This window comes from Gigantopelta aegis, chromosome 4 (assembly GCF_016097555.1).
Source record: "Gigantopelta aegis isolate Gae_Host chromosome 4, Gae_host_genome, whole genome shotgun sequence".
NCBI lineage: Eukaryota > Metazoa > Mollusca > Gastropoda > Neomphalida > Peltospiridae > Gigantopelta > Gigantopelta aegis.
The window spans coordinates 22,193,794-22,337,972 of record NC_054702.1 but is presented as its reverse complement, the minus strand read 5'-3'; the positions used below and the strand labels follow the sequence as shown (position 1 = coordinate 22,337,972).

At 36.6% G+C, this 144,179-nt stretch overlaps 1 protein-coding gene across 15 annotated transcripts; it reads left to right on the top strand.

The window, feature by feature from the left end:
• The first annotated feature begins 48,581 nt into the window (after positions 1-48,581).
• Positions 48,582-129,482, top strand: LOC121369789 (CUGBP Elav-like family member 2). 15 transcript variants are annotated; one of them, XM_041494853.1, is made up of 20 exons: positions 48,582-48,635; positions 54,016-54,188; positions 62,013-62,095; positions 76,407-76,455; positions 78,809-78,937; positions 79,558-79,637; positions 80,242-80,379; positions 80,903-80,954; positions 82,533-82,619; positions 86,473-86,571; positions 93,580-93,654; positions 98,046-98,126; positions 99,508-99,537; positions 102,143-102,340; positions 105,313-105,321; positions 110,039-110,128; positions 112,468-112,569; positions 114,076-114,219; positions 115,684-115,822; positions 121,884-129,482. In XM_041494853.1, the coding sequence occupies exons 2-19, from the start codon at positions 54,020-54,022 to the stop codon at positions 115,809-115,811; spliced, it is 1,743 nt and encodes a 580-aa protein (XP_041350787.1). In that variant the 5' UTR covers positions 48,582-48,635; positions 54,016-54,019; the 3' UTR covers positions 115,812-115,822; positions 121,884-129,482. The 15 variants fall into 15 exon arrangements, with proteins under 15 accessions (XP_041350787.1, XP_041350784.1, XP_041350785.1 ...); XM_041494850.1 differs by having other exon boundaries at positions 76,407-76,464; XM_041494851.1 differs by having other exon boundaries at positions 76,407-76,464; positions 78,806-78,937; positions 93,583-93,654.
• The last annotated feature ends 14,697 nt before the right edge of the window (positions 129,483-144,179 follow it).

Below are 144,179 nucleotides of genomic sequence, written 5' to 3'. Positions count from 1 at the left end.
ACCATTGAACTTTAGAATAAGACTAATGTGTACTGGGTTCGCATCCCAGTACCGGCTCCCACTCAGACGTATTTGATACGTGTCAAGCCACTGCACCAACATCGATCTCATTAACCAGAGTGCTCGCTTGAGGTGCTTGCGTCGCAGGATCGAGCCACCTCGGTGGATCCATTCAGCTGATTGGGTTTTTTCTCGTTCTAACCAGTGCACCACAACTGGACAAAGGCCGTGGTATGTGCTTTCCTGTCTGTCGGAAAGTGCATATAAAAGATCCCTTGCTACATTAGGAAAAATGTAGGTGATTTCCTCAGATTTACCAAATGTTTGACATCCAATAGCCGATGATTAATTAATCAGTATGCTCTAGTGGTGTCATTAAACAAAACAAACTTCTTACTAACCACTAACCCACTGCCCTGGACAGCCGAGGCGTGTGTCCATGATAATAAGTACGAACATAACTACAAAAGAATTAAGAAACACATGAATGTAAGGCTGGTAGGTCCTGGGTTCGGATCCCGATACCCGCTGCCACCATGAATGAATTTTAAGAGATCAATATCGAGGTACAATGATGTTTCTCATACTCAACACTGACAACTAAACATTAACCATGTGTCTAGAACAGCCAGCCCAGATATCTGAGATGTGTGTCTAGGTCAGTGTCTTCGAACCGTAATTCGATATAAGCATGAAAATGAAATAAAATGAAAGCTGCTGTCTGTCTGTTTCTGTCTGTCTGTCTCTCTGTGTCTCTCTCTCTCTCTCTCTCTCTCTCTCTCTCTCTCTCTCTCTCTCTCTCTCTCTCTCTCTCTCTCTCTCTCTCTCTCTCTCTCTCTTAGCCAAGTGTTGAAAGCCATATAATATCATCAGACACCAAATAACCATGAAGTTTCAAATGTGCTGAGGTGTCATTAATAAAACAATTATTTTGTTTCCTTCCCGGTCATCGAGTCAAGCGTGTGACCAATTGTTATCGGTATTGGTCCCGCCGTATCGACGCGGCAAATTGGCCTTTCTGGACGAGTCGTAACCATAAAAAGACATGGGTAAACACGTAAAACCAGGCATTAAATCAGAATAAGAAGTTTTATTGATTATTCTAAACGTAGGGATAAATCTCAACAGCAGTGTAGTTCTCGGTCTATGGCGAATTAATCCCCCGTTTATGAGTTGCTCCGTTGTTGCACCAGAAATATAGCTGGGATGGATCGTACAGAAGTCAAGTGTTCCCTGTATGTCACGGGCTGCCTGTCTCTGGCGTGTGCTGCCCTGATTTATTGTCTTCTAAAGTAACTATTTATCATGGAAGTATTTTCAATTGTTGCTGGTACAAGATATCATTTCCCCTCGTATGAGATGGTCTCTACTGAGAAGGATAACAGCCATTAGCGTATCGCATGTCATCTTCTCGTTGGATAGGATATAAAAAGAAAGGAATATAGCGACATTTTAAAATATGGCTATTTCGTGTCTAGTGAAATATGATTATCTTGACCTTAGTTGCTGAGGCTACTCCTTTGGTAGCATTGTGTGTCCCTTCTGAATATGTCCGCTCTGCGCTCTCTCTCGCTCTCTCTCTCGCTCTCTCTCTCTCTCTCTCTCTCTCTCTCTCTCTCTCTCTCTCTCCACCACATAACCGTAGTTTAAAATGTGCTGGGGTGTCGTAAATAATGCTTTCCTTTCTTTAATACCCGACATCACGTGACTTCCTGTTTATCAGGGGCCATATTTATCTAGGTGGATGACTACAGTTATTTGTGAATCTTCAACTGAGATTTATATATACCAGCTTATGGCATCATAAATGTCCACCTATGTTTTGGAGAAAAAAACCCATACAGGTGCTTTTTAAATTGCAAGCAAATTACAAATAGGGCTATAATTTTAAATAGGATTCATTTTAAATATGTTGAGATAATCCTTTGTGTTAATTCCATGATAATATGTCCAAAATTCCAAAATGATTTCTTTTTAAAAATAATAACTTCTTGGCTTTTTTTCTTTCTTTGGGGTACACAAGGGAGCTAACTGTATACTGTCATCCTAGTCGAACTAACAGCGCTGCATTATGTATAATACCCGTCATATGTTTACCGTGATAACAAGGGAATAACAAGGGAACACATAGCATTTAAAAAAAAGAAAAAAGTTTGTTTTGTTTAACGACACCACTAGAGCACAATCATCAGCTATTGGATGTCAAACATTTGGTAATTTTCACATCTAGTCATAGAGAAGAAACCCGCAAGGGATGTTCTATGTGCACCATTCCACAGACAGGACAGCATATACCATGGCTTTTAATATACCAGTCGTGGTGCACTGGTTGGAACGAAAAATAGCCCATTAGGCCCACCGACGGAGATCGATCCCAAACCGACAGCGCATCAAGCAAGCGCTATATCACTGGGCTACGTCCTGCCCCACATAACATTCAAGTGACTGCTAGAGTAGATATAGCAGTATAAAATACACAGACCTAATGTGGCACTGACTCCGGAACTATTGTTAAATAACATTCAAGTGACTGCTAGAGTAAATATAGCAGTATAAAATACACAGACCTAATGTGACACTGACTCCGGAACTATTGTTAAATAACATTCAAGTGACTGCTAGAGTAGATATAGCAGTATAAAATACACAGACCTAATGTGGCACTGACTCCGGAACTATTGTTAAATAGCATTCAAGTGACTGCTAGAGTAGATATAGCAGTATAAAATACACAGACCTAATGTGGCACTGACTCCGGAACTATTGTTAAATAGCATTCAAGTCACTGCTAGAGTAGATATATCAGTATAAAATACACAGACCTAATGTGGCACTGACTCCGGAACTATTGGTAAATAACATTCAAGTGACTGCTAGAGTAGATATACCAGTATAAAATACACAGACCTAATGTGGCACTGATTCCGGAACTATTGGTAAATAACATTCAAGTGACTGCTAGAGTAGATATACCAGTATAAAATACACAGACCTAATGTGGCACTGACTCCGGAACTATTGGTAAATAACATTCAAGTGACTGCTAGAGTAGATATACCAGTATAAAATACACAGACCTAATGTGGCACTGACTCCGGAACTATTGGTAAATAACATTCAAGTGACTGCTAGAGTAGATATACCAATATAAAATACACAGACCTAATGTGGCACTGACTCCGGAACTATTGGTAAATAACATTCAAGTGACTGCTAGAGTAGATATACCAGTATAAAATACACAGACCTAATGTGGCACTGACTCTGGAACTATTGGTAAATAACATTCAAGTGACTGCTAGAGTAGATATACCAGTATAAAATACACAGACCTAATGTGGCACTGACTCCGGAACTATTGGTAAATAACATTCAAGTGACTGCTAGAGTAGATATACCAGTATAAAATACACAGACCTAATGTGGCACTGACTCCGGAACTATTGTTAAATAACATTCAAGTGACTGTTAGAGTAGATATACCAGTATAAAATACACAGACCTAATGTGGCACTGACTCCGGAACTAATGTTAAATTCATCATACTGTGGGCTTGGTTGCAATAAATTACAAAAAAAATTGTTTTGTTTAACGACACGACTGGAGTACACTGATTAATTAATCATCTGCTATTGAATGTCACACATTAGGTATTTCTGACTCGTAGTCAACAGAAGAAATCTGCTACATTTTTACTAATGCAGCAAGTGATCTTTTATATACACTTTCCGACAGACAGGAAAGCACATACCACGGCCTTTGTTCAGTTGCGGTGCACTGGTTCAAACGATAGGAAGCCCATTCAGTTGAACGGATCTACCGAGGTGGTTCGATCCTGCGATGCAAACACCTCGAGCGAACACTCAACCGACTGAGCTAATTTCCGCCCCGTAACACTGTTCAATTCCTGATACTGTGGTGTTGGTTGCAGTCAATATCTGCTATTACTGTTTATGTGTTCCGGGTGAGACGTGGTCCAGTCGTAAAGCGCCCGCTTGATGAGCAGGTCGGTCAGGGATCGATCCCCGTCGGTGGGCCCATTGGACTCTTTCTCGTTCCAGCCAATGCACCACGACTGGTATGTGCTATCCTGTCTGCGGGATGGTGCATATAAAAGATCCCTTGCTACTAATAGAACAAATGCAACGGGTCTCCGAGACTATACCGAATGTTTGACATTCAGTAGCCGATGGTTAATAAATCAATGTGCTCTAGTGGTGTTGTTAAACGAAACAAACTTGGAACTTGTCTATGTATTGCCTTATTTCTTTCCGTCAGTATATATGGTGCAAGGATACTATTGATGTAATGCCTCCATTGATTGGACATCTTGACATCACTGCGAGTTTTCCGCCAACCACTGTATTCAATATTGCTCGTGCCGACATAAAGATATCTTAATTCGACTTTATGACTTGTTTATTTGCTTTAAACACAATTGTCTACCTTTGAATATGTGACAGCCTGTCCATCTCCCGGGACCAATGGGTTAGATATTGTCATGCATATCGTGGGTCACTGCGACCAAGACAGTAAAAGTGTGCTGGGTTTAACGTGCTTTTAATGTTTTTATCAGTCGGCGCCCCATGATATGTCGTCTGCGTGAAATACAAGATTAATGTCCGTCATCCAGCTGTGTGTTATTTACCGACTTCTTTTTCATACAGGGGCGAGACGTAGCCCAGTGGTAAAGCGCTCGCTTGATGCGCGGTCGGTTTAGGATGGATCCCCGTCGGTGGGCCCATTGGACTATTTCTCGTTTCATCCAGTGCAGTCCTTGGCTTTTGAAAAACAAAGGCAAGTGATAAATCGCACACCTCAAAACGCTTAGGCGAGTGAAATCTCGCACACCTCAAAATGCTAAGGCGAGTGAAAACCAAGCATTATTAATTTATGAAGTCATTGGTACTTTCAGGAATGGATTTATAATTTATTAAAACGTTTCAGGAGTAGTACTATAAAAATATAATTATGACATGTATACACTGATGCAGACAATTTGATTTTTTTAATTACAATATGCACTGTTCAGATAATTTGATGCACACAATTATATATATACGTTTTCAGTCTTAGATGGTTTCATGAACGTGCAGCTAAACATATATAAGAATCAACTTGTCTCAGTCTAATTAAACTTAGCTCCACTATTACATGTGGATCTAACAGCAGCCAGTTGGAGCTCATGTCCACCAATCAAAACCTTACTTGCAGAATCATGCCAGTGATTTGAAAATAATTTGAAAACATTCCGAATTCTAAAGTCTAAATTTCAACAATTTTTTTTAAAGAAAGTAAAAAATTACACGATTGCCCTTTTCGGGACCTCACGTAAGCTTTGTAGGCTGACAGTTATGCACTAATCGAGACAATTTTACCGACTTCGCTGATTTCCCTAACGAATTCATCTGTGTAGGCTAGAGAAGCCACTATTTAAATCAATCCCTTTTCTCTTTTTGTCATAACTATATGAACAGTATAAATGAGTTATCCTTATCAGACGTTGTGATCTATTACCTTACAAAAGTGGACTGTTTCTAATTAATAATAAATTAAATAGGCTTAGAAGTTTTGATCGGATTGGTACGTCTTCGAAGATGTCTATTAAACGTGTGTTTTTCGATTTGTATAGCAAATCTAAGTACCAGTCATATATTAAAATCTTGCATGGATGCTACCGTTCTCGTAACATTTTTTTCTGGTATTATTAAACGGATCTTTCTATCAGCTACATAAGGTAAATAGTGGCAATCAATATACAAATTTATTTTAAGTGTAACGTGCGTTATGTTTCACACTCGCCAGATTGAAATTATGTGCGCTGTATGAGCACTATCGCACCCGCGCACCTTAAAAGGCAAGATCTGCAGTGCACCACGACTGGTATATCAAAGGCTGTGGTATATGCAATCCTGTTTGTGGGATTGTGCATATAAAAGATCTCTTGCTAATAATGGAAAAAATATACTGGGTTTCCTCTTTGAGACTAAGTGTCGTTAAACAAAACAAACTTTTAACTTTTTTTGTTGTTATTGTGTATAATAAAGAGTTTGTTTATTAAAGAGTTTGTTTTGTTTAACGACACCACTAGAGCACATTGATTTATTAATCATCGGCTATTGGATGTCAAACATATGGTCATTTTGACACAGTCATAGAAAGGAAACCCGTTACATTTTTCCATTAGTAGCAAGGGATCTTTTATATGCACCATCCCACAGACAGGATTGCACATACCACGGCCTTTGATATACCAGTCGTGGTGCACTGGCTGTGACGAGAAATAGCCCAATGAGCCCACCGACAGGGATCGATCCCAGACCGACCGCGCATCAAGCGAGCGCTTTACCACTGGGTTACGTCCCGCCCCCTTGTGTAAAATGCACCTCAGACTTTACAGCTAGGAATGTCCGGGGGACGGCCTCCTCCCCGCTCGGGGCCCTCCCCTGTTCCGGCCGCATTGAAGTTCCCGATACGATGGGTGCCCCTTATAAAACTCTGTCCCCCAACTAATTAAACTTCCTGCGGCCTTGGCCCAACCTCCTGGGAAATTAACCTCCATCAAAATTTTAGGGCTAACCTAGAGAACTCTGTATGGCTTAACTTTTAATTTAGAAACGCCCGATCACAAAATGGCGATCAAAATTTTATTAAAAATTTATTTTATTTTATTTATTAACTTTTATTAGAAATGGCGCATCAAAAATATAGTTGTAAAGTCCCTATACCCCCATTATCTTAACTTCAAAATTGACCTAAGTAATTTCTACCCCGGATTGGGTCCCTGGCCTCCAGAGGTCGAACCCGAGGTGGACATGCTCGAAACCTTAGTGGTATATGAGCATATTAAAAACATTACGATACGATCAGACTTTACCCTCATGACTCGATATATTCCAACGAAGATTCCGCCGCTGTTGTGCATATCGTTTTGAACAGGCCGTTATCTGTGGATCCAGAATACAACCCAATTACTGGTGGCGGAAATTACGTTATCTGTTGCCATTAACGAAACGTAGCTGAACCAGGCGGATACATTAGTTTTATCTTAGAGCAGTTTTAACACACGGTACGGTACTGTCCTTGTTAATCCACGGACGTCTCGATCCTCGGCCGTGGCTCGGAAGCAGTAGGCCAAACCAGCGGCGGTTACAAAACAAGATAATGTCATGTCTCATTGCATTATTGTCTTTGAATACATTTCCCTTGGCTTCCGGACTACTTGAGAGATACGAGTCTTTGAAGGATCTGACAGCGGTATCGTCGAGAGGAAGGGGCAGCGTGGACTTGAAGGGCGGGGTGGGCGCAGGGGTGGAGTATAGGTTTGGATGTGGAGGTTTGAACGATCCATACAATCTATCGAGACTAGAGCGGGACGTAGCCCAGTGGAAAAGCGTTCGCTTGATGCGTTGTCGGTCTAGGATCGATCCCTGTTGGTGGACCCATTGGGTTATTTCTCGATTTCAGCCAGTGCTTCACAACTGGTGTAACAAAGGCCGTGGTATGTACTATCCTGTCTGTGGGATTGTGCATATAAAGATCCCTTGCTGCTAATCGAAACAGAGTAGCCCATGAAGTGGCGACAGCGGGTTTCCTCTCTCAATATCTGTGTGGTCCTTAACCATATACATGTCTGACGCCATATAACCATAAATAAAATGTGTTGAGTGCGTCGTTAAATAAAACATTTCCTACTACGGTATGTTCAATGTGCTTGTATAATGCATTAAATTGCATACAACCGAACCCCCTAGTAACTTTGCTTTACGCCCTTGATCTTAGTCAGACCCTTCAATATCTACTTGCTTCCGCCGTGCCTGGTATATGCTGTCCTGTTAGTGGGAAAATGCATATCAAAGATCCCTTGCTTCTAGTAAAAACCTATGTTGCGGGTTTCCTCTTACGAAGGGCGGGACGTAGCCCATTGGTACAGCGCTCGCTCGATGCGCGGTTGTTGTGGGATCGACTCCCGTCGGTGGGTCCATTGGGCTATTTCTCGTTTCATCCACTGCACCACGATTGGTATATCAAAGGCCGTGGTATGTACTATCCTGTCTGTGGGATGGTGCATATAAAAGATCCCTTGCTGCTTATCGAAAAGAGTAGCCCATAAAGTGGCGACAGCGGGTTTCCTCTCTCAGTATCCGTGTGGTCCTTGACAATATGTCTGACGCCATATAACCGTAAATAAAAATGTGTTGAGTGCGTCGTTAAATAAAATATTTCTTTCTTTGTTAGTGGGAACATGCATATCAAAGATCCCTTGCTTCTAGTGAAAACAAATGTTGCGGCTTTCCTCTTATGATGATCTGTCAAAAACATTAAATAGCCGATGATTGATTAACCAATAACTCTAGGAGTGTTATTAAACAAAGAGAAAATTATAATATGTTTCTTTCCAAGACGCACCATTCTTCGATATCTTGAGTGCATCGCTAAACTAGGTCGCCATAAAACTGTATCATCAAAGCGACATTAACACATCAAAACGCAGGACGTGTAATCCACTGGCGACAGACGATTTTGTCATATTGTGGCTGTTAACCGTAAACATCGTATCTCTTTAGTTTTTTAGTTTTTTCAAGTTCAAGTTCTTTATTTCGTTAAGTTTTCCAACTTATCAGCATTATAACCTACAATATTATGTACAATAGTGCGGAACAATGGTGGAGAATGACTTACAGAAATACATACACATATACCGATAAAACAATCCATCTATACCTATATATAAACAATCGGCAATATGGGTTACACAAATATAGATATATCAAGTTGTTTGTAGTAATAGCATATCCCTCATTTTGTTCGCCTGTATTAAGTATTTGCCAAGGTTATTTATCTCCTTATTGTTTGTAGTTTACAATAGCTGTATTAGTTTAAAAACACTGGGGTTCTTGGAGTAGTATTTCTTAATAAATCTATTTCTTAAAGTTTCGTATCGTGGACACTGAAGAATAAAATGAAACTCATCCCCAATCTCATTAATATTACATAATGTACATACTCTTTGTGTTCTCTCGATATTTTTGTACCTACCAGCTTCAATATTTAGCCTGTGTGCACAAATTCTCATTTTCGTTATTTCTTTTATATTACGTGAATCAATTGGCTTCGTCAGATATGTTTGTAATTGATATTCCTTTATTAAGTGTTTATATAGTGATCCTTTTGGCGACGCTGTTATTAAACTGTAGGATTTTTGTTTAAATAGATCAAATATTCTTTCTTTAATTATGTAATAAAAACTGATATGGGTATGGGTCGATTTCCATATATAACTTGCCCAAGCGTATCTAATTCCTGCTTAATATTCGTTAGCCAAATATCTCCATACTCATACATTTCCTCGTACACAGCTTTTAGAATGCAATTACTGGTACTACCAAGGTTTATCCAATATTTAAAAATTCTCAGCTTTCTTATAATAGCTAGTGGAAATCGTCCCAATTCTCTATAAACAAAGTAATTACAAGTTCTATTATGTACACCCAATGAACGTTTACAAAATTCCGATCCATAATTAAGAACACTATTTACATAGGTATCAAATACCGCTAACTTCGTTTCAATATTAAAATAGTTCTTATTACAAATATGCATGATCCAGTATTGTGCTTTACGTCCTTGTTCTGCCAGTCTTTTCTGTGCCCGATTAAATTTACCATTATAACTTAGTAACAGTCCAAGATAGTTAAATTCGTCTACTACCTCCAACTGGTGACCCTCATAATCCCATTACTCGTTATCTTTAAGTTTACCCCCATTTCTAAAGACTACTATGTTCGTTTTATTTGTATTAACGGTTAGATCCCATTTTGTGGTGTAATATTCAAGGGTATTTAACATAGACTGTAACCCTTCTGACGTCTCGGAAAGAAGTACCATGTCATCAGCATACATTAGTAGAAATATGTTTAACATTTGTATTTCAATATATGGACAATTGTCTGATATGAATTGCATTTCACAATCATTTACATACATAGAAAATAATATTGGTGATAACACCTTACCTTGCAATAAGCCGTTTACACACACGAAATACTCAGAAATTATGTTATTATATTTCACACAGCATTTAACGTTGTCATATAAAGATCTTATAACTGCCAACATTTTGCCTTCTATGCCCTGTTTAATTAGCTTGTACCACAAATTTTGTCTATTTATAAAATCAAAAGCTTTTTTATAGTCTACAAAGCAGCAATATAATCGTTTCTTATTTTTTAGTGCTCGATTTATCAAAAACTGTAATATAAAAATAGTATCAACTGTGGACATATGTTTTCTGAAACCAAACTGCGCATCAGAAATAACGTTATTTTCTTCATCCAATTTTAGAAGCCTGTCATTTAAAATAGAAGTGAACAATTTTCCCAAACAGCAGACCAGGGTTATACCTCTATAGTTGTCGGGGTCGTTCTTATCACCTTTCTTAAAAACTGGGACGATACAACCTACTGCCCAGCTTTTGGGGAAATATCCCGCTTTAAAAATGCCATTGAACAATAAAAGTAAACATGGCATTAAAACACCTACAGAATTAATAGAATATTCATTTAAAACATTGTCATGACCACAAGCTTTATTCTTCTGCAACTTATATATTGCATTAGCTATTTCGTCATCCGTGATTTCACTATCCAGTAAATTGTCATTAGTGTCACTAGTACTGTTATCAAAAGTGGATAAAAAATCGTCAACCTCATTATTAATATTTGGTTCATTCGAAGCAAGGTTACTAAAATGTACGAACAACTCGTCATTTGTCAAGTCAGATTTTATTCCTTGCTTACGTTTTTGAAAGTGTTTGTAGAATTTCCTAGGGTTATGTCTCCTTAAGTAATTAAGCATATTACCCTGTTGAGATATGTATTTTCGTTTAAGTTTATATTGTAGTGTCTTGTATATTTGTTTAGCACGGACAAGCTCAATTCTATTCATATTATTTTTATTTGCATTAAACTTTTGTATGGCTTTTCTGTATTCTGTATTAGTGAAGGTTTTATCTTTAGTTACAGACATCTCTAATTATTTGAAGACAAAATCCAGTTTGGGCTTCTTACAAATATTAAGACGACCGGAAACACATTGAATATACAGACACTGATATTCAAAACAAGAAAATATATTTAATATGTAAGTTTAATCGTAAAAAAAATAGTCGGAAACATCTTACAATGCAGCAAACTCAGGAATGTCCCTTTAAAAAAACTATTGTTTAGAATATGAATATTTGCATTTCTGCTCATCCTAGGGGGCCAATACGTAACTCAGTGGTAAAGCGCTTGCCTAATACGTTGTCGGTCTAGGATCGATTCCCGTCAGTGGGCCCATTAGGCTATTTAACGTTCCAGCCAGTGCACCACGACTGATATATCAAATATTGTAGTATGTGCTATCCTGTGTATGGGATAGTGCATATAAACGATCGTTTGCTACAAATGGAAAAGTGTAGCGGGTTTCCTCTTTAAGACTATAAACTCGGCAATTTAGTTTGTATTTCACATACGAAACAATGTTATAATATTGTTTGATATTTCTAACTATAAGGGATTTATACTGGGGGAAAATCTGAATGAAATCGTATTTCTGCACAAAGCAGAGTCAAAGGGTTGATGTGACAAAATCGTGACTGAAATCACGAATCACTGCCATGTGTTTTGACTATAGGTGGACCACCACACCCGAGGATGAATCATCCTTCCTGATCAATATGTAGAAGGACTGCCACTCAGAACTGCGGCGACAAATTTAAACATGTACGAGTAAATCAATCCATATGCCATTATTGTTAATGTATTGTTAAATATTGATTAGTATACACAAAGAGATTTTGATGACAATTATTTCTGCTCAAGAACTTAATTTTCAAAATTGCCCTAGGGATGTTCTGTCATTACATGGAATATACTATTCAGTTATTCAAATTGTTTTAATTCATTTAATTAAAGTTATTAGTTTTGTTTTCTTTGATGTATTTAAAGTTATTCAGCGATTCATTTTGTTTTCTTTAATTTATTTAAAATTATTCAGTTATTCATTTTTTTTTTTTTTTTTTTAAATTATTAAGTTATTCATTTCTTTTTTAAAATGTATTTAAAGTTATTCAGTTATTCATTTTGTTTTCTTTAATTTATTTAAAGTTATTCAGTTATTCATTTTGTTTTCTTTAATTTATTTAAAATTATTCAGTTATTCATTTTGTTTTCTTTAATTTATTTAAATTTTCAGTTTGAATTCCATTAGTTTTGTGTCTATTTACCTAATTTATTTTACCATTAAAAAGAAAAAACTTGTTTCTTTAGATAGGCTATTCAGTATTTTGTTACCCATTTTGTAAACCAATACACAACAAAATGACGTCACGCTGCGATGGGAAGATTGCGATTGAATACCAGCATATAGAATTACCCTTCTAATGAAGAACGTCTTTGAACGAAAACTTCACAAAAACGGTTCACCAGTTTCTAATTAAATTAAATCCTGACTAGTTAAACAGGTGAAAGACCACTGACCTATATCTCTGTTTCCACTTTATTAACTAGGGTAAGCCTGAAACAACACGATGTCATATCTATTTTTATCGTCGGCGTTGCAGCTACGATTGTTGTTCCAGGTGGCAGGGAAGTAAATCATAATACACTGTCCACCATACTAACATAAATGTTAAAAAGCTGACAACAATAATTTTCCTAGGTGAATAACACAATATATATATATAGTGATAATAAAATATTCATGTTTCGTGCTTCAAAGGTTTATGAACTAGTTATTATTGTGTTTATATCCAATTAAGGTTCAAGCACGCTGCCCTGTTTGTCCAGGACAGTATGTTAGTGGTTAGTTGTTATTGGGTAGTGATAGATAAATCAGTGTTCAGCTACTACACATTAGAGTTGTTGAACTCGCTCTGGGTGGAAACCATTACCGGGGGGCGAACCCAGTACCTCCTAGCTTAATTACTACATCACTGAGACCGGTATCTGAACTAGATGTTATGAACGTAAGTTTCCAGTTTTGGTGACACCTCCAAATTTGCCGTTTCACTGTTGCTAGGGGGTCGCTACTCCTCATAGGTAAGAAAAAGTAATATCCCGTTTCAAAATTGTGAAAAATATACCAGGTGCAATCCTGCTAAATGCATTACTGATTAATAATTATTCTTCTCTTCTCCCCCCCCCCCCCCCCCCCCTCCCCCACTATGCCCAGTTATGTTAGGCCAGACTATTTAAAGGTATACATACTAGTATTCAATGAATGGCAGTGCTATCTAAAACGCGCGCATGTAGAGAAGCTATGTTCCACGCATTGTAATATTATCTACGAACAATGCAAAAGTTGCGATATCTGTCTCAGTAAATTGGCGCCGACGTATTCTCCACTGGCGTGTTATCTTTCCGCACTTAGGAATTATCAAAGAGGTCATGTTTTAGTTTCTGGTTAAACGGGAGGAACAAGCGTACTGGATTGATAGGCATTCGCCGTCACAGATGTTCTGTAAGCACTATCAGGGCCGTAACTAGCGGGGTGGGGAGGGGGACGGCAGGGGCAGGCAGTTGCTGGAAAAAAACTCCTGATATACCTTTGACCTGCTTTTGGTTTACTACCCTTCTGCGTCGATGTCCGATATTTTAGACAAGATTCGGTTCTGCTATGACAGGTGGGGGGGGGGGGGGGGCTGCAGGGGCAATTGCCTTCCCCAAAATCTAAAATACGAAAAGGTTCCTTATTCGTTTAAAAGGGCCCCTCTTGGAGATGGAAAAGACTCTATATAGCTTTGTCTTGATCGTGGTTCACTACCCTCCGTGGTCACGTACGATATTTTAGGCTAGATTCGGCCCTGTTATAACAGATGTTCTGTAATCGCTATCATTCGCCGTGTAGGGCCGTAACTAGCGGCGATGGGGTGGGGGGGGGGGGGGGGGCAGGGGCAGTTGTCTTCCCCAAAATGCGAAAAAGTGCCTTTTTAGTTTTAAAGTGGCCCTTTTGTAGCTTGAAAAGACTATATAGCTTTGGCCTGATCTTGCATCCCTACCCTCCGCCTCCATGTCCGATATTTTAGGCAAGATTCGGCCCTGCTATGACAGATGTTCTGTAAGCGCTATCATTCTCCGTGTAGGGCCGTAACTAACAGGGTAGGGATGGGGGTGACAGGGGAAGTTTTAAAGTTTTTGATGGCCCTTTTGGAATTGGTAAAGGCTCTATATGGATTTGACCTGATCTTGCTTCACTATCCTCAGCCTCTGTGTCCGATATTTTAGGCAAGATTCGGCCCTGCTATGACAGATGTTCTGTAATCACTGGTATATGTTATCATTCGGTTATCGTGTTTGCTTTCAAACCTGTCGGTGCAGTGATTAAAAGCAATATATAACCTTAGCAGACTTCCTTTGATGTCGTATACTAGTATGTTGGGTTCCCCCACCCCCCACCCCCCACCCCCCGATAGGTGCTTCTTGACTGGTATATAAAACAGGGGTGGATTATCCTTTAGGTAAGGGGGGTTTCGGAAACAATATGTAAATGTTTATAATTGGAAATTATAAATTTTATATGGACATCAATTTAGATCTACGTGGTGGGGTTGTTTTTTTTAGCCCGGGAAGGGGGGGGGGGTCCATGTAACTGGGAACCCCCCAATAATCCGCCCCTGTAAAATACAGTGATATCATTATGTCTGTCTATACATGTCTAAGACGGCTTGCTGCCAATAGCCCCACACTACCCACACACACACACACACACCACACCCCTCTCATTTCAGGTGTCTCTGCAAACTAGTCTGTCAAACAATGTTAAATTTCTGCAAGATTAATTTCCGTATTTTGGACAATCTAATGACACAAGCCTCTTATTATATCATCTCATACCCCCGTTAAAAGATGGCCACAGATAACAGTATAATATCTTCCCATTTGGCTGACATGGAAGAGCACGTAGTTTGCAAACATGATTAACTTGTTAACATTGAAAACCTTTTTGTGATAATTTCAACCCATACAAATATAGTACTTTGTGTGTAAAAAAAAGAAAAAGAAAAAAAAAATGGATGTACTCCGACCAGGGTTAATTGGTGTGTTTGTTTAAACCAATATCCTGGTGAAAAGAGCTGTACAACACGATGTGTTGCCCCAGGCAGGTAAAAGTGCATTAAGGGAATTCCACCGGCCTACTGATCTTAATACAAGTGCAACAGCCACTAACGCTATTGAAACATATACACGTAGTTAAAGTTTGTTTGTTTTGTTTAACGACACCACTAGAGCACATTGATTAATTAATCATCGGCTATTGGATGTCAAACATATGGTTATTCTGGTATATAGTCTTAGAGAGCAAAGCAACCAGCTACATTTTTCCATTAGTAGCAAGTGATCTTTTATATGCACTTTCACACAGACAGGGAAACACATACCATGGCCTTTGTCCAGTTGGTGCATTGGTTGGAACGAGAAAAACCTCAATCAGTTGAATGGGTCCCCGGGCGGTATGTACCCCAATAGTGAAACGCTTGCTTGATGCGTGGTCGGTGTAGGATTGAGATATTTCTCGTTCCAACCAGTGCATCATGATTGGTATATCAAAGGCCGTGGTGTGTGCTATCTTGTCTGTGGGATGGTGCATATAAAAGACACCTTGCTATTAATTGAAAAAAATGTAGCGGGTTTCCTCTCAAACACTATATATCAGAATTACCTAATGTTGACATCCAATACCCGATGATTAATAAATCAATGTGCTTTAGTGGTGTCGTTAAACAACACAAAGTTGTTGGGGTTTGTTTTTCCATTTTATCTCTATTAAGTGTGCCGCAACCCAGTGATCTCCCCTGACTTAATCGCCGTCTGCTAATTTTCTTAGTGGTAATTTATTACTTTTGGTATGACCTCTCTATCTTTCCGTTGAGTTATTTCTCTTCGTTAAATTACTCAACAGTTACTTCCTTTTAGGTAATATATTATCCGTCTTCTGATTTCCCTTTGGTATATTAACGCTTTGATGACATCATCCTAATGTTGCACTCTCTAGTGATCTCCCCTTAATAGACTCAGTCTTAGTGTCTTGAGAGTTCTTACTAGCTAGACAAGCACTTGATCCCAGATGGAAAGCAGGCGCGGGTCCATGAGGTGGTCTAGGAGGTCTGCCCCCCCCCCCCCCCCCCCCCCCCCCGCTCACAACGAGAAAGGGTTTTTGTCCCCCACTTAGTTTAAGGTACATTGATTGCAAATATACCACTTCCATTTACGTAGTTGCACGTACACACACATACACACACACTGAGAGAGAGAGAGAGAGAGAGAGAGAGAGAGAGAGAGAGAGAGAGAGAGAGACAGAGACAGAGACAGACAGAGAGACAGACAGACAGACAGACAGACAGACAGAGAGAGAGAGACAGAGAGAGAGAGAGAGAGAGAAGATTGAGAGACAGACTGAGAGACAGACAGACAGAGAGAGACAGGCAGACAGAGAGAGAGAGAGAGAGAGAGAGAGAGAGAGAGAGAGAGAGAGAGAGAGAGACAGAGAGAGAGACAGACAGACAGACAGAATGACAGAGAGACAGACAAACACACACATACACATACACACCTTGCATAAATTCCTGGATCTGTGTCTTGAAAGCAATAGTACAAAGGTCTATTGGAAAAACTTTAACTAGATAGGCCTATTAATATTAATAATATATATTGACATTTTTTAAATGTGTTTTTTATTTGTTACATTGGAGGTATATGATGCTTTTCTGAGTGTGTATCTTTGTAACACATAAACCCTGTATATTGTGGGTTAGCCCTTTGTTCACAAGGGAAGATCTCGAGATATTCAAGATGATTATTTAGTTGTAAATGCACTGCTCAAAACACGTTAAAACTGTATGTATGTCTATCATTTTACAACAGACAAAGCTGTTGGGATAATTGTGCTTTAGCCTTAAATTATCATCTCTGCTTCTTGGAAAATCATTAACAATCTTAATTAGTTATTTAGTTTTTGTATGTGTGCACTTGTTCAGAGTCTTCATGTTTGCATTTACCACAGTTTGACACTCAATAGCCGATGTATTTTTCGTGCTGGGGTGTCGTTAAACATTCATTCATTCATTCATTCATTTTGTTCAGAGTCTGCCCCTAGGATCTGTCCCTTTAAAACTAGATTTGTGTGTATGTAAGACAGTTCTTGGTGTGTTCTGCTGGCATTTGAGATGACAATCAATTTTAACGTCATTGTGTTACTGTTGATTTATTGCTTCCTGCGTCCGACGTTTATGGCTCCTTGCAGGTTCCATCTGATCCGCGTTTCAGGAGGTACCGTTCCATTACGCTTGAAATTACGGGTCCCTGTGGTCTTCTGTGTCCGTCATAGACTGATAGGCAGATCTCGAGATTAAGATTAACACTCGCATTCTGTGTTCACTGATACCTGCTTGTGGAAATTATTGGATTTAATATGAGCCAGCATTGAAATAAAAAATAAATAAAATAAAATAAAACTTGTGTAAAGGGAGATCTGTAATACGTATTATCTCGGTGTATAACATGATAGACAGCAGATTCATCTGAAGATACTGCGGGATGAATGTTAGTGTAGCTCAGTGGTAGAGCATTCCGCTGACGTATGATGAGTCATAGGATCGATCGTCGTCAGTGGACTCGGGGGGTGGGTGGGGGGGTGAGGGGGGGGGAGGGGTCGCATCCCAGCCCCTGTCCAAATATACTTGCATTTGCTAATCAAAAGCCGTGGTATATACTGTTCTGTGAACATTCATATGAAAAATGCCTTGGTGCTTTAGTAGGAGTTGCTTTTGTGGGTGCGCACTCTCTCTCTCTCTCTCTCTCTCTCTCTCTCTCTCTCTCTCTCTCTCTCTCTCTCTCTCTCTCTCTCTCTCTCTCTCTCTCTTTGTAGGAGTAGGAGTAGTAGTAGCTGTCGTTGTTGTTTCTTTCTCCAACTGGCCTCGCCTTGTCTAGCTTCTTTTTTCACCTCGCCTTAACTCGCCTTCCCTGTCTGCCCTTGTCTTGGTTTTCACCGCCTGTTCTCGAGTCGCCTTTCCCCCACCTGGCCTTGCCTTGTCTGGCCTCTCCCCCACCTGCCTTCGCTTTATCTGGCCTTTTCCCCCACCTGGCCTTGCCATGTTTGGCCTCTCCCCTACCTGGCTTCGCTTTGTCTGCCCCCCCCCCCCCCCCCGGCCTCGCCTCACCAAGAATTCCCTACCCAAGGTCATTATTATTATGCTCGAGGTTAACCGCTTTCTCATAAATAAGACGAATTAGTTCTGGGTTTAGCAAATGTCCATTCGACTTGAATAATAGGAAAATCTTCTGGCGGATTTTATGAGTGCAATTTGGGTTTACAGTCGGATAAGTGTAATTGCCATGTTAAGCTAATCGGATATGAGGCACCAGATCGGAATCCGGTCATACAATAATTACATGGAACCGGCGAGTGTTTGCAAGATAAAACGTTCTTCGTTTACGTTCTCGGTAATGATGTTTATCAACTATAGTTAATTCGTCGCCGTGCGTGTAATTGTTCAAAGAAGCAAATGTTCGCAGTATCAGCATGCAATAGGTAGAGAACGGAACAGATTTTCCGTATTGTGGTTGGCGAGACAAATAGATAACACTATATGAATGGTCGTTAGATACCATTTATCTTGCACCGAGTCGTTTCAAAACGTATCTTTCAAACGAAAGGGGGATGAATACGTTTTAAGTAACGAGTTGTAAGATAAATGGTATCCATCGTACACCACTATGGTATTCACCTTCTTATATATCCTCAAAAACCGTGTTTAAAAGTAATTTGAAAGTCTTTTCCAACTACAACATATTTACGACGCATTCGAGCATGTGTGCCTTTCGATTTTAGTTATCACCGAGGCTCACAGTGATATGTTAAAAAAACATCACACGGTGTTCTCTCAAACGAGGGTGCACCCCTGCCCCCCCCCCCCCCCCCCCGGATTTCTTTACCATAGAGCAAGATCTAGGTCAGTAGGTAGAGCGCTCGCTTGAGATACTTGAGTCGAAGGACTGAACCGCCGCACCCCCTCAGTAGATTTATTCTCAGACGGGGGGGGGGGGCGTCCCAATCAGTACTCCACGTCAAGTATATGAAAGGTCGTGGTATGTGCTGTCCTGGCTGTAGGATATCCTAGTTGGCCATTAGGTCACAGCAGATTTTGTTTTTGTTTATCGACACCACTAGAACACATTAGTTTATTTATCATCGGCAGTTGGATCTCAAACATTTAGTAATTTTTTACACACAGTCATAGAGAAAACCCGCTACATTTTCTCATTAGAAGCAAGGGATCCTTTATATCGACTTCCTCGCAGAGAGGACATCAATAACAACGGTCTTTAAAATACCAGTCGTGGGACACTGGTTGAGACGGGGGGGGGGGGGGGGGGGGGGGGGGGGGGCTGTTAACATAGAATCCTTTGTTGTTTTTGGATAAGAGCGACAGCGGGTTTCTCTCTTTCTCTATACCAACTGTTGAAATAACCATACGTCAGACACCAACTAGCCTTAGTTGAAGAATGTTCTAAGGTGTCGTTAATTTTTTTTATTCATTTCACTTCCTGTTAACATTGAATTCGGAGTAATTATTGCGGTGTGTGTCGCATCATCACAATATTTTTGGAATTATGTTTCCTGGAAAGCCTGACACAAAGTCTTTGAGTGCATCACCTGTAAGAAATTTTACAGGGACGGGAAAGACTTGTCTGCAATTTTACATCGCACACTTCATGCTCTGTATCACGTGCACAGTCTTGCGATTTATGAATACCGTATGATTCCCAGTAGTATGGTATTTTACTGTTGTAATTAAGATATATAGGCCTACTGTGACTGAGACTTTGTGCTGTGTGATCAAGGCCTCTTGAACCCCTGATTCTGTCTGAAGGTTTAGGCGACGCTTGTTATAAAGGAGGTCAACAAGTGGTCTAGACATTCCGAAGAATAACCCCTAAGGACACATTTGGTGTATGTAAATCAGACTTTCGTCTCTAACATTCTAGACCAGTTGTCTCCGTTACTATACATTAGACATATAAAGTCATAGTTTAGAATATGCTTAAATGTACTTTTCTTACCCTTCACCCTCTCTGTGGCTCTCTCTCTCTCTCTCTCTCTCTCTCTCTCTCTCTCTCTCTCTCTCTCTCTCTCTCTCTCTCTCTCTCTCTCTCTCTCTCTCTCTCTCTCTCTCTCTCTCATTCACCTCCATCCCACTTTAATCTCAAACATGAACTTGGCAGTCAGACAAGAACTTAGCATAAACTATGCTCCAACGAATAATCCACAGTTACATGAGGTAACACATGACATAATAACTACATTATATCATTGATTATGTTTCTCTGTGATAATATTGCCATTTTGTCGATATTGTCGGTGAATACTAGCAATTTGAGTGTTTTATACACATCACGTATAGAAACTAATTTAACATATTGCGTCATCTCACTGATTAGTTTGCCTTGACTTCGATCAGTTCGTGTGGAAAATAACCGAAGTCGTTTATAACGAAGAAAATCCAGGAATCAAAATCAAATCAAACGAAACGATACAAACGTCAACCTGTGACTTCATTTTACACGTACATGTACAATATAATTCTAACACACCCGTTGGTGAGAACATCATTGGTTATTTTGGATAACACATACTAATAAAACATTTATACGACATACGACAGCTCCTGAGTGATGTCTAGGGAACCATATAATTTGTTTGTTTGTTTTGTTTAACGACACCACTAGAGCACATTGATTTATTAATCATAGGCTATTGAATGTTAAACATTTTGTAATTCTGACATATAGTCTTAGAGAGGAAACCCTCTACATTTTTCCATTAGTAGCAAGGAATCTTTTATATGCAGCATCCTACAGGCAGGATAGCACATACCGCGGCGTTTGATATACCAGTCACAGTGCATTGGCTGGAACGAGAAATAACCCAATGGGTCCAACGATGGCGATCGATCCTAGACCGACCGCGCATCAAGCGAGCGCTTTACCACTGGGCTACGTCTCGACCCAGAGTTCATATCACTACAAACAGTACAACTAATATAGTTTGAAATAGACATATTTCATTTTTATTGGTTCCTACACTAATCCATCTTCTGTAATGTTCTGCATGAAATAGATGCCAAGCTCGTGTAAATATACAACAGGTATAACTGCTAATTACAAATGTAAACTTAGATGTTTTGTGAAATTGACCATGCCATCCGACGAGAAAAAACCCAATTACTCTGTGACGTATTTATAACTTAACCTGTAACTGATTTTTTTTTCTGCGCATGCGTTAACTACAAGCGCTACGGCCGTAAATAGGTTTCATTTGGAAAAGACATTTAAATTTATTTTAAACCTGGGTTTTTTGGTTGTTGTTGTTTGGTTTGGGTTTTTTGTGTGCTTTTTTTTTTTAAGGTATGTACATAAGAAATAGAATACTACATTCGTGTCCGTTAGATGCCATTTATCTTACAACGTATTTGAAAACGTACCAAAATCGGTTTCGCTCGTTAGAGACGTTTTAACATAATTTGTTGTAAGATAAATGGCATCTAACGATCACTCATGTAGTATTCTCTATGTCTAACGTAATGATCATTTCGACATTTGGTCGAGAGAGCGATAGGAAACCGACTGTCACCACTTGCATTGCAAAAACTAGCTTTCCATAGATAAAGGTAATTAATTTTCCCCGGAATATATAGTATCTATGAGCAATTGGACCATGTTTAGCACCCCCATCACACCCCTACCCCCACCCCACCCCTGCTAACTATAGCGGTGTACTTACGCTGTCAACCGTTTATCCATGTCTGTATCTAGAGAAAGATCAAATTGAAGTTTACTCAATCTAATTAAAATTAGCTCCACTATTACATGTGCTAGACCTGTAAAACTAATTTTAATCAGTTTGAAGTTTACTCAACACCTCGAAATAAACGTGGGCTATTTTTTTTCTGAAGGAAGGAAATGTTTTATTTAACGCCGCACTCGACACATTTTATTTACGGTTATATGGCGTCAATAGGAGACCCTATATTACGGTTATATGGCGTCAATAGGAGACCCTATATTACGGTTATATGGCGTCAATAGGAGACCCTATATTACGGTTCCACAGTTTTTGTATTACATCAACCCTATAAGGGGCGGGACGTAGCCCAGTGGTAAAGCGTTCGCTTGATGAGCGGTCGGTCCAGGATCGATCCCCGTAGGTGGACCCATTTGGGCTATTTCTCGTTCCAGCCAGTGCTCCACAACTGGTGTAACAAAGGCCGTGGCATGTACTATCCTGTATGTGGGATGATGCATATAAAAGAACTCTTGCTGCTAATCGAAAAGAGTAGCCCATGAAGTGGCGACAGCGGGTTTCCTCTCAGTATCTGTGTGGTCCTTAACCATATGTCTGACGCCATATAACCGTAAATAAAATGTGTTGAGTGCGTCATTATTGAACATTTCCTTCCTTCCAACCCTATAATCCATCATTAACACTATAAGCGTACGAGATAGGGGGACAACTGCCCCCCCCCCCCCCTCCCTCCTTCCCCCAGGGCTGGAGCAAATCCTCAAATTCGGGCAAAATGAGCTTGCCTGAAACCTTTTTAACACGTATTTCTATAATTTTATCCATAATATTAGTTGTAATCCACGTAAAAATGCAATCCCAGTTTAATTCGGGCAAAAATCGCAACCCCTCCCCCCCCCCCCCCCGCCCCCCTTACAAAAATGGGAGCCCGTACGCCTATGATGAACACAATAATGCAAGAATTTACTTTTTCTTAAACCAGTATTGTTTCGATTCGTTACGGCTCCGATATAAACCCCTAATCTCGCCTATCTGCCATTTAACTTCTTATTTCTTTCTTTTTAAATTCACAAACACGATTATAGAAAAACAAAACTCGACATAGTCAACTATGTCAATGCAACATACATGCGTCGTCATTTTTAATACAATGGCCTTCGGAACGTATTTGACGACAATGTATTAACTAACACAGAGAGACAAAAATAAATCTTTAGAATTTGGAATAAGCAGACAGATCTCGATCCACAAAGCTGCAAAAGTATAATTAAACTGTTTTGATATTACATGACCTAGAAAAAGGCCTGTGGCCTAATTTATTAAATTCTCTCAGTTTTGCGATTTCGTAGTGAAATGCAAAAAATACACGAAGAGGTTGTGCGATGTCATTTGAGAGAGCTTAAGCGAGCTTTGTGAATTAATACCGGCCTCGGTGGAGTCGTGGTTAAGCCATCGCATAAAAGGCTGGTAGGTACTGGGTTCGCAGCCCGGTACCGGTTCCCACCCAAAGCGAGTTTTAACGACTCGACTTTTTAAGACCACTACACCCTCTTCTCTCTCGTTAACTACTAAAAACTAACAACTAACCCACTGTCCTGGACAGACAGCCCAGATAGCTGAGGTGTGTGTACCGGACAGCGTGCTTGAACCTTAATTGGATATAAGCATGAAAATAAGTTGAAATGAAAATAAAAAATGAATTAATTAGGCCGCTGGACTTTACCAAAATGCGATATTAGTATTAAAGGGACAGACCCTAGTTTTTAAACACTTCACCTAGACCTTAGTTTCAACCCGTAAAAATTGACACTAAGTTTGGTTAATTTACAAACCTGAAACAATTTTGGATACAACTTTGTAAAACAAGAGTCTGTGACGTTGAAATAGACTAAAACGCGACTCGATAACCGATATTAGACGCACGTACGTTTTTAAAAATTCGAAAAAACACTAGGATGCCCGGAAACATTTCGGTTGTGCAGACATGGATAATCTAAACAATATAATATAAGTAATGTTTGATTTCAGTGCTCAAAAACGGCTCTAATTGTAACAATATGCCTTAGTGTTTATAAACTAGGGTATGTCCCTTTAAGAGATTACACAAAATGCGAGGGGCGGGATCTAGCTCAGTCCATAGAGCGCCCGCCTGAGGCGCTTGCGTCGTAGGATCGAACCACCTCAGTGAACCCATTCTGTGATTGGACTTTTTCCCCGTCCCAACCAGTGCCCCGCGACTTTTATATCAAAGGCCGTGGTATGTAACGTCCTGTCAATGAAAACGTGTCTAAGTGTAAAAGATCCTTTGCTGCTAATGAATCGGGTTTCCTCTAAGATTTCGTGTCAAAAATTACCAAATGTTTGTCATCCAAGAGTCAATGATTAATATATCAATGTGCTCTTGTGGTGTCGTTACACACAAAAATAACTTTAACTTTGAACCAGATGCGAGAGAAGGCACGAAATATCCAAGAATATTTCATTTTGTCACAACGTTAGTGTGATCAAACATCTGCAATTCGTGCCCAGCACGCCATGCTTAGTCTCCATGGACAGTTTTTAATAACCTTTCTCTGGAAATACAATTATATTATTTGCCTCCCGAAAGTATTCAGGACAGACAAAATGTCAACTTTATTTTTTGCGTATTAGATTAGGCGTGTAAAAATGGGAGAAAAGCATTGCATCTGTCTGTTCAAATTATGACCAACTCCAAACACCAAAGGCTGTTATACCTCTCATATTATGTTATTCTAAATCCATATACCGAGACAATGTGTTCAGTAAATCCAATATAAACCCCATTTATAGAATATTAGCCACTGCTGTAGCTGCCATGAAAGGGTTTTTTTAAATTAATTATTCTCAGAACATGTGAGGTAAAACTGATTATAACTATTCTTAGAAAAACGTTTTTACAGATAAATGTAATCGTCAGCACATAATTTGTTTTGGAGTACTAATATATGTACATTCAGTCATCTGTGTACAAAACATGCGCCACGTGTTATCCTGATGGCCCATTGGGCCATTCACCAACGGGAATCGATCCTAGACCGATTGCGCATCAGACGAGCGCTGTACCACTGAGATGCGTCCCGCCCTAGCTGATATGGGGCGACAGGCAAATATAAAAGATAAAAGTTTGTTTGTTTGTTTGTTTGTGTCGTAAGGAAAAAGGTTCTTGTAGACTAAACATTAAAACAAAACACCTGTCCTATTCACTTATTGGCGTTCTACATGATGACCTACCAGTTTAGCGTTCGAGTAACATTTGCTTTGCGCATATCCTTAACCCCGTGATACTGGTGTACGTGGTTTTGCACAATTTGCAACGCATTTCCAATTTGCATTCTTTGCAAGCTGAGAAAACATTTTTATTGACTACTAAACGTCTTCCACTTGGAACCGTTTTAGAAAACGAAGGTCTACGTGCTCTCCACGAGAGATCGGAATAAACTACATTCTGAGATGAGTTCATACAGACATTGCAAGAAAAATGCTCGTTAGACTGTTTTTTGGGGGGTTTTTTGTTTTGCATTTCACTGTATACCGAATGATCACGGTCTCCTTTGCTTCAAACATCATTGTTTGAAAATACATGCAAACATGACATTGTGGTATTCTGAGTAAGCGACATTCATGTCAGGCGTCTCTACTAACATCATGTGATTTTAGACTGAGGAAAGTTAAAAACAAAACTGATGTATGTCAAAAAAATAACAGACAAAAATATTCAACTCAACCAGTAAATTTGAACGAAAATTATATAACAGAAAATACAAAGGTTCGCTTTTTGTTCTTTGTTTTATTATTAAGATGGCTTAAAAAAAAGTAATTAATATTATATTTTGTTTTCAAGCCATACATATTCCCAGTTCAGACAGAAATGTCCGAACACCGAAAAAAAAAAGATTCTGAAAGTAGAAAACTTGAAGTTTTAAGTATGCTGGTGAAAACAATCAAACAAATCTGTAGGTTTAGACCCAATATATATTGAGTACCTTGTCTTGGTGTCTGAACCAGTTATATGATCAACCATTAAAAAAAAAAAACATTTCCCAGATCAGAACAAAATGTCCGACGTTAGAATTTGGACGCGCTGGCTGTATCAACGTTATATATACAACACAGCATAGAAGTCAACAAAGAAACACAATTGGTTTTCAAATATATTAATAAAAATATAGTGAAGGTCAGATCTAGTCCATAGAAATATAAATTATATCTAATTGATCGATTTTCAATAATTTAATATCAAGTCGGTAGCTATTAGCTGTCTTTACTGACTGAGGAGCGGGACGTAGCCCAGTAGTAAAGCGTTCGCTTGATGTGCGGTCGGTCTAGGATCGATCCCCGTCGGTGGAACCCATTGGGCTATTTCTCGTTCCAGCCAGTTCTCCACAACTGGTGTGACAAAGGCCGTGGTATGTACTATCCTGTCTGTAAGGTGGTGCATATAAAAGATCCCTTGCTGCTAATCGAAAAGAGTAGCCTATTAAGTGGCGACAGCGGGTTTCCTCCCTCAATATCTCTATGGTCCTTAACCATATGTCGGACGCCATATAACCGTAAATAAAATGTGTTGAGTGCGTCGTTAAATAAAACATTTCCTTCTACTGACTGATTCACATACATCGTAACAGTGCGCTTTTTTTTTTCTTAATGGACGAATGAACTACCTAGTGCATTTCAAAAACGCATGAAGTACATATCATTTATATTTTTAAAACAAAAATAAACGAGAAAAGCTGTTGCGTAATAGTTTCAACCCGTGACAATATGACACTAAGTTTACCTGTGACACATTTGATTTAAGTTACAATAGAGTGAAGCAAAGGTTTGTAACGTTGAAACTGAGGACTACCCCTAAAAACAAACTAGAACTCGTCTCCAAAACCGTTATTTTTCGTAGACACGGGCGTTTTTAAACAGCTAAAATGCATTTTATGGTGTTAGAAACACCAGGATGATCAGAAACACTTCGGATGTACAGAAATGGATAATCAAAACAATACAATATAAAAAAATACCTTTGTTCATGTATCAAAAATAGCTCCTATAATAAAATAATAGAAAATACACCACAGTGTTTAAAAACTAGGGTATGTTGCTTTAATGTGTGACTTTTAGCTTATAAGATATTATATTTGCGATACTTGTTTTTTACTGAATGAGAGAAAAACTCGCTATCATCACATACGCCACCAGTATTCATGAGCAGTGGAATAACATTTATATACAATTTCCAGGAGAAGGTACGTCACAAAGCTCAAAACAAAACCGATGCGCCATCGACGTTTTCAGTCAATTTAATTTTTTTGACTGATTACAAACTTGCAAGTACGTACATCATTTCATTTCCCAAGGTAGCAATCACATGTCCTTGACGTTCAGCCTGACATAACCTAATGTCAGTAATTCAGAACTATAACAAACAGGTATAATTTGTCTGTACCTCATTGTGCATAATATATAACTTGGCACTGTTGATTTCGATAATTATCTCGGGAGTAACGATTATCTGTGGGTCTGTAAGCTTATTACTGCTCGTGGAAGCTGTCCACTGCTGTCAATAATGCCAATTCCCAGATTTAATTAGTGATCTCGGTATGTGACGTCATAGGGTGGCGTTTGACTGGTACTGCCCTGTTGGTGCGGCGGCTTTGACGGCGCGCAGTCTAATCAAAACCAGACCCATGATTATACAACTTTAAAATATAAGACTCGAGACTTTGACACATTCTCGCACATACAAATAGAATGTATTTAAATTCTACAGACTTGCTTAAAGTATTGAGTCTGCGTTTTAAAGTTTAATGAGCATTGGCCCCGACCTTATCGCCACACCTCGTTGGACGTTTTCTCATTGGATCTGACTGACCAATGCCATTATATTCGACCAATCAAAACACCCCTAACATAAATCTGTCAGTAGCAAATGTACTAACCCTATTATAAACTATTTTGGGCTGCTACAGGATTTTTTAAATCGGTAAATTATACATTACTCACACTTAAGGCTAGTGGGTACTGAGTTTGCACCCAGGTACCGGCTCACACCCAGAGCGAACTTTAACAGCATATGCTACAATGGGTAGGTGTATGACAAGTTTAATGTGGGCTTTTTTTTTGTCAACCTAGTGTTTGTAGCAGTGTCAAATACATTTCATATGAAACAGAAAAGGTGCGTACCTGGGATGCTAGGGCCAGTGGCTTTAGAACATTCGGAATGATCGTCCACAATTAAAGGTCACGTGGACATACAAAGACATTGACTGGATCGTGTTCATGAATGCGAGTGATCGCGAACACTGTGACTGGTACCATCGTCTTCTATCATATGACAGTTATCTAACTTTAGGCTCCAAAACCAGTCTAGTGAGTGACCTCGATTGTTCGCCCTCCTGAACATAACTCTAATGAAGGTATTGGGTTCAAATCGCAGTACCAACTACACATAGAGTGAGAATTCAGCTAGGTGGTGTGATGTGTATGGGTCAAGGTTATTACATTATCTCTCTATTACTCAGTTCAAAAAGGATTTTAAATAGCACTTGCCACCGGTGAAATACCAAATATACTTGACCCACATACTTTTCCTCTTGCCTCACTTTATAGTGTTAATCTTAAAAATAAACAGTTCATTTTTTATTTGCTTTTGTTCTCTAAAACTCCAAATAAACAGTGCTGTTCATATCACGTTCCAAAACAAACCTAGGTAGACGTCTGTGACATCAAGATTTGTCAAAATAATCGCATTTGCTCCCGGGCATATTTATGTTAACTAAGTTACTAGTCCAATATAAAAATTATATTTGCCATATGATAGGCATTGAATACTGGAACCTTTGAAGTTCTGTCCAAATGTCCGTGTAGCTTTCTTACCGTCAGAGTACTCGGGCAAATGAAAGTAGTACTGGAGAAATAGATTCGCTTATGGGACATACATGTCGATGTGCGGCCACGACAAGCGTGCTTAACAATAGCTTATTCTGATTAACACGATGAGAGGAAACATGTTGCTTGGCGTTTTTAAAAATAGTTATTTCCTTTTTCTTACTTATTTCTTCTTTGTAATTTTCCCCTTGTTTTTCAAACACACATAGCCCGAGAACTCTGCCTTTTGAGAGCTAGATGGATATTTGGTGAGCTATAATCGCACTCTTTTAACTGTCCAAATGTCCGTTTAGCTCTCGAAAGGCCGAATGAATGAATGAATGAATGAATGTTTAACAACAACTCAGCAAAAAGAAAAGAAAAAAAAGCTATTAAGTGTCGAACAAAGGTAAGCACATCATTATGATTATTTCCGAAATGTGCGAATATAATTATCTCGACAGTCCAAGTCGTTCAACACCGAATGTCATGCCGTTTTATTTACATATTATATTCACAGAAAAGAAATTGCATCTGAGTTTACATTAGAAGACTCACAATGTTATTACAACACACTGACTCTATTAATAAAATATAAAGTTTACAAAAGCAATAACCCGTGTACCATCTTCTGGGCAACGGATTACAAATATTGGATCCGTCAACTTTAATTTGGTTCAGTCCTGGGATTCATTTCGGTCTGATTTCGATCTTCCGTTTGTCAGTTTCCTGTTTCGTCAATGAAATCGATTCATGGGTCTCTGGAGATTTAGCCGACCAAGCGATAATCTGTCTGAAAGTTCGAGGACAGAAATATCTCGACAATTCTTGAGAAACAGCAGAAATACATCCATATTATGTACAGAGAGAGAGAGAGAGAGAGAGAGAGAGAGAGAGAGAGAGAGAGAGAGAGAGAGAGAGAGAGAGAGAGAGAGAGAGAGAGAGAGAGAGAGAGAGGGGGGAGGAGGGGGGGGGAGAGACAGAGACAGAGAGAGAGAGAGACAGAGGAGGGAGGGATAGACAGCGAAACACAGAGAGAGAGACAGAGACAGACAGAGAGAGAGAGAGAGAATCTTTCATTTTCTAAATTTGAATCTAAGTTATATGTCTTTAAAAAAACTGAGAAAAAAACTAAACTATTGTCTTTATAAACCATTGAGAGAGACATACATGTACATGGACTATTAGTATGTGATAATACGTACGCATGTAAAAACGGTTTTAATATATTTTACATGCGAGTTTTAAGTCATGACTAATTTCAGTAATCGAAATGTTGTGTATTGCGTAGACAATTGCATTTCAATTATTGAAATTAAGTTTTATAACTAAAATAAAAATATATATTAAACTGCCTTTTATATACTTCGTTAGTTCAAGAGTTAGGTATAATATATTTATTGGAAGTGAACGGGTATTTGATGGGTGATTCAAAACATTTACAAAAGCAATAACCTTCTACCATCTTGTGGGCAGTGGATTACAAATATTGGATCCGTGAACTTTAATTTGGTCCAGTGTTGTGATTAATTTCGGTTTGATTTCGATCTTGCGTTTGACAGTTTCCTGTCCCCCCAATGATTCAGAAAGTAACTTATTAAGTTTGTCCAGTGATCCGCAATGTCACCCACAGAGAACAAAGGTCAAATAAGTGCAAAAATCATCCTGTTTTAACAATGCCTTTTATTAGCCATACTTTTCAAACTAAAAATGTTTGGGACCGTCCTTGGCCCTATAGTGTATAATTTGACAAATTATATATCATTTCAGTATAAATTGTGAAGAATCTGATGGGTGGGGAGGGGGTGTTGCGAATAATCACAATATTACATGAAATATGAAAATGTTTTAGTTTATTAGCCTACATTGTAATATTAAAAATATTTATTTATTTATTTATTTGTTATTTTTAGTTTGAGCTGTGATGTATTTTATGTTATCTAGTATACTATACCGGGTCCATTTTTGTAATCTAGTTGAGTAATGGGCCAACTAGGCCTATTTTGAGCGTGGGTTGGGTTGTTTTTTGTAGATTGTTTTGTTGTTGTTTGTTTTGGGGTTGTTTTTTTGTTTTTGTTTTTGTTTTGTTTTTTATTGGGGGTCTCCCGTTTTAGAGGCGTGTGTACAGTTCTGGACTGGCGAGTTTTTAGAGATGATCAGGTCATGCTTACCCGGAAAATACACTGAAAAAAACCCCACTTGATTGGAGCTGTACTGGATGTTCTCTTTGTACATAAAGTGGCATAAGTGTTTCATTATCGTTCTGTATCATCATCGTCATCATCATTATAATTATTGGCATCAACACCATCATCACCATCATCATCAGCAGCAGCAGTAGTAGTAGTAGCATCAGCAGCAGCAGTAATAGCAGTATTTTTGATTGTGGAAGTGGGAGGTTGGTTTCATATAGCTTACAGTATAAAGATTAGTACGTGGTGATTTTTGTTTTTAAATAAACACATTGTAAAGTATCCGTTCTATACCATTACTCATCGCTGTTCTTCCTTCGTACAAGCTCTTAACATGTCGTCTCGGCTATTCCACAAAATGTTAATAGAATGTTAATGGCAGCCACTGACAGGCCGATTTGTACATGTATATAGTCGATAGCTCGTCGCAGCCGTACGCCGAGCCTGCAAGAGTTGTATCCCTTTCTGTCGTAAAGCAACGAGTCACAAACTTGACAGAAGGGAGATAATTTCCGTATCGACACAATAAATGTGCAAGACGAATTACTTACTCTAATGAAAAATCGTATCTCTGTAGAAGGGATAGTCAAAAGGAATTGTTGACAAGGTCGTAACTGCTACATGAATCTCTGTCAAGTGTATTGTCTATAGGAGGAACGCCACTCGCCAATGATACATGTCCTAATTAGGGGTGACTATTGCGGTACGTTTTACTATTGCAATAGTATTGCGATAGTTAAGATATTATTGTGATAGTATTGCTGTAGTGATAGTACTATTGCAATGGTATTGCGAGTTCTTAAATCGCTTAATAATAATAATATGAATAGATATTTCGAAAAACTATTTACCTCAGTCTTCAAATATGTGTGCGTGTGTATGTTTGTGTGTTTGTCGGTGTGCGTGTGTATGTACGTATGTCGGTATTTGTACTTCATTGTTTGTAATAATGTCACTAGGTAGTGAAATCATCCGTTGGTCGTAGACTATAGTATTTGACTATGCATACTTTCGAAACTATCGATAGTTGAGCAAACAATTGCGATAGTTATCGATAGTTGAATTAACTATCTTTGCATTGCTATCGAGGCACTGGCTATCGCAACCTATCGATAGTTCGATGTATTGTTACACCACTAGTCCTAATCCGCTACAAGAAGACTGCCATTCCCAAGACCTTTTTCCACATAGATGCCGAGTCACTGGCGAAGTCCGATATTAAGCCCGGGATGGGCATGTTCCAAAGCTTCGTGGTATATGGATACGTTCAATCCAATAAATACTTAAACAATAGACCTTTACATCTGTTAAAGAGACTGTACCGAGTTTGCTATTATTGTTAAGATTTTACCGACTGTCAGAGCTTTCTCAGCGACTAAAAATACATATGAAATTTGAGTTAGAACATCAGTATTCTATGTTTTTTTCTGGTCGTGTTGATATTTCTAAATAGCCTAATTAAATTTCTTTGTACGTATGACATTATTTGGAGCTAAAATCCATTGTCGGCTGCTGCTAATATTAAGACGTTCAGAAACACATTGGATATACAGAAACTGATGTTCTAAACAAGAAACACTATTAATATTTAATTTTTATCGCGGCTCTTAAAGCGGCTCTAGTTGTCGGAAACATCTTACAGTGGTAGCAAACTCCGGACGTTCTCGTGAATAGGTCCACGTATCACCCGCAAATGGCGGAAAATATGAAAACACATTTTGTATGTATTTCGTGAAAGAAATAGGTTTGTTTGGTTTAACTAGAGCACAATGATTTATTAATTATCGGATATTGGATGTCAAACATTTGGTACATCGGCTATTAGAAATAGCAAATGTTTTATTTAACGACGCACTCAACGCATTTTATTTACGGTTATATGGCGTCGGACATATGGTTAAGGACCACACAGATACTGAGAGAGAAAACATGCTGTCGCCACTTCATGGGCTACTCTTTTCGATTAGCAGCAAGGTATCTCTTATATGCACCATCCCACAAAAAGGATAGCCTTTGATATACCAGTCGTGGTGCACTGGCTGGAACGAGAAATATCAGCTATTGCATGTCGAATATTTGGTAATTCTAACATATAATCTTAGAGAGGACATCCGCTATATATTTCCATTAGTTGGAAGGGCTTTTTCGTATGCATTTTCTTACAGACAGGACAGCACATACCACGGCCTTTGATATATCATTAGTGAAAGAAGTCCTAATTGAAAATTTAGAGGGTAATAATGTACCGATATTTAGCATGCTGTTTCAACAATTAGATTCCTGGAAGCGTAATATAGATTGGTTGTTGCAGATACAATTTTATTTTTTGGGCACATTTAAGCCGCTGGCCGTAGGTTTTAGACAGTGTAAAATATGTTCAGTTATTCATGTTGTTGTTGTTGTTGTTGTTTTTTGTTTGTTGTTTTTTTTTTTTTGGGGGGGGGGGGGGTTGTGTGTTTTTTTGTTGTTGTTTTGTTCGGTTTTTTGGTGTGGGTTTTTTTTCCTATCATTAACTTGTATGCATATGATACACAAACATAAACACTACTTACAACTTTTTTTTTTAATTATTAATTTTGGCAAATCTAATGTGTTTTACGTCGTCCTAATTTTTGAAGTGACTCAAAATGCACTGAATGCGAAATAAGAAAAGTACCTGTCTCTGAAACTAGGGTGTGTGCCTTTAATGGTTCTGTTGTTCAGATTCAGGCGTATAGCAGAAATCCATTTCATTTGCCTCATATTTATGTTTATAGACAGACAGACAGATAGACAGACAGACAGACAAATAGACATACAGACAGATAGATAGATAATGTATTGAATTATAGATTGATAGCTATATCGATAGACAGAAAGACAGGCAGACAAGATAGATAGCTAGATAAGAAAGTAAATAATGATGTGCAACCTTAATAAGCACTTCAATAGAGACATTAACGCAGAAGTAATGGCCTACGCAAGACATACAATAACAAAACACGCAAAAATGCTGCTGAAGTAAGCTCGAATAATTAGTTATTTTTGTTATTCCAACAGATGATTGACAGAACAGGTGAAAGTGTTAAGTACACTGGGTCGTGACGTAGTCAGGTGTGCTAGAGACTGCCAGAGCTTGAAAATGGCAGTCGAGTAACTGCAAACCGTTAAATGAATGACTGGGTAATCATTAGCCATTTTCAAACGCGGGAAATGGCACGCGGGGTAGTTCGAATTACACAACCAATAACGCGGCGCGGAAAGATGCACGTGAACTACGTCGGAGTCACTGACAGACGTCGGTGAAAACTAAATAAACAATTACGTCATCACGTGGATGTGCAGACACCTGTCAGACATGGAATAACATAAAACACGAAAACACACGATGAAGTATAATGTAACAAATGTAATAACAGAAACAAAAACTCTTCGGTTGTTTTTCCCGTTGACAAAAGTGTGCGGTTAATATTTATAACCGCACATTGTTCAAACCCCACCTCTCACCGATCCAAACTTCCTTATCGCGTCATGCAACGTCACTTAGGGGCGTGGTACAGGTCCGTCACCGCATAAACTTACGTGCATGGTTATTTACTTTTGATGTTTTGGTTGACAGCAGATAACAGCTATAACTTTAGTTTAGTGAAAAATCAGTCAGTGCCTGGTAACATAGGATTTGTATAGCTAAACAAAAATGGATGCTTAAAAAAAAATTGGCACCATTTCGTTTGTTGATGTTTTAAGGGGTAACTAGCCACCAAGTCTTCACCCCGCTAGATACTTTCATGGCAATAAACAAATGGGAAAACTCATACACGTATTTTTATAAGTATGAAAAAACAGGGTAGGCCCTACACGTTCCTATTCAGCTGACGTTAGCTAACTGCAGCTACCATAAGCCGTTTTGCTATATATTAAAAAAAAAAAAAAATGGAAAACGTTAGCTGACATCAGCTGACTAGAAACGTACCCCAGATCGCTTTGCCACTTTGCCTCTGTTGCACCGCAGACAGCCATTACGACTAAGCTAAGGATAATACGTAACTGCCAATGTACGTCATCACAGGGCGCAATACTGCGAGTGAAACACTCGCCTATGCGAGTGAAATTCTGTTATGGCGATTTAAATTTGCAAAACACTAGCCTTTTGGCGAGTAGATTATTTTTTCAGAATGAAGCTGTCACTGGAACATTTATTTCACTAATCAGTCAGACGACACATATACTAATGATCGAAACTGTAAACATACACTTCCGCATTTTGCCCTCGTGACACATCGGGGTTTTCCGATTGTAAATGAGTTTTCACAAAGCATTGGACCAATTGCTTCGCAGCCAATTTGTTTGCACCTAAAGTTAAGCTAAATGTTACAAGGCGGGAATATGCTAAATAAATTTTTAAAAAACGTTCGAGAAAGTTGTTGGTAACGATAGCATATCGTGAACAAAAATAAATAAATAAATAAAATACGTCCTAGTTTCGGTAACTGTAGCCGTCAGTATACTTGTCGGAATCGCGTAACCCAATTAAAAAACGGTTTACAAAGGAAAGTAAAACAAAATAGGATGAGGTTGGTGTTTAAAGTTCTTTAATTATATTCTTTATTATATTATTTAAACTTATTCTGTTATTATAATTATCCATACTAATACATGTACTTCTTATGTTGCCTGGCGAGTAACAATCTCTAGTTGGCTAGTATTTTTTTTCATTCACTAGCCAGTTGGCGAGTAAATATAAAGTGCTGCTTTGCGCCCTGCATCAGTGTTTTTGATTGGTAGAATGAAAGGGTCACTTGGAAATACCATAACATTGGCTTTCGTTAGATCTAGTGACGGACACCTAAGCGACCAGTAAGATCCGATTTCAATATCATTGAGAGTTTGAGCAAGCAGGTAAGACCGGCAAAACGTCCCAGTACTTATAGGAATTAGCTGTTTAGCGATTCAACAAAGAGTCTAGGTCGACCGAGACTACAATGTATGCTACCACCCCTCTCGTGTTCTTTGTACCAGTCTGCCTCAATGGTGCAGTGGCTAAGTCAATGGGTTGGTTATCAGTGGCTGGTATGCATTGGGTTCGTATCCCGGTACCGACTCCAGCCCAGAACGAGTTTTAACGACCACAACACCAACTTCTCCTCTCTCACTAAGCACTAACAACTAACCCACTATGTTGAATAAACATCCCAAATAACTGAGGTGGGTGCCGATAACACTGTTATGATAACCACGTTATTAAACTTTAATTGAATATACAGGTATATTAAAGCACGAAAAACAAGTTAAAAATAAAAACTGGATCACATTCGACTGTCTCATTATATCATGTGTATACATCATATCATGGCACAGCTTGGCGTACTTATGTGATTGTTAATACTTAAGTGTTTGTAAAGGATCAAATTAAATCAACTGTTAACTGAAAGGTCAAGGACGTGCTATGAGGAAGCTAATTCTGTATTTTGTTCTGATTTTTACACTTGAACGACAATCCCGGATTTATAATACAAGTTTACTGAATGACCTGGGTCACATCATTGTGCCAGTGGCGTCTCAAAATAAAACCTAGCGAACCGACGGTGACGAGGTTTTTTTTTAGTTTCAGAGGCGGGTCTATGAAATGTGTTTTGCGGGGTTTAAAATGTGATGAATAGGTGGATTCATCCTTGCCACTGGTGTTCAGTAACGTTATGCAGCCATAGACACAGTTTTTATGACGCAGCGTAAAATGTACTTGTAAGAATTATGGAATGCCAAATTTTAAAGAAAAGTATAACATTTGGGTAGCAAATTGTATCCACATTAATAGTCAAAGACCCTGTAGTTTAAATGATCGTCTAGGCAATTACAGTGACGTTACTTTGAAAGACACCCCCCCCCCCCTCCCACACACACACACATGCACGAACGAACGTACGCACACGGAGAGAAGAGGAGATAGGCAGAGACACGGAGACTGAAAGACAAAAAATAAATAGAGCCGATCGAGAGAGAGACAGAGAGGAGATGAATGAAGGAAAAGAGAGAGAGAGAGAGAGAGAGAGAGAGAGAGAGAGAGAGAGAGAGAGAGAGAGAGAGAGAGAGAGAGAGAGAGAGAGAGAGTAAAGTAAAGTAAAGTTTGTTTTATTTAACGACGCCGCTAGAGCACATTGATTTTTTATCTTATCATCGGCTATTGGACGTCAAACATATGGTCATTCTGACACTGTTTTTAGAGGAAACCCGCTGTCGCCACATATGCTACTCTTTTTACGACAGGCAGCAAGGGATCTTTTATTTGCGCTTCCCACAGGCAGGATAGCACAAACCATGGCCTTTGTTGAACCAGTTATGGATCACTGGTCGGTGCAAGTGGTTTACACCTACCCATTGAGCCTTGCGGAGCACTCACTCAGGGTTTGGAGTCGGTATCTCGATTAAAAATCCCATGCCTCGACTGGGATCCGAACCCAGTACCTACCAGCCTGTAGACCGATGGCCTGCCACGACGCCACCGAGGCCGGTTAGAGAGAGAGAGAGAGAGAGAGAGAGAGAGAGAGAGAGAGAGAGAGAGAGAGCAGGAAGACACGTTCCATAGTCAACCATCGCCGTACATTTTATTTCGATTCAACTTATGCCCAATTAAGGTTCAAGCACGCTGTTCTGGGCACTCACCTCAGCTATCTGGGCTGTCTGTCCAGGACAGTGGGTTAATTATCAGTGGTTAGTGAGAAAGAAGAGGGTGTAGTGGTCTTACACCTTCCCATTAAGTCGTTAAAACTCGCTCTTGCTGGGAGCCGGTACCGGGCTGCGAACCCAGTACCTACTAGCCTTATATCCGATGGCTTAATCACGACACCACCGAGGCCGCACAACAGAGAATTATTTTAAATCTGTTACAAACGTGCGCTTTCTAATGGTGTCGAGTATACAGTCATATAAATGTATTTAGAATTACCGATGTCCACAAAACACGGAGGGGGTCTCGGATTACCATAAATCTAAATTGTTTATTTTGCATAACTTTTCATAAGTAAAGATTTTCCTCGTCGGATTTATTCTGAACTTGTCACCCTGTGATACCTTTGTTATATGTCACATAATATGTGTGTTTGTTGTGAGTAACAGAAATGACACGAAACCGTTGTATGTGGGGCTGGACGTATCCCAGTGGTACAGCGCTCGCTCGATGCGCGGTCGGTGTAGGATCGATCCCCGTCAGTGGGCCCATTGGGCTATTTCTCGTTCCAGCCAGTGCACCACGACTGGTATATCAAAGGCCGTGGTATGTACTACCCGTCTGTGCGATGGTGCATATAAAAGATCCCTTGCTGCTAATCGAAAAGAGTAGCCCATGAAATGGCGACAGCGGGTTTCCTCTCTCAATATCTGTGTGGTCCTTAACGATATGTCTGACGCTATATAACCATAAATAAAATGTGCTGAGTGCGTCATTAAATAAAACTTTTCTTTTTTTCTTTCCGTTGTACGTAATACATGTAGTACGGAGACAGGGTGTAGCCCAGTGGTAGAGTGTTAGCGTGATGGGTCGCAAGATTGATCGCCCTTGATGGACTCGGGTTCTATAACGATCCAACCAATACCCCACAACTGGTACATCAAAGGCAGTGGTATGTACTGTCCTATCTAAGGAAAAGTGCATATAAAAGGTCCTTTGCTGCTTTATCGGTAAAGCTAGATTCATACTGCACCGCCGACTCTTGTTGTCGCGTACTTGACTCGCCCAGTCCTGCTGCTGTTCAAACTAGGGGCGGGACGTAGCCCAGTGGTAAAACGCTCGCTTGATGCGCGGTCGGTTTAGGATCGATCCCCGTCGGTGGCCCCATTGGGCTATTTCTCGTTCCAGCCAATCCTCTAAAACTGGTATGTACTATCCTGTCTGTGAGATAGTGCATATAAAAGATTCCTTGCTGCTAATCGAAAAGAGTAGCCCATTAAGTGGCGACAGCGGATTTCCTCTCTATATTTGTGTGGTCCTTAACCATATGTTTGACGCCATATAACTGTAAATAAAATGTGTTGAGTGCGTCGTTAAATAAAACATTTCCTTCCTTCATTCCTGTTCAAAACTAATCCTTATATTTTAGTGCAGTCCGTGTGATTTTAACACAGTTCATACTATATTTTGGTGCGCGTTCGTTCAACGCATTTTCATTAAAATGCGTCGACCTTTCGCATGAGGTCGGCAATCGAAATATGAATTGACCTTAAAAGTAGCTTATATGGCCGCAACGGGTTTACTCTCTTTACTCTATAGACTATGTATCGAAATAACAATATGTTAAGACACCAAATAGCCGTAGTTTAAAATGTGCCGAGTCGTCGTTAAACATAGATTCCTTCCATACTTTAAGTGATACAATTTAAAAAATGACTGTATGTACATTTGATAGATATTCGTGTGCGCGCGTGTGTATGCATGAGCGCGTCTCTCTATATATCTGTGTGTGCGTGTATGTATGCATGAACGTCTCTCTCTCTCTCTCCCTCTGTCTGTGTGTGTGTGTGTGTGTGTGCGTACGTGCGTGTGTACAACCGTGCGTGTGTGTATGTATGTGTGGTATCTGGTTTACTTCCTTCACTGAACTGTTCAAGTAGCACCTGTCGTGAATACAACCCCTGACTTTGCCAAAACATTCTATCCAAGACAAGGAAGCTATATATGGATAAGCTTTGACATTTTACAACCTTGTGGTCCAACCACCCCCTACAGACCCACCCATCTCACAAAAGTACCCACCTATATTGCCCTGTCTATGTCACTACTACTCATGATGAGGTGCAATGATAAAATTTCGTTCTATTGTGATGATAAGTCGGCTACTTACACCGTGTTAGAATGCACAGTCTCTGTCTCTCTCTCTCTCTCTCTCTCTCTCTCCTATTTCTCGTTCCAGCCAGTGCACCACGACTGGTATATCAAAGGTCGTGGTATGTACTACCCTGTCTGTGGGATGGTGCATATAAAAGACCCCTTGCTGCTAATAGAAAGGAGTTGCTCATGAAGTGGCGACAGCAGGTTTCCTCTCAATATCTGTGTGGTCTTTAACCATGTATTGAGTGCGTCGTTAAATAAAACATTTCTTTCTCCCTCTCTTTCTCTCTCTCTCTCGTGTGTGCGTGTGTGTGTGTGTGTGTGTGTGTGTGTGTATATATATATATACACAACCGGACCACCGCATATCAGCTGTCGGATATACTCGTGAACGTCTTGCTAAAAGTATTATTGGTCTCGCTACATTAAATACAGATGTTCATCTCCCTTTATCGGAATGCACGCCGATACCGTGTTATCTTGTTTGCTAACTTGTCTGCGTTGTTGGTGTACGATTACTCGCCGGCAAGGTAAAATGAGGTGTGGTTACTCCTGCGTATGAGGGTTTTTACTTGTTTATTTCTGAAAAGACATTCAACTACTGTTTTTGATCACACTCCTGCACTATGTATGTCCATGCTGGCTCATCCAGGTAAGCGCAAAAGGCAACATCCTCGCAATAGGTAGCTTCGTTTCCGGTATCTTTGATGATGACGCGTGAGGCTTCGATTTGTCAGAGAAACAGTGGTCTATTTTCCGCCTTTAAAAAAGTAATACAGTCAATGCTACTTACAATATATAATATTATTTATTTAGGTAGGTAGGTTATCCTAGATGGTTCCTATATTTTCGTGGTGCCTAGGGACAGGTTAACATTGTTAATATCCATAGCCATACCTCGTCTAAAATAACCGCGGAGTGAGGGGAAATAAAACATGTTTTAAAATTGGGGTACATCAATAGATTATCTATTTATTTAAGAGAGACAAACGGGCATTTTTACCATATTTACCCCCCCCCCCCTCCAAGAAGACCTAACACTGTTGTCAGTAAAATTCATGTTCGCTATATGCTGTTGATTTTTTTTTTTTTTTCCTTCAGTTTCATTTTGGGGTTGTTTTTTCAAATCTTTATCCTAACCTACCATGCTTTATACAGATAGTCCCAGATGCATTGCTTGCACATTTTCTCTCGTCCCGTGTTGAATGATTGCTAGTTAAATAAACACGCCAGAGGAGTGATATTTGAACGTTACGTCGCCCATCCACCATTTTTATCTCCATCTTCCATCTGGTTGGGCAGAAGCCACCATGGTAGGTGGGTTTGGCGTGCATGCGCATGACGCGTAGACTGGTTCTTATTAGCGGACCGCGTGGCAGATAAGCAGAAGCGCCAGTGTGTATGGAAATGGGTACTGTAGTGTTAAACAAGGTCCTAGTCAAAGCGATTAGTTGGTGCAGATGTAACATCTTTGTTGGGGGGTCTTTTGGTGTGTGTGGGGTTTTTTTTAAACCATGATTAGTAGTGGAGTTAAGGAATTGAATAACCTAACATGCAGCATCGTTCCTAATTAATGTCAGCCACAGTTTAATTATTTGGGGTTTTTTAAAACCATGATTAGTAGTGAAGTTAAGGAATTGAATAACCTAACATGCAGCACCGTTCCTAATTAATGTCAGCCACAGTCTAATTATTGGGGGGGGGGGGGGGGGGGAGTATTTTTGGAGCGCTTAAACAAATATTATTCCCTGACTTTGCAGACTCCGGCTGATGCAATTTACATATAAACTACATATTAATATTTGTATTTCCTACGTGTTTTCGATCATCCCAATGTCAAAAAATGTATGATCAATGGTGTAAATCCAATTTGAGCTATTCGAAACATTAGGAAGACATGCAATCAAATAATAAAGAGATGTTGATTAGCTTTGTTTGAAATCCAATAGTTGATATTTGTTTATGTATTTGGGTGTCATTAAACATACATTCATTAATTCAGAAAGGTACCGAGAGCACAAAATACACTCAAAATAAACACACACACATACAAAAAACAGAGAGAGAGAGAGAGAGAGAGAGAGAGAGAGAGAGAGAGAGAGAGAGAGAGAGAGAGAGAGAGAGAGAGAGAGAGAGAGAGAGAGAGAGAGAGAGAGAGAGAGAACGAACGGGGGAGAAAGACCGAAAGAAATACAGAGACTAGCACACACCTGCATTAATACATACATACACCGGCCTCGGTGGCGTCGTGGTTAGGCCATCGGTCTACAGGCTGGTAGGTACTGGGTTCGGATCCCAGTCGAGGCATGGCATTTTTAATCAAGATACCGACTGCAAGGCTCAATGGGTAGATGTAAACCACTTGCACCGACCAGTGATCCATAACTGGTTCAACAAAGGCCATGGTTTGTGCTATCCTGCCTGTGGGAAACGCAAATAAAAGATCCCTTGCTGCTAATCGGAAAGAGTAGCCCATGTAGTGGCGACAGCAGGTTTCCTCTCAAAATCTGTGTGGTTCTTAACCATATGCCTGACGCAATAAAATTATAACCGTAAATAAAATGTGTTGAGTGCGTCATTTCTTTCTTTTCTTTCTAATACACACATACATGCCGACATACAGCCGCAGATATATATATATATATATATATATATATATATATATATATATATATATATATATACCTTTATAACATTAAGGGTTATGTTAAAACCATGTTCCCTTTACCATATTATGCTCTTTTCTGAGTTCTACATTTCTTTCTCTTTTTTTTGGTATCTCTTTTTTTACACAATTACTGTACTTTAAGCATTGTGTTGGCAAACCCAACTCGGAAGATATTATCACTGCGTACGTAATGTCATATCACACGGTTCTCACAAAAACCCAAACAAGGCTTTGTTGACTTGCATTATCAGAAGGCAGTCATGTGGTGCATGTGATAGCCGTATCGATTTCCGAAAACCAAACCAACACGGTTTTTTTTTCGACTCGGTGCGCACCGGGTGCGGGATGAATGTACTTCCAACCTCTTGAAAACCCGCACTTCCCGCACGCCATCTTGCATGTCAAGCCACGATAGTCTTTCTGGTTTTTTCAGAATCTCGGTAGAGGATACCACGTGTCTGTAGGGTTTAAGGGCCTACAGGAGTTAATATCGAGGTCGTTAAGTCCGGGCATGCCGCTGGTTTAATCCTATTTCGTCTCAACAGACATAACCCATCTCTGTAGGGTACCCACTAGACATGTTGCACCTCTTTTATTTGAACTGTGATAATCAATATCGTCACGCTCAGCTGGATTTCGCGGCTGGTGTGATGGACACTGGTAGAGCCGACGCGCTTGATTAACTTTGAAACTTGGTCTGATGATAATCGGCAACTTCTGGCTTGAATTAGATAATGGCGGTTTATACAGTCTAGCCCTCTCTCTCTCTCTCTCTCTCTCGGAGTTTTCCAAGTAAAGAGTTTGTGCCACGACACGCGTTCCTGAACCTTAAGTGGATACAGGCTTGCCAATATAGCTGATTGGCTGGTTGCATGAATCAGAGAGGTACCGTGGAACATGGGAAACATCTGGTACTCCAGAGCGGTGACAGCGGTTAAAAGAGTACAGTGATGCCATAATCATTAAACATCTGATGATATCTGGGAAGGTGCAGAGTAGACCTACATACCTCATGCCTTGCTCATATTCAACGAATGTTCAAGCTCGTCGTCCCGGACATTGAGCATCAGCGTACGAGATGGGGGGGGGGGGGGGGGGGGGGGGGGGTGGGGTCAGGGGTCAACCCCCCCCCCCCCCATCGCAGTACGGAAAATATGATGGAGAATTTCGGGCATAGTGAGCTGGCCTCAGACATTTCCACCATATATTTCTATCATTCTACTCACATTATTAGTTGTAATCCATGTAAAAATGCATCATGCTTCGTAATGGAATCGTATATAGCTGTTTTGTAGTAACGCAAATATGAATAAATGTTGTTATCCAGACTCAGGCATTTTCCTTTTGCCTCTCCCCACCCACCTCCTAAAATGGAAGTCCGTAAGCCTATGGCATTGAGCTTAGTAGAATTTGTTTACCCACTGTGTATGGGATACTGGTTAGAGTTAATGAAAAATGTGCATTGGCCATTGGTTCTCAGGCTGGTAAGAGATGGATATTTGGTTTGGAATCGTTCCCCTGTACCGGCATCCACCCAGAGCAGTGTGTAACCAAGTGGTAAAGCGTTCGCTTGATGCGCGGTCGGTCTGGGATCGATCCTTGTCGGTGGGCCCATTGGGCTATTTCTCGCTCCAGCCAGTGCACCGCGACTGGTGTATCAATGTCTGTGGTATGTGTTATCCTGCCTGTGGGATGTTGCATATAAAAGATCCCTTGCTGCTAATCGAAAAGAGTAGCCCATGAAGTGGCGACAGCGGGTTTCATGTATACCTGTATGTCCCTTAACCATATGTCCGACGCCATATAACCGTAAATAAAATGTGTTGAGTGCGTTGTTAAATAAAACATTACCTTCCTTCCACCCAGAACAAGTTTTTCTTGGGGGTGGGGGTAGGTTTGGTCATATTCTACATAAATAAAGATAAGTTCCTCATCACTGGAGCTTGTGGTTCCCACTGCCAGTCAGATATCATTCCTACGGGCTTGATATAAGTTGTCCTGCTGCAGAAATAACCTGTGCGACGACAGCGAGATGGTTGGGTTTTTTTTCGTTTTTTTCTAGATTAATATACAGCTGCCCCCACTCGCCGAACCCCAGCTGCTAGCATCTTCCAAAGCCTATATGGTATCTTTAAACAAACATTCCTTGCATATGCTATTATGATGCAGAAGAACTAATACATTATCAACTGTTGATAATGCAATCGGCGATAAACCGTTTCCTGTGCAGCAATGTATGTGTTTTGCTTCAAGTGATATGATAATAATAATATGTGGGTTATCATCATGCTGAAGTGGTCTTCGCACTTCAGGACGCGAGACTTGGCTCAGTGGTAGAGCATCTGTCTCGAGTGTGAGATTGCGTAGTAGGCTACTCATCGATCGAACTCGGTTGATCCGCTTTATCCGTCCCTGTCAATTTTTTACTGGTACACCCCTTCCCCAAATGGAGTAGGGCGTAGCCCAGTGGTAAAGCGCTCGCCTTTTAAGCAGCCGGTTTAGGATCGGTCCCCGTCGGTAAGCCAGTTCGACTTGGGCTATTTCTCTTTCAAGCCAATGTTTCACAAGTGTTGTAACAAAGGCTGTGGTATGTACACCGGCCTCGGTGGCGTCGTGGTTAAGCCATCGAACATAAGGCTGGTAGGTACACGGGTCGCAGCTCCCACCCAGAGCGAGTTTTAATGACTCAATGGGTAAGTGTAAGGTCACTACACCCTCTTCTCTCTCCCTAACCACTAACAATTAACAGCTTTCCCTACGCCCTGGACAGACGACAGCCCAGATAGCTGAGGTGTGTGCCCAAGACAGCGAGTTTGAACCTTAATTGGATATAAGCACGAAAATAAGATGAAATGAATGCGGTATGTACGTGCTGTTCGTCGAAAAGATTAGCCCGTGACGTGGCGACCACGAGTTTTCTCTCTCATAGTATGTGTGGTACCTAACCATTGTGTCCAACGTCACATAATCGTCATTGAAATGTGTCGAGAGCGTTGTTAAACTAAAACATTTCTTCCTTCCGTGGTAGAACACTCGTCTGAGATGCAATGTGTTGTGGAATCGATCGTCCTCAATACCTCCTCCTGGTTTTTGACTAGGTATAACCTATATGCCAGCAGCGGGTTTCTTCTTTTGTCTAAATATAGCAATTATATGCACAAACGTTTCGTAGACCAGGTACTGGGGTGTCGTTAAAAAATTTATTTTCTTTGAATCACCACATCGATAAACAACTGGCTGCAATTTTAATAACACGTATTGAATATTTTTTATGTACTTTAATATTTTTTGCCACGGATTTAAAAAAAAGAAGAAGCCAAAAGCAAAGATTTATAAGTTGGATCGATTAATATGTAGTTATTTAAAACCAATCGCACATACGTGTAAAACTAGCGAGATGTCACAAATGTGTTGCAGCTTTAATTTTAAATATATATATATATATATATATATATATATATATATATATATATATATATATATACTAGTATATATATATATATATATACTAGTATATATATTATTCTTGTCAGCTGTTGTGCACTGAAATGAGGTGATGTGGTTCGAGAGTGTCAGCATCATAGACGCGCGTACCTGGTGATTGATATATGTTGTGTAACACCCCCACAGTTGACGCCGTTGTAATAATTCATGAGCGGAACCGCTAAACCACAGATGAGGTAGGCCTAACGCACTGCTGGTGGTAGTGCCGTAAAATAATGCTTGGTTTTCACTCAACAACCAGGATTTAAGCTTTCGTTTGCCAAATCACCAACATCGGCGGATCCAGAAAGGTGGGGGTCACTCTCCTACCTCCTGTCCGTTTGAAGTGCCATTTTGAAGGGGATTTTTTTTTTTTTTTTTTAAATTTATCATCCACAATATACAAAACTAAACTGCCCTGGAAACGCGTCTCTGAGCATGTTTACCGGCCTCGGTGGCGTCGTGGCAGGCCATCGGTCTACAGGCTGGTAGGTACTGGGTTCGGATCCCAGTCGAGGCATGGGATTTTTAATCCAGATACCGACTCCAAACCCTGAGTGAGTGCTCCGCAAGGCTCAATGGGTAGGTGTAAACCACTTGCACCGACCAGTGATCCATAACTGGTTCAACAAAGGCCATGGTTTGTGCTATCCTGCCTGTGGGAAGCGCAAATAAAAGATCCCTTGCTGCCTGTCGTAAAAGAGTAGCCTATGTGGCGACAGCGGGTTTCCTCTCCAAATCTGTGTGGTCCTTAACCATATGTCTGACGCCATATAACCGTAAATAAAAATGTGTTGAGTGCGTCGTTAAATATAACATTTCTTTCTGAGCATGTTTATTTCAAGGGCGGGACGTAGCCCAGTGATAAAGCGCTCGCTTGATGCGGGTCGGTCTAGGATCGATCCCCGTCGGTGAGCCCATTGTGTTATTTTTCGTTCCAGCCAGTGCACCATGACTGGTATATGAAATGCTATCCTGTCTGTGAGATGGTGCATATAAAACAACCCTTCCTACTGATTACAAAATGTAGCGGTTTTCTTCTCTAAGACTGTAGGCTATCTCAAAATTACCAAATGTTTGACATCCAGTAGCCGATGATTAATAATTCAGTGTGCTCTAGTGGTGTCGTTAAACAAAATAAACTTTATCTTTTAACTTTATACCAAACATTTCAAATGAGCATCCCCCTGAATTCCCACCCCAACAAATCTCGCTCCCTTTCGGAGCGTGGCTCATTCGTCTTCGGCAAACTGAATTTTTTCCTTTTTAGAATTTTGGGATCACCCTCTTTACAAAATTCTGGATCCGCCCTTGCACCATCTTTAAAATGTTCTTGTCGCCCATAACACAACTAATAGACAGTGGGTGCCTCCAACCCCGATGTGCGAGTGCGAGTGCGAATACTTTTTACATGCTCATATACCGCTAGAGTTTCCAGCATGTCCGTCCCGGGACCTGTCTTTGGATAGCCAGGGGCTTGTCCCGGGACAGAAAAAATTAAGCGGACAATTTTGAAATTTACATCCAAAAATTAAATAGTGGGCCTTTAAAATTTTGATGCGCATCTCTAATTAATATAATTAATAAAGAAAATTATAGGCCTACTCATTAAATTTGGTCGCAAGATTAGATCGGGTCCCCGATGTGCACCCAATATAAAAATGCTGGCTTAATATAGGACCCGCGGGGTGTAGCCTATTTACAGTGACAGTGAATTCCAGTGCGATTTGAAATTTAAGGGCCCAAAAGGGGCCCATATCAGTTAGATGGGGTTCAGAGGCATGCTCCTCTGAGAAAATTTCTAATGTCAGGTGTTCAAATACGGCGTTAAATAATGTTCAGCATTCTGAGCATATTAACTGAGAAAAGTGGAAGGGTGGGACATCGGCTCGCGGCACCTGTAATATGCTCCATACACAACTTGTTAGGCCTAACAAGAATACAGAATTTAAAATGGGGGTGGCGCACGTACAACATCTACATCATTTTAATTTTTGTTTCAATGCACCACACATCATTATAAAGTAGGTCTAGTGGGGGAGGGGGGCACAATCCAGATTTGTATTAAAAATTATATAGAGGACAGTTTTATTTATTTATTTATTATTATATGTTTTTTTGTAAACTACATTTTCGTCCTCGAGTTGGCGGGTGTCACCGGCCACCTGGTTCCTACGGGCCTGTATTGGTAGGCCTACCTATAGTGGCCTATACATGTACCTGTAGGATGTATATCATGTGGTCTGCCATTAAACACTAATTTGACTAAACTTGTAATTTTATTCTGCAGTTTAAACATTAATAGTTTTGGCTGTTGTAGATTTTTGTTTGTTTTAATTACTCACTACTTTGGGTCAATGCCTTTAAATCAGTGTAACACTGTTAGTTTTATGGCGCAAATATTTTAGTGAAAAGTTTCACATTTAAAAATAATTTATTAACAACTTTGTAAACAAGCCTGTATTGACCGTAATAAATTAATTACAGCTATAGGTTGTTAATGTTATAATAAGGTTGGAAAAAATGTAACGGTGTGCATTAAGTAAGTAGTCTGCAGTAGCAACCTGAAAGAAACTAACTGCATTGTTACTCTGGGAATCCATAAACGAACGGTTTGTTGCACAAACTTTCAGCCTTGACGATAAATCGGCTTCTGGGGCCACGTGCTCTCTTGCGCCGATTTCGCTTACAAAAGGATTGTGGGTATTGCCGTCCGCCATTTTGTTGTGTGTTTGTGCTGTCTTGTCTGTGTGTGTTTTCACGTGGATAATAGGTAAGTTGTTACCGTTATTGAATGCAAATAAACTAGCATAGATGCAAGATGTGTTCGCACAAAGTGTGCGTGCATAGCGATTCACAAAACGTGCTTTTGTGGAGTGCAATGTAGAGCGGTTTGTTTTTGTTGCACTGACAAGCGCGACACCGAGTGAAGTCAGGTTTCCGATCAACTGGCGGTGAGAAGGCAACAGGTGCATTTCCATACTCGTACCTGGACACGCAGAAACAAAAAAGAGAATTTGCACACATAAATTTTTATGATTTATTATTAACACAAAATAATCATAATTACCCCGGCATCTTGAAAATCAGAGGTTTGATTGTGGTTCAACAACTGATCAGTTGGAAATTCCATTTCACAACCACTTTTGCCGCTTTTGGGTCTCTTATAAATAATAAATGTTACTATGCACATTAGCCTGTTTTGTGCCAAATTATAAATTCCTAATTGATTAACAGATTAATACATGTAGTAATCATTTTGTATTGGCTTTGAAGATGCCAATAACGAGAGTATAAGTGTAAATATCTGCACCCCCCCCCCCCCACCCCTCCCCACACACACACTTTAAACTTTAGGGTATGGGGCCCTCTTTATGTTGAAAGATAGGATGATGTTCCTTCATTATATCAGTAGAGTGAGAGGAGCTGCTTGATATCTTTCCAAAACAGCTCTTTTAACTTAAGTAATATATTTAGTAATTAATATAGTATTGTTTATTCTTGCTGCAACATGTGGATTGCAAACATTGTTGTATTTTTATAAAATAATACTAATGATACTGTTACGCAACTTTTTTCAATAGCTTTCATTTATTACTTAAAGATAGTACTTTAAAATCAATACTCTGACGAAAAAACATACCCAGACAATATAATAAAAATACTAGTATGGAAACTAAATGTGTTATAACAAGACACACTTGTGGAAATCGCCCAACATTCCCCAGGCCATATCCTTTTAAAGTGGGTATGGTTTTTCCCCTACATCGTAAATGAACCTTGCTACCAACTTCAGGTATGAGGTTTTTAAATAATATATTTAGTATTTGCACACAGATGGGAAACCATTGCAAAGTTGGTGGTGGGAGTATATATATGAATTGAAAAATAATATATTTGAGACTAGTTATTGCATCAGAAATATCTTGAGACCTGTACAAGTTAAACAGATTGATACAGCATAACTAGGGGTACTTTTATTGCAACACAATATTAATATAAAATATATTACAATTGTCATAAAACTATCATAAAATTTCAAAGTTTTGTTTAAAAACTTTAACCTTCCTCATAGGAATAAAATATTAACTGCAGTGAATGAATGTTTAACATCACCCCAACACAAAAAATACAATGGCTATTGGGTGTCAAACTATCGTAAATGCAAAAGGTAAGCTATGAACAACAAAACTGTAATAAGACTAAAACAGATTAAAACAACACACGCTAATGAAACTATGGGAACCAATAAAAATAAATAATAAAAGTGACCAATTAAAACAAAGGAAGCATTGAAAGCAACACGAATACATATATTATGTAAACTGTAATGCTAACTGTACAATTTGTTTCTAATTGACACTAACTAAAATGCAATACCTATAGATTGTTTTGATAATCATTGTTTCTGCCAGAAAGAAATTTCTGGGTATGGCGTATATGGAATTGAATGCAACCACAGTCAACAGGGAGTATGGGGGCCTTCCCCAGAAAGAAAATGGGTTACGTTTAGGGTTATGGTTGAGAAATCATACAGTAATGATAAAGTAAGTAATTTTGTCAAAAAGTTAACTTGAAAAATAAAATCTGCCAAAAACATTTTGGGTATGGTGCCATACCCGTTTTACCCTCCGGCAGAAAGAAACTCTGCTAATGTCTGGACTGGTTTTGTTAATCATCTTCAATAACTCGTCTCGAGTAAAATCTGCACATAAAGATGGCAGGATGACTTTCAGATGAAGTGATCATTTTGAAAAGACCTATCATGACAAGCTTGATGGTTTTGTTCTCAGCTATATTGAATAGCTTGTAGGTGCAAGTTCATGATATATTTCTCATCACTTATTGTTATTATCTGCATTGTTTTTGTGTTGTTTTATATAAACAAAAAATAAATTGCTGCTAGTGTTATTCCATAAGGGAAAATGTCACGTTTATTAGCTAAAGGGATATGATGTGTTGGTTGCTTTTAGATACATTTGAAAATACTAGCATGTAAAGTGAGAGGACCGTTGTACAGGGGCCATTATAATATCATGCCTGATTGATTGTTTAGAGCATACTTTGGATCCTTTTTAAGTGGTGTTCGTGTACATGTACATTGGTGCTTACCAGATAATTGTAATGTCATTGTTATGTGTAGTGTACACATATCAAGACTTCTAGAATTTTTATAAAAGTCACTAGCCATGGGATCAGTGATTTTAAAACTTTACTAGCCACCATTGAAAATTCACTAGCCCTACTTTATTTTTAAGTTAAAAGAATTTTACTAAATAATAGTAATAATCAGATATGTCACCTAAAGAGGGAGATAGAGCTTATAAACACTAACATTGGGGGTTGGGGTGGGGTCAGGATATTTATACATACAAAATACACTTTAACTGCAACATTTGACACACACAAAAAATCACTAGCCGTCGGGCATAGCAGTTGTAGTTATTTACTAGCCCAACATTGAATATCACTAGCCATGGGAGTGGGGCTACCATAATCTAGAAGCCCTGCATATTTTCATTAAATTACCAGAAATCTAATTTGAAAAATAAATGTAATGCTTTAAAGAGCCTTATTTTTGTAAAAAAAATGAATGAATTTTGTTTACCTACCAGACTGAAAAATAATTAAAATAAGAAATAAAAGATTACATACATATATATATATATATATTCGATGTTTACTTGTAATACATGTTTTTAATGACTTTTTTTTTGTAGTATATTTGGCATATATATGTCATCCTTTTCTTGTATTACATTTTTTGTCTCAGAAATACGCAATTGTCTAAAATATATAATTGTTTTATGAACTTTGTAATTTTAAATTCATAGCGACCTTTGGTAGAAAGTTAATTAAATCTTTTCTCGTTCAGTTGGGCCACTTCTAACTTTTAACCCTACTGTTGGATTTGGTTAAGTCGTGTAGAGGAAAATATACATGTATATATTTTTGAGGGTGGGGGAGAATCACTGTTAAGTAAGGCTGGGGATGTATTGTCACTTTACATATAGGTCACAGAACTAATTTATCCAAGATTTAGCTAAACATACACATGAACATTTCCTTTTGAAACAAGCTGTACAATTTAAAATAATATTTTTTATTAGAGCAGTGTGAAACTACAGCATGAATCTGAGTTACTGCAGTTAAAGTTTTTTTTTTATAGATAAGATAAAGGATTTGGGGGGTGGGAGGTAGGAGGTAGCATGATAAACTGAAGTAGAGAGGGGCCAGTTAGTAGTGTTATCTGTGCATCCTGTGTTGATCAATGAAAACAAACAAACCTCTGGCTCTTAACCTCATTTTTTTTCAACACGCTGCATGTAGGTCATGACTGCTGTATAACCTTTGGGAGGCATGTTGATAAAAAATACACTGGCTTACAGTTAGGCTACAGTATGAATGTGGTGCAGTGTCATGATCAACTTGAAACACATATGTTGCTACTGTGGGAATATGCTGATGATCATACAGTAATAGTGATTTCCCTAGAAATTTGGCAAGGCATGGTAGACCAAACACTTTTGGGGAATTTTCACCATTTTCGGGGCACTTATATTTCATTAAAAATAGACAAAAATTAATTGAAATAAACATTAATGTAATTTATGTGTTTGCTTTAATAAATGAATGGCAAAAGATATAAAAGGCATATTTTATTAATTAATAATAATTTTTTTGGTGTTTTATAAAGGCAATTTTACAATTAATTAGTGAAAAAGGCATGGTGCTGATTAAGGCAAGATGGCACTAGACTATTGAGGCATGGTGCCACACCATGCTAAAACAAGCTAGGGAAAACACTTTACAGTTCATGTTTTCAGTTAGGCTGCAGGATAAATGTGGTGCAGTGTCATCATCACCACCATGAAACACACATGTCGCTACTGTGAGTATATGCTGATGATCATACAGTAATATGTTAAGCTACAGTATGAATGTGGTGCAGTGTCATGACCACCAAACATACATGTGGCTGCTGTGAGAATATGCTGATGTTCAGACTAATATTAAAACCTAAAGGTCATGAAAATTATGGCATGTCATGGAATTTGCCAATTGCATTTTATGGGCCTGGAAAGTCATATGCAATTTTGAGTTAGGTCATGTAAATTTATGGATGAAAAAAATTGTTTTATAATTTATTTTTACCATTTAAAATGATTTAAATTGGTATCAAAGTATGTAATATTATTTCAAGATAATATGTTGATAATCAAAGAAAAAACAAATCCATGAAAATTAATTTTAAAAATTGTCATGAAAAAATGTCTTTAAAAATTAAAGATTTTTGTTGATAAATAAAAGTACATGTATATGGATTATGGATATGGTTATGAACACTACCAGTATTCATTTGTGTATGCTAAAGTAACTGTTGATGGATAGGGATTGTTTTATGTGTACATAATATACATCTATGTAACACAAATCTTGTCCGTGCAAACTGACCAACTCCCACATATTTTTTATGCCGTCATTTTATAAGCAAGATACCACATGAAATGCTAACCGACATCCTCCTCCCTTCCCCTACCATATCCATCATTTCTCAAATGATGGGGTTGGTTATATAGAGCATAAATGTCTTTTAAAGGTGGAAGATTATCAACCTAGCAGTCAGTGTGTTAAAGAATTTTGCAGTCTTGGTTCCTCATCATATAATGTCGTATAGACATACATGTGTAAATATTACACATCTATGCATGAATATGGATCTACTTTGGCCTAGGATGAAAACGATTACAAGCAGTCAGCTTTTAAGTACATGGACAACAGTCCTTAAGGTTTAACGTGAGCAGTTGCTCCCACTCGCGTGTTCTTGTGTAAAACTATTTCCACGTGGGTGAAAAACTGCTCGCCTCGTCACATGTCGATGTCATTGATATGTTTACTCAAAATTATTGTGAATTGTTACACTGGAAGCAAACTGCTCTCCTATACGTAATTTCAGGAGAGCAGTTTCCTGCTCGCCATCGATTTTGAAACCATAAGCACTGGGACAAGAGATAGGGATGTATTTCACAGCAAGTTGAAATGCATGTCTAAATATTATTTGTGTCATTGGTGCACATACAGTACTTTACACCTGTGTTTGCCTTCCGAAACTGTGTACACCAGACGATTTATGTGTGTTAATTATATTTCAGAACTATGAATTCCCAAATGCAGAGTAAAGAACCGGATCCTGACAGCATCAAGATGTTTGTTGGTCAGATTCCTCGCTCCATGGATGAAAATGACCTGGGGAAGCTCTTTGAAGAATACGGTCCAGTGTTCCAACTCAACATTCTCAGAGATAAAGTCACTGGCCAGAGCAAAGGTTTGTGTACAAAATAAGTTTAGTACTTTTCACAAGCTAAATGTATAGTGGAACCTGTCTAAACCAGATCACACTGGGGACTTAAAATTTATCGGACTTGGACAGGATCCAGTGTTTTGAGGGTCTGGTTTTAGAATTAAGAAAAAATTTGGGATCATGAAATTTAGCCAGTTAAGACAGAATTCCGATTTGTTCATGGTCTGGTTAAGAGATGTTTCACTGTATACTCATATAAAAAAAAAGTTCCTGTGCACTAATTAAATGGTCTCATACCAACTGCAAATTTTGTAAATAGTTGAAATTTTACATATAGAGCATAACATCAACATGATTGTGCAAATCGTTTCATAATGTTTACGAATGACCAAAAAATTATTGTTTAAAAACCTTGTGCAGTACATACACTGGAACTTTTTTCCATGAGTGTGTGGGGGTGTGCACTGACACTATTAATGTATTATGTGGTTTTCGATAGTGTATTGTAGGCTATTAGATTTTTTTCTTCTTCTTTTTTAATTTTCTATAGTTTAGCGGTGGGATATAGCCCAGTGGTAGTGTTCTCTAGATGTGCGTTCGGTCTACTTTTCGTTCAGCCAGTGCACCACGACTGGTATATCAAAGGCTGTGGTATGTGCTATCCTTTCTGTGGGAAAGTGCATATAAAAGATCTCTTGCTGCCAATGGAAAAATGTAGAGGGTTTCCTCCAGGAGTGGGAGAAAGCCCTTTTTTCCTAGTTTCGGACAAATTCTCGATCTTCGAGACCAACATTATTTTAAAAAAACCCATACATTTGTTTGCTGGTCCCACTTCTTTCATTCTAGTCGTTCCAAAGCATGTGTCCATTTTTATTATTGGAAAAAAAAGAAGTTTTTTGGCAGTGCATCTGTACATGTTTATTTGTTTAATCAATAAACTGATGTGCATTTTGATTCTCAAGACTTGAACCAGTCCCAGATTTAATAAAAAGTGGTCACTTGCATGCACCAGTCCACTAGGCTAGACATTCGTTCAAAGCCGCTGAGCTGGTCATGAGATTAAACAGTTATTAACAATAACACTATTCTTGGTGAGAAAGCTATCACAGCATTACACTTCAGTTAAAACAAAGGACCCAAAGTTTGCAACTGGTTACATTCATTGTCCTGTCTCAATGGAAGTGTCATTGCAATCAACACATACACAGCTCTGTGTATGGAGCCGTGTCGAGAGTTCGACCAAATTGTAAGAGGCCTTTTTGAAAATAACATAAAATGTACGGAAATAATCTATAAACTGTTTATTTATTTTGAACTATCTAATAATTAAAAAAATTCGTGCTGGGGTGTCGTTAAACATTCATTCATTCTAATAATTATAAAGGCTTTGAAAATTATAAATGGTTTCAACTTTTTTCCTTTTTTTTGATGTTATGAGCACCAGTTTTTACTTGTGCTGGTAGAGGTCAAGTGATTGGTCATCCAATCAGTGAGGTCGTTAATAATGGGTTAGTTTAAACGCTGTACTAGGTCCAGCTGTCAAAAGCCTGAACACTGTGATACCTGCTTGAATTGAAATTAGTGAATTATATATTGGAGTTAAAATTTATAAATAATATTCATTTTCTTTTTTATTTAGTCTATTAGGTTAAATGTATACAATGGATTTTTTTTTTTTGCTGATGTGATCGAAAGTTTTTTCTTTTCTTCATGTTTTGAAGTTTCTTGTTCCGTTCATGATTCAAGATAAAAAAAAATACAAACAGTGAAATGACACCATGATTATAATTTGTTTTACACTACCTTTTAAATGTCAGTTTATGCATACATGTATATTATTTATTTTAAAAAAGTTTATTCCTTTTGTTTTCTTTTTTCTTCTTTTATCTATAGTTTAAATAGTTCTGATAAATGGTCCATATATTTATTTCAACAAAAAATCTACACATGTATGCATAGAGAAATTATAACAAGCATGCCCGTCTCCCCTTATGTTGAATTGTGGAATGCCCTGTTCAAATAGCTCTAGGTCACAATGAACAGGTTTCATTTGTCACTACGTGTATATATTGGTAGACCATGCTGCAATAACTGTCCCATATATGTAATGTCATCCGCCAAATAGCTGCACTTCAAGTTGTGCTAGGTGGTCATTGCACAAACATCCTGACCTTTCTTTTGTTGCTCAGATAACGTGGTATTCAGTGCACATGATCCACCCCATCCAAATTTTATTTTGATTCATCTGGGTTACATACATGTAGCTTATCCGTTGAATGTCCTCATCAGTTTACACATATGGAGTTTCTGTGGCTTGTCATAGTTTTTTTTATCTGCTCCCAGTATTACCTAGTTTTTAGAGAAGGTACATGTAGTAATACTAGTGATTTAATACATTACATGTACTTGATTTGGTAATAGTAAAGATGGGGTAATAGTCATGGCATCTCGGTCTACTGTACTTTCACCACATAAGAAATAATAATAATGTGTATCCACAGCATTTTGACAACATCGCTGAGCTGTGACATGTCCATGCTGTGACAAGTAAAGGCCGAGAGTTAACCAGGCATAATGCTAAGCTTGGTTTCATACCTGGGGCGCTTTTACGATTGTAACCCATTGTCACCGAGTGTTGCACACTTGACAGCACTCAGGTCGCAGTCCTTTATGCCTGTTACTTGTGAAGTCAATCATTTCCTAATGGGTACCGTGTTCTCTTTCACACACTGACAAACACCGGCTTGGCCCATTCACTGGCTTAAAAAGGAATGATGTGGTACATATAACAAAATATTTGAAGAACGGGGAAGCACTTCATTAAAAGTATAACAACACAAAAACATTTTTCTATGAGTATACATTGTGCATGAATGTATACATTGTAGGTAACTTATTCTACATCTTTTTTCAAGTAGGGTTTGAAATTTAACTTGATTACCCATTGTAGGTAGACGAAGCCTCTTCTTTTTTTTTGTCACTTTGAGCTGGCAGACAGCTAAATTATGAATCTGAAGTCAGTAGGAGAGAAAGTGATTTAGGGTGATTTTTATTGAGCGTAATCAGTTGGATGATATTGAACTTGAAGTTTGGAAAAAAAAACCCACCCAAAAACATGTTTCAAGGTCGGTCTTGAATGTACTTTTAAACTGTGCATGCGCAGGACAATCAGGCTTTAGATTGCACCAAAGCTGAGGTGATAAAGGGTGTGACATAAGAAGCAAGCCCAAATAATTTTATGTAATGACTGACATTTTTTAGAAAATAACTTGATTTCTGCAATTTTTTAAGTTTAATAAACAATTTGGCGAATTTGTTTGCTCACCCAGAGCTAGCCCTACTTGTAACTCTTTACCAGCTACTATTAACATTACTCCACTAAAATCAACTAAAAAACTCAGTGTGCTCAGAACAGAACAAAAAACCTCAACATTGTGCCCAAAATAGTGTGATCTAAAGCCATGACAGTGTATCAAAATCTCAGGTACCTGGAAGTTTGTTCACATTATTTTTTACGGAAATTATATCTATGTCGGCGTAACTTAATTGATTACCTCAAACTTGCATTGAAATTAATTATGCTATAAAGTTTACAACTTTAAATTTCAAAATGGTTAATTCACAGGTGTGCATATAACCAATCTGTGAATTTAGTAGGATTCCTTCCATGAATCCTAGATTTTGGATCGGAAGCAAAAGATTATGAGAAGGAATCACTTGTAATATATTTATATTACATCATGTGCATGATTTTTGTGGAATCCTATGAAAATCCCACAAATTCAATGGCTAATAACCGATTTCAACCTCTGCAGTTGCCCACGGCAGTCAACAATGTGGAGTTTTTAATTCTCCACAGCACTTTTTAGCCTTAGACTATATTCTGGGTGTTTATCAATGGTATGGTTTTTTTTGCCATGAGCATTTTCTTAATTGCAGGGGTTGCAGTTTGCGCAAATTTTAAGTTGCATAACTGACATGCCAACAGAACGATGGTTGGTGTGAAATATTGTTGTAGCCTGCCACACTTTACTGACCTTTACTATTGGCACTACTATTGTGTGTACATGCAGGTACATGACAATGTGTGTTGCTACCTTACTGTTAAACTGATCCTTGATTGGCTGCTGATGTTATCTGCTTCATACAAAATTACAGGTGGAAATGAATAGTGCTTTGTTCAGGTGTGGTTGGCTTGAAATTACTATACAAGATTTATCTCCCATCTTAGTGGGCCAAAGTATTTGGCACCATTCCACAAGTTTAAAAAAAAAAAAAAAAATCTCTCATGTATGTACATGTATTTGGGTGTTGTTTGTACCCCCTCCCCACCCCCCACCCCCAACAAACAAACAAAAAACCCAAAACATTTCCTGTACATGTGGTTTAAGATTTTTTGTTTTAATTATTATTTTGGATTGTTTTGTTTTTATATTCCTTCCTATTTTCACAGTAAAAATACTTGGGAATAATATCTTAATTTATTTTCATTTTTTTTCAATGTTAAATTTTTTGTCAAGTCAGTGTTTTTAAAGTGGGTGGATGAGAGGTAATCCCAACCTTTATACAAAATGTTAGCATCTGAATAATGTGCTTTAAAATGATATGTTATTTGTTTGTCTGTATCATTATACATGTATTAAGGATGTGGTTTTTCAACTTTTATGTATAAAATTACATTCATAAAGTAGATTGTGCACATTTGATTTGAAATGATGAAAATGACTTTTATTTAAGTCTAGTATAGTTTTTTTTCAGAGTTTAAATATATTTTAGGTTTTATTTTTAAAGGGGTATCACATCTCTGATGTAATCATAGGTAGCCTGTTATGGGCCATTTAACAATTACCATGTACATAATGCTTACTGGGAGAAGAGGTATTACACAATGCATCACATTGACATTGAAAATAGTATTATTGAGAGAGAGAAAAGTCACCCCGTTTGTTGAATGGCCCATTACTGAATGCCTTACCGGACTTTCAGAGTTTCTGCCTGAAAATATTTTGGGTATTGCGCTATGGAATTGAATGCAACACAGTCAACATTTGGGGGTTATGTTTAGTGTTAAGAGTTTTAAAAAAACCCATACAGTAATGATACCGGGTAAGAGTAATTAATTTTATCAAAAAGTTAACTTTAAAAAACATGTCTGCCAAATTTTTGGATATGGCACCCTACCCGTTTTACCCTCTGGCAGAAACCTTGAATTTGGATGTTGATTATGTTGCTAAGTATGGGGTTGTTGTGGATACATGTGTAGATAACTGCAGGGTAGATGTATGTTTGGTGAGTTTGCTTCCTGACAAAAACATTTTTTAGTATAATACAGTCAAACCCGCTTATTTGCATACCCTCGGTGCTGCTCGATTTTGTGCAATTAACCGGGTTAGTCGATTAACCGATAGAGTACCGACTTTCACTTTGTAACAGCCATCCAACTACAAAGTGGCATGGGAGACAGTCTAGCATAATGCGGTACTTCATACCGGAACTATTACAGTTAACACATGTCACATGCAGTTGGATATATATAAATGTAAAAAAATATATCTATCGATATATATAATTAGCATGGCGTTTTTGTTTTAATCTGCCAGACCAGAAATCATTTTCTAAAAAACCAACAACGTCCGTCACTGGGCGTCGTTTTCTAAAAACACAAACTGGCGTCGTTTTCTAAAAACACAAACTTTGTGCATTAAAAAAAAAACCACTGACCATCCACTAGTGTAAACAAAGTGTATTAGCCATGTAGTTAATGAGATAAACTTGAAACAACAGAACCATCAAAAAGTTCACGTTTCATCGGTGCACGTGTTTACAAAATGACGTCAGTTTCCGGAATTACCGGGCTGTTGATTGACCGAATAGAATTACGTGAACTTGTATGCATTTGCTGGTATGGTGTTCTTTCCATCCCAAAAGATACGGCAAGCTTTGGTATTATTTGTGATCCCCAAATAATGACTTTGCTATTGTTAAGCAATTAAAGTTAAGCTCGGCTAGTGAGTCGTTATCAGTTCCAGCAGTCTGCATTGCATGCATGACCGGTCTAACACAATTGACTGACCTTCATGGTGAGGTCCGACTGATTGGTGTCTAACAATATAGCAGAAACTTAGGGACGATCCATAAATAACGGTCTTTGTTATGTTTGTTTTTTTGACGACCTCCCCCACCAGTCTTCTTTTTTTTTCCGCTACATTTTCCGGGAAGCAAGTGATAAATCGTTTCTTTTGCGTTTAACAGATATAGCGTACACTGCATCTAATGAATAAGTGAACAACAACCCTTTCTCGGTCACATTTATTAAAAACATAACCGCCTAGGACGATTGATCTGTAATCTTTTAATTATTAACAAGGCTTCTCAACATAACGTAATAATTGATACAGAACAATGATTGCCCTGAACACGTCAATCGAATAGGGCCTCAATAGTTGAGTGCGCATGCGTACAAGCGCACAGGCGGTACTTCTAAAAATAATAGTCGGAGAGTTACTTGTTATTGAGATGGCCTCTGATTAACAGCAATATATTGCAAACAAAACATTAGGTCTTAGGTTTATTCAACTTAATTATGTCATTCTTAAATCTTGTAGTCGGGTATTGTGATTCACCAGTAGTAACGTGCACACCATCTCATTTGCATGTCACACGTCGACTCTGTAAACAGCGATTACACTTGCAGTCGGCTTACCACACAGTGAGCTCAAACAAAACAGATTAATCGGTGATTTATTTGAGTTTTTTTGCCAAAGTTTGATAGACATTCTCAGTCATTTGTGACATTAATTTAGCACCAAAAAAAAAAAAATCGTTATTTATATGTGCAAATAACCGATATATAGCCTGTAGTCTGTGCAATTAACCGGATGTTTTGTAGTGTTATAAGGGCAAATGGTTCCGTGTTGGGTGAAAATAGTCGATTAACCGAATTATGCTATAAACCGATGTGCAAATAAGTGGAGTTGACTGTATTTGAGGAAGTCAGAAAATTGTTTTGGTAAAAACTATTCCACACAATGTATTGGCTTAGTAGCTGATAAAATATACCAATTACAGGCTTATTGTGACAAGCTAATTACAGGCTTATTGTGACAAGCTAATTACAGGCTTATTGTGACATGCTAATTACAGGCTTATTGTGTTTTTCGGGTAAGAAGCTATATAACCTGATTTTGAATTGAGGCCTCTGAGAATTAAAAATCTGCGTAACCCATTTATCGGTTACGCAGAAATAAATCACGTAACCCATTTCCTTTTTGCATAACCCGTTCTATCCAATTAAATGGTGCTCCAAATTTTGCGCAAAAAAAAAATAGGTCACGTAAAATTAGATTTGCTTGAGAAATGAGAGAATGAAATGATCGTTCTCACAATTTTCAGAGACCTGGAATTAAGCCAGATTTAGACATTTTATGCCTTGTATAATACGTAAACCGGTTATGTACATGTATATCTGGATTAAAAAAACAAATTCAACAAATTCATCACATTGCATTGATATTTTAGTTCACACGTCTCAAAAAATAAATGGTAATCTTGTTACATACATTTAATCAAACAATATTTGAATCTTGTTCTTAGTACTACTTTCATATAAACTTGTACATACACATGCCACTTTGATTTGATTTTGATGTTTTATATCTTAACTGTCTGGAACAAATTTAAAACACAAATATTTTTTAAAGTTAATTTTTTTTCAGTGAACTTGCTTAAAAACTGAAACCTGATATTTGATATGCTACAGATTACATATATGAAATATTGATACCCTTCAATTATACATGTATAATATTTGCATAATACTGAATGTTTATTTTATTTTATTACCATTAGGTTGCTGTTTTGTAACATTCTACACAAGAAAAGCTGCTCTTGAAGCTCAAAATGCCTTGCACAATATCAAAACAATGCATGGGGTAAGTATTGATTAATGTGTTTCTCAACCCATAGATATAAACTTTTAATTTAACCAACAAGTTAGGGTAGGCACATAACAAAGCCCAGTGGTAAATGCTCATCTGATGTGCAGTCAGTCTAGGATTGAAACCCGTCGGTGGGCTCATTAGGCTATTTCTCATTTTAGCCAGTGCTCCACATCTGGTATAAGGCAGCCGCTGTGGTATGTACTCTCCTGTCTGTTGCATATAAAAGATCCCTAGCTGCTAATCGGAAAGTTTCTCATCTGTGTGCAGGGATTTATCCAGGCATTCTGTGGGTCCGAACATAAACCCCTTTCCAAAAGAAAGTGGCACTGAAAATTTCCAAATTACATATATCCCAAACAGAGCTAACTGGAACAAATTTTGGTTTAGCAAATTTGCAGATATGTAGAGAATTTCCTTGAAAATGATTAAAATGTGGTTAATTTAAGGAATATTTTATTAGCTAAAGCCTAAATGTTGTAGCCACTTCGTATAAAATTTAGCAACTGGCTAATATGGCAATGGCCTGGGTGAGGCCTGCCCAAATATGACTTACTCGCAATAATGTTTCCAATCCCTTCAGACATTGTACCATGGCAAAAAATCCTTAATAAATCCCTGACCACTGTGGTTCTTAACCATATGTCCGGTGCCATATAACAGTAATTAAAATACGCTGAGAACATCATTAGATATAACATTGCTTCCTTCTCAAGCTCTCTCAAGTTATGGCCTTTGAACTAACGGTAGTTTTCACATCTGTCATATCAATGGCTGTGGTATGTACTATCCTGTCTGAGAGAAAATGTATATACATACTGAAGGTCTAAAGGGAGTTGTTTATTCTAACACACTGGTTTGAACACTGTCTAACCAGTTTTGTTTGTGGTGCTCTACTTTTCATGTTATTTGTGGATTATTGCAGTGAACAAATTTTAAGAACAAAGTTATGATATTGCCTTTTTTGTTTTCGATCATGAATATTTATGTAAGTACCCAATGAAATGTGTTAACACGGATTCTACATTATGGTAGCCCCACTCCCATGGCTAGTAATATTCAATATTGGGCTAGTAAATAACTACTATTGCCATGCTTGACGGCTAGTGAATGTTTTTGGGGTGAAATGTTGCAGTTACGTCTGTTTTGTTAAATATGAATATCCTGACCCCACCCCAAACCCCATTGTTAGTGTTTTTAAGCTCTATCTCTCTCTTTAGGTGACATATCTGATTATTACTATTATTTATTAACTTCAGTAAAGTAGGGCTAGTGAATTTTTAATCGTGGCTAGTACATTTTTTAAATTAATGATCTCATTGCTTGTGGATATAATTTGTTTTCCCAGAAGCCTGGTGTTAAGCAAAACAATGAAATGTGTTAAGCAAAACCATGCAGATTTAAGGCGGGCCCCCCCCCCCCCTCCCCAAAAATAAAGGATTATTAAAGTGTAGGCCTATTTGACACTTGGTGAGATGTTGATTAAGCAGTCTGTTGTTTCTTAGGAATATTTATTGTCTTTTACATGGCGGTAGGGATTGGTCGACAAGCATAAGCCTATATTAGGATGAAGCAGTCTATTGAAGATGTTACTCGGTCACAAATATGTTTAACACTGTCACTATTGATTAAACAGGGGGCGGGATGTAGCCCAGTGGTTAAGTGTTCACTTGATGCGTAGTCAGTCTGCAGGGGTGCACAAATCAGTTGTCCGCGCGCCTGGGACAACCAAAATATGTTGCGGACAACCATTCTTTGTCAAACAGTTGCCCGATGGGCAACCAAGAAAATCATAAAACAAGTAAAATGAAAAACAAACCTTCCCGGCACTCGGACAGTCACGGGCAATTCAAACGTATAGAAACTGATAACTTGACTGACAGGCAATATAAATATTCACCCTAACGCTGCCATCCACTCGGCGTCCACCGTGCATGATTTTGACGAGTTCAATGCAGACAGATACGTTTCAGAATGGTGGCTATTAGCAAAGGGCACAAGACATGTGAAAGGCCACAAACTACACCAACAACCATCCAGTTCTGAGCTAAAAAATTGGCTACGCCATTTTCTATCTTCCGATGTGAACAATCGGTTACATAATCTATCCAACACCTAACATATAATAATAATACCAAATATTAACAGGGATCTCGCGACTGGTACGAGAAGCGGTGTCATAAAGAATTCAGCATAACAATGTTTGCTTATTTTAATAATCACAGTTATTAATTTTAACGGCAACATGTATGAAAGAAAAGTCTGAAAAATCTGTAGTGTGTTATTTTAACTTTGTAAAGTCTTTGAGCCAAAGTAATAAAAACGGACCGAAATTGCGTGTCAGTTTCAATACACATGCTAGTTCAGGGCCAAAGACAAGTAGACTAGGGCCGAGTTCAGACATGTATGAAAGAAAAGTCTGAAAAATCTGTAGTGTGTTATTTTAACTTTGTAAAGTCTTTGAGCCAAAGTAATAAAAACGGACCGAAATCGCGTGTCAGTTTCAATACACATGCTAGTTCAGGGCCAAAGACAAGTAGACTAGAGCCGAGTTCAGCTAGACCGAACAAAACAAAAACGTCCGCTAAACTGGTTTATGCGCTTCACGTTAAATGCAATATCCACGTCGGGAACCAATTGCATAGTTTGCGAACGTTTGGAAAACGTTCGTTGGCTGTTCTGTGTGCATATAGGTCACGCTTGACAGTCATTCGAGACTGTTGCACGTGTCAATAGACATCGTTACAGACATTAAACAATACGATTACACGCAAGTAAATCTTGATGTAAATTTGCGAGAAAACCCCCACCACCAAATAGTTGTTTCGCATCAATGAATACTTAATTGCTGTTTCGTTTGTTTATTTCCGTTGTCTTTGTTGATTTCGCACTCATGCATTTCGCGATCGCGGGAAAGGAACATGCAGTATTTATACAAATTGCGGTTAAACGTACACTGAATACAAATTAGTAAAAAAAAATTAATGATATTTGTTAGATAAAATAATATATAAATTTGTTGACTGTGAGATGACATCTCAAAAGTTAGCTAGATTTTAAAAAGACCGTAAAATTTTAATTCATTATCTTTTTAATCAAAACCTTTTGACGTAAATGGATAGTTGTCATAACGTGAAGTCAGCATTCTTAGGCTACGTATTTTACAAGCTGAAATCAACAACAAGCATTTAACACGACGCGGAGATCAACAAAATGGTGCAAGTTACGAAATTGTTGGGGTGTGGAATAGATGGGTTATTTTAAAATACAATTAAAAGTAGTTCAAACCAAATAAAGATTGCTATTTTACAGAAGTAATGAGCACTGTTTAAAAAAAGAAGAAGAGTATTGGCTCTCAGATTTTTATTAATGTCATAGGCCTTAGAATTTTGGGTGTGTTTGCAGAGGACATTGGCTTCCAGCTGCATATCTCTCCTCACCCACTGAAAAATCAAAGTAATATATTAACTACCCCTACCCCCATTGCTGTATTTGATTTTGATCGGGGATAATTTTGTTATTCAGATGTATTCCAGTTTGTACATAATTAGCTGAAAAAGATATATTTTCATATTCATATATAAATACTCTATACAGTACTACACAAACCAATTTTGGCTAAAACATTTTCATTATGGCAAATAAAAATCCCATTTGGCAATTTTTTTGGCTACAGGTATTTTTAATCCTGGATGAGCCCTGAGTTCATCAAAGTATTATGACTGACAGCCCAAGCGAGATCGAACCACCTCTGTGGATCCATTCAGCTGATTGGGTTGTTTCTCGTTCCAACCAGTGCACAGCAACCGGACAAAGGCTGTGGTATGTGCCTTCCTGTCTGTAGGAAAGTGCATATAAAAGATCCCTTTCTGCATTAGGAAAAATGTAGCGGGTTTCCTCTGATGACTGCGAGTCAGAATTACTAAATGTTTGACATCCAATAGCCGATGATTAATTAATCAGTGTGCTCCAGTGGTGTCGTTAAATAAAACAAACTCTTTTTTCAGCCTAAGCGAAGATGAGTTGTAGATAAATAATGTTAAAAAAGAAATAAAACTAAACTGATAAGTAATGATAATAATAAAAACATTTTAAATTTCAGTTTCATTTTAAAGACAGTTCAAAATTATATTCATAAAACGTTTTATGAAATATGTGGGCAACCAAGAGATGATGTTGGGCAACCAAACTTCAGCTACTGGTTGCCCACCGGGCAACTATCACAATTTCACATTTGTGCACCCCTGGTCTCGGATCAATCCCTGTTGCTGGGCCCATTGGGCTATTTCTCTCTCCAGCCAGTGCACCACTACTGGTATATCAAAGGCCATGGTATGTGTTATTCTGTCTGGGATGATGCATATAAAAGATCCCTTGCTGCTAATCGAAAAGAGTAGCCCATGATGTGGCGACAGCAGGTTTCCTCTCTCAATATCTGTGTGGTCTTTAACCATGTCCGACGCCATATAACCGTAAATAAAAAATGTGTTGAATGTGTGGTTAAATAAAACATTTTCTTCCTATTAATTAAACAATGCAGAATGCTGGTATCTTTTAACATGTCTACTAATAGCACCATTACACAATTTATTGTTATTTTTGAAAAACATTACATGTAGATGTTAAATATGCATGGCTTAGAGAAAGGAAGAACTTTGCTGCCGTTACGCAGGTTTGTTTTACTTTTAGGGATTATCAGTTTCAAATAAATTTTATGTGTGTTTACAACAAACAGTTCTAACAATTCAGTTTTAATAACTCATGGTGTACTACTTGTGAAAAGAAAACCTCAACAGTCTGCCAACAAGGATCAAACTTTGACCGCTCACGCTTCAAGCAGACCCTACCAAGCTCCTGAATAATGTTCTGTTTCTTTGAAACTGAAAGGGCCATTACAAAATTTTTGAAAAAACAAACAAGGAGTACTTATTAAAAAATGCACACTGAAAAATAAAGAGTGAAAAACTCACACCTTAAGATAATTGGGAGTTAAAGGGAAAGTGAGCTTTGTAAGTTTGTTCAAATGAGGGGCACAATTGCTCATATACAATCCTCAAAACGGAAAGTCTGCCATTATCTTTTAGTGACTGAGGGTTAAGCTGGCACAAGCATAAATACCTAAATATTTGAAAGCACCATTATCTGCATTGTCTGTGGGTTAAGTTGGAAACCTGTCTTTCCAGAAGAGTTAATAAGAGAAGAAGTCATCAAGCAGATTGAATCTGATCTTGCAAGTTTTTGATTTATCATCTGTCCTGTGGGAAGTGTGTAAAAAGAGCTGGCCTTCCATCTGATCCATATTCAGAGTGCTGACAATTTCTCAGATTGCCCACCGGTCCTGTCTGGGCCATGATGAGAAAATATTGATGTCAGATAATGGTTTTAAGACATCTGTTGCCGACTTGAGGTTTTGAATTTCGCAATATGCAGATGTAAAATGGTTTCATTCTTCTTGTGCGTTGCCCACAGTTGTTGAATCATGTATGTATCTATAGGTGGCTGATAGTGCATCTATTATTAGTAGAAAGTAAAGGAATTAAACAGTCTTCAACTATATGTATGTGGTGCTTAAAAATAAGATGCAGTTATTTCAACACTTGAGCAAGAGAATAAGCCACACAGGCTACTGCTGACAAAAAGCATAAAGAGATCCTTTATATGGGCTATTTTCACAAAAAGCCAGAGGGCAAATAACGGTAAAGAATTAAAAACTATATGTAATGTAGTTTTTTTATGTCTTTAATAGTAAAATCTAATGGAGATCTATATATGTTCAGTGGTGCATAATTTCAAGTAGCAAAACTAGAGATGTATAATTTTTTTAAATGTACATAAAAATATTTTTGTGCTTCTGTTTTTACCCTTAATCTTAAGGCATAATAGTAAACAATTGTCTTTACCGTTATTTTCTTAATAGCAAAGAAAATTAGTAATGGTAAATACTTTTATAAATGTATATAAATATCTATAATTGTTAATGTTACAGACATTGCTACTAATGGAGAAATGTAGCAGGTTTCTTCTCTGAGACTATGTCAGAATTACCAAATGTCTGACATCCAATAGCCGATGATAAATATAAGTAATGTGCACTAGTGGTGGTGTTAAAAAAACACACAAAAAAACCCATTACACCAGGTAAGAACTCTACTACTGAACTACTTCCATCCCCTAATTGCTAGTTAGGGACATACCAGGGGTCAAAATTATATTTGTTTTACCACTATCCCAAAGGAATAGTACATTTCAGAAAGCAAATATAGTCCACAGCAATATAATTTGATTCAAACGGTAAATAGTTTGTATTTCGATATATCCTACCTATACCAACACACTAAATAATTTTCGTAAAGGTCTGTCATTGTCACGGTAAATAGTTTGTATTTCGATATATCCTACCTATACCAACACACTAAATAATTTTCGTAAAGGTCTGTCATTGTCAAGGTAAATAGTTTGTATTTCGATATATCCTACCTATACGAACACACTAAATAATTTTCGTAAAAGTCTGTCATTGTCACGGTAAATAGTTTGTATTTCGATATATCCTACCTATACCAACACACTAAATAATTTTCGTAAAGGTCTGTCATTGTCACGGTAAATAGTTTGTATTTCGATATATCCTACCTATACCAACACACTAAATAATTTTCGTAAAGGTCTGTCATTGTCAAGGTAAATAGTTTGTATTTCGATATATCCTACCTATACGAACACACTAAATAATTTTCGTAAAAGTCTGTCATTGTCAAGGTAAATAGTTTGTATTTCGATATATCCTACCTATACCAATACACTAAATAATTTTTGTAAAAGTCATTGTCGGTTGGAAATGCAGTTTTCTTGACCTAACCATTTCTCGGTAATCCAGACCATACATGTTGTTAAAAGAAAAGGAACTGATATTACCAAATAAATGTTAATTCATTGAGTTGACCCATACATATGTGTATGTTTCAATACTTTTAAACATAATTCTTTTAATAGCTATTCCTATAATGTACAGTGTACGTATACAATGTACCTGATGCTCTACACAACTATTTATACAACATGCTGTGTTTATACTGTACATTGTTACATCTATGTATGTCTATTTAACACAGATCACAGGCAAAAGAGTTCCTTTCACCAAAGTGATTTGAAAGCCGTGTAGATTATATTTATGAGTGTGTTTCTTTGCAAAAAATCATGTTCTCTTTTTTGTGTATAGTTTGTCTGCAGATGTAGAAACTGGCTCATCTTGTATACACTGGTTCGAGTAGAGCTCTTTTTGTCTTGGTGGGTGGGCAAACATATCTTTGTACTGCTGATCATCTCAGTTTCCTTTTGCTAGTTGCCTGGAAATGTTTCAGCCTTTGCTTAGTATGTTCACCCAGCAACATGCATATACTCCTTGTTGCTAATTAGAAAACATAGACTACAGGTGTATGATAGTAGAGAAACAAAAGAAATGCTTTATTTAACAACACACTCTGTGTTACATTCTTATTCATGGTATATGGCATTGGATATATGGTTAAGAACCACGTTCATAATGAGAGAGGGAACCCACTGTTGGTCTCTCTATGGGCTATGATTAACAACAAGTGATCTTTTATGTGCATCATACATCAGCATTTGTTACACAATTTGTGGAGCACTGACTGGAACGAGAAATAGCCCAATGGGCCCAACATCAAGCGAGCGATGTACCACTGAGCTACATTCTGTCTGCCCGTGAATAAAATTCTGAGGATCCTGAAGTTTGTAACTTTTAATTTTAGAATGTGACAGTTGACATATAACCAAAATTTTGGCAGTTCATGTGAATTTGAAGTCGTGTAACCAACAAGCAAACAGAATGTTTCACGTAAAATACTGTGCTCTGATATTGTAATAAAAACTTCATTTCAAATCACCATCCAGTAACAACATAAAAAAATTTAAGATCTTTTCTTTTTACTTTGTTTATTTTATTTATTTATTTTTTTATTTTTTGTGTGCTGCTTTATAAAATCTTTATTTGAATAAATTAATACATGTACAAATAAGTTATAAAAAGAGGTCACCTATCGGATTAAATTTTTTGAACTCGTTTGTCATCATTTTCACTAGCTTTTGGTGTTTGGACAAGTACTTTTTGCACCCCTGCAGATATAACAGCAGTCATTGAGGATGTTCTTTTGTTAAAAGCTAATTTGTCAATAGTAATGTAACAACTGCAGATAAAGTGTTTCCCTCGGCATTGAGTGGAGAATTTGATAGCCTCTTCTAATGCAACTGGAGATAATCTAATCTCGAACAAGAGCCCGATTCCACCAGCTTTTCATTGAGCTTCTGATACAACATTCCACAGTGTTTCCTCACACACTAGACAGACCTGTTGGCGGTGATTGTATGTACACAATATTTATCTCACAGCTTTGTTCCATATGGAAAAAATTTGTTCCTTGGAAATGCTTGCTGAACAGTGAACTAGCACATACATGTACACCAAGTGGAATGCATCGAGAGCACTGCACTTTAATAGTATAAGAGATCTCATGTAGTTTTCCCCATCGTATTATTTCCCATTTTTATCAGAGTACCACACAATGTTTCTCAAAGGCATTGATATGTGTTGTTCTGGGGGGGGGGGGGGGGGGGGGGGGGGGGGGGGGGGGGGGGGGGGGGGGGGGGGGGGGGGGGGGTAATAATGGATTCTTGATGAGTAGCTTAGCTTTGCTAGTCAGTGTTTCTGTTTCAGGTATGGCACTATGGAATTGATTGCAACCACAGTCAACCACAGAAAGACAATGGGTTACGGTTAAGAATATCATACAGTAATGATAAGAGTAATTAATTTTGTCAAAAAGTTAACTTGAAAAAAAAAGTGCAAAAATATATGGGTATGGCGCCATAGCCGGTTTACCCTCTGGCAAAAACCCTGATAGTAATATGTTTTTCCTCCCATATTCTAGGACTGTGTGTTATAGCTACGATATACTGTGTTTGACACAGCAGCTGAATAAACAATGTTCTGGGACTATGTGGTTAATTATGGTTGATGACAGATAATGTCTGCACTGGCGGTTTGGCTTTACAGTACAAAAATGTATCGGATCATAGTATCATAGTTTTAAAAAACGGAAGTTATTGTAGGCAAAGTAATATCGGTCAAATAGCTGTCAATCGAACTCAAAAACAGCTATTATTACTACTAAGCTTTGCCAATTTTTTAAAAAGAAAGGTCTACTTGCCTTCACTCGTTCCAAAATAATTCCGAGTTTCATAGTGGGCAGATATGTCTGTATATTTTTATTTTTCATAACTGTAGTCAAAAATATGTTTACATTTAAAAAGATAAATAAAACAGTACCAGTCATTAAATATAACATACAAAATTACTGCTGATACATGTGTGTTACATTTACTATGTACGAAGCCAAAATATCATTGAACTTAATCTATTTACCTAAACTGGAGGATGATGTAACTCTAAATATGGGAAATGTCCTGGAAATTGCAGCTTTAATTAAACAATTTAGATGTACTCCACAAAATAAGCTCAATTTAGAAAAGAAAAAATATTATTTTCTGTTTTCATTTTTAATGCATATTTGATGAATGCCAGTTTAAACCTAGAGCATTCTGTCATCACACAACATGCTTGTGGTGGGGATGCTCAGTGTGGGGGGAATACATGTTGGTTTAAATCTGTAACTGTCAGTCTCCAGGACACAAATGTTACGAGGTCAAAGTTTATGCAGTATTGACTAGGTCCGTCTGCATCCAACTAAATTTGACTGATTGTCGATCATTCTCTGGTTGCTTGTGTTATTTGTCTGCCAGCATGGAGGTGCTTAGACTGTCATTGATCTGCTCAATGCTATTGTTTGCGCGTCATTTGTCAGAAACAACTACAAGTGTCCACAACAGTGGGTTAAACTGGCTGGTTCTGTTAACAGTCACAAAGAAAATATGTACAAGCACAGCAAAATTCCTTTCTTGAGAGTCTTTGTAAAGGCCAGACAAGGTGCAACAAAAGTGGTCATGTCTTAGAACATACATGTATATCCTGTATTACATCATTTTCTGACAAGTGTAATCCGGTTGGAATATATGCATTCATACATAAAAGTGGCTCGACTACATTGTACATGTAAATGTACAGGTCTGTATGTTGTGTAGTTTGTCATACACAGGTAACCAGTGCATCAAGTGGTCTTTAGTGCAATTACTGTAATTACTGTGGTAATGCAGTGTTGGCCAGTAGTTAGGCTTTCTGCCAGAAAACATTTTGAGGGTATGTACAAGGTTCGCACGTTCCTGAAAAGACCCTAAATTTGAAGGGTTGCCCTAAAGAGTCCCTATTTTGATTATTTATCCCTAAAAAGCCCTATATTTTACATGCAAGTTCACCAAAGACCCTAAATTGGGCCATATAAGCCCTGAAATTTATATATTCTACGTATTTTTGTTTATGAAAATGTGTAGGACAGTTCTCTGTCAATTCTGATGGCCCGCTCGAACACTCCAATTATTTTAGTTCCTAAATTTTACTTATATGGACCCTAAAAAGCCCCCAAAAAATCCCCTAAATTTAGGTTTGAAATGTTTGTATGAACCATGACATTGTCATAAAAACAAAACCAACTGATCACAAATGCCCATACTACAGGTAGATTGTTATGGATTTAAAAATTGTGCGAAATTGGACTTTGTAATAAATTGTATTTCTTGTACTTTCACAACTTCTAAACAGTAGTTCTCATACTATAATCTTTCTAAAAAAAAAAATGTTTAAATGTTATTATTAATTTTCAAGATTTTAGGGTATGTACAATGAGTTTCAATGAGCCCAGACATTTTTAAGGAGCTATTTTAACAAGGGACTTTTTCAAGGAGATGTAAAAAAAACAAGAATTGTTATTTAATGAACACAAAAGCTTTCTGCCAGAAAATAATTCTAGGATATTAAGTATAAATAAAATAAATACAATTTGGACAGCAATTCCCCGACTATGATCTATGTCTCGTAGGCTAATTGCCAAGATTTTAAGGTACATAATTTTACTCTCTGTGCCTTCTGGCAAAAATCCTGCACATGCTAATCTTATTTTATGTGGGAACAACCTGACATTTCAAATCTAATCTAAATGCTATTTTGAATCAAAGTTGAAAATTACACCTTACAATATTTCATAACCACAGTAATTCAACCATTATGATCTGTAATTGCTGATCCACTGACTCCAGACCTGTTATTTTTGGATGCATCGATTATATTCTAAATGACAGAAGACTGAATGTTTGTCCTTGTTTGATTGATTTTTAAAAAGCAAGTTTTATTACCAGGAACATCTGCTTGCAGACAGTTGAGGGTTTTGATTGATTGTGTATTATTACTAACGGCAAAATGAGTACGGCTATGATATTTTTTGTACAGCCAGCAGGACTTCCAGATTACTTTTATAGATTGGCAGACTGCATCATGATCCAGTGCAATATAGATTACCATTCTTCAAGTCCTAGCCCCAAAACTAATATCTTGATTTTATTAAGTAACATATTTGATGAATATATTGGGTTATTCAGTCCATTTGTTCAGTGTGTATCAATTCCAGCCAAGAGTGAGTGCACTACTGGGTCATATACACAGAATTCCTCCCACTTCACAGATGCAATTATGGGTTTCTCATGCATGTGTGACCCCCACATTGGGGATGAAGTAAGGAAGGAATGTTTTATAAACAGCGCACTCAACAGAGTTTAATTATGGCTGTAAGGCATCTTACATAAATTGTATAGTTGAGGATCACACTGATAATGAGTAACAATAGGCTACTCTTTCTGATTAGTAGCAAGGGATCTTTTATATGCAACATCATATTTACAGAATAGTACATACCACAGTCTTTGTAACACCATTTGTGCAGGGCTTCTAGATTATGGTAGTCCCACTCCCATGGCTAGTGATATTCAATGTTGGACTATTAAGTAACTAATATTGCCATGCCCGACGGCTAGTGAATTTTTGTTAGTCAATTGTTAAGTCTATTTTATAAATATGAATATCCTGCCCCCACCCCACCCCACCCCACCCCATGTTTGTGTTGTTAAGCTCCATCTCCCTTTTTAGGTGACATATCCGATTATTACTATTATTTAGTAAAATTGTGTTAACTTAAAGTAAAGTAGGGTTAGTGACTTTTTAATAATGGCTAGTAGGTTTTTTAAATCACTGATCCAATGGATAGTGGAATTTATAAAAAACAACTCTAGAAGCCCTGGTTTGTGGAATGCAGAATAGCCCAATAGCCCAATAGATCAATCCACTACTAACTGCACATCAGGTGAGCAAGCATTAGCACTAGGGTATGTCCTACATCACACTGGGAATGATTACCCACTGAACTCTGGGCTCTTTCAATACCTAGATGCTTGACATACACATCTAGATGTAGCTCAACTGTAAGCATTAATAGAAGCTGGTTGTGCCAAGTACATTTTGATTCTAATCAAAAAATAAATATTTATTGTAGCTTTACCAAATTTATTACATTATCCATATCATTCAGAAGGTTCCCCCCCCCCAAAAAAAAAACAAAAAAACAAACAAACAACAACCACCAAACAAACAAAAACAACCCAAAAACCAAACAGACAAGTGTTTGTCTCCTTTTGTGTCTATTTAATGTTAAAAAAAATTCATACCTTTTTAACCTTTAGACTACTAGATTAATTTTGAACAAAAAACACGTTGAGTGGGTACAAGTTAATAATTTTTACTCACATATATTCACTTAAATGTTTTATAAATACATGAAATAAAGTTTATATATGAATCGGTAAGTATTATTTTCGTGTTTTTTTGTAATTTTTATTTTTAGATCAGCTAATGGTGATTAAAATTAGGCAAAAAATCGAAAAAGTTTCATTTACTTACGGGCATTTGTGACCAGCTGTCCAGTATTTATGTCCATTATTCCTGATAACAGTGGTTTTCTGAACAGATATTTTTTTAAAACCCGAACTATGATTCGTTGTTGGTAAAACGATCAAATTTATTATCATATTAGCTCTCACAATCGGCTATCGATCCCTGAAAATGACCGCGACGTGCCACCATTGTTGTCAGGCGAAAATACTTGCCGAAAACCACTTTTTGAACTCAAAATTTCAAGGTATTTTCAGTTGAAAAAATAAAAACAAAAGCCACCATTTTGAAGAAAAAAATCTATTTTGTTTTATTATATTTCCATTTCCAGTGAGTGTCGTGTGCAAAACTGCAGGAAATATGAATTGGGGAATGCACTGTATATAGTATACAATATGTCGACTGACGTGACGTCGGGCAAGATATCTCGCCTGCAGTACTCGGAAGGTTAAAAAACTATTGTGTAACCTGTAAATTGTTTGGAGCCATTCAGTTTGCAGTTAGTTTCTGTCATAAGACAATCAATTTGCAGTTGTCCTAAAACTTTCTAAAAAATGATTTGAGGTTACACAATAAAAAAGAAAACAATTCTTAAGTGCCCCTATTAGGTGGAGGATGGGACATTGCCCAGTGGGAAAATGCTTGCTTGATGCGCGGTCAGTCTAGGATCGATCCCAATCGATGGGCCTATTGGGCTATTTGTCGCTCTAGTCGGTGTACCACGACTGGTATATCAAAGGCTGTGGTACCATATGTGTTATCCTGTCTGTGGGATGGTGCATATAAAAGATCCCTTGCTACTAATGGAAAAATGTAGCGGGTTTCATCTCTATGACTGTGTCAAAATGACCGTGTCAAAATTACCATATGTTTGACATCCAATAGCCAATCATTAATAAATTAGTGTGCTCTAGTGGTGTCGTTAAACAAAACAAACTATTAGATGGTTATGGGTTACAAATCTTTTTAAATTGGACAATGCTACATTTCATGTACTTTGATACATTTTAAACAGCATTATTCTTACTATAATCTGTCTAAAAATTATAAAAATATATCCATTGATTTCCAAGATTTTGAGGTACATGATTTTACCCTTTGTACAAGTGGCTGCTTACAGTTGTAACCTTGTTTTCATTTGCGCATTAAATTTAGGACATCATTTACATCGATATAACAAGTTACATGTACACAAAAAGGCAATGGGTACCGAAAATGTATTTGTATATAACCTATCCATCAGTGGGTTTCGCAAATTTTCAGTTTTCAGAAGTCTTAAATAGTGTGTTGACTAGGACCGGGTACTCATTATCTATTCTGTACAACTATTGTTAAATGAATGTTCACCAGATCGGTACTCATTTTCTATAGTGGTGTTTTCATGTTTTATCTCTTCAGATGCATCATCCCATCCAAATGAAACCTGCAGACAGTGAGAAGAGAAACGGTGAGTTAGGTGTGTCTTTTCTTTCTTTTCTTAGTTTAGTCTTTAAACGCCTAACTTAGTAAGGCAACTAATTCCGCCTTGGCCAACAGAGTTGGAAGGACTATGAATATACATGTCATGTATGTTGATGTCTTTTCAATAACCATATTTATGTGTCTTTTATTTTGTCGTCTTTAATCATTGTGTTTTGGCACACTTACTAATTTACATGTAGCAAGGTTAACTGGATGATATTTAGATCTTGGAATTACGGAGATGAACATATTTTTGATTTTTCAGAATTCCAGATTTAAATCCTACCTGAAAAGTTTTCTTTCTTCCTTTCTTTTCTTTCTTTCTTTCTGTCTTTTTTTTGGGGGGTGGGGTGGGGTGGGGGGGGGGGTGGGGTCATAAAAGGCTCACAGCAATCCCATTTTCATCTCTTGGATAAAGAGAGTGCACCATTTTCAAACCAATTTAAGACTAGTTATTACTAACTTAGTACAGGGCTTGAACGTACAAATTTGTTACCTGCAGTTTGACACCCAATAGCTGATGTATTTTTCATGCTGGGGTGTCGTTAAACATTTATTCATTTATTCATGCATTCATTCATGTGTTACCTACAGCAATTTAAAAATATTTTGAAACAAGCAAAATGCTCACCTATGGAAATTTTAAAACAGGTTACAGCGATTTCAAACCAGTAACTTTTACCATAAATAAACATAACTTAAAAAGCAAAAATTATCTCATCTCCATCGGCAAACAACTGCCATCGGTAAGGCCTCATATCTATGGCAGTTCATATTGCAGTTTGAGCCCAGCAAGTATATACTGTCGTGTCTGTGGGAAAGTGCATTTTAATGATCCAAGGTTGCTGCTAACACAAAAATACAGCATTTTTCTCAAAAGATTGTCAGAGTTAATAATGTATGACATCCAGCAGCTAATGATTCATTAATGAGCGTATTCTATTGGTGTCTTAAACTTAAATATTAACTGTTGTTCAAATGTTCTATTGCTGCCTCTCGTTTCTATCTTTACATCGGGCTACATTTGCTTGCTATGTTTGAACTTGCAGTTGATCTCTTATGAAGATTGTAACTTACCTTTGTGTTAAAGTCACTGACCTAAGTCCTCAAGGTACAGGTGTATACATACTCTGTTTCTTACAAAATCCTTTGTGCCACGTTGAGCAGAAACATGCTGAATTTGCAAATTATACTGATAATTAAGGCAAGAAGTTTTAAGTATTGTGCAAGTTGTATGTAAAACAGAAATATCAAATTTAAAAAAAAACATTCTCTCATTTTTTTATTTTTTTTTGTTTAATATTGCCTGAGAACTAGGGTCAGTGCCTTTAATTGTTTTAATTGTGCTGTTTGTTATTAGTTTTGTGTTGGGTGATCCAAAGTGCTGTATTACATTGTACCTTTGCCCTCGTGTATATGTACTTTTAAAATAGTGAGGTATTTATACAGATAATTACACACACAAAAAAGGATAATATTCCGGTTTTGAGTTGACCAAGCAGTTTAAAAGTACAATTTTCACAATCCCGTAAACAGAGAACTATATGTACAGTTACTTCCTGTCAAGTTCCAAGGTCCTTGGGCCACTAATTGAATACGAGTAGATGTAAATTGTTAAATAAGAAATAGAAATTGATAACCAACCTGTTACCTGTTCAAAACACATGGTAGTGTAGTCTCATCATTTGAAATGAAGACCAATGTCTTGCTTTTCTGGGGGGCAAGACATAGCCCAGTGGTACAGTGCTCGCTCGATGCACGGTCAGTATGGGATCAATACCCGTTGGTGGGCCTATTGGGTTATTTCTTGTTCCAGCCAGTGCACCACAACTGGTATATCAAAGGCTGTGGTATGTACCACCCTAACTGTGGGATGGTGCATATAAAAGATCCTTTGCTGCTAATCGAAAAGAGTAGCCCATGAAGTGGCGACATCGGGTTTCCTCTCTCAATATCTGTGGTCCTTAACCATATGTCTGATGCCATATAACCGTAAATAAAATGTGTTGAGTGCGTTGTTAAATAAAACATTTCTTTCTTTTGCTCTTCTGGTGATAATTCCATGTGAGAAACTTCAATTAAGCAGACAAGTTTCACACATTAAAAAAACAACAACAACAACATAACAACTCGCCGATTTTCATTTTTGGGCAAGTATACGGTCAGCATGAATAGCTCTTGAGTGTAGAACAGGTTTGATAGTGTATGGCATCATTAAATAGCCGGGGTGGATCACATCGCTTCTGTGTGGCATTAAAGACGCTTTGATATAAAACCCATAAATATACGGGATATAAATTCTCTTTCTAACTGTGGGTTTCTGCCATTTGTTGCAGTAGAAGAGAGAAAGCTATTTGTTGGAATGTTGTCAAAGAAATTGAATGAGAATGAAATAAGAATGATGTTTGCCCCATTTGGTGTCATAGAAGACTGCACTGTTTTGAGAGACTCAAATGGCCAAAGTAGAGGTGAGATAACTGAGTCTATTGACTTAAAACTTTTTCAATAATTTCAGTCAGATATCTTGACTATCATTGCAGTAATTCTGATCAATTGACAATGACGCCAATAATTTTGATCACGTCTTCACTTGACCATTTTTGTATGGCCATTATTAAATCGGTTCAAGATTTTAAATTATTAAAAGATCCCATGATGCTAATGGAAAAATGTAGCAGATTTTATCTGAACACTTATCTGAGATAACTGAATCTCTTGACTTAAAACCATTTTAGTAATCCATATCATATATCTTAAAACTGTCATTCTAGTAATTCTGATCAAATGACAACTATTTCAGTCATTTTGATTAAATATCTTGACTGAACTTCTTGTAATTCTGATGAATGTCTTCACTGGACCATTTTTAGAAATTGTCTTTAACTTAGATCGACAGGAGTAACATCAGTGGTACAGAGATAAATATTCTAATTAAGAAGTTGTAAATTTAACCACAAGTGCCGTACCTGTACATGTTTAGCATTGTTGGGTGTTCCGACTTAATGTTTCGTGCCAGACAATGATATAATACACACTATATTTTTCCTCTGATAAGATGGTATATAATAACCATGGGCTTTATTTTCAGGTTGTGCTTTTGTAACGTATGCTAACCGCCAGAGTGCCCAGAATGCCATTAAGACAATGCATCATTCACAAACAATGGAAGTAGGTATTGTATGCATACCGTAACAGCAACTAATTCTAGATCTGCAGATAACATTTTTTGTTATAGTCGAGTTATGTTGATTTATCTGCTCTCACATTTAGAATGGGTGATTTATTCTGTATGCTTTAGGATGAAAAAGTTGTTCTGTTGACACTGTCTTTAAAATTCTGTATTGAAAGTTTGAGATCAGAGGCCATACATTGTTTTTCAAAGTAACTACATGTATACATACATATATATAATATGTATGCATGCAGTTTGCTACTGAACTATATTAAACAGGGTTATATGTATCTTGTATAAAGTTGTTGAGTTAGTTTATGGTGCCTGAAAAGTGTTTGAGTTTTGTAAATAAATGTTTAAATGTGTGTTAGAATTTTATTTTTAAAATTTTTAAGTGATTGACTTTTTACATAAAACACCTATTAAATTCAAACTAAATTTAATAGTGATTATGAAAGTAGAATAATTTTCTGCAAATAAAAAGAACAGACTCACGTTTTGTAGGTGGGTTTTTTTTATTTATTATTAAAGTGTTTCCTATTTTTAAAGATAAATGATCACACTGTGTATGATGAATGTTATCTATGTTGTGTTTTTCAGAGTTGTTCGTCTCCTGTGGTTGTGAAGTTTGCAGACACTCAAAAAGAGAAAGAAGCAAAAAAACTACAACAAATGACGACAAACCTCTGGAACATGTCTTTAGGTGGTCTCGGTGCACTCGGACCACAGTATTTAGCAGTAAGAAAATTGTCATAAAAAATAACGTTAAAAATTTAAAAGCAAGCACCAGTAAATCAATAAGCAAGGGTGGGAATTCTCCTCAGATCAGCTGTTTTCCTGTCGTGGAACATTGCGTTTCCTCGCATTTTAAATGTCCTTTCCTCCAAAATGTGTCAGATGGCACAGAATTTAACCTAGGATTTCAAGAATTTCCGTGACCCCTCTAGATTTCCTCTTTTACAGTTCACGAATTCCCACCCCAGATAAGGTATCAAGTAAGACAAAACATGACGGTAAAAACTGTAAGGTGCCACACTGATATCAAGTACCGGTAGTATTACAAAAAACTGTTTTTAACCTTTACTTTTCATGCTTTTTTGTTGTTGTTTTTAATCCACAGTGATTTTCATCTCTGCATATACGTCATTAGGTTCAAGGGGTGGAAGGGGGGTATAAGTTTTCTTGACACACCCGTCCATGGTATATAGTGCCATATTAAATTCATGTACATGTTTTGTAATAAAATTGTTTTTATTTTCAGTTACTACAGCAGGCAGTAGCCAGTAACATGTTCACCAACATGGGAAGCATGGGTTAGTACTTTCTAACAAATAGTGTCAATAGTATTGGACTCCTTCACTGTCTGTTGTGATCCAAATTGTACATTAAAAATAAGAAATTGATGTACTTCTACCCACTTCTATTAATCACTTTTTGCTATCAGCAAAATCAAGACAAATTGACAATTACTCCTGAAATGGGGCTAGACAAACAGGAACAAGTTTCAAATAAAATGTGTTAAATATACTAAACACCAAAAGAAACTATATATACAGTTGAATCTCATTGGCTCGAACCCCGTAGGTGCTCGAGAAAGTGTTCGACTCTTCGAGTAGTTCAACATAATCATTTGGTCAACAATGCGTAAGTGTAAGTCGGGACTTCGTTTTTGGTCCGAGCGTTGCGGTATATTCATCCCTTCCGAGTTCGACAAAATGAGATTCTACTGTATTTTACTTTTTATAATGCCATATTTTCTCAAATATTTAGACACATTTCTACAAATTTTGTATATGTGATGCTATCACATTCTTTGAATAAGATTGCCCAACAAATGTTACAATTCATCAGGCGTTGCATGGACCACTCTGGAAAATTGGTTTTGCACAAAAAGCACATGCACAATTAGTTGTGTTTTGGGTGCTAAAATTTAGTCACGTTTCATTATCAGAATTTCCATATATCTGCAAATGAAGTTCTATAGATCCTGTTATTTTGGAATATTTCTGGATCCGCACTACTAATGATTATCAGGATTTTAAGCAATATTAACTATAACTAGCCAAATGTCCATCTGATAGGTTAAAGTTGCTGACTAGTTTTTGAGGAACATACTTTTTGAGCTTCTACATACATCAGGACAATAAGATACGTTCTATTCGACAAAATGTTTAATGTAAGCTAAAAGTAATAAGCAAATTAACATTTTAAAAAAATATGTAATATTAGAATATATATATTACATTGTTCAGTAACTCTGGTCAGTGGTTTTAATTGTATTTTGAATAGGAAAATCTTACTTTTGATTTGGTTAGGTTTCAGAATGAATGAATGAATGAATGAATGTTTAATGTTTAATGACACCCCAACACAAAATTAGAGATTGGCTATTAGGTGTCAAAGAAAGGTGGTTAGATTTCAGTGACAGAGCCCAAATGTTTTACATGAAGTCCTATCCCGTTTTTTAAGGGCGGGATGTAGCCCAGTGGTAAAGCGTTCTAGGATCAATCCGCGTCAGTGGATCCATTGGGTTATTTCTCGTTCCAGCCAGTGCTTCACAAATGATGTAACAAAGGACGTGGTATGTACTATCCTGTCTGTGGGATGGTGCATATAAAAGATCCCTTGCTGCTAATCATAAAGAGTAGCCCATGAAGTGGCGACAGCGGGTTTCCTCTCTCAATATCTGTGTGGTCCTTAACTGTATGTCTGACACCATACAACCGTAAATAAAATGTGTTGAGTGCATCATTAAATAAAACATTTCCTTCCTTCCTTCGTAAATAAAATGTGTTGAGTGCGTCGTTAAATAAAACATTTTCTTCCTTCCTTCCTGTGTTTTATGTATTATAGTTGGTTGATTAATTTGTCTATTTTGTCTTTGTTTTCAGACCACTGTAATTCTGGCCTCAACAACCTGGGTGTCCAACAGTTAATGGCAGCAGCAGCAGCGGCAGCAGCCGCAGGAAACAATCCAGGTATTTGTTAATTACTGTAGGCCAGTTGGTTAATCATGTACTAAATTCAGTGAATAGGCTGCCCTGTGTCTGAAATATTATTTTAAAATATAACCTTTAACAGAGTGAGTTTTCTATGAATCCTACAGAGTAAGGGTTTGTTGTAAAGAAATGACGTAAAACATAGTTTAATTTTGAATAAAACCGTGTTTTAAAAAAAATCATTATTTGCGCTCATTAGACATATTTAGGACATAATCAAATTTATCGCAGAACCTCAAACTTTGATTAGTAGGGCTAGCTCTGGGTCCACAGAAAATTTCGCCAAATTATCTATTAAACTTAAAAAATGGCAGAAGCCTAGTAATTTTGTAACAAAATATCAATTATTATATGAAATCATTTCACTAAATTAAAATAAAATTTGCCAATTGTTATTGAAATTTGCAATTAGCGAATTTGGCAAGTGCCAGAGATAGCCCTGATTAGACAAAATAGTTAAGAATTAGTTCAATGATGACGAAATGCAGCTATAAAAATCAAATTTCATCATCCTTTTTTTTAATGACTCGTCTTGTTTAATGAATGACATTATTCTTTTCACCAAGAAGTATATTTTGGCTTTTGCAGTGGACTTCTTCACTGTTAAGTAATATTCAGATAATATCTTCACTTAAGATTATATAGGCAAATTTTATCAGTGGATCTGGCAAATTTTGGAAAAAGATAGAATTTTTTTAGTTGACTTGTGGTGTCCACTAGAGCACATTGATCAATTAATATTCTTTACAAAATGTAGTATATTTGAAGGGATGAAGTGCGGGGTGTAGCCCTGTGTTAAAGCGCTCATTTGATGCACAGTGGGTATAGGATCGTTCCCTGTCGGTGGAGCCATTGGGCTGTTTCTCGGTCCAGCCAGTGCACCACGACTGGAATATCAAAAGTTGTGGTATATGCTAACCTGTCTGTGGGATGGTGCATATAAAAGATCTGATGCTACTAATGGAAAAATGTAGCAGGTTTCCTCTCAAAGACTATGTCAAAATTACCAAATGTTTGACATCCAGTAGCCGATGATTAATAAATCAATGTGCTCTAGTGGTGTCTTTAAACAAAACAAACTTTTATTACATCTGTTTGACAGCATCAGAGTATAAATTTAATGTTTCTGTTCTTGGGTTATATTTTAATCACAAAATAAATTTTTTTAAATGGGAAACCACTTGTAATAATACATTACTGCCAGGGCTGCCTATACATGAAGTTGTTCTTTTTGAAATGATTGCATTCATGTTACATTGACACAGCACTGGGCATGCTAACAAGTTTAATATTAGAAATGAAGCATCGTCTAGCTCTGTAGATATTTATAATATAGAAATGATTTTATTGATTGTTGTTATTAATATCAACTGGAAGGTGTGAAACTAGACTGTTTTAGGATATTACGTCTTAAATCTAGCTAGGGATAATGTAGGGTGTTTATAAATATGTTCATTCGGTAATTGTCTGACATTATTGGTAATTTGACCAATGTGCTAGTCACTGGCTATGTTTGAGGCTAAGCCCATGACAGGCGTGCTTGAAACCTTTGTGGTATAGGAGCACATAAATAGATTTTCAGCTCAGGTGATGTAATATTTGAGATACTTTAAACTGAATTTAACTTTTACGTCATATTTGCTGACTTGGCAAACAGCACCTCAAATGACAGTGTTTTAAAATGAGAAGCACATTCCTGAATTTTAAGTAGAACACGTCTCATTCATAAAGTTGTCAGTCAAGACGAGATTCTCTTCAGGTTATTCACTAGAGAGATGCTTTTTTCCAGTGACAGTTTGCGGTCAGCTAATCTGGGCCACGCAGAATTAAATCCAAACTGACTAGACATAGGATGTTTCATGTGCCACATAAAAGTTTATTTATGTCGACTGTTCATGTTTATACTAATAGTATTGTATAGAGAGAGAAAATAAAACAAACAGAGCATTTTTAGTATGTTTACATTAGACACGCCAGAGATAAAAATAGTTGTTTGTTGTAGCCCTGCCTGCTTTAAAAACAACCCTAACATACTGGGAATTTTTTTTGGGGGGAGGTGGTTGGGGGAGTCAGCATCCCCTCCCCTTCATTTTCTTTTTAAAACAAAATTGTAATGATTCATACAGTTTTGTTTTGCCTCAAATTTGACACTACAAATTATTTTTTTAGAATTAATTATATTCTTTTATAAAGATGAATGTGAATAACACCAAATCAGTTTGTGAAATGTGAGAAACTTTCATATTTTTGTTTAACTATTGGCCATCAGTATATGGCAAAAATACAGGGTTGTAGCAAGCTAGTGTTTCTAAGTCTGGCCTTAGTTGTATATACTGTAGATCCTGAAATTAATGCGATCATAATATTAATGCGAAAAATGCAAGATCGTGCTATTCGCATTAATAATATGATGCAATTATTTCTATGTTTTCGTCTATGTGCCCCATGTTATTAAAACAAAACAAAGATTAAAATTCTAATATATTTATAACACACAACTGGAAAACAATTCATCGTAGACGAGACAGACTAATTGTCCAATAGTTAAGCAAGCTGTCAGCCACGTGTGACGATTGCAGGGTCTTTGGCTACCCTGTCAATAGCCAACATGATCCATTGCGCGTGAATGTTTTTAGCACGCTAACCCTGAGGTCGACGGTTTCTTTGTTTTTACTGTTCAAGTTTGATGCAACTTTGTTGGCATACCACTGGGTGAATTGAAATCACCATTCACAGATAAAGATACAGTTGTAATAGTACATACACATTTAACCAGATTTAGCTAAATATACAGATTACGTAAATGATTGCTAAAAACATATGCTTTGAGTTGATCTCACCAAAAACACAAGGGACTAAACAGGGTAATTGATGTGTACACAGACATGTTAGTGGGTTGATCTCATTGAAGAGACCTTTAACTCTGATTTAACCGAAAAGTACATAGACGTATGTTGTTAGAAAAGTAATATTTCAAAGGGATATCATTTGCATTAATTTCATGTCGCATTTTAGTCTGCCCACCGTTACTCGCATTAATTTAGGGACGCGTTAATTTCAGGATCTACATTAATAATTTTCATGATGGTAAAAACATCACCGTGTCTCTAGTAGATCATATTTAAAGCTGCTGACCCTAGTTCAAGGTACACACCTTTTCTTTTTGTCAGTAAATGAATCTGAAGATACTAGAAATACTAAGACAACCAGAACCATTTGGATTTACCAAAATGCTAATTTAAGCAATAAGTTAATGGTAATGATAAGTTTATGTATAAGCTAATGGTAAAAAAAACCCTGTAATAGCCAAAAATATTTTACACTGCCTAGAAGCTAAAGTCAGCAGTTTTAAATGGAGAATTCTTTCATGTATAACTTAGTTTAAATAATATTTCTATATTTGTATCGGCTAGATCAATGGAAATTTATTTATTGAATTAAATAAATTCCAGGGCTCGTTCTTATAAAACTTTCAGAGTGTAGACTCAGTCTTTAATGACATCACATGCATTCAATTTGTATGGCGTTGTTATGACGTTAAAGTCTCAGACTCTTATTATAATAGAGTCTTGAGTCTAAACTTGAAGGCTGAATTTACAAAGCCTGTTTATGACTTACGCATGTGTAACTACGTATATTTACAATGCTTAAACATGTGTTTTAGAAAAACAGGCTTTGTAAATTCAGCCCTACATGTTTTATAAGCACATGGCCAAGACTAGATCATTTGAAAGATTTGAAAACTCATTCCAGCCTATGATACATTGTATTAGCCTTGTTGATTGTTCGTAGTGAATGTCTGACTATCTGTTTTGTGTGCTGTGTAACGCAGGCCTACTGGCTGCCCTGGCAGGGCTGAACGGCACTGCCAATAACAACAACTCCCTGCCCACTGGCAACTCTAACCTCAACACAAACAACAACCAGTCAGGTATCTTACAGTCGGGAAGCTCGCCAGTCGCACAGTTTGATGCATTCAGTTTGTGCATGCATGTGCCTTGCATCTGTTTTCTAGTTACTTGTCTGTTTTTCAACCATACATTTGCTGCTTAGAGTTGTTGAGTTTTCCTTTTTTGTTTCTTTTGTTGTGGGTTTTTTTTTAACGTGTAAAGTAACTGTAGTTTTGCTAATTTTATTAACAATTAATGTGTTTTTTTTGGGGGGGGAATGGGTGTAGTCTAGTATTACAGAAAAAAATATGTTTTCACAGCTAAAATTTAGTATTAAGAATAAAAAAAAATAAAAAAGATATATATATTTTTAAAGTATTAAACTGGACTTCAAGTTTACATCACATGTGTACTTTAATGTAATATGAAAATGCCCAAAGGGCTCATAAAATGCAAGTAAAGAATATAATACTAATGAAAGTAAAATAATTTTCTTTCTTTCTATAAATACTTATCATGAAAAATTCATGAAGCATACTTGATGTTAAAAGCCTTTCACAATTATTCCGCTACTTGATATACATGTAAGTTACATTAATAGATGAGAACTCCCTGGGAAGAATACTGGCATGCATGATAAGTGAAATATTATATTTTCATTACAACAGCACAATGCCATTTCCAATTTTACTAAGATGCATTTTTTTTTCTTTTTTATAACCAGTCCATTTCTAAACTTAAAGTGAAATCTTGAATTGAAGTATTAATTTTTATTTTCAAGCCAAACTGATAAATTTAAAAAAATAAAACATTCATAAACACTTATATATTTTACTATATTATATTAAAATATCAAATGCATTTTGAAACATTTGGAGGTAAAACAGCAATTTGCCAGGATGTTTGTTGTGAAATACATTAATTCTGTACTCGAGTTAGCACTCTATGCACGAATATATTGTCATGTTAGCTGACTTGCGATGCACCTAGTCTTTCTGTTTAACATGTTGACTACCTGTACCTCGGCACACTGGACGTATCAACCACTACTATCTCGCTGTTTTCTGCTTACGTTTGTCAAGCATCCACAGTTCCTGTATTGTCTTATATTACTAAAATGTCTGTATCATTGTTGCCGGCTTCGTTTATTTATAATAATTTATTTAATTTTTGTATTTTATGATTTAAAAAACTTTTTTTTTTGCTTTATTGAATTTGCATGGTGTTCATTGACTGTGGCTTTGATACTTTAATGATCCATATGTTGTGTGGATATGAGTGTTTTCATTATCAGACAGGATGCTTAATGTTTTTTTTTTACCCCCTTTAACTTTAAGATGTCTCTCACTCAGAGATGTCATTAAGAACAGAAATAACAGGTAAAAATTAAATTGTAGGCAGCTATTACCGTCTACTACAAATGTGATGTAACTTGAACAAGTTGATTCTGAAGCCTAAGAATGATGGATTATATACATTGGTTTATCTTAAATCTTAACACCATACTATTTTATTACATTAATTACTGGCTATATTAACCGATCAGGGACAAACTTTCCAATGCATGTCACAGGGTTAACATGTAAAAATTATATAAAAAATACTAACATTTAGGAAGAAAGTATTTATTATTCTTTGTAGTTCTATACCTGGTCAAGATTTATTAAATAGGCAGTGAAAAATCTACAGAATCCACTTATTAATGGCATGCCTGTCGCCCCAAATGAATGTGTTTAGAATTGACGAAAATTTGGAAGTTCAAAGGCATTCAATAATCATACAAAGGTTTCCACAAATTAAATGGTGATCCGGTTTTATTATTTGTAATATCTGTAATGATATGTATATGGTATACTCAATGTAGTATGTTATGTATCCTTATGTTAAGTATATTTATATATGATGTAATATTGAAAGTATTTTTATTTTAAACTGCAGTGCAGAATTTAAACTTCTAAACTCGTTTGTTTTACAAGGAGGAAAGATATTTATCATAATATTGCTGTTGAGATAATATTCTAAAAATATAAATTTACCATAAAATGCAATGTTACTGGATGTAGCTCAAAGAGAACTGTCAGGTTTCATATTGTAGATATATTTCAAAAGAGATCTTGATAATTTTGAATCGTGACAGTTTAAAATCCTCTTGTAAACATGTATTTGGTACTTATGAAATGCTTTTTTCAAGTTTGAGCTGTTATGTTTAACCTTTGTCTCATTAGAGATGTACCGGCCTCGGTTGCGTCGTGGTTAGGCCATCGGTCTACAGGCTGGTAGGTACTGGGTTCGGATCCCAGTCGAGGCATGTGATTTTTAAACCCTGAGTGAGTGCTCCGCAAGGCTCAATGGGTAGGTGTCACGGGGATCCTATAATACCCGTAACTGAATAAAACACGATTATCCAAATATCTCTCCTAACTGTATATCTATTAGATCTCTCTGTATCGGGCAGTGTATACCAGAGTGGCTCGGCTCTAGGTATAATCAGAGATAAGATCTTATATAAAGTATATGTATATAGCACGTTAGTTCACTAGAAAACACAACAAAACACAATACACTTTGGAATCTGTATTAACCGTAAGCTGACAAATATATTTGCTGCAGTTAATTAGTTAACAACAACAACAATAATAATAACAACCCAGAACTAATCACTTAATTAGTTAATGACTAGGTGTCTAGTTTACACAATATTCTAATCACTTGACCGTGATACAACACACACACTTCACACTTGTGATAATTGAGAAACGCTACCAGGGGAACTTAATTAATAAAGGAATTATAACTCTATTCCTAACTGGTTAATTTTTAATTAACCCTTAACTACTCATTCAGTAACCTTGTAATACAGAATTAATACTGGTACCTATCACAATAAAGACAATAACCTACAGTTTACCTAGGTCCTCTAGGATGACTGGCTAAGCTTTAATAATTTTAGACAGTGAAGCCTACAATTTACTTCGTCAGTTTACTGGAAACACTGTCTAAATAATATTGGTATAATACAGTATTAAAATATTTAAAGTCACATCAATCACATCAAGGTTATACAACAGAGCAGAAAAGTATATTTACCAAGTCCAGTCGGACTAACGTTCCCTGGATGCCTTCCAATATGTTTCTCCCCGATATCCCTAAAATCCTATCTATTTATTACAAAACCCGTATATCGCCTGGGGGCACATCGCGGTACTCCCCCTATCGTGTGAATTTTCCACAGCGACCAAGACAACATTTTTTCTTAGATGGTCAGACTAGCTGTCGCCAACCGCTAGGAAACAAGGTCGTAAAACAGAACTCGCGGATGTATTACGTAACTACTGGCCACATGGCCTCCACATCTGGTCTGGGTGTGTATTAGGAACAGCTCGACACCGTCGCGCGGTGGTATTACGTAACCACGCTGCACACAGCCCTCTAAAACCATTAACATCGCCACAGGCGAAAAAAAATAAGAGCATGTTCCGTCACAATAGGTGTAAACCACTTGCACCGACCAGTGATCCATAACTGGTTCAACAAAGGCCATGGTTTGTGCTATCCTGCCTGTGGGAAGCGCAAATAAAAGATCCCTTGCTGCTAATCGGTAAGAGTAGCCCATGTAGTGGCAACAGCAGGTTTCCTCTCAAAATCTGTGTGGTCCTTAACCATGTGTCTGACACCATATAACCGTAAATAAAATGTGTTGAGTGCGTCGTTAAATAAAACATTTCTTTCTTTCATTAGAGATGCTCTCTTTCGGTTTTGTTAAAGAACGCGTATATTAAAAGCTCTCATATTCTTATTAATTTCGCCATTCCAATGTAAGACATGTATATTTGAATAGAAAACATTTAATTTTAATGTATGCATATCTGAACTCTATTTATGTTTCAAGGTTCTGTGTAATTTATTGATATTTCACATTCTGTAGACAGTGCATAATTTATTTAAGGATGGTGAGTTGGCAACACAGCCTGATCTATGGTTGTGTTAGAATTACTCTGATTCATGCTACAGTGTCAAAATTCCATTTAAAATAGTCTCACGCGGATCTGGAGTTTGCTAAACAACACTGCCTCAATATGTTCTGTGATGATTTAGTCTGTTTACATTATGACATGGAAAGGAAAGGAATATTTAACAACACCTCAGCAGTGTTTCTGCCAATAAGAAATTTTTGGGTATGGCGCTATGGAATTGAATGCAGCCACAGTCAACAATTATGTTATGGGGGACCTCCTCCAGAAAGAAAATGGGACAAGTTTAGGGTTAGGGTTAGGGTTAAGAAAATCATACAGTAATGATAAGAATAATTAATATTTGTCAATTTTTTTTTAATAAATCTGCCAAAAAATTTTGGTATGGCGCTCTAGCAGAAACCCAGCTCTGTACATTTTTAAACTATGGTTGTCTGATGCCAAACATATTATGTGCAGGGCTCGAAATGGCCTGCACGTAGCCAGATCATCAAATGCAACCAATGTCCCATTTGGGCGATTTAAATATTGAAAATTTTTTATAATGGCGTTAGTTGCCCAGAGAATGTTGTGGGCGATCTTCTTTACAGCGATAACATATGAGCCACTGTTAATATTTGTATTCCACATTGAAATCTTGCTTATGGTTCTCTTACAATAATTTGCCAACATCAAGTATTATTTTTGGGGCCACCATATTGTTTTTGCGAGTTTCGAGCCCTGATGTGTAATAGTTGTATTGATAAATGGTCTATAAAAAAAGAGTTGTCAGATTCATGACCCTGAGTGAAATACATGTTTTCACTCATCACAAGCTTTTGTGAGTGACAAACGAAAATTATTTCATGAAGGACATACATTTTTGTAACAACAGGTACCAAGTGTTTCTATTTATTACCTCGGCCATTTTTTGTCTAATGCTTTTTGTTTTCGATATTTATACATGTACCTGTATTTACACACTGTTCTGAGTATTGCTATAACTTTGTATTTTATTTACATTCACAGATAATTTTCAAAAACCAAAATTCTATTTATTCTGTTAAAAACGATCTATGATCAATTGTATTAAAATTACATTTTATTGCAAACTCTTTTAAAGTATGCGACATCGGTTTGTGTTTGCCAGATAATGATGACTTCTGTTTAGTATCAAAAAGGTCATTGATTTGTAAGCACCAAATCATCAAATAATATTGGACGTTACACCATCAAGAAATTATGATTTTTATTTCCATGGCTGTGAGAGTTCTCTTGTGTAATAAAAACATTAATTCATTGTCCAGTCACAACTGGTGAAGTGTTCAAAATGTGAACATGCAGTAAAAGCTTTTCCTGAAATAAATGAGGACTGTAGTGTGGAAAGTAGTGTTAAAACATCTGTCAAACTTGTGTTGCAATTATATTTACCTAAACACAGGTTTAGAACATGCTAACTATTCTTGTGGTCTTGTCGTGTAACTCGGAACTGTTTTTACTGCAGTCTAGACTAAAATAATCAAGACAAAAACATTCATACATAACAACTAAAATATAAATAAACTTCATGGAACAATGCTATGTAAATAATGTCACAAAAACAATATAACTCTGTATGTTAGTTTCTTTTTGGCAGCTGTCGTTACATCTGTGAAAAATGAGCAAACCATAAATTACATATTTCATCATTGAGTTTTTATTTTAGCTCTGTGATGTTATATATTCAGGTGTTTTTCCTAAGCATGGGGTCTTATTAACATGAGCTAGTGTGCAAACAAGACTGTAGCTCGATCGTCTTGCATGGTTAATGTTTACAATGTCTATCTTTAGTGCAGAAAAAACCCAAAAGCCTATCATTGTTTATTTTACATACACCGTAAACCAAATAATAACTAAATAACAGCTTGCTTATCTGCAAACCATGATAGTAAACATTAGTACATATAGTTCACAAAATGTTTAAAACTATAGAAAATAAATGGTGTATTTAAAAAATAAATAAAAATAAATTGATCTAGAAGTAAGTTGTTTTTATACGCCTGTCTGTGATGGGTCATATTATGGTACGGCATTGTAAGCACCAATCTGTCCATCTGTTAACTTTTTCCTGTCCAGACCATATCTTGCATACAGATGCATACAGCACCATCAAACCTCACATGTATGAACACCTTGGGATGGCCATGTGCTGTATACTATTAATAGGTCACTGTGACCTACTTTTCATGGTCTACTGCTCGTAACAGAAAATCCTTGTCCAGATCATATCTTGCATACGCATACAGGACCATCAAACCTCACATGTAGGAACAACTTGGGATGGTGGTGTGTCACATACAATTACTAGGTCACTGTGATATAAATAAATCAAATAATTTGTCTATATTCACATAATTAGAATTGAATCATACATGTAACATATTCATTAATATCTATGGTTTTTCAATAAACTCCTGACGTGGGTGTATCATGTACCTCGCCGGTACTCTTGTTGTTTATTTGGTTTTTGTTTAATTTATTTTTTTTATTATTATTTTTTAAATGTTTTTTGGGTGTTTGGGTGGGATATATACACTAGAAATGTTGTTATTCTTTCAAGTCCAATTTATCATAGCTCAGTACAATATTTATACTTGTATTATTATAGGTCTACACTTCTTTTAATGGTTTTTTTTTTTTTTTAATGATTGTGCATGCTGATTGGATTTTTGGTATTTCCTGTGTTAAAGTTAAAATGAGCCTTTTAAAAACAGATGCCTACCCTTAATGTTTTTGTGGGAATTTGAGTTTGCAAACTTTCATTTGTTTTTCCAGCTGAACATCAGTATTTGCCTCATATCACTAGACTACTGCTATATTAGTAATGGGTTTTTTTGTGTGTGTTTTCTGAGCTTGATATAATAAAAGTAGACCAAAGTGGAAATTGATTTGTTTAATTTTTTTTTTAAGATGTTGATTATCTCGTATCTGATAATGTCGGATTTGAATGCCTATTTCACTGAATTAAAGAATTTATAAAAATACATAGATTTTATTTTTTTCATAATTGAATAAAAATAAAACAAAAACATAATAATTAGGGTTTTTTATTTGTTGCAGCAGAAGCGCAGAATAATGTGCATTTGCACAACTTACATGGCATTGCTGCCCTAGCTAACCTCGCTAACAACCCAGGTAGGACACAATCAGTTGGCCTGTTAGCAAAAATAAATAAATGTTTTTCATGTTGCAGTTCTGTTTATTTTTGGTTTTGTTAACGTTTTGTTCTGTTGTATGTCAGTTGATAAATTCCTGAGACTGATTGTCCAAATCTTGTCAACAGCACAGAATTAATTTTCTTCAATAGGTAGATTCAGAATGTCTTAATGATAAGAAAAGAATACATGTAAAATTAAACTTTGGTGATTCACGAACAGGCACCAAAATAATTTGTTACATCATTCTGGGTTACGGGTAAGGTGATGGTGGGGTGTGAGGGGGTTACCACATGCCAAAAACATTGAGAATGGTAGTTTGTCTGTCACGAAAGTTTATTAAACAAAAACACCCAACAATTAAATGTTGATAAATTATGTTTACATATAAGATACACAGACAAGTATCGTTACAATGAGAACAGTGATACATGTATGTATGAGTAGCAAAGTATTGGTGTTGGTGTAGATATTGTACAGTAACAATAATGAAAATGGCTATTTCTGTGACAGTAAAACTGGGTTAGACAGTCAGCCTATCCTTCTAGTGTTTATTGACATGTTTAATAGAAATAGAAAATAAGGGGAAAAGTTGCTATATATGTTATAACCTGTAGATGGGAGACAAGACCCCATGCGTATATCGGTTCTTGATGTTGGTCAGTTTAAAGTTTGTTTTGTTTAAAAACACCACTAGACCACATTGATTTATTAATCATTACTGGATGTCAAACATTTGGAAATTTTGACATATAGATATAGAATGCAAAGGCTTTTTCTGATATTTGATTGCTCTGATGTATATTCAACAATACTTGAAATACATTTTAGGGGTCGGATGGTGAAAATGTTTTCCTCTTATTTATTTACAAACACAACTGCCTTCGACTATTTTCTTCGTTGCAAATGTTTCAATAAGTTTTGTTTTTGTTTTTTGTTGCAATTTTTAACCATTTAAAAAACAAATTAATTGTTTAATATTTTTCTGTTATGATGGCCTAATTTAATGAAGAGCACTGTAATATGTTTTTCTTTGTTGTGTCTGCTGTTAAATTTTGAATTGGCTTTTTTCTGTTCTGTTGCTCTGAAATTCATACATTCTGTAATCATCTGCTCTGAATTTATAAAAGGTAATTTATCCCTTAGTTATGTGAAAGTTTCCCAAACAGCTGTGTGTATTTAATAATTTATGATAAACACAGGTGGTAGTCATATGAACACATTCTTTTTACATGTGATTACTACCTTTAGAAATTCGACTCATTATATTTAAATGCATTCTTTTAGTCAAAGTTGTGTATTTAGACAATATAGGTATAAAGTTTTATTGTTCATTCTTACGTAATACCAAAAGAAAGGGGGAGGGGAGGGGTTTTGGGGGTGTTGTGTTTTTTTGGCCAGGCTGTGATGGAAGGCAACATTGTAGTGTCAATTAGTAGTGAATTACATTGTGTAAACAATTTGTGTGCAATCTGTTATTAGAATTTGGCTCAGTTTCTGGAGAAAAAAACCTCAACAACATTGGCTGAGTTTCTAGAAAATACAACATTGGCTGAGTTTCTGGAGGGGGAAAAAAAGTAGGTTAGAGTACATACTCTACTGACATTCAAAAGAAACTATACCATGAAATGGTGGTTAAATAGGTTGGCGAACTGCAGTCTAGTGTACCGTATTTGATTACTTAAAGCCATTGAAAGTGTGAATTTAATTTTAATTTTTTTTTGGTTAAACGTGCAGTTTGCCAGATCGACATGAGCACACACAGAATGAAATGCACATGCTAAATTGGCATAACAAAAACAACATTCTGTGGGCACTACACATTAGTAACACAGTAACCGAAAGTACACAGAAGAAATGTCTCACAGAGATGGGGCCAGTGGTATGACCATGCATGACCACATTGCAAGAACATTCGCTTTTACCCATGGTACCATAACTTCATGTAGGTTGATGGAATGTTTATAGCAGACAATTGACAGGGCTTGGAGTAGAATACTGTGTATAACCACACCCATATCAAGATCGTCACTTGCGCGTTCTACATCGGCATTGACTCATATCAGGTCACTTGACAAATAGTGTCAAGACAATTGAGAGAACATGGTATCCAAACACGTCAACCCTAACGTGAATTAATGTTTATACGACAGCACTGTGATGTTTTGAGATGGGCCAGGAGGTTTCGCCTGTTTAGAGCTAATGGTCGGCAGTGTGTATACTTGTGTGTAGCACCGAATTGTATCCAGCATGTTCAAGTGTATAGAGGAGGTGGTGTCATGGTCTGGGAAGGAATCTGTGGGGACTTAACAAAACAAAACGAAGCTTGTTATCGTTCAAGGCAACATTAATGCACAGAGATGTCGAGATGACGTTTTGCGACCCATTCTGCTGCTATTTCTTGAACAACAGCCACATGGTGTACTTAACCAGCAAGACAACGTTAGACCCTATATTAAAAGAATGTAGAGCTGGGTGGTATACTGTTCGGTATTGGTATCATGAAGTCAATTCCGATTTACTGTACCAAGCAAATTTCAAAATACCAAAATTTCAGTATTGAAAAATGGTTCCCCCCCCATTTAGTAAAGCACTAAAAATATATCTGACGAATGCAAAATGGGTTGGGTATAAATCAGACGAGAGTCTTGTATATGGAATTTAATTTTATTTCTAAAGATTAAATTAGCAGGTGAGCCTCAACTCGAGCATGCTTTTAAAGCCGAGTATACTGAAAATACTGCTTGATATCGGTATCTGTATTTGTATTATGTCAGTATTATTACTGTACCAAGGTAAATCATCCCAAACAATACCGAAATCGATACCAAACCTCAAATTTCAATACCGCCCAGCTCTCGGAGAATGACAGGACTTTCTCAACAACATGAACGTCAATTTGTGTTTTTCCATGGCCTGCAGTGGAATGCCTGATTTACTGTTTAATTTTTCAATTAACACAATTCTTGCTTTAAGTACCAAGTGTATTTTATGTAAATAAACAATACCCATCCAATCATCTAGTGGTGTGAAATATGTTTTTTAAGTGTAATTAACTAGAAATATTTTTTTACCATAATCGCAACCCATAAATAATCAAATCTCACAATAATGTGGAGAGACAAATGTTCATGTATGTAATCAGTGTTCTTAATTGTCGGATATCTCACTTCAGTTAGGGTCAGTATCGTAAAACTTAATTTCTCGCACAGGTGAGAAACACTAGTTATCGTGAACTTCTATAAACATATGGGCTACACATTTAGCAGGATTCCATGCTTCCACAAATTCCAGATTTTGGGTCCGAAGTGCAAAATTGTGAGATGGAATCCCAAAATACCAATATTACATAATTTTTATGATTGGATGGGTATTGTTTATTTCATAAAATATAATAGTATGTGTACATGTATGCGTGATAGACTACACTACGAGGTGTGTATTGTCATACGAGATGTGTCAGACTCTAGTATATGCTTTGCTTTTGTTTTCTGTTTTTTTCTTCTTCAGAGAATCGTGTTACCGGTACCTAATAATTTAAAAATTAAAAAGCAAATTATGCACCATTATTATTGATAAAATTTCAGTACATTATTATTTTTTCAAATTTGTCAATCTCTGTGTTGATAAATACAGGTACTTATTCTTAAGTGTGATTTGACTATTTATAGTGGTGATTTCACAATTGGACTCCATAAAACTCCTTAATATTATGAATATCCTCTTCAAAACTTGTATCTGTCTGCATATCATGTTTATGTACTTTAATGTCAAGTGGTATTATTTTAAATTACTTTAAATTTTTGTTTTAAAAGTCACATAAATGTATTTATTATTACTATATTTTTTTAACATGAAATACTTCTATTTGATGTGTTTTTCATCAGTCAGTTGTCAGGAACATAATATAAGATGTTTTTCATGATTTATTAAATATTACACCAAAAAAAAAAAAAAAAAAAAAAAATCCATATAAGTTGTACCAATTTGTTCATTGACGTCTGAGAGAATAAATACATGTAAATCTAGATGTATAACATTTGTAATAAAGTGCAAAATTTGAGAATGTGATTGTTGTCAATGCCAGATGAAAATATACAATTTCTATACACTATACAAATTTCTACAAATTTTGTATATAATATGTCATCCAAATAAAAAAATTTAATAAGATCACCATACAAATGTTGCAGTCAGGCATTTCATGGGCTCGTCTGGAAAACTATTTGTGCATAAAATATGGATGATTTATTATTTTTATTTTTTTTGCAAAATCAGATAAATTTCATAGCTCAAATAACCAGAACCATTTATTATTAAAACTGAAAATAATTTCACAATGCTACAAGATTGCTTATTTCTGTTTTGCAGCAGCATTGAATAGCCTTGGAATCCAAAATGTGGCAGCTCTCAACCAAATAGCCGCTGCATCAAGTACTCCCAGCATTTCGGGTAAATTTTTAAAAATCTTTTTATATGCTACCAATGTCCTGTGGTTGATTAGTCGTCTGATCACAGCACTAATGTTCAGAATTACACGTGAAAGGAAGTAATTTTGATAAAACATAATTAATACTAAATTGGTAAAAGATTCTGTTTATTCAAATTTGCTTTATCAAATCGAAAATGCTTAATATGCAGGCTACAAATTTAGCTTCGCGAATCCAAGATTCTGAATAAGAAGTATAAGACTGTGAGACAGATTCCCAAAATATCTGTATTATTAAATTGATAAAAGATTCTGTTTATTCAAATTCGGTTTACCAAATCGAATATGCTTAATTCACAGTCAGCGAATTTAGTACCATTCCATGCTTCCGCAAATCCAAGATTCTGGATAGGAAGTATAAGATTGTGAGCCAGATTCCCAAAATATCGATATTATTAAATTGATAATAGATTCTGTTTATTCAAATTGGTTCACCAAATTGAATATGCTTAATTCACAGGCTGCGAATTTAGTATGATTCAGTGCTTTCGCGAATCCTAGATTTTGGGTAGGATGTGGAAGATAATGAGACGGAACCCCAAAATATCTATATTAATTACTAAATTGATAAAAGACATCTAATTATTCAAATTTGGTTCACCGAATCGAAAATGCTTCATATACAGGCTGCGAATTTAGCACGAATCAGTGCTATCGCAAATCTCAGATTTTGGGTAGGAAGCATAAGATTACGAGACAGAATTTTAAAATATCTATAATAAATCATGTTTATGATTTGGGAGGAATCCTAAAAAAACCAAAATCTCCAAATTCAGCACCTGATATGTGTTGTATAATTTTACTCGGGTGATCGGTCTATGCTATCAAGTGTGTTGTTGTTAACAAATGTCAATTTTTTTGTGAAACTAGCCATGCAAGGGAAATATATTGCTGGTAAGAGGGTCGATTGTGCCGTAGTTTGTCTTGTGTTCTTACTGATGATATATGTTAAAATGTAACAGTTGGGTGTGATATTTTCTGGTCTTGTATATTATGACAATGTGTAAATATCTGTGCTGTCTGCACTGTAAATTGATGTACTTATTTGAGTAGTTAGTTATCCATAACTCTAATGTTAAAGGTGAAAGCATATTATTGTATTTCACAGGACTTGAATTTAAGAATTTGTCTTCCACGTCAACTTAAAACAAAATTGCCATGGGTAAAACTGCCCACTGATGGCAATTTAAAGCCTGCCCCTGGCAATGCACAAGTTAAAAGATAGCTTGATTTCTCTATTTATAATTTGTCCCCAGTACTTACTTAAAATTCCTACTTGGCCAGTTACGAGCGTGTTAAAATTAAAGGGAGTTTAGAAGCTTAGAATACTTATGTGAATTGTAGATATTGTTCGAAGAGGAGACTTGTCAAGAGGTATTAATTTATCAGTGTTAATTTGACAGTTGTCCGAATACAGTGATGAAATTTTTAACAGCATTATACTTAATTATTATTATTGTTTTTTAACTGCTTACTGTTGTTACGACATTCTCAAATGTGCTGTTTTGTTTCGTTTAGTTTGCATGCTGTTGTCATAAATGTATATTGTATGTATTGTGTATATTGTGCAGGATATGCTCACAGTGGTTGGTGTTGGAAGCATCCTGAGTATACTTTTAAGCTTGATTTGTTGATCCATGTTTCAAGTGAAAAATGACCACCTACAAATTTACAGTTGATGCAGTTATAAACTGAAGAAAAAAAAACATTAACCACTTACATAGCAGAATCATAAAGTGAACAGCCCTCGAAATACACAATGTTAATAAACAGTGCTAATGCAAAAATCTTTTGCAAAAATTATCTGTGACAGTATTTTTATCATAATTTTTATCATTATCAAGTATTTACTTTATTTATAAAAAATTGCAGTCACAAGATGATCTGAATTTTGAGGGTGGTGTGCATATGTTCATAACAAAATTCAAGTGGTCGAGGTTTGCTTGAAATTGGGAATGATGATTGAATCATTAATGAGAAATCAAGCGTAAAGCAGTGTTGCTGCAGATCACCACTTAAATATTGAGAGTAATGTAGTCACTTGGACATGTTATTTCCACCACTCGTAAATGTCTCGGCAGAATTGTGTGTGTGGTCAGAACATGTAATATGAAAAAAAATCCACTGGTCTTCCACCACTGACCAGTTTACCCATCTTCAATCTTAATCTTTTTCTTAACAGCAGTTGTTTCCCTTGTATAATGTTTTAAGATTTGCATGTCTTACTCTGCTTAAATTTTGGAATTAAAAACTTGTCAGTTGCATCAAATACTCAGCATTTATCAGTTAATGCATGCTTTTGTCTAGTACATGTAGTTTTGTTCCTGTTTATTTTATTGTTAAGACATGTTTTAAAAAATTTATATATTAAAATTATTTTTAAAATAAAAAAGGTTCTATCCACTGACATCTCACTGTCACACTTGTTAGCAGATCTCATAAGTTCAGTCAGTTGGTGCATGTGTAGCATCACAAATTCTGTTGATTTCACCATGATTCTTCGTTCTCTGACCAGTTTTTTTGTCTTGTTAACTCGACACATATTCACTCTGTATAAGCTGCTTCAGAATTATTTTTCTTCAAAGTGGCATTTTCATTATGCGATTTGTTGCACCAAACTTGTTGCATCTGATTTGTCTGGAGAAATGGATATTAAATATAAATAATAGTTTCATAACATTCATTCATTCATTGTTCTAATGAGTACCACACCAACACAACTTAGGAGTTCTCACAGTATGATTCAATCCCATAATGAGAATGCTCTGTAAGATGACTGGAGTACCACACCAACACAACTTAGGAGTTCTCACGGTATGATTCAATCCCATAATGAGAATGCTCTGTAAGATGACTGGAGTACCACACCAACACAACTTAGGAGTTCTCACGGTATGATTCAATCCCATAATGAGAATGCTCTGTAAGATGACTGTGGAGTACCACACCAACACAACTTAGGAGTTCTCACGGTATGATTCAATCCCATAATGAGAATGCTCTGTAAGATGACTGGAGTACCACACCAACACAACTTAGGAGTTCTCACGGTATGATTCAATCCCATAATGAGAATGCTCTGTAAGATGACTGTGGAGTACCACACCAACACAACTTAGGAGTTCTCACGGTAGATTCAATCCCATAATGCGAATGCTCTGTAAGATGACTGTGGAGTACCACACCAACACAACTTAGGAGTTCTCACGGTATGATTCAATCCCATAATGAGAATGCTCTGTAAGATGACTGTGGAGTACCACACCAACACAACTTAGGAGTTCTCACGGTATGATTCAATCCCATAATGAGAATGCTCTGTAAGATGACTGTGGAGTTGAATGTGTGGGATGTAGCTCAGTAAGTATAGTGCTCACCTGAGGTGCTTTGGTTAAGGGATCAAACCCTCTTAGTGGAAGTATTGTTCTCTACCCCACCCACCCCAGCCAGTGCCCCATGATAGTTACATTTATGTCAATCTGGCATGCACTGTCTGGTGGTAATAGAAACATGTAGCATGTTTTCTCTGAAGCTTATGTGCCTGAATTATCAAAGTTCAACATAATAGCTGATAGGTAATTATTCAATGTCCTCTAGTGGTATAATTAAACCAAAACAAATTATGGAGTTGGTGTATGCATACAAACTAGTAGTGTTTCTTTCGCCAATTTCTTGCAGCCATGCAGTTTTGGGGGTGTCGTTTTATAAAAGTATCATGCAGCAATTGGCTAAGTATTGTTTGAAAATATTTCACAATATATATTTTGTTTCAGTCGAGCAAAATACTAGTATAAATGCTGTTTGAGAATTAAACAAGCTTTTAGACAACTGGCTGATTTAACAAATGGTTGCTCTAACTCTGGACATGTATTAAAATGTATCTTGCTCCTACTCCTAGCAATATTATTTAAACTACTTTTAATTGTTTCAACGTTGTAGACATTCTATATGTTTTGGGTTTTTTTTCTCTTTGCTCCAGGTACAATGACGGGAACTACGAGTTCGAACAGTTTTGGTGGACTTTCTGGCCTTCAGAACTTGGGGAATAACAATGTGTCTAGCATGTCGGGACTGTCTCCGGGAGTTGTCGCGTCTAGTATGAACGGCATCGGGTCGAGTAACCCATCCAGCATGGACACCCTCAGCCAGGCGTACTCTGGCATCCAACAGTATGCAGGTTCGTGGCCAGGCAGATTTATACCTTTTTATATCAAATTTATATTGATGGGATTCATTAATTTTCTTTATTAAAAATCTTGAACTGAGGAGGTAATCTTTGCAGTTAACCTGGGAAGGGTATCTCTTTTTCTTTTTTTTTTCTTTTTTTTTTATCCCACTACCTCCTTTCCTTTCATTCCTTAGAATTCCATCTCATTTCTTCCCGATCAACTGTCCTATCTTTCAACTTCTTTTGCTGTCCACCTCCATGTTCCAGTCCTTGTCTCTCAAACCCGAGACAGGTGCTTGTATCTTGTGGCTATCCATGTCACACACCTGTCACTTCCCATCAGCTTTAGCTGTGGGCTTAGTCTGACCTCTTATATTTTTCTTCGTCTTTCATTCTTGTTTTATATTTTTAAATGTGTGTGTTTTTTATTATTATTATTATTATTTACCACACTAAAAATATAGTTTGTTAGTTTATGTATTCATGGTTCATTAGTAGGTGGCAGGTGCCAGTTCTTTCTGCTGACACAATCCCTGCCTCATTTTCATACTTAAAATTTATCTACCTACTTATCTTAAACAGCCTATCTCTTCCAGAGATAATGAGCATCCTGTGTTCTGTGTTTTGAATGAAGTAACTCTACTGCCAACGTTTTATTTCACTTCACACTGAGGAATGACCATACATGTATATACTAGATTTTGCACTTGCATTTTGGCAATCGTATCTTGAAGCAAAATAAATTGCACCTGCAGGCTGCCTCTTACACTTGCTTTGACATTATAGTTTTTATTTTATTTTTGTATTGCTGCCGTTTTGTTGTAGCTTCTCTTCAGAAGTCGGTTTAGTGTTCGCTTGAGGTGCTTGCGTCGCAGGATCGAACCACCTCGGTGGATCCATTCAGCTGATTGGATTTTTTCTCTCATTCCAACCAGTACACCACAACTGGACAAAGGCCGTGGTATGTTCTTTCCTGTCTGGAAAAGTGCATATAAAAGATCCCTTGCTGCATTTACTCTGATGACTGCTAGTCAAAATTACCAAATGTTTGACATCCAATAGCCGATGATTAATTAATTAATGTGTTCCAGGTCGTGTCATTAAAGAAAACAATTTATGATAGCTTCAGTAGTATTCAGTAAAGATGTCCATTGTAACAATATTCATTAAAGTTGGTCGGTCCATTGACGATTGTGGTTTTGAAAGTTCTTTCTTTTATAGCATAACTGTCTTTTTCTTGGCCAGGGGCGGAACGTAACTCAGTGGTAAAGTGTTTGCTTGATGTGCAGTCGGTCTGGGATTGATCGTAGTCGGTGGGCCCATTGGGATATTTCTCGTCCCAGCTAGTGCACCACAATTAATATATCAAAGGCTGTGGTATGTGCTATCCTGTCTGGGATGGTGCATATAAAAGATCCCTCGCTACTAATGGAAAAATGTAGCAGGTTTGCTCTAAGACTATATGTCAAAATTACCAAATATTTAACATCCAATAGCTGATGATTAATAAATCAATGTGCTCTAGTGGTGTCATTAAACAAAACAAATTTTAAACTTTTTTTTCTTGGTCAGTATGTTTTTGTGTACATCTGTTATGTAAAAAAAATATCAGAAATATATATTTATTTATTTTTGTATTTATCTTTGTTGTATGTAGGCAGTGTATTTAGTTTTTCATATGCTGTGTATCAGTCTTTGTAATTAGTTTCCTCTACAACTCGAGTGTAAACATACATACATGTCTGTTGTGAAAACCAGATGTTCCCAAATAGATACACTTGTCCCTAATGAGTGGATGTTAAATGTGTTTACTATCTATGTGCAGTATGGCATCTGATCTTATGTGCTTTTGAATTATTTGTCTAGAAAAGTTGTCAGTGAAAAAACTGTCAAAGGCAGTATGTTAGTTAGTTTATTGTATTATATAATAGTTTTAATGTAAAATAAATCTACATCTCAAAAGTGTATGGTATTGAGTACGTTTACCAAATATATTTTTAACTTCTCGAAAGCAGTATATATATACATGTACATCAAATTAATTATCATCAGTTGACAATTGGTTGTATTTAATACTTAAAACAGCAGTAAACGAAATAGCAGCTCACTGGGTCAAAGTTTAAAGTGCACCCAGCTTGTAATGTTGCTATTAACACTACCAGAACTGTCCTCGTTGATAAGTGTTACTATGGTTGTCATAAAAATATTTCATCTGGCCAGTAAACTCCTGTAATTTAACTTGAACTAGTATTGGTGTACCAGCTACTTGAAATGGTGCTTTAAACATGTGGGGTCATACTCAAAATAGGATGATAGTGTTTGTCAGGAAGTAGGTTAGTAAAAAATCCTACCTCTGAAACTTAACAGCTTAACCTCCAGGTTTTTTGTTTTCAGATTTACTTTTAGGTATGATATCGGTGGTATTTATATTCATGGTGTATGTGTTGATCAAAACTGCAGCACTAAATTAACTATTTATTAAGTCAGTTTTTCTTTACTTCATTTCAACTTATTTCCGTGCTTATATTTAGTTGAGGTTCAAGCAGACTGTCTTGGGCATACACCTCAGCTATCTGGGCTGTTTGTCCAGGACAGTAGGTTGATTGTTAATTGTTAGTGGTTAGTGAGAGAGAAGAGGGTGTAGTGGCCTTACACCTACCCATTGAGTCGTTAAAACTCCCTCTAGGTGGGAGCCGGTACAAGGCTGCGAACCGTGTACCTACCAGCCTTACGTCCAATGGCTTAACCACGACGCCACCGAGGCCGGTGTTTTTCTTTAAACTAGTTGCCAAATTTTACTGTTAGTTACAGGAAATAAAAATCTCTCTCTTGTAAGTAATCATCACATGTGAAAAACAAAATAACAACACTTTAAAACTTAAACTTTAAACATGTTTATTTTTCCCTTTTAGAATTTATTGTGAAAAATAAGCATTAAGAGTTAAGATAATTCTAATACTGTGCTGTTTTTGTTTTGACAGGCTTCTCAGGTAATAAGCGATTTTTGTCTGACCGTGTTCAAACTGGGAATCTTTGTATTTACTCAGTGTGTAGTGTATTCAGGCTTTGAGAGGCAGCATGTAGACTTGTGTAGCATTGCATGCTTTTCTAACTCCCATCTTTTTGTGCATGTTGTGAAGAAAACTTCATCTTCAGTTACACCCTCGGATTTCCATACTAGCCTATGTTTTATAACACTTTATTTTTGAGTGAGGTTGCTTGTAGGTTATATATAACACTGGAATAGTATTGTGATTGGCATACGTCATAAATAAATACAAGCAGGCTTAGCTCTGCCACTCGCCAAATTCGCTAATTAAGAATTTTAAACCTTATACTGGCAAATTTTATTTTAATTTGGCGAAAGAATTTCATGTTAATTATTGTTATTTTGTTGTTCATTAAATAATTTGTCAAAATGTTCGATATACCCAGAGATAGCTCTGACAAGTGTACTTGGTACTGGTAGTTGCTAGTGTAAACAAATGAAACTGGATGCAGTATTAATAAAAACACTGACTGTTTGGATTGAAACTGCGTACATGTACATATGTTTGCTACAACAATGAAATAAAGGTTAGAACATTAAATATATTTCCTAAATATATACAAACATTTACATAATTTAGCGATCTGACTGTAAGCATATTTCATTCCAGGCAGTGCACCGCGACTTGGTATATCAAAGGCCGTGGTATGCGCTATCCTGTCTGTGCAATGGTGCATATAAAAGATCCCTTGCTACTAATGGGAAAATGTAGTGGGTTTCCTTTCTATGAGTCATAAGACTGAAATTGACCATATGTTTGACATCCAATAGCCGATGATTATTAAAATCAGTGTGCTCTAGTGGTGTCGTTAAATAAAACAAACTATATAATCATATTTCATTTTCACATAGGTTTGTTTGAATAGATTATTGGTTGTATTTTCAGTTACTTAATAATTAATAATAAGTCAGCAGATTATTTTTTGTGGAATATTTTCAGTAACATTCACATACATTTTTAAACAGTTAGAAAAATAAATAATTTGCTTTAAACATTGTTTACATGGTCATCCTTGATCAAAGGAGACTACTTTTGTTTTTTGTGTTTTTTGACAGAGAACAGAAATATTAATCAAGTCAGAAAAAAAAAATCATAATCTTAATACTGCTTTGTTTTCAACAATATATTTTTGTTTTATAAGTTTCTTTACCAAAATGAAGTTATTTGAATGAACTTAATGTGCTAATTAATTTATATTGAAAGATTAAATTATCAACATCAGGGTTAAAGAAAGATGCTTAAATGTCATTTATTTTGGCTGCTTGGCTGCAGTTGTAACATTGATTTACACCTGAACTGTATTACATTAATTCAAGCTTTTGTGCAAAAGTTTACTATTAAGAAAAAACAAAAACATATTCTTGGTGTATTTTTGTTTAATTTTTGTCACGTAAATTTTTTTTAAATCTGATTATACTAGAATTACTAAACAGTGACAATGAAAGTATTTACATATAGAAATATTGCAAGTTGGTTGCAGAAACATCTTTTGTTTGTTGTCTACAACAGTAAGAATCACTGCTATTTTTTATTTTTGTCAGTAATAAGACTGAATTATTTTGAAGTGTTGAAAAGATGGCAATCCTGTAAATGAGAAAACAATTAGGTATTATTTGAAACAGATTTGACCATCTACATCTATGGTGTTTGGTCCATCTTTAGAAACATCTGCCATTGTTAACCGCAGTATATAGTTGGGTTTTTTTACAGTTAGTAATATTAAAATTATTATTAAAAAAAAAAATTATTGTGGGTTTTTTAAAAGTACTTTTTTCCCCAAGTTGTCATGGAATTGAAGTTGAAATTGACATGGAATTTTAAGGAAATTTTTTTTAAGTATCCTGTTCTGATTTGTCAGGCAAGTTTCAGAAATCACTACATAATTTTAAAACATTTTGCTATAGTTGCTGATTGATTTTCAATTGATTAGAAAAGTTGCTAATCAAAATTTCGAAAACAAAATGTTCCTCGAATTTAATAATCTGGGTTGGTTTGAAGAGCTTTTATTAAGGGTTTTTTTTTTTTTTAGGGTGGGGTGGACAAGTGGGAGGGATGTAGAATTGTAACAATGACATTTTCCATAACTTAGTGTGTGTGGTTTGAGTTGGGTGATTGCATGCAGGACTTGTGTGGCTTCTATCAAAAACACTGCTTAACCAGAATGCATTACTTTTAAATTTTTTATTCTGTAGTTTATTTATTGTCAATTAAGTTTTGAAAACTCATTCTCTCAGACTTTCTAAGTCCTGTTGCTGCAGAGTACCCACGGATCAGGGAAAACAGGAAAAATGGTTTTAAAAAATTCCCTGCAGGAAAAATTCAGGGAATTTGAAATTTTGGTCTGATTCAGGGGAAATGCAGAGAATTTTATTTGAGTGTAATGGAATCTGGAAAAATATCAGGGAATTTTGTTGAGTCCTATATTGTGTATATATATGGATATATATACAAAATCATGTACCACAATGAACATTTGTAGTTTTTATGGCTAGACAATATTAACAGTAACAGGAACATTGGTGGAAAAAAATATTAATGAGTTGAAATGTACTCACACATTTATTTTGTCACAATATGTTCATTATGGTATTTGGAGATGAAGGCATGGCTATTGGGGATGGCAGGAGGCCCTTGTATACAATAAAAAATCATGGCTATCAGATGGAAAAATATTTACAACGGAAAATTCAGGGAAAATACAGGGAATTTTAATATGAAAATTCTTAGTACCCAGCATCGATATTGTTCTTTTTTCACAGATATATGCCAGTGGCATATTTCCTAATTTTACTTCAGTTGATTGTACATCTTTATAGACTTTGTCAGGTAGATTAAAGTTCAGAATTTTATTTCTTTTCCAGTATCAGGGCCCTTGCTTATGGAAGTTTATAAAGTCCACATTGTTGACTTTACCAACATCTCCATGTACAGATTTTTAACGACATATCTTTGTATGGGTGAGGGTGGGATGTAGCTGAGTTGGTGGAGTGCTGGTCTGAAGGGCTTCAGTTGAAGGATTGAATTCCCTTAGTGGACGTATTCTCTGATTGGGCTCCTTCCTGTCCCAACTAGTGTCTACAACCTGTATATCAAAGGCCATTGTATGTGCTGTCTTGTCTGTTGGAAAGTGCATATGAAAGCTCCCTTGTTTCTAAATGTAATGAATATATGCAACAATTACATGACTTCCAATAATGGGGATGTAGCCCAGTGGTAAAGCATTCGCTTGATCTGCGGTCAGTGTAGGATTGATCCCCGTCGGTGGACCTATTGGGCTATTTCTCATTCCAGCCAGTGCTCCACAACTGGTGTACAAAGGCCATGGTATGTACTATCCTGTCTGTGGAATGGTGCATATAAAAGATCCTTTGCTGCTAATCTAAAAGAATAGCCCATAAAGTGGCGACAGCGGGTTTCCTCTCAATATCTGTGTGGTCCTTTACCATATGTTCAATGACATATAACCTTAAATAAAATGTGTTGAGTGCATCGTTAAATAAAACATTTTCAATTCCAATAGCTGATCACCCGCCTGCTACCGATTTGATCGGGCTGCTGGTGCTCCCTTGCACCTGCCAGTGCAGGCAGTCCCTCCTCTCCCCTCCCCCCACCTTTCCTGCCCATGACAGTTGTGCGCTACAACAGCTTGTTCTGAATGTGCACGTAAAACCCTATGACCTGACCTGACCTAATAGCTGATGATTAATTAATCGGTGTGCTCTAGTGGTGTTGTTAAATGAAACAAACTTTCAACTTTTTGTATGGGCACAACTTCATTAAAGCTTTATAGAATTAGTACATGGCCTGGCCTACCTCCAGACAAATGTCACATAGAAGATGAAGCATTAACAAGAAGTAACTACATATTTACTAGATGTGAACCATGTGAAGGGAAATGTGTGTAGTTTCGAAGTAACTTGCTTTTTAAAAAACCCACCATAATGTTCCTTAAAGCTTTTGTTTTTGCCTGGACACTAACTGTTACTCTGTATGTCCGTGTTTTGTAAGCAGGGAGTTGGACTGCATGCAATACAATGTATTTACATTATCGTATTTTACAGTAATAACTAATGGCGTGGTTTCTTAATCTTGTTCAAAGCCTTTAAAATAGGTACATGTAGTGAAGAAATTCAGAATAAAGAAAATAATGTATAATAAATTAATACTTAGTACATGCACTAATATGAACAGTTTGTGATATAATCTTAACATTCTACATTAGTTTTCAAATAATAATGCATTTTTGAAAGGAGAACAGAAGTCTTGCCAATATGCCTGTGTATCTTTGGGGTAGAAATATTAATAATCTTGAAATGAAATGTTTTTCAAATTTGATCTACCTTTCCTGCCTACCTTTTGGTCTATTTTTTTTTTTCTTTCTTTGCTTCAATGTAGTCAGTAGGCAGAATACAGGTATATTTTTTACTTTCTATCAGTTTAACTTGAAAAGAAAGAAAAGTTTATCATAGGCAAGACAATTATTTCCTCAGCATCAACTTCATATTTCACTCTTGTTACATTTTCCAATTTAACTTCCAAAGAAAGAACAACTTCTATTGGCAGGCAAGACATTGCGAGGTAATCCCACAGAACTGTTGTGTTGAGTATTACAGCCAATAGGATTGATTTATACTGAACCCGATACTTCTGCTTTCAGCATCTTTTCCAAACGCTTTCAACACCCAGGCAGCCGCCGCCCAATTACAGCAGGCCGCGGCGAGTTCCCCCGCCGGTAAACAGACGGAGGGTGAGTATGTGCATGTGTCGGTCGGTCAATGGAATGCACACCTCGTAACTCACTATTGCTTGTGGTTGTGGCTTGGTATTTTCTGTGGTGTCACTATTTGTGGAATTTATACAATATAAATAAAATATAATATTTAGTATTTTTTTTTTTTTTTAAGCAGCAAATAAATAAATTCATTAATTAAAGAAATGAAACCTGATATTATTGATATTTCTTTTTGACACAAAAATAAAGTTTTAATGATTGGTTTACCATTATTATTGGAGTGAAGTATAATATTTTCATATAGTCATGGGTATTATTTTTACAAAATAGACATGTAAATTGCCACCATTTCTCGTTCCAGCCAGTGCTCCATGACTGGTATATCAAAGCCTGTGATATGTGCTATCCTGTATGTGGGATTATGCATATAAAACCCCTTGCTACTAATGGAAAATTGTAGTATGTTTGACATCCAATAGCCGATGATAAATAAATCAATGTGCTCTAGTGGTGGTCTTAAACTAAACAAACTTTACTTTGTAACTTGCCATGTCATTACAAAGTTGTAATTACAAAGTATAGATCCTGTATAGATCTACGTTTATTTTGCAGATGTCAGCTACACTTGTTCTAGTAGGCTCACGTAATAGTTCATGTAAATGTGAATTCAAAAGCATTCATGTTTAATTTGCATAAAATCAGAAGTGTATGATAAAGTACACTGTTTATAATATCTTGTTTAAATTCGTAATGTAATGGAGTTTATAATTAAAAATCAAACATGGTAGTCTTGTATGTTGTCTAATATTAACTTTGTTCATACAGATTAAATTCACATGGTTGAGTCGCACATTTAACTGGAGTTTTCAATTTGGGTGTACTGTGTTTTGATTCTGTATATGGTGTGTACTTGTAATAAGGGAAACATGAGTGCATCTTTTGCCTTTTTTCCCCTTTGTCTGCTTTGTTTGTACTTCGTCTGCTTTACAATCTGTTCTACTCAGCTTTGTTTGTCTTGTCTTTGAAATTGGTTGTCTTTTTGTCATTTGATAAAATCACCCTTACAATGTGCACTGTAATTTGTCACTATTGCCATGATGGTTTGCCTCTGTACCCTTTCCACAGAGTGAAATCATTTTTGTCTGAGAAAATAAGTTGCCTTCATGCCCCTCTTTTGAAAGGAAAAATTGCCTTAATTTTTGTTATTAAACCAAATGCATCACTTGTCTTGCCCCCACCCCCAAATTAAAATTTTACCCGACACTATAATTTAAATTCCATACAACATTTAACATAACATGGAACCGAAAAATTACTGCTTGTATCACATTTATAAACAAAAACGAAACAAAAAATTAGTGGCTAGTTAAACTCAATGATTTGGAATGTCCTGAAGTTATACAAAACATTTTGTTTAAAATCAGCTTTTACTCGCTAATTTCAAGGTTGCCATTTTGTTCGTGATAATTTGCATTTAACAATAGTATTTGGTATCACTTGTCTTGCCCCCACCCCTTGATAAACTGCCTTGATTCTCAAACTTGTTCTTCCATTTAATAGACCTAGTATTGTATCCACTGATCCAACATTCAACAGTCAATAAACAAACACCATTTCCTTAACAAGAATTAAGCCATTAGTTGTTGTTTGTCCATTTTGTCCTCCAATCATTCAAGTTGAATGAACATCCTTCAATTTGCAGAATTTAGTACTTCCCAAAAAACTGTTCCTGTCATGATGTTTTTGATGAAACACTAATAGTAACTCTTACTTTTTAAGATCATTCATAGCTTTCTAAGTTGTTTTGACCCTTTGCATTTTTATCAATGAATCAAAAAGTATGTGTAAATAAAAACGACTATTGCATCAGAAATTAATAAATTCTGCTGCGTATTGTGAAATAACACCTGTCTGCTATACATTATTTAAACATTTCTGAATACCAGTGTTATTGGATTTTTTTTTTAAAAGTGTTACCTTGGGAAATCTTCCTATAAAGTGTCAAACTTGTGATCATTTGTTGTATGCTTGAATTTGTGTAAATTAAATGTGAAATTTATTGATCAATATGGGAAATTTTTTATTACTTTTTTTTTTTTATGACAAACCAAATTTTAACTGTTGGCATAAATTGAAATTTTAAAGCTTTCAGATATAACTTGGAAGCATTCAAAAGGGGTGTAAAAGGTGATTTAATATACACCTTGTGTAAACGGTGATTTATTACACCTCTTGCTGTAAACTATTTCAGCAGAGGACAAACTACAGTTTAATGTGTTATTCCACTGCTGCGGTTGGTTTGGCAGATGGCGTTAGGTTGTCAAGTCTGCTCTACGTTTTGCATTGTGTTGTAGGCACAGAATGGGGCCTTTACAGCAGTTTGGAACAAGATTCTGCAAATAGCTTTCAAGGAAAGACTTTGTATCAGCTTAGTGGACTATACTCCAAAAGTTACGGTAATAAGTCTTGACAAAAACAAAAAACTGTTTAGTCAAATGAGTCAAAAGCTGTAGAAATATATATGTGTATATATATATATATATATATATATATATATATATATCCCATTAATACATTATTTCACTATGAATTCGGTCTGGTCCTCAAAAGTCTATGTAACTGTTAGGATATTTGCGACTGTACACGTCAGCATGCCAGGAATTAAACACTGCAATGTATGAATGGCTTACTGCTTGAATTGTTAATACTAATTGTGCACACTTTTTTCCTAGCACTTTTGTTGTGTAGATGTTTTGCACAGCTGATGTTTAGACACTTTCTTGTTTATATATACATTGTATGTGTGTGTGTGTGTGTGTGTGTATATATATATATATATATATATATACACACACACACATCCTGTATGCTTCTCCGTATTCGTTTGCATATTGCAGCTGTCTCATGTTGGTAATATCATATTGTTTGTTTTTAGAGTACATGCATGTCAATATTGTACACACTAGTTGTTCATAGTGTTTTCGCTGTTGAGGTTTTTATTTTTAAAAAAGACAAACACTTTTCGTTAATTACTTCCTGCAGCTTCCTTCGAACATAATATTTTTTTTGCTGAGGTAATGTTAAACAAACATTCCTGTCCATTACACTTTTAACGAAGTGGCTGTTATAACAAGATGAGCATTTCTTCACACACGGAAGATTTTTGGGAGGTTTTTTACTTCAGAAAATATTTGCAATAATTTGTGGTATGTTTTTCTTGAAGTCTTTTTTTTTGTTTTGTTATATATAGGGCCAAACATCTCTTCTCTTTTATGTTTACAAATGAAGAAGATGAGACATTGAGCTGAAGTCTTTTTAAAAGCATTGCCCTAGTTGTTAGGAAATGCAAAATGTATTTGGCTATTGCATTTTGTTTACTGTTAAATTGCAAATTGTTTACATCTTGCTTGAACTATTAATTTTTTGCATATGCAGCATGTTTCTAATGTCATGTTGTCCATAACATGTAAAATGCATGTTATGCTACACAGAAAAGGTATAATGTTTGTGCCTTGTAACATTTTCTTTTGTACGCATAAACTTTGCATTGTAGTACCTGCAGATATTTGTTTTGGAACATAATCTTCAGATGGAGTTTATTTGAATACTTTTAACACATGCATACACTTTAGACTCAAGGACCCCATTTTACGAAACAATCTTAGCGCTGAGATCACCTACAGTGCATAACTACTGTATGCACTTAAAGTGATCTTAGAGATAAGATCACTTGGTGGAATGGGGTCCAGGTCCTTATTTTACAAAACTATTTAAGAGCCAAGGTCATCTTAAATGCATTAGGTAGTTGTGCACTTACCATTAAGATTGCTTCTTAAGACAGTCCCTATTGTATCAGCATTCATCATATTATTTATCTGGGTATATTCTGGTAGTGTTTGGGAAGTCGTATTTTGGTGCAAGCGATGATTCATGCTGAAGTTAGAGTGTATTGGGTGTTTCAGGGCCCGATGGTGCGAACCTGTTCATCTATCATCTGCCACAGGAGTTCAGCGACCATGACCTCATGCAGATGTTTGTCCCTTTTGGCACCGTGGTCTCAGCCAAGGTCTTCATTGATAAACAAACTAACCTCAGCAAATGTTTTGGTAAGTAATACCTAAGGTTTTTTTTATATTTTTTTTATACATATTTTGGTGCAGAAAACAGTTGTGTTAGGCCACATTTCCACTGTATCTGCAGATTTCACCATTAAAGGGGAGATGTCACTCTTGGCTTCCAGTTACTCCCATGGAGACTAGTTCAAAAAAAGTAATTTTTAGCTCCCATTAGCATGTGAATTTATTTAGTATCTAGTTTTATTACCCATATGGGCAGTGAGATGCGGGTGAATATATTTTCTATCTTTTTCTATGGCGTCATGACGTTAGTTTGGTGACGTCGTTGGTTTCCTCAACTGTCAAGTCTCTCATTGATGAGATTTTACAAACAACAGTGAATGTTTAGATAAATAAATTTCAAATAAAACTAATTTCTTTGTAGTTCATTCACTTCCCACAAGAAACATCAGTTCATTACGAATGTGACCTCTCTTGCTTACATTTGATTTGTGTACCTAAAGATAGCTTTTGACGTTATTGCTTTTCTTTCGTGACGTCATCAGTTTCCTCAGACTTTCACGTCTTGTATATTATATAATTTGTGTCATGTAAGAAGCTTAAAGTTTAAGTTTCTAAACTATTTACACTATGGGTAATAAATGCAATAACCCACTCGATACTCGAAATTAAGGATTATCTGTCCCTCGTGAAATTAATGTTTAACATTAATTTGATTCGGGACAGATAATCCATAATTCCTCATAAATCGTGTTATTACTATGAGATATTTTGCCCTTGATCATGAGAGATTTAAAAATTTGTTGTGCCCAGTACTTTTAGAATGCTTGTTTCCCTTCTGGTCCAGTCAGAGGGGCATATAGGTGTTGTTTCCATCTGTCCATCCATCTGTTTGCCCATTTGTCTGTCTGTCTGTCCCACATATAGTTTATGAATTTTGTTTTTCACCAAGCGTCATGATATTGAGCTGAAATTTTGTTCATGGCTTTATCATGTAAAGTTACAGATCAAGTTTGACTTTCTTGGCGATTTTCCCATTTTTGACGAGTTACGGCTTTTGTACTTCGGAGATGTGATAATTTGTTGTGTCTTGTAGAGGACATGTATTGCTTTTGTAGGATTCTGTCTTTCTACCATTGGGCTATTTCTCTCTCCAGCCAGTGCATCACGACTGGAACACCAAAGGCCATGGTATGTGCTATCCTGTCTATGGGATGGTGCATATAAAAGACCCCTAGCTGCTAATTGAAAAGAGTAGCCCATGAAATGGCGACAGCGGGTTTCCTCCCTCAATATCTGTGTGGTCCTTAACCATATGTCTGAGGCCAAGTAACCGTAAATAAAATGTGTTGAGTGTCGTTAAATATACCATTTCCTGTCTTTCTGATTACACTGAATGTACATTAAGACTCAAAGAGGATGTTTCTTTTTTCCATATTTCACCTTATTACCATATTGCCCATTTTTGTGATATTGCATAATATATTATTTCAGGCTTTGTGAGTTACGACAACACTATGTCAGCGCAAGCAGCAATACAGGCAATGAATGGTTTTCAGATAGGAATGAAACGACTCAAAGTGCAACTAAAACGACCAAAGAGTGATAGCAAGCCGTACTAGTGAACTCCATGGTAGGTACAACAGTCCGGGTAGGTGATTAACAAGTTCAGTGTTTATCATTCTTACATAACAACAAATTACAAGTTTGGTTGTTTTCGTTTTCGTTTTGTTGAGGAAGTTTTGGGGGGGGGGGGGGGGGGGGGGGTGGGTGGAGGGTGTTTTTTGTGGGGGTTTTGAGATGGAGTAAATGAAAAAAAAAGTAGCAAATTAGGCCTCACAGTTTAAATTGTGAAAATCTTGTGGAGACTAAAAGTAAGTTGAAAACTGCATATAAATTTAATCCAAAGTAATAGTCTTTAAATTAATCATGTTGAACACTTCAATTTAAAACTTTTATAAGGTTTTAAAAAAAAAAAAATGAGGCACCATTTCTAGTTTCAAAATGAAATAGTAAATAATATTAAATTGCAGTTTCTTTGTTAAATACCAAAGTTTGATCTTGTTTTGAACCAGTGTAATGGTTTTGAAATTGTTCAAACACATAATAAAATCCAGTACCATATTCATTTTCTATTAATTCTACCAACAAGACATTAGATTATTAATTGAATATTAAAAATAGATCAAATAATAAAAACATTAGTTTGGTTTAAACTGAGTGGACGGAGAGATGTGATGTTGATTGTTTGTTGGACCTGTTGTATTTGCTTAATGAATTTCGGTCAGAGGTTAATTGAAAAGGTAAGTGCACTGTAAGGTATATGAAAGCACCTGGATGAATTGGAACGTTTGCCAGAAGAAGATAAAACCAAGACTGCAAAATCTTGGGAAACACTATACATGTACTTGACAAATCATCTAAATAAAACATTTATCTGAAGGTGTCCTTTTTTTCTTTCTTTTCTTTTCTGTGTTATGTGTAAATAGTTTAGTTCTGAGAAGAAAAAAATTCTGAAACTGTTCTTTAATAAAAAAGTTCACAGTAACCTCTTAAGGGGCTTTTCCACCAAGCGTCGGAAATTGAGGGAAAGTGTCTTCAAATTCAATTCAGAAAAATAAAGGGCATGGGTCAGCTATGTTCCCAGTAGAATTTTAGGGTTTTTTGGTGGGGAGGGGTATTATTTTTATTAATAAATTAAAAAAACATGTAATACCTACCCCGTTGCCCCCAAAACACCCAAACAAATCAAAAAAATCTACACAAATTGCCTGTCTGTGTATACTGAAATAGATCTGAATAAAGACATTGCTTTGTGAAAATATGGTGAGGTTTTGAATTTTAAAATTATATGACATTATATTTTAAGGACCCGGAACGTAGAATTATCTATAAAGTTTTTCATTAGTTAGCTATGTAGTTCAAGCAAAGAACCAGAAAAAGAGGAATAAACAGTTAGGAGATTCTCCATAGTTCACATTCATTTGGTGAAAAACAAACTATTGGGTTATCAATCAAATCCATTTGTTAACATTAACTTGGTGGAAAAGAACCCTTACTTTCCAAGACCCTGCAAAACCACCTGGATTATTTTTGTTCCGTGTCATTTTCATTCCTGTTTGTTAATCTTGTACTAAGATTCTTTGTGCCTCCCACTTATCTTGCTCGGTATTTGTTTACAGTAAAATGGCAGATGCTATTAAAAGTATTGGAGACCGATAAATATTAGTGAGGCTTTTCCTCCGACATACTGTAGTTTGGAAAAGAAAACCATTTTAAGACATTTTTCACACATTTATATATTGGGTCACCAATTTATAGGGTAAGCTTTATACATCGCATTGTATATTTAATTATTTTTTTTATAAATAATACAAGAATATAATGGGTAAGATGTTTTGTATGTATAACTGAGGAATACCTACTGTGTTCTGATTCTAGTGGTGGGGTTTTCTTTTCTTTTTCTTGTAATTTCCTGCCCCTGTCCCACATATTTTAGACTAAATATGGCCCTGATTATGTTTTATTTCTTGCTTCTTTTTTTTACTGGATATATTTGAGTGAGATGGGTGTAAACCAGAGTAATACTGGGTTAATACATTTAAATATTTTACTTTAAAAAAAAAAAGTGTATTATTATGTTGTTGGGGGGGGGGGGGGGGGGGGGGGGGGGGGGGGGTTTTTATTATTATTTTTTTTTTTTTTTTTTTTTTTTTTTTTTTTTATAAATGGCTATGGTAGTATTACTTCATTACTTACATGTGTGTTTATATGTCATTGGTGTCAATGTTTGTGTTTTTCTGTCTCTGTCTGTGTATGCATGAATACCCATCCTTTCTCTTGTACTGCAATACTGTTGAGCCTTTGTGAAACAATTTATCGTTGTTCCAGCAGCTTACAACAGATGTGGTCATCAGTTTTGGCACCGTAATCACTAAAGTAATCCGTGGTTGAACAGTGCAGAAATATTTTGGTAGCAATATATGTCGGCTGTAGATTTGTTGCAGTCTGCAATAGAAATATTGCGCAGTCAGTGTAACATGAAAACAAACTTCTTGTTTAAAGATTTACCGTATATCTTTGCCTGTAAGTTGATCTCGGCTATAAGTCGAGTCCCTAATTTCAAGCCGTGAAAACTTATTTTTTTATTGACCCGTTTATAAGTCGACCCATGAAAAACAACTTATAAATATTGAAGTATTTCTTATTTTCAGCACATGAGAACAATAATGTCGCAATCAAACTACATAGCATCAAATTTGATCAAAACTAAATATTCCTTTAGTAGATAGTGAAAGCTGTTTGACTGCTACCGTATGGCACTGTAGAGCATGGTTTTGTGCACAGACAACAACTTTATTTATAAACATTGACAACAGATCACTACGATAAAACTGAAAGTATCAGTTAATCACATGTTTTGTCGCCATATTAATACATGTAAGGAGGATAACTCTGGAAAGTACACTGGTTTTTGTACCAAATGATGTATGTCCTTATTGCTCTAGTGAACTGCAGAGATCAGTCTAAGTTGCTTTAAGGGAAAGCTCAGTAATATTCATGAAGTTAATCACCGACAAAACATTGTTTGAATAACCATTAATGCCAGTGACCAGATTTCAAAATAAACTCCGGCAACAGGTAGTTAGTATTGTTTACATTTTTGCTATTAGTGATGACTGTTATTTTAACTAAGTGGACTGTTCTCTTGGCATGTGAGTGAGATCGCACGCCTTTTTGCATTACCAAAACCATTCTAATGCCAAAAAAAAAAAGGTTATAAAACTAAATGTGTCAAATTAACATATTTGAGTATAAATACAGGGCAAACTTCAACAATAAAACTTGTAAAATAATCCTCAAAACGGTAATATTTTTGGGTGAAATTTTTTTACCCTCTTATAAGTCGACCCCCCAAGTTATAAAATAATTTTTGGGTGAAAAAAATTCGACTTATAGGCGAAGATATATGGTATATAAATTTAGGCTTTAATTTTTGTGCTTTTTAAAAAAAAAGAGGATTGTTTTGGTGTTGTTTTTATTTGGTTTTGGTCTTATAATTATCATAGTACATGATAGCAGTTAAGTATAAATAACGGTCTAAAACGTTGGTGCCAAAATGCTATGATCATTTCTCTTTAAGGTGCACATTTGTTCTTTCATTCATAATAAATATTATTTTCAAAAGTGTTGTATGTAATGCTTCACTAAAGATGGGTATATAGCAAGATTAGAGGGTTGGATTATTTCAGTGCAAGGTTTTGGACATTTGATAATTTATTTGGGGGTTTTTTTGCTTGAATTTTTTATATATATTTTATTATTATTATTTTATTTTTTGAAATTTCTTCTGCATTTCCGTATACATCCAACTTAATACTCCACTAGCTTTCTTTCAACTTTCCTTCAATTATAAAATTGTAACTGATAAACGTTAATCAAGTTGGCAGCTATTATTTGGTCACTAGTTCTGCCCTTGTGCTAGTGTTATATGGATGGTTATCAAGTTTTCTGCTAGAAAATAATTTGAGGGTACATAATAAACACAAAACAGACCTTAAGTGACCCTTCTTGGTGATTATAGGTTTGAAATGTTTTGAAACTGGACACCGTATTCCCTTCACTTTGACAGCAGTTCTCTTAATATCTTAAAATTACAAAAATATATTTATACGTTTTTTAATATTTTAGGATTAGTAAGTTTACTCTCCTTAAAAATCTGGCAGAAACCCTGGTTATTTCAGAATCCTGTTTGAAATTATGGTCACATAATACGAAACTATTGTATTGCACACTTTGTGATCTTTGTTGTGAAGCAAAGCATGATAATATGTTGTGTTTCTGTTCCGATAACATTACATACGTGTATTAGTACTAGCTGATTGTCCCACAGGATTTAAGTACAGTGTGTTACACATGGTATTCATTTTGAGATGTAAGTCCTCAAGATTTTTCTGGAAATTTAGATTTTAGCACTAATTTTTGAGTTGGGTTTTTTTTATGAACAGTTTCAGCTCACAGCAAACCCCTACTTTTCAAAACCCTGTAAAGTTTTCCAAGTGCTTTACCATTAAGATACAATCTGCCCAAGAAAGACATTTACAAGCTATACACGGTGAAACCTGTGTTCATCAGTCACTTTAAAGTGTAAACAAATGATTTCTCAAGACAGATGCTTAATAGACGCCGGTCCATACCATCTGAACACAGTTAAAAGTTAACAACACCACTAGAGTACATTGATTTATTACTCCTCAGCTATTGGATGTCAAAAATTTGGTAATGTTTACATAGTCTTAAAGAGGAAACCTGTTACATATTACCGTTAGTAGCAAGGAATCTTTTATATGCACCATCCCAAATAAAGGATATCACATACCACAGTCGTGGTGCCTGGGCTGGAATGAGAAATATCCCCATGGGCCCACTAACGGGGATCAATCCTAGACTGACCATTCGTTAGGCAAGCGTTTTACCATTGGGCTATGTCCCACCTCCGTTTTGAACACCGATGACAGCTTAAGAGTGGAGATGATATATACCTTCTTCTAATGTACCTGTATATTGTGAGATGTTTACTAAACTGAACTTCTCAAACTACTGTCTGCATCTGCACTTAATTGCTTTACAAAAGCATGGCTTTGTTGGTAACAAGTCTTCATTGCCATACTGAAATTCTTTTTAATATATATTTGTGTTTAAGTTAGTTTCATAGAAAAAACCCACCAATTTGTTATTGGGAGCAGCATCGGCAGAAGATGAAATGTGGTCATAGAAAACTGCCATGTATACACATTAATTTAACATTTTACTGTGTCTTATTCCCTAGTATGATAGAAAATGATCCTGTTTAAATTATGATACTTTGTCAGGAATGATCAACAGGCCTAGAAATTCACAATAACAAACAGCAGGCCCATTGCAAATAGCTGTTGTAAAACTGAACTGCAATGGTAATTTTATCTTTATCAAGAGTTTGCTTTGTTATTGTTTGTACTAAATTGCTGTTGAAAGATAATCTGAAATTCGAGGTCTGATTCAAGTTACTTGTGCTTCTTACGGATTAATTGGTGTTTTGAAAAAATAAACTTGGTTTTTGTATCAAAAGCCATTCCAAAACCTTTTTTTTTTCTCACTTTTTTTTTAATTTAAATGCAAATTTTATTTGTTTTGGGGAAAGGGGTAAATGTGTCCCAAAAATATTTATTAATATAGTACCGTAATCAAAATATTAATATACATCTTGCATTTACATAATGTAACAACATGTATATGTGCTGTGTATTTTATGTATTCATTGTTTGGGGAGGTAGGAGTATTCATTGTTTGGGGAGGTAGGAAAAGTGGCTGTAATGTTGCCATATGTGTAACAATTTACAGAAATCTCCATTAAAAATGGTAATGATGCCAATGGAAAGTTTTATTGTTCTTTCCGGTTTTCAGTTGGTGTAATGTGCAGATACTACTAGTACCATGGAATATTTGACTGTATTATATGTGTGTGGTGGTAGCGAAATCTAGTATGTTTGTGTGTACTGTTTTTAAAAGATTTTAGAAATACATGTAGGCAAACATTATTTAAAAAAAAAAAAACTAAAATTCACTGTGTTTCACAAAGGCTGAACAAGATCCGTTAATAACTGCTTTTTTGGCATTGTTTTAATTTCGATCTTTTTGCTTCTTTTTCTATGTAGATCCACTGGCGTGGCGTGATGTGACGTCTTTCCCATGTTCCCGTCGTGTGATTCATGTCTCCTATCAAAACAGTGATATATGCCTGTCAGTCTGACATGTTTGCTGTTGTATGTCACTTGGTCAGCGCTACAATCGGCTGATGTCGCGACATGTTCATTGTGTTCCTCGTTTTGGGGCTACCGTTGTGCTGATCTCTTTAGTCCACGCACACACGGGACAGCAGTGTTTCTCTTTTTTGGGTGTTTTAAATTTTTTTAATCGTTTGGTACACGTGTTCATTGTAATGAACATTCGTTGAATTCAGATTCGACATCCAGTTTTAAGTTGTCTGGTTGGAGAGATTGCTATGTATGTCTTGCACTGGATATTTTTTTTTTTTTTTTTTTTTTCCCCTGATAGTAAGGTTTTTTTAGTTTTATTATTATTATTATTATTTGTTTTGTTTTTTTAAGTGTTTCGTTAGAATTGTTTTTTAAATAATGTTTTTATGTTGTGATTTTAATCAGGTTTGTCAATGGTTGTGTAATAATCCGTGATGATAGGTTTTATTATTTTGTATACATTTCTTTTCTGTTTAAGTTTTGAGGGAGGTTAAGAATTTTTTTTTTAATGAATAATGACCTTTTTTGTGAGCTTAAATCTTGTAGCCTTTCCTTTTTTTTTAATAATCCCTCAAAAGGGGTGAAACAGACACTGGGGGTATATTTTGATTATTTATTTATTTTTATTTTTTTCTTAAAAACTGGATGACAATCTCAATTCTTTTCACATTCATTTTGAAATACTTTTGAGGTCAACATGTTCAAGAAAATGTTTATTGCTGCTTGTTTTAAATACAAATTGTGTTCAAATCAAATCTCGCTGCATTCATGTACTATTTATTTTTAAAGTGTCTTATGAGAAAGAAAATCTGGTTGTGAATTTTTATGGATCTTAAAATATGATTTATACTTGCTCGTTATACCAAATATTACTTGTTTGTCTTTGCTGGCCACACATTTCATTGTACTGTTAGCCCGTTAATTGGCCATTTTGGCTCACTAATGTAGCATGTAGTAATATGTACATGTTGATATGAGTTTGTATATTTAGCAATATATCTAGTAACAAGGCGAACCTCAAGCAAGTATTCAACAGGTAAGTAATGGTTGTAATTGTCATAAGAAAGCAGCTGTTTTATTGAACAAAGCATACTTTTAATATAGAATGGCATCGATTCATTTGAAACTGAACTGTTCAGCTTCAACAAAAACTTTTTAATTCAAATGCAGGTTAATATGTGCATTTACAACATTTCTAGGTTAATAAAAGGAATTTTGTAAATATATCAAAGAAGATAACGAAGAAATGATTACTATCTTGAGGCCAATTGCCTTGGCTAAATCGGTAAATGCTGTTAAATTAATGAATGTAAAATTACGTAAGGCTTTTATCAACTGCTGTATATACCATATGAAGAGAGAGATAATATAAGAGACATATCTTTTTTCAGCTGTTAGGCGTTTGTGTTTTGAATGCAGGGGATTTGATTTGTTAGGGTGTCTTGTATAGACACGGTGTTTTGTGTATAGTCAGGAATCCGAGTGGTGTTTGTCTTGATGGTGGACAGCAGACTGCAGCTGATGTATAAAATTTCGCCTATATTCTACTTGGGCTAGCCCTGTACACGCCCCTCTGTAACAATAGACCGATCGGTATCGGGTCACGGTATAGCATAGCATTTGTAAAAAGTCGACAATCAAAATGGCGGTTGACTTGATGTAAAATGACTGATTCGAAAACATGATCACAAAAAAATATGTACAAATGTCTCAACAGGCTATTGGCTTTATTTTAATAATCATCAGAGTAGTTAAAATTATTGAAAATTACAGATTCGTTATTTAGTGTACAGTAAATAGTTGTACTTAAGTGGCGGACATATTCTATAACCGTACCCTGTACACTTAAGGTAAATAGGTAAGCACATCTGAACTATTCATGGTGTATTAGTGCTGGATAGTCGAAAGTCGTTAAATCTACATTGTCAACCAATGTTAGTTAATCCAAATCATTAGGTAATACAGAGTATCATAGTGTCAGCACTGGGTGAATGGTGGATACTCTAGTAACTAGATGTTTTTTGTCAACCTATGTATAGGAGCACTAATTTGAAAAGTCTATGTAATGGTGTTAATGGTCGATCTAAATCATTAATGCGGAGTACTTCAGTGTCAACACTGGGTGAATGCTGGATACTCATAGTAACAAGTTCTACATTGTCATCCTATGCATAAGTAGAGGCTCTAGTTTGAAAGTCTGTGGTTAATGGTGTTACTAGTTAATCTCCAATATCATTAGTTGATGCCAAGTATCATGGTGTCAATACCGGAAAAATATGTGAATCATTAAGCTGTTGAGATAGTAGTGTTGACACTGGATTGTACTTGACAATTTAAATGACAATTGACGTACTCAATAAATGTGCAAAACACTAAGCTGTTGAGACTGTCCTTGTCGTCAGTTGACAGAGTTAAGCTGTCTGTAGTGTAGCTATATACAGTTCAGCCAAACACACAACCCATTTAATATTGAAGATGTGGACTGTGGAGCTATTGTCCCAGTGGTTATGTGACCACTGAAAGTTGATGGAGGTTGATAATTAAACTATCCATATATAACCCAGTGGGAAATGATGTTGGAGGTTAACAGTTAATACTTAGTAGAAGTTTAATGAAGCCTTTAGCCAAGTAACAAGTGATTACTGGAAGGCTGAAGTTGACAGTTCAAAAGTGAAGATTGATAAGGCTATCCACATAGTCCAATAGTAAATGATCTGTAATGATTAGAATTGGTTTAAAAAGCAATTTGAGGTTAATAATAATAAAATGTCTACATTTAGCCCAGTGGTAAGTAATCAGAAGTCAGGTTGACAGTTTAAAACATTGGGAGAGGTTGATGATTAAGTTTTCTACATACCAGTCTATAGTTTCAATGTCTGCCATGAACAAAACAATGTACACACTGGCCCATGGATTTAAGGAAAATTTTACATTATGCTGCCAAGTCTTGCTGTCATCTGTCAATACTAGACAACTCGGCACAGCTGAGATATTAAGTTGTAGCTACTTTGTATTCTAGTTAACTGTATTCAAGTGACCCAATGCCATTCTGGAGTATTCAGATTTGTGACGGTTGTATTCGTTTTTTAATTATTTGTTTACATTTGAATACCAAAGCAATGATTGTTTCTAGTTCACGTTCATTATTATTATTATTGTGTCCAACATGTGGTGGTTTTTTTGTTTGTTGAAACTTTCATTTTATTTTTTACCTCATTAACGAGGGAATTGCACATTTAGCTGGCTTTTGTCTCATGTACATAACTCTGGGCAGGAGAATTATCAAACAAAGATATACTATAGTCTTGTAATATTTATTAATTGGAGATCATTGTATTACGTTGTGTATTCAGATCGGTCACCTGTAGTATTAGATAGCATAGCCAAGAGGTTATTTTTCATCATTTTCATCAGCATTCTGCACTGCATCCCATTCAATTCTTTCATACACTAATATTGAGATGTAAATGTATGAACTGGATATTAACTTTTGCTGATGATTGGGTAAAAATTTTGACTAAGTTCTGGGTACTTTTTTATTCATAGCAATAAACGCATTCAAATGTGTTGTCCACAAGCCATGAAATATTTGTTAATTTATTAGGTCATAGTTTAAAGTCAGTTTAGTTTGTTTTTTATGTTGGCCAATTGTGGTGCTCCATAAAAGATGATCATAGAATTGAAAATGAAGTTATCAAAACCATCCTATGTAAAAGTCACCACAGATTGAGTTAACATGATATTATTATTATTCATTGCTGGACTGTTTCTAGCTAAAAAAAATTGAAAATAAGAAACAAAATAAGAAAAAAGAGACAGAAAGAAAATTTTAAAACAGCAAAACAGACTAGAACAACACAATAAGTGTCAAAAATAAATGAAATCCAAATGTTAACACGGCTGATTTTAGTCTGCTAAACATATTTCTGTTGCAATCGTTGTACCGGTACTCTGACAAAGTAATATTATATCTGTCTCATTCCTTACTGAATTTGTTTTAGCAGAATCGCACTTGCGCCCCCCCCCCCCCCCCCCCCCCCCCCCCCCCCGACATTTTAGGTAAAGAAAACCACTTGTGTCTTTTTAGCAAAAAAATTACGCATAAAGTTTCACATTTGTCTTTTTGTAATTGTAAATGTTTACTTAGACTTGCCTTAAATTTTGAACATAATATTTTTTATGGTGGATTGAGAAGACTGCAGTATTGGGGGGGGGGGGGGGTGGGGGGGTGACTGGGAGGGGCCTCTGCCACTTTTAGTCTAAGATTTTTGTTTTTTTAGAAATATAATCCCTTGGCTATGCTTATTAACCAATTATCCCTAGATATCCTTTCACTGACATGTATTAATACATTTTAAAAGAAGAGTCAGATGTAAAAATTTGTGTTATATCAGAAAGTTTGCACTAGTCTGATGTACATGTAGGTAGTTAAAAAATTGCATACAAACTGCACGTTTTAACCAAGTTAGACATGTGATTAAAAAATCGTGTTTAAACCAAAAGTGATACGTTTTGTTTTTTGTTTGAGCAGAGTTAAAAATATGTTAATTGTTTGCCGTGTTTTCTGTTTTTATTAGTTTTTTTTATATGAAAAGTTGTTTTATAGAGTTTCTTGTTATAAAGTGTGAAAATCAAAATTAATCTCATTTTAATGTTGTGAAGTTTATTCCCTTGTGAAAGTTTGTTTATAAAATGTATACAGGCACTGAGTGAGTAGGTATATTGCTGAATAGAATGGTGGTGTGTTGTGTTTTCAAATAGTGTATCCCCCATGTGAGAAATTCACAACTATTTACGTATTTTCTGCCGGTGCTGTCACTTTTTACCTTACTAAATGGTTCAGCTTCCAGTTAGTAGTCCACAAGAGAAAAATATATAGCATAACATAATTTCTTATTTTTCCGTTATATGGAAAAGAGATGGTCTCTTTCTTTTTTTTTTCTCCCCCCCCCCCCCCCCCCCCAAATATTTAATGTTTTAATCAAAATTAATGTTTGTTTCAATGTTCGATAAGTGCTGAAATAGTAAATTGTATCAATGCATATTTTAAAAGAATTAAGCATGTGTTTGTAATAATTATTTATAACAGGTGTTTGAATGCATGTATTTAAATTGTAATGTTTTGGACGTGAGATTTGCAAACAAAACTATTTTGTCATGTCATTCAGTTGTATAATGATAATTCAACTCGGCATTATACATGTTCTATTTGCATTTGTTTGCCATGAGTCTTTATCTTTGTTTTAATTGGTATGACACTACTTAGTGGAACATACTGATCATTTACGTAAAATAATAAATTGAAATTAAATTTTATATTCGTCGAATTAGGTATCAGCAGGCAGCTTTTTGTTTCATCATGTGGTCCTAGATTTGGGGTTTTGTTTTATCCTGCAATAGTAGAAATTGAGATTCATATTTACATATTTTTTGTACATGTATTTCAATTCCATGTCGGTGTTGACTGCATAGTAATTTGTTGACATTATTTTAACTCACAAAGCATGCATTTTCGATTTTTTACATCACATGTTACAATATAATAAGATTCATTCAGCCACATGGAATACCTTTCTGTGAAATATTTCCACCTTTGTGGGTAGGTTGTGTTTCAGTTTACAGTTGCTTCCCAGTTTGTGTTCAGTAGAAAGTAACTTGAATCAAATACAATTACGTTTCTAATGTTGAATCAAAACTTTGCGTGTGACAATCAAACTCAAGTGTCTCTGTGTGTGTTTTTGTTTGGTTAAATGTAGGTCAGCTGTTTGGAATCTAGTCATTGGTCAGCATTGGTGGATCTACAGTTCAACCGGTCTTTTACAAGTTAACATCACTTAATTGTGTCATTGCATTTTAAGAAGGTGTGGGTGCTAATGTTTCACACATATGTATTTATATACCGGTACATATGAAGGGTTCAAAGAAAATAATCTCTGATGTCACACATCTGTTATCTTGAGAGAATTGAATTTTAAAGTTTACAACTCTGCAATCGTGGAATATTTATACCTAAACTAGCATGATTTACCAACAACTCTTAATGGCCTTAATGTTTTTAACTTTGCTTCATTGTGATCTTGACATACACGACTTTTCTAATACCGACTGTTAGGACATTACAGGTTATTCCCTTGGACCTTCATATGATATCCCGTTAGATTCTAGGTGTATAACACTGAAATACTTGGTAAGTTTTTTTGTTTTGTTATTAAATTTTATTTCGGGGGTGGGGAGGGATCTTCGTTTTTTTGTTTTTTTTCATGAAATAATTTTCACAAAACAAGACTGAACTTGATAAGAAAATACGAGTGTGTGTTTAATGTATAACCAGAACGTAAGGAAAAAAGTGACAGCAACTGTTGTTCAACTCAGGACTCCATGTTCTCTGTGAATGTCGTCCAAAAGTAATCTGTTCTCCGCTTCAAAAGCAAAACCAAATCTTATTGTACAAAGTCGATGCCATGGTGTACCCATGTGCACCCATGTTTAAAAACGGCTGTTAAACAGTATTTTTTTTCAAACTGTCCACTGGTCGGTTTCTTTCCTTTTTTGTTTTGTTTTAGTTACCAATTTTAATGTTTTAAAACTAAAATTTAACTCAGGATAATTTTGTAATTACAAGTTATGGACATGGCTTGTGTTTGTATTGTGAAGTATCATAGATTTAAAGCATTGTTTAATTTTATTTATTTTATTTGGTAAGGATTTCTTTTTTAGTTACTTGTCAAAGATATGACATAATCTTTGGAATTATAGCATGAATCAGTATTTGTTTTAATCAAAATAAGCTGATGGCATGTATTTGTTACGTTATTCATCTATGTATGTGAAACTAGTATATCTGTGAAACTTGTTGCATGAAAACAAAATCAAAATGCTTCTTGTTTATATATTGATAAAAAGTAGAAATGTTTTAGATATAGTTCATTATAAAATCGTGATTAGCTCAAATTCATTACAGGTTTCATCGTAAGAAGACTGTTCATGTAATACATAAGACTGTTAGATTATGTGTTGTGTCCAATACCAATGCTGTTCTGCTTGGAAGCACTCCCTATGTCTCATTGTAACAAGTCTCATTCTTGCCTTGAACTTACAGAGTGCATTTATCATGTATTAATTTGTGCATCTAGTCAAAGAGCCAAAAAAGAAATAGAAAAAAGAGAGAGAAAGAGAGGGAAAGGAAAAAAGAGAAAAATTAATAATAAAAGGAATGCCATGTCCATAGCCCCTCATTAGTATGTTAATTTTACAGTTAGCCAAGTTTATCAACTTACGTAATAAGTGATGACAGAGAATTTTATTTTGTTACCAAAACAGGAGTTTGTAGATATTGTCTGGATTCTAATCTGGGCTTGTTTTTAACTATTTTAGTTTTGATGTGACTCCCCATCTTTCCACTACAGTGGTTATGTCTTGTATTAGGTGGCATTGTGACGTGGTTTGTACAGAATTTAAAAACAAAAAAAGGTATTATTAAAATTTATTGATATAAAAGTATGTATGTTTTGTTGTTTGTTGATGATTTCGTTGCCCCTGAAACAGATGCGTATCGAGCTATCAGGGGTGGGAATTATCTTCGGATCAGCTGTTTTCCTCGTGGAACATTGCGTTGCCTCACATTTTAAGCGTCCTTTCCTCCAAAATGTGTCGGATGGCACAGATTTTAACGAATTTCCGGGACACCATTAGATTAACTCTTCTTTTTTTTTTTACAGTTCACCAGTTCCCACCCCTGAGCTATGAACTATCACCAATAACCCAAGAAAATATCTTCCAGACATTTCCAAATTGTCAATCGGTTTACAACCTGGTTACAAGTCATTGGCTAAGATCTACAAAATACATTGCATAGCTATCGATACAAATACACATCTAAACAATCGTATGGTAACAAACACGAAATGTGAATATTCTAAGTAAACTACTAACATTTTAATAATTAGAGATGAAGTGTTAAATTTAGGAAACCAGATCATAATACTTGGTCCATTGGCCAAACCTTTCAAATTTAACCAACTGGTATTGCTAGGGTTGGTAATATGTCGTGTTTTTTGTTTTGGTCATTTATAACATTCATATTGGCATTAATACCAAAAAGCTATTTTGTGCTGTAAACGAATCGCTGCTCATTTTTACATCGAAAACAAGTAATTTTGAGGGTAGAATGATGGCAATGCATGATAAAAAGGTTTCTCATTCGCGCATTTTGCCCGAATATCTTATCATTGTCCGTTAACATCGTGCAGTGGATACCTCAGTACGTCCAAGAACATCGTGTAAGCAGTGGTTACTATGACAAACTATTTCATTAAATTAATTTGCGTTTATGCGTACGTGTACATTATGGCGTATTGTAATTAATATTTTTATAACTAACAAATATTTCCATGTCGTGAAAACATTTGTAATGATGGAAGTAAGTTTTGTGAATATAAATAATGAATAGTAAAAGTCCATTACAATAGGTGTTGTGACTGCATTGTCAGTGCAACACGTAATTATTCTATAAAACCTTTTGTTACAAGTTGAAAAGAAATATCTTCATGCCGTAAAATGTGGTTAGAAACATTTGAAGAACGTTTTGTGAAAAATAATGAAGACAAAGGAAAAAGTCGATCACATTACGGTTGCGTCTGCACATTCTGTTGAACTTCTTTTCTTTCTGTTTTTTAATGTAAGTCTGGATCTAGGTCAGTCGGTAGAGTCTTCGCCTGAGATTCCTGGGTCAAAGGATCGAATCCACTCTGTGAAAACATTTTCGGTTTGTATTTTACCCCTTCCAACTAATGCCCACGATTGGTAAATCAAAGGCCGTAGTATGTGTTGTCCTTTTATATTATGGGAAGTTGCTACTAGTGCTACACCACTAGATCACATTGATTTATTAATCATCGACTACTGGATGTCGAATATTTTGTAATTGTGACATATAGTCTTAGAGAGGAAACCCGCTACATTTTTTTCATTAGTAGCAAGGGGTCTTTTATATGCACCATCTCACAAACAGGATAATACATACCACGGCCTTCGATATACCAGTCGTGTGTACTCATGACCAATGAACCTAATGGGACAGGATATGCTCACCTTTTGTGAACACCTGATATCACTGGACTGATTCGTGTCAACACACCTGTTTAAATTTCCGATGAGTTTGGTCTTGTGCAGTCGTATATTATTTGTCCAGCCAGAGTGGCGGTCCTCCTATAGTTGAGCTGAAAGAATTAGAATGTCCTGGGAAGTGGCAGCCCTCCTAATAGGGAAACGCCCAATGATATGGATGTATACGTGGTATTGTCAAAACTTCCTTTTGACATCAATGCGCCGAGATAGGGCTTTCAAAATGTTAATGGTGTCGTTAAGTTAGAGGTTGATGGAAGAACGGATCGTCCTCGAAATTGTAGTCTTATCTGATATTGTCAAAACATCCTTTTGATTCTGCCTTTCGCAGAGATACGATTTTGAAAATGATAATGGATTTGTCGTTCAGATTTCCGTTGGTGGAGGGACTGTGCAGAAAGATAAACAGTACAAATTCATATTTAATAACGTTTTATTGTTTAAAAAGCCAACAACACTCGATTTGAAACATCAGTAAAAATAATACATCCAACTGTATGTGTTGCAAAAGAAAATGGTTTGAGGTGCAATGTAATTTGGTGAAAAATAAAAGGCAAATCCAGGAAATATTTTCGGGAAGTCGGGGGAACACAACCAATTATTCAAATGCTCGGCAATTCCATTTCGGTTTGTTAGTTTTAAAAACCACTTTAACACATCGCTTTAATAAAAATGAGAAGAAATGACATACAACCTATCGAATAAAAAGTAAATCTATCCGTAAATTAAAAAACAACCAAATTTTTTTTTACAAAACAATAATACATTTTAATATATTTATTAGTTAAACATTTATGATTTACTTTCTTTTTATTTTCTGCTACCATTGCCGTCATCGACGCCAACTCATTATTACAACCATACACCTCGTTGTGTTTGCTAAATATAGCTGCACACTTCTCTCAACAGCTTCCTACGTTCTGCGATAATGAACACTCATAATGAGGCCTATGTGCAGTATGGAAAAAAAATGTATGTACAGTAATGAGGTTGTGTTGTGCAGCCGAATTGTACAGCAATGGTCATTACACAGATCAACAGCTGCCGTTCTTACAGTTCTTCTACAGCCTGGTTTCCATAAAATATGTTACACGTCGTGGCAGACTGACGCAAGGGCTATTCCAGGGGAGGTGACTAAAGAGACAGACTCCAGCTAATAATATTTATTTAAAAAATGTAAAAAAAAATTGAAGGGGTACTTTAAAAAAAAAAAAAAAATGTTTACAATTTTGATTGACGATCCCTTTTCAGGGAGTTGGTATATGTGCCCTTTTGCTCTTGGTCCTCTCCCTAAAATATTTCATGGGTTCGCCCTTTTTATGGGATCACAATACAAGTGATGAATTGAGGAAGTTGAAACCTATTCAATTTTGCAGACTGTCGCAGGGCGTCTGCTCGATCTGCGTCCGTTACAGATTTTGTGGAAACCAGACTTAAAGGGGGGTGAGGTGGAGGGTAATGTGAATGTATGTATTGAGCATACAGCTAAAACGAGTATTTACATACTATGATCTACTACAATCTCACCCCATGCGTTAGGGCCGCAACCAAGCCTTTTTCAAGGGTTCACACACTGAACATTAAGTGACAGAAAAGTGCCGATATGTAGATGATGGAAAAAAATAAGGGATCATACCAAAAACGAACAGCCAAGAGTGACTACAACAACAACTCACATCCATAGTGTCGGGAAGTTTTGTATTTTGTATTTAATACGGACATTACGATCACGGGCGTTTGTGTCCTGGTTGGAGTTTATGGATGTTTAGTTAGAGCCACTCCATGGAACGAGTCATAGCCTGTGTTGTATATAGTGACTATATACGACCACCCAGAGTCTGACTCGTTCCATCGAGTGGTTGTAATTAAACATCCATAAACTCAAACCACGACCCCAACGCCCGTGATTACGAAACGTATTGTGAAATAACTTTGGTCCACAATTCCATGTTCCCTCATTTCTTTTTTTTTTCAGTATATATTGGCATCTCAAATCTAATTTAGTTCAAATTAAGACATTATATATATATATAATACTCAGGGCCGTAGCTAGGATTTTTTGTTGGGGTGGGGGTGGGGGTGGGGGGGGGGGCAACTGAGTAGTTAGTAGTCTAAAACTCCTTAAACGGTTAAGAAGATAATTTTCTATAAGTACTCGTTTGAAGAGGGGCGCAAGCCATACGTTTACCTTTATTTATATAAGAGTAGGACAAAAAAACACGTTAATTTTCGTCCTCGAGTGGTGGAGCACATGGCCCCCGACACCCCTCCTCATCGGTTGCCACGGGTCTGTAAAATGATGTTAATGTGATAATAATGAGATTGAGAGACTTGTTTCATCTGTATATTTATTATCCTCTCCACTTCGTCCTACGAGTATCATCACAAATAATCCTGCATAAGCATTTAGAATCATTTGGTCATTTCCAACCGTCAGGACGATTCTGGGAGGTGGAAAATACACATTCTGTATAGTAGTCTTCCTCTTTGTTATTATGTTGTAAGAAAAACACCCTGGGAAAGTACGGAGAGGGGAGTGTATAAGGGGTATGCAAGTCCTCCTTTTTCACAGGCACTGTTGATGTATTTGCCTTGATGTCTTCTTAGTACAACACGGCCCCATTTTACGAAGCGATCTTAGCGCTAAGATCACCTTGAGTGCATAACTGTCTAATGCGTTAAAGGTGATCTTAGCGCTAACATAGCTTTGTAAAAGGGATCCCAGGGGATTAGGTTGCGGGATTCGACTATCCTCCTCCCCCACTGAGGCTAAAACAATATTTACAGTGCAATATTAGGCTATTCATTTGTCCATAGGTTCATGTTCGAACCCACCAAAGCTCAGACCACGCTACACCCCTGTGCACTAAGAATGCGTATCTCCATTTTTAAATTAGAGAATCCGCCCCGATTCCCTTTAATGATCAAAAAGTATATTTGTAAATGACAAATATTTCATTGTTAAACAAGACAACAGAACGAGGACGTCTTCGGGGTTTTGGTGTTAGCTGTACAGCATGTGTCCTGTAGCAGACTTATAATCTGAAATACAAATAAACACATTTAAATGGGAGTTTTCTGCATCTATTACACTATTTACTTATGCTAGTCTCAGACTACCAACTGCCAGGAGAAAGTTGGCCAACTTTCTGCTCTCACGACTTCTACGACTGGTCAGTTGCCAGTCTGAGCGCTCGTACAACTCGATTCCCGTTATATGATACATCAGTTGTTAATCTGAGCGCACCCGTCGTTAGTCGTTAATTGGGGGAAATTACAACGCAACCGTCGAGTTGGCCAACTTTATGTTGGCAGTTGGTAGTCTGATCCTAGCACTGTATACAACATAAACACATAATGACATTCTATGGTCAGCTAAAGTGCATATATAATACATTTCTTACTACTAAACCAAGGAAGTTGCTTAATATATTTTCTGAAAGGTAAACCTTTTTAGACACAAACACGTAATAGTCAGCGGTTAGACACTTTTTCTCAGGCATCGTTTATTCAAACGAATGAATGAATAAATGAAGTTAATAGATAAATAAATAAACAAAAGGCTAACAAAAACAAAAACTAAGCACAAAATACAGTATTATTACTTTTGTTACTTGATTCGGTGTACATATATTTATGATTTTTGTAAAGGAATATATATATATATATATTTAATTATTAAAGAATAATTATCACAAAAAGCGCGAGAAAGGTAAATCTATGTCTCCTCTCCCCGATATCTTCAGGATCGCCGCTCGTTATGTGCTTATCACTCCGACGCTAGCCACGTCGGAACATTTCCTTTTTAAAACAAATAACAGAAATAAGTTAAAGACAAACCAGTGAACATTATGTCTTTTTTATTTTCAACAACATAACCCTTTTCTTGCGTGATTTAGTGGGGGGTTTTGTGGGGTGGGCGGGGGTGCGTGCGTGTGTTTTTGGTGGTGGTGGTGGTGGTGGTGGGGGGGGGGGGGGTCACACGATTACTGAAGTTTGATAAATAGAGAATTATACATGAGTGGTCATTAGATACCATTTATCTTACAACGAGTTGTTTTACAATGTATCTTAACGAGCGAAAGTGAGTTTGATACGTTTTTAAACAACGAGTTGTGAGATAAATGGTATCTTACGGACACGAATGTATTATATTTATTTCTTACATATCCTCAAAAACCAGGTTTTAAGCAAATTTTAACATCTTTTTCTACTAAAAGTTATTTACAGCCGTTGCACTTATAGCTGACTTACGTGTCACAGACACATGAATGTCAGGTTAACTATACGTCACAGTCTAATTGATTTCCGTCGTGTAATTTTTCATTGGTTGTATGACATTGGTGACCTGGTCATCACCTAGGAGCAGCCAGTCGTATGTCTTGAAATTGTTAAAACACGTATAAGTGTAAACAACTATGTTTTATCAAAAGTAACGAATGATGCTCTCACCAAAGGGTTTGTAAGAAACGTCTTTCTTTTCCTTTTATAGCCCTTGTGCTTATTGGTTAACTTATGCGTCACAGACAGTGACTTGTGCGTCACAGACAAGTTACTTACAGGTTAACTTGTGCGTCACCGACAAGTCAATTACAGGTTAACTTGTGCGTCACAGACAGTGAATTACAGGTTGACTTGTGCATCACAGACAAGTTACTTACAGGTTAACTTGTGCGTCACCGACAAGTCAATTACAGGTTAACTTGTGCGTCACAGACAGTAAATTACAGGTTGACTTGTGCGTCACAGACAAGTTAATTACAGGTTAACTTGTGCGTCACCGACAAGTCAATTACAGGTTAACTTGTGCGTCACAGACAGTGAATTACAGTTTGACTTGTGCGTCACAGACAAGTTAATTACAGGTTAACTTGTGCGTCACCGACAAGTCAATTACAGGTTAACTTGTGCGTCACAGACAGTGAATTACAGGTTAACGTGTGCGTCACAGACAAGTTAATTACAGGTTAACTTATACGTTGCAGCGTGATCGATTCGATCGTGCTTTTATAATTGGATTGCAAATTCATCAGTGACCTGGTCATCACCTAGGAACAGAGAGTCGTATGTTTTTAAAATGTTATCGCACGTGTATGGATTAACCGTATGGCGTGTTATCCAAAATAGCGAATGACGTTCTCACCAACAGGTGTGTAAGAAAGTGTGTTAAAGATCTCTTCCTGGATGTTTAAGTTTACAATTTTTACGAACTTCATCTTTGCACGAATCTTCTAATAAAATCTATGTTAATATATTCCCCTGTATTTTAGGTTAACCAAAAATAACGCATGGTGTTCTTACCGACGGGTGTGTAAGAATAACTCATATTACATACCTCTGCGTGGGTGGGGAACGCGCCAGTATCGAGCTTGGAAAAGACTAGTTCACCATTCAGGTAGACTTCGAAGCTGTCTACAAAATAAAATGTAAACAATTAAAGCTGCTATCTCTTGTATAGAACACAGCTTATTAAAAAAATAAGGGTTTTTTTAGGGTGTTTTCTTTTTGTTTGATTGTTGTCGTTTTTTTGTTTGTCATTATTGTTTTGTTTTGTTTGTTTGTTTGTTTGCGTATTTGTTTGTTTCATCTGTCAATGATGATATAAGATGGCAAGTCGAGAGCACAGCTTTAAATGTCTAGCATTTTTAAATTTGACAAAAGACAAACACTGGCGTTAAATAAGATATGGCAACCATCGCCAGTTTTAATTACATTTATATTTCTGTACAGTATTTTCCCCACCCCCATCCACCCAAAAACATACAAGAAAAATAATAATAAGAAGAAATTTAACAAGATTTTTTTTAAATGTCACATTGTACGACGACCAGCGCTTAAAGCATAAAATATCTTTCGAGCATATCTACAATTTCAAAGGTCAACAGACCAGCAGTATTAATCGTTCATATTAATGCCCAACCAGTCACTAAGTGGTTTGACATGTGGTTACATCTACAGAAGATTCATGTAAGCCTGTTTACCAGAGGCCTAATTCACTAAACTCTCGCAACTTTGCGATCTCGCAGTACAATGCTAAAAGACTTGCAAAGAGGATGCTTTGTTGTCTAGGAGAGCCTATGAGACCTTTGAGAATTAGGCCCCAGGGCCCCGTTCCACGAAGCGATCTTAGCACCTTAGTGCATACGGTAGCTAAGCACTTAAAGTGATCTTAGGGCTAAGATCGCTTTGTGGAACGGGGCCCAGATCTTCTGACCACAGAACCGAACCGAACCGAACTTTATTTACATCCAGATCACCATACGGCGATACACGAAGGTAATTTACAAACTACAGTAAAACAAAAATAGTACAATAAACTGACAACTATATGACAGTAGAACATGACATATTATATAGTGTAGTACATATAGAATAATTCGAAATACCTACGTTTCAAACATAACTTTAAATACATAGTAAATTTTATCTATAAAAATACATAGTTTTTTAATAACAGATACTTTTGGAGAAGAAAAGAGTTGTTTCCAGTTGAGGGTGTTTGGCTTAGTACTGAAGTATTTGCCTATGTGTACATGTACTTTCCTTTTATTGTCAACATATGGACACTGAAAACGATAATGAAATTCATCACGTAGACTGGTGTTAAATAGAGGACATAATCTGTCTTTTTCTTCAACATTTTTCATATCATAATAGGTAGAAAATGATTATTTGTTCAGAAGCAACAAAAAGTAATTCGCTTTCTTTTTTTAGGTAAATGACAATGGAACGTGTCATTGGTACACATGCATTAATATTTTTATTTACACTCTTTTTTTTTTCTTTTTTTTTTTTTTTTTCTTTTCTTTGTTTTGTGTTTTTGTTTTTATTTTATTTTTGTGTGGTTATATAGCCAATTTCTCGATCATATTCGCAGCTTAAAAGGCTTCATTGATTTTTGCAGATATTGTTTAATGCCGTTCTTGCCAACACATAATGTTCATAATATAATAAAGAGAAAACAAACGGTTTAATATCCAGTACCCTAGTTAAAATAAACTGTATTGATAAAAACAGTGTCCCTTGTAATTTAATATCACATAATGCTTAATGGCTTTTTTAATATTTTAAGTTTTTTTTTTTCTTCAACTCTAAATGCAGAAATCTAAACGAAATTTAATTTAAATAATATAGGCTAATGACGCAAATACAATATTCTGTCATTATTGGGTCGGCTTTCGAGTTTTGAACCTGTTACTCGTTTAGTTGTACAAACTAAACAATCATAAATGGTTTGGCTGAGAGAGTATCGATCAGCTTCCTCCATTTGTTTTTATTTATGAATTTCTCACATTCGTTTTATAAACTGTTTGAATCACATGAAACACAGTTGCCTAATTCTATAACGTCTAGCGTAGGCATACGCGGAAGAGGTTCCAAAGGTAGGGAAGGCCATACCTAGCGGGGTGGGTGGGGTGGGGGTGGATAAGGGACATTTGCTCTACCTTGAAAAAATTAAAAGGACATTTTTAGTTTATAAGTGTCCTTTTTGTCTAGCTAAACAATGACAACAACAACAACAACAACAACAACAAAAAGCAACAACCTACATAAGCATTAAAATTCGGGCAAAAATTATATAGATATTCAGGCAAACTGTGCTAATCTGAATCCGTTTTACCATATATTTCCATCATTTTTCTCGGAAAATACGCGAAACGTGCGTGAAACGTGTAAGAGGCGAGTATCTCTCGGGCGTGTTGAGTTTAAGATTTTCATTCTTGTCGCGTTGACGTGTGGTATTAAATTACACACAAACTATTTGTAAGTACTGTATTCTTAAATACATGTTCATTTCTTTTGATTTGTTAGTGTTAACAGGAAAATATTTGGTTCTCGGAAAATTGTATATGTGTGGTAACAAACTGAGGTAGATGTAGAACTTTACAATAGATAAAACACGCGTGCTTTCAATTAATGATTTCATGGAATTCTATGAAGAACGAAATTAAGTTTTTTTTGTTTTATGTTCTTTAACACATTAACTTAATGTATATTGCTTCGCTGTTAATTACATGTGGATTTACTGCATCAAGTTACATATGGGTCGTCTAGGGTGTATACTACCAAATCAAATCCCATAGACGACAATAGTAACGTATGTGGATAAAACTCCCACCAGCAGCGTATCAGTCGATATAAACGAATATAAATACTACCACCCCTCACCCTTAAAGTGAATAAGAAAACATTGGGGGTCAAGCTGCTCATTTCTGAGTTAACGGGTAACGTCTATGACTACCCTAGTTCCGCACAAAATTCGAGTACTTTTGTTTTTACAGGTACCCCATACATGTTTCAAGCACAAGGCTACTTGACACAGTGGTACTAGATGAAATACAATTGCATATATTTTTTGCCCAGATGAAACTATTTTTTTTTTACAACCAACACACTCACATTTATCACCAATCACAGGACTTGTGGTTTTCACTTCTTTATCAAAAGTTTGACTCAGCCGGAAGTTATTTGGTTTAGTACTACCTATACGAGTAACAAAGAGATTGTATGACATATATACATGTCACACGTATGAGGCGCCTTACATAGGAACTCACGTGTATAACAGACCTTCGCAGTAATAGACCTTCGCAGTAAGTTATAACAGACATTCGCAGAAATAGGCCTTCACAACAACAGACCTTCACAATAACAGACCATCGATGAAATAGACCTCCGCAATAAGTTGAAACATACCTATATGTACACCTCACACGTATGAGGCGCTTTACGCGGGAACTCACGTATATAACAGACCTTCGCAGTAAGTTGTAACATACATTTGCAGTAATAGACCTTCACAACAACAGACCTTCACAATAACAGACCATCGAGGTAATAGACTTCGCAACAACAGACCTTCACAATAACAGACCATCGAGGTAATAGACTTCGCAGTAAGTTGTAACAGACCTATATGTACACCTCACACGTATGAGGCGCGTTACATGGGAACACGTATATAACAGACCATCGTAGTAAGTTGTAACATACCTATATGTACACCTCACACGTATGAGGCGCGTTACGTGGGAACACGTATATAACAGACCTATATGTACACCTCACACGTATGAGGCGCGTTACATGGGAACACGTATATAACAGACCTATATGTACACCTCACACGTATGAGGCGCGTTACATGGGAACACGTATATAACAGACCTTCGCAGTAAGTTGTAACAGACCTATATGTACACCTCACACGTATGAGGCGCGTTACATGGGAACACGTATATAACAGACCTTCGCAGTAAGTTGTAACAAACCTATATGTACACCTCACACGTACGAGGCGCGTTGCATGGGAACACGTATATAACAGACCTTCGCAGTAAGTTGTAACAGACCTATATGTACACCTCACACGTATGAGGCGCGATACGTGGGAACACATATATAACAGAACTATATGTACACCTCACACGTATGAGGCGCGTTACGTGGGAACACGTATATAATAGACCTTCACAGTAAGTTGTAACATACCTATATGTACACCTCACGCGTATGAGGCTCCTTACATCGGAACACGTATATAACAGACCTTCGCAGTAAGTTGTAACAGACCTATATGTACACCTCACACGTATGAGGCTCGTTCCATGGGAACACGTATATAACAGACCTTCGCAGTAAGTTGTAACAGACCTATATGTACACCTCACACGTATGAGGCGCGTTGCATGGGAACACGTATATAACAGACCTTCGCAGTAAGTTGTAACAGACCTATATGTACACCTCACACGTATGAGGCGCGTTGCATGTGAACACGTATATAACAGACCTATATGAACACCTCACACGTATGAGGCGCGTTACATGGGAACACGTATATAACAGACCTATATGTACACCTCACACGTATGAGGCGCGTTACATCGGAACATGTATATAACAGACCGTCGCAGTAAGTAGTAACAGACCTATATGTACACCTCACACGTATGAAGCACGTTACGTGGGAACACGTATATAACAGACCTTCGCAGTAAGTAGTAACAGACCTATATGTACATCACACACGTATGAGGCTCGTTACATGGGAACACGTATATAACAGACCTTCGCAGTAAGTTGTAACAGACCTATATGTACACCTCACACGTATGAGGCGCGTTGCATGGGAACACGAATATAAGACCTTCGCAGTAAGTTGTAACAGACCTATATGTACACCTCACACGTATGAGGCGCGTTACATGGGAACACGTATATAACAGACCTATATGTACACCTCACACGTATGAGGCGCGTTGCGTGGGAACACGTATATAACAGACCTATATGTACACCTCACACGTATGAGGCGCGTTGCGTGGGAACACGTATATAACAGACCTATATGTACACCTCACACGTATGAGGCGCGTTACGTGGAAACACGTATATAACAGACCTATATGTACACCTCACACGTATGAGGCGCGTTACATGGGAACACGTATATAACAGACCTTCGCAGTAAGTTGTAACAGACCTATATATACACCTCACACGTATGAGGCGCGTTACATGGGAACACGTATATAACAGACCATCGTAGTAAGTGGTAACATACCTATATGTACACCTCACACGTATGAGGCGCGTTACGTGGGAACACGTATATAACAGACATATATGTACACCTCACACGTATGAGGCGCGTTACATGGGAACACGTATATAACAGACCTATATGTACACCTCACACGTATATAACAGACATATATGTACACCTCACACGTATGAGGCGCGTTACATGGGAACACGTATATAACAGACCTATATGTACACCTCACACGTATATAACAGACCTATATGTACACCTCACACGTATATAACAGACCTATATGTACACCTCACACGTATATAACAGACATATATGTACACCTCACACGTATGAGGCGCGTTACATGGGAACACGTATATAACAGACCTATATGTACACCTCACACGTATATAACAGACCTATATGTACACCTCACACGTATGAGGCGCGTTACATGGGAACACGTATATAACAGACCTTCGCAGTAAGTTGTAACAGACATATATGTACACCTCACACGTATGAGGCGCGTTACATGGGAACACGTATATAACAGACCTTCGCAGTAAGTTGTAACAAACCTATATGTACACCTCACACGTATGAGGCGCGTTACATGGGAACACGTATATAACAGACCTTCGCAGTAAGTTGTAACAGACCTATATGTACACCTCACACGTATGAGGCGCGTTGCATGGGAACACGTATATAACAGACCTTCGCAGTAAGTTGTAACAGACCTATATGTACACCTCACACGTATGAGGCGCGTTGCATGGGAACACGTATATAACAGACCTTCGCAGTAAGTTGTAACAGACCTATATGTACACCTCACACGTATGAGGCGCGTTGCATGGGAAAACGTATATAACAGACCTTCGCAGTAAGTTGTAACAGACCTATATGTACACCTCACACGTATGAGGCGCGATACGTGGGAACATATATATAACAGACCTATATGTACACCTCACACGTATGAGGCGCGTTACATGGGAACACGTATATAACAGACCTTCGCAGTAAGTTGTAACAAACCTATATGTACACCTCACACGTATGAGGCGCGTTACATGGGAACACGTATATAACAGACCTTCGCAGTAAGTTGTAAAAAACCTATATGTACACCTCACACGTACGAGGCGCGTTGCATGGGAACACGTATATAACAGACCTTCGCAGTAAGTTGTAACAGAGCTATGTGTACACCTCACGCGTATGAGGCGCGTTGCGTGGGAACACGTATATAACAGACCTATATGTACACCTCACGCGTATGAGGCGCGTTGCGTGGGAACACGTATATAACAGACCTTCGCAGTAAGTTGTAACAGACCTATATATACACCTCACACGTATGAGGCGCGTTGCATGGGAACACGTATATAACAGACCTTCGCAGTAAGTTGTAACAACCTATATGTACACCTCACACGTATGAGGCGCGTTGCATGGGAACACGTATATAACAAACCTATATGTACACCTCACGCGTATGAGGCGCGTTACATGGGAACACGTATATAACAGACCTATATGTACACCTCACACGTATGAGGCGCGTTACATGGGAACATGTATATAACAGACCTTCGCAGTAAGTAGTAACAGACCTATATGTACACCTCACACGTATGAAGCGCGTTACGTGGGAACACGTATATAACAGACCTTCGCAGTAAGTAGTAACAGACCTATATGTACATCACACACGTATGAGGCTCGTTACATGGGAACACGTATATAACAGACCTTCGCAGTAAGTTGTAACATACCTATATGTACACCTCACACGTATGAGGCGCGTTGCATGGGAACACGAATATAAGACCTTCGCAGTAAGTTGTAACAGACCTATATGTACACCTCACACGTATGAGGCGCGTTGCATGGGAACACGTATATAACAGACCTATATGTACACCTCACACGTATGAGGCGCGTTGCGTGGGAACACGTATATAACAGACCTATATGTACACCTCACACGTATGAGGCGCGTTGCGTGGGAACACGTATATAACAGACCTATATGTACACCTCACACGTACGAGGCGCGTTACGTGGGAACACGTATATAACAGACCTTCGCGGTAAGTTGTAACAGACCTATATGTACACCTCACACGTACGAGGCGCGTTACGTGGGAACACGTATATAACAGACCTATATGTACACCTCACACGTACGAGGCGCGTTACGTGGGAACACGTATATAACAGACCTTCGCGGTAAGTTGTAACAGACCTATATGTACACCTCACACGTACGATGCGCGTTACGTGGGAACACGTATATAACAGACCTATATGTACACCTCACACGTACGAGGCGCGTTACGTGGGAACACGTATATAACAGACCTATATGTACACCTCACACGTACGAGGCGCGTTACGTGGGAACACGTATATAACAGACCTTCGCGGCGTGGGATTTAGCTCAGTTGGTTGAGTGCTTGCCTGAGGTGCTTGCGTCGCATGGTCGAATCACCTCAGTGGAACCATTCAAATGATTGGGT

Coding starts and splice junctions, on each gene's coding strand:
- LOC121369789 (XM_041494849.1), top strand. CDS start 54,020: ATGAATTCCCAAATGCAGAGTAAAGAACCGGATCCTGACAGCATCAAG. Junction 54,189..62,012: donor AGTCACTGGCCAGAGCAAAG/GTTTGTGTACAA, acceptor TATTACCATTAG/GTTGCTGTTTTGTAACATTC. Junction 79,638..80,241: donor ATCATTCACAAACAATGGAA/GTAGGTATTGTA, acceptor TGTGTTTTTCAG/AGTTGTTCGTCTCCTGTGGT.